This window comes from Coregonus lavaretus, assembly GCF_964263955.1.
Source record: "Coregonus lavaretus genome assembly, chromosome: 37".
Lineage (NCBI taxonomy): Eukaryota > Metazoa > Chordata > Actinopteri > Salmoniformes > Salmonidae > Coregonus > Coregonus lavaretus.
In genome coordinates this window covers 15868849-16010750 of record NC_140024.1, presented here as the reverse complement: position 1 = coordinate 16010750, position 141902 = coordinate 15868849, and the positions used below count along the sequence as shown (strand labels likewise).

The window sequence follows — 141902 nt, the reverse complement described above, 5'->3', positions numbered from 1 at the left end:
GTGTTTGAACAGTGGGCCAGTAGAGACACACAGGATATAGGCCATCAGTCATACCTCTGGTCTCTTCAGATGATTTGTTGACTCCAGGAGTGTCCTCACTCTTTGGAAAGAACTTCTCAAATCCTGAAGCAATTAAAACATTGAATTAGGACACAATCAAACAACAAAAATGAATTGCACAGTCAATGGTAATTGCCATGGTCATTACATGCATAGATGATAACATCAACATATTCCTGGTGTTAGAGTAATTTACCTGTTGGGGGTTTGGAACTGAGCAATCGAGCCAATGTGAAAGGGCATTGATTTAATCCCATGGCATTGATTTGTTTTAATGCGGAACACTGTGAGGAGAGAGCAGGATTGGATTAACACAGCCTACCTTGAATCTCATACTCAAAGGGGTTAAAATATCTGCATTAAGCTACTGATATTCAAGAATACACAGTTGAAGACTATTCAGATGTTATTCACTGAATATTCTAATTATGCTCCCAAACATTTAATGGGGATAGCAACCGACTTTCTTTTTATAGTTTACTCTCCTTTAGGCAGCCCCTCTACAAAACATTTTGGGGTGTGCATCATTTTATGCCTTTTACTATTCAATGAATAAACAACACATCATGATAACTCAACCAGGCAAAATTATTATTACAGTAAATAATATTAAAGTCCTTCATAAACAGATGAACTCATTGAACTGATGTTGGGTTATAAAACCATCGATTTGGCAAAAGGCCCTAGAATGTTTCACACAATTTGGGTCATGGCTAGAATCATACGAAATTCTCTGAGACCGTTGCAACCGGATCCAGTTTGTCAGATTTAGCTACGTAAAAAGTTTTTTTTATTTTAGCTAACCCTAGCTATTTTCCTAACCTTAACCCAATGATCCTAACCTGCTACGAAAAGTCAAATCTGACGTTAGTTTGACAAAAACTGGAGCGATACCTTCTAGCCATGACCCACAACTTGCTGCAGCTGAGACGCCCCCTTCCCCACAGAACGCAGCAACTCGCCTTGTTATGAAATGAATGAGGGAAAAAAGTTTCATAAACAAGGACGAGACCTTTATGCAAGAAACTATTGATGACAGAGTTCACCAAGCAAAGACAAACAAGGCTTAATCATGCATTTTTAAATATATTGTAAATCTGTCATCAATGTTGTATTAGAACATTACATGGTTATTTTGCAAGTTGACGGCCGAAGCATTATTTAAAGAAATTACACTCTACCTTCGATAATGCGCTAACGTTACTGTGGCGAAAAGCTGCAGGGATGGTGGCACAGCCTCTGCCCCAAGCCTGCACCCCGTTCCGCAGGGGCCCAACACTCACTGAAAGCAGCCCCATCATACGAACCATATTTCGGCTGGAGCAGACAGAGTATCCCCGCTGTTGTTGAGGTGGATCGACTCCCGAGCCTCAACAGTTTACAACTAGCTGCGATTACACCGAGTGAGAAAAATCAAGTCACCAACCTTATATAAGCCTGACGTAAAAATAATGTTTAAAAAATAACATGATTACAAATATGTATCTATACATGTATCATTGCTGTCAATCATTAGTTTTGTGAATTGTACAATGAGAAAATTCGATGAATTCGAGTTAAAGTCTTTCGATTGTTATTGCATTTATGTTCGTGCATACCCACGACCTCCTCGGGTCCTTCGAAGGACCGGACTGCTGCTTTGCGATTGGTCTATATGCGTGGAACGATAACAACAACAACAAGTGAAGCTTATGAAAATGAGGGAGTTCTATTAACCTGAGCCGCGGTGCACCGGACTATGACCCGTGACGTGAACGGGCAATAACTGTGAGGCAGGAGCGCCCCTCTTAAACCGAACAGTAATCTGCGCCGCTCGGCCATGTTGTCAACAAGGCAGCTTGGTCCAGAAATATACATCTCCTTTCCATAAAATATATGTTCGAATTTTCAAACTAGTTTTCATTGTGCAGATAAAACGTTTTTATAAAAATAAATCACTTATACATGTGAAAATACCGAATCCTACTCTTTACTCCACGTGCTTGATCTAGCCTAGGCTACATCACTTTTCTTTGGAGCAGAATTCACCGTGGGTTTGAACCACTGAGGTGGGGGCACCTGCCTCACGCCCGGGAGGCAGCCCGGTTCCAAAACGAATGCTCACCAAAAACTCCTCGCAACGGGGTAAACCGGGCCATATAATTTAATCCCCTCATTCACTGGTCACATTTTCCACGATTATCTTTTTTTTTTTTTTATCAGACAGAAACAATCCCTCTCACCTGTTCCCATTTTTTCAAAATACAGTTTACTGTTGCTACACTGTTCAAAACAACATTCAGTTGCCTCTGTCACCGGCCTGGAGCCGAGGGCTACATTGGCAAAGGCTGCCACAGTGTTAGCTTATAAAACACTCTTCACAACATAGAATTTATTAATACATTATTCACAACATAGAATTTATTAATACATTATTCATGCTTAACTTCACATGATCTTACAATTCATGTCTATATCTGGATTTTCACTAACACATGGAACATTACATTTGCATGTTATCAAGATCATTATGTAGAGAAAAACATAACACAGCCAAACATTCATTATTTTAAAACAAATAATTTTTTGTCAACATCAACATTTACATGCTCATGTGTCCCGAGGTATCATTCGCCAGCTTTCTCATCTCTGAAAATAATGTGCTATACTTTGAGGCGGGCTGCAAAAAAACAAAAATACTGTAAATAGATTACTTGATCAATGGGTAAATGTACAGTGTTCAATTATAAATCCAAACATTTCAGCACACACTATGTCAACTTAAGATATGGTTAATCAGTGCATCATAATGAGCTCTCCTTCACTTTACCCTTGACATGCTTGACATTACATGACTGCCCAATAATTATACTGTAAAAAGGTACTGGATTAAAAGCTCCCTAGGACATAACATACAAACCACATGTTCTCTCCTCAAGTGTTTCAGGCAGATAATTTTATGTTCAAACAAATAAACAATAAAAACCCATTTTAGTGTCATTGTCCATCACGTAACGCCTCGTTTCACAACAGGGGGGTGACATACCTCATGCTCATAAGGAGGTCGTTTTGAAGAGCTATGTCATAACCTCACTAAAAATAACTGGCTCTTGTTATCGATGTCAGTTAAGGCCTGGAGGTGAATAGCAGTTTTGTTACATTGATTTGTTAAGAAGAATTTGGAATTTAACACCTACTTCAGGGTAGTTAAATATATTAGATTGTTAAGAGGTAAAGACCGTTATGTGACTCGCATTACAATTCATGCCTGCAACATGATGCCTATACAGTACTCTCACACACAGTAACACATAGTCACACACATACTGTACAACATTGGCTTAGTGCTCAGAGTGTGTTTCTGTGGGTTATACAATGCAGCCAGTCTCAGAGTATCACACTTCATCACCGTATCATATAAAACTCTAATATCCTGCTACCATCTTCCGTAGTCCACTGAACTGGAACAAAGACACTTAAAAACATCCCCACAAAACAACAAAGACAGAGAGAGCGCAAGAGGGAAAGCTAGTCATGTTTGTGTCAGAAGAATGTCTTGATGGTCCGCAACATAAGAAAAAGTGCCATGGCCACTCCCACAGGTTGTCAGTCACAGTGACAGGATTGGATCGACAGGGCTACGTGTCTTTCAGATCCGGCGGTTCGTCGTGCTTGCGCTCGGTCATCCGGGCACATTTTGGGCAAGTTGTGGAATTGTCATAGAAACAGTCCCTAAAGAGAAACAGCACACAGGAAATAGCCAAGTGTCAACCAATCATTGATTTTACACATAAACACTACATATGTTTGATAAACGTGTCTGCCAGGGGAGGCTGGTGGGAGGAGCTATAGGAGGACGGGCTCATTGTAATGGCTGAAATGGAATAAATGCAACAGAGTCGAAGATGTGGTTTCCATATATTTGATGTGTTTGATACCGTTCCATTTATTCCATTCCAGCCATTACCATGAACTAGTCCTCCTATAGCTCCTCCCACCAGCCTCCTCTGGTGTCTGCATATAGCGGACTAGGGGACTGACCTGTGGAAGACAGCAGAGCAGTCGTGGCACACTGTGGTGTGGCTGTCAAAAGGGAACAGGATGTCTCCCTCCTTACACAGCTCACACACAAAGCCTTTGGCTTGGCACCGCTGGAGGGAGACAGGGCAAAAGACAGGGCACAGGTCAGTATCACAGGTCTCTACAGATTCAGTAAAACATCTGCCTGCTCTGTTTCATTGGTTTTCTCCCCAGAACGATTCCCTTTCTTCCTCACCTTTGTGCTCAGATGAGATGAGTAACATTGTTTATTAGCTCTTTGCCACATTTTCCTCCCTGCTGAATCCTCCCCCCCCCCCCCCCCTCCTCTCTCTCAGTGGATGACTTCGTCAACCACTTTGAAAAGAAGGTTGACGACATCCGATCCTCGTTTGTTAAGTCTAATGACACTGCTGGTCTTACTCACACTGCCCTACCCTATGCTTTGACTTCTTTCTCCCCTCTCTCTCCAGATAAAATCCTGCGACTTGTGACTGCAGGCCGCCCAACAACCTGCCCACTTGACCCCATCCCCTCCACTCTTCTCCAGACCATCTCCGGTGACCTTCTCCCCTACCTCACCTCGCTGATCAACTCATCCTTGACCGCTGGCCATGTCCCTTCCGTCTTCAAGAGAGCAAGAGTTGCACCCCTTCTCAAAAAACCAACACTCGATCCCACTGATGTCAACAACTACAGACCAGTATCCCTTCTTTCGTTTCTTTCCAAAACTATTGAGCGTGCCGTCTTTAGCCAACTCTCTTGCTATCTCTCTCAGAATGACCTTCTTGATCCAAACCAGTCAGGTTTCAGGACTGGTCATTCAACTGAGACTGCTCTTCTCTGTGTCACGGAGGCTCTCCGCACTGCTAAAGCTAACTCTCTCTCCTCTGCTCTTGTCCTTCTAGACCTGTCTGCTGCCTTTGATACTGTGAACCATCAGATCCTCCTCTCCACCCTCTCCGAGCTGGGCATCTCCGGCGCGGCTCACTCCTGGATTGCGTCCTACCTGACCGGTCGCTCCTACCAAGTGGCGTGGCGAGAAGCTGTCTCCGCACCACGTGCTCTCACCACTGGTGTCCCCCAGGGCTCAGTTCTAGGCCCTCTCCTATTCTCCCTATACACCAAGTCACTTGGCTCTGTCATATCCTCACATGGCCTCTCCTATCATTGCTACGCTGACGATACACAACTAATCTTCTCCTTTCCCCCTTCTGATAACCAGGTGGCGAATCGCATCTCTGCATGTCTGGCAGACATATCAGTATGGATGACGGATCACCACCTCAAGCTGAACCCTGGCAAGACGGAGCTGCTCTTCCTCCCGGGGAAGGACTGCCCGTTCCATGATCTCGCCATCACGGTTGACAACTCCGTTGTGTCCTCCTCCCAGAGTGCGAAGAGCCTTGGCGTGACCCTGGACAACACCCTGTCGTTCTCCGCTAACATCAAGGCGGTGACCCGATCCTGCAGGTTCATGCTCTACAACATTCGGAGAGTACGACCCTGCCTTACACAGGAAGCGGCACAGGTCCTAATCCAGGCACTTGTCATCTCCCGTCTGGATTACTGCAACTCGCTGTTGGCTGGCCTCCCTGCCTGTGCCATTAAACCCCTACAACTCATCCAGAATGCCGCAGCCCGTCTGGTGTTCAACCTTCCCAAGTTCTCTCACGTCACCCCCCTCCTCCGCACACTCCACTGGCTTCCAGTTGAAGCTCACATCCGTTACAAGACCATGGTGCTTGCCTATGGAGCAGTGAGGGGAACGGCACCTCCGTACCTTCGGGCTCTGATCAGTCCCTACACCCAAACGAGGGCATTGCGTTCATCCACCTCTGGCCTGCTGGCTCCCCTTCCTCTGCGGAAGCATAGTTCCCGCTCAGCCCAGTCAAAACTGTTCGCTGCTCTGGCACCCCAATGGTGGAACAAGCTCCCTCACGACGCCAGGACAGCGGAGTCACTCACCACCTTCCGGAGACATTTGAAACCCCACCTCTTTAAGGAATACCTGGGATAGGATAAAGTAATCCTTCTACCCCCCCCCCCCACCCCAAAATAAAAATAAAAAAGAAGTGTAAAGTGGTTATCCCACTGGCTATAGGGTGAATGCACCAATTTGTAAGTCGCTCTGGATAAGAGCGTCTGCTAAATGACGTAAATGTGCCCTTGAGCAAGGCACTTAACCCTAATTGCTCCTGTAAGTCGCTCTGGATAAGAGCGTCTGCTAAATGACTAAAATGTAAATGTAAATGTATTACGAACTACATTAGCTAACCATTGGGCATATTGTCCAAGAGACCGTTTAGACAAGTCCCGTATATAAAACTCACGTCACAGTCCAGTTTGATGTGCTTGGCAAAGGTAGTGTGGATCTCTGTGAGAGAGCAGCTGAGTCTGCCACTGGAGATGTCAATCAAATCCTGCAGCGAGTACATGTCATTGTTCTCCACAAAGTGCTGGCGATCATGGAGCTAAGAGGGGAAGAGAGATTCATATATACATTTCCATATCCATTAAATTAGGTTAACTGACTGTAACCAAATGTTAATTAATAGAATGTAATAACTAAAAGCATTGCCTGAAATTTGAGTCCCTTTCACTGTTAAAACAAACCCTTACTTGGGACAATATTTTCTAACCCCCTTTTTTAAAAACATTTGCATATGAACTAGAATAATCCCCTCTAGTGCTGTATGTATCATATACCATAACTGCTCACAACTCTACATACAATGCATGTCAGAATGTACAGTAGCTGTGCAACATCGAGGTCACCCATTCATTCACATATCTTGACATTTATATATGGCCTCGCATTACCAAGACCATTAGCCCTACCTATATGTACATATCTACTTCCATTTCCTCGTACCCTTGAACATCGACTCGGTACTGGTACCCCATGTATACTGAACAAAAATGTAAACGCAAAATGCAACAATTTCAAATGTTTTACTGAGTTTCAGTTCATAAGGAAATCAGTCAATGGCTGTGCAAAAACGCTGGATATTGGTGGAACTGGAACACGCTGTCGTACACATCGATCCAGAGCATCCCAAACATCCTCAATGGGTGACATGTCTGTTGAGTATGCAGGCCATGGAAGAACTGGAACATTTTCAGCTTCCAGGAATTGTGTACAGATCCTTGCAACATGGAGGCGTGCATTATCATGCTGAAACATGAGGTGATGGTGGTGGATGAATGGCACGACAATGGGCGTCAGGCTCTCGTCACAGTATCTCTGTGCATTCAAATTGCCATAGATAAAATGCAATTGTGTTCGTTGTCCGTAGCTTATGCCTTCCCATACCATAACCCCACCGCCACCAGCAAACCACTCACCCAATCGACGCCATACACACAGTCAGCCATCTGTCCGGTACAGTTGAAACCGGGATGAATCTGTGAAGAGCACACTTCTCCAGCGTGCCAGTGGCTATTGAAGGTGGGCATTTGCCCACTGAAGTCAGTTACGACGCCGAACTGCAATCAGGTCAAGACGATGAGCATGCAGATGAGCTTCCCTGAGATGGTTTCTGACAGTTTGTGCAGAAATTCTTCAGTTTTGCAAACCCACAGTTTCATCAGCTGTCCGGGTGGCTGGTCTTAGATGATTGCGCAGGTGGAGGTCCTGGGCTAGCGTGGTTACACGTGGTCTGCGGTTGTGAGGCCGGTTTGACATACTGCCAAATTCTCTAAAACGATGGCTTATGGTAGAGAAATTAACATTACATTCTCTGGCAACAGCTCTGGTGGACATTCCTGCTGTCAGCATGCCAATTGCACGCTCCCTCAAAACTTGAGACATCTGTGGCATTGTGTTGTGTGACAAAACAGCACATTTTACAGTGGCCTTTTATTGTCCCCAGCACAAGGTGCACCTGTGTAATGATGATGCTGTTTAATCAGCTTCTTGATATGCCACACCTGTCAGGTAGATGGATTATCTTGGCAAAGGAGAAATGCTCACTAACAGGGATGTAAACAAATTTGTGCACAAAATTTGAGAGAAATAAGCTTTTTGTGTATATGGACAATTTCTGGGATCTTTTATTTCAGCTCATGAAACATGGGACCAACACTTTACATGTTGCGTTTATATCTTTGTTCAGTATTTATAGCCAAGCTATCATTGCTCATTGTGTATTTATTCCTCATGTTACTAGTTTTTTTCTATTATTATTATTTTATTGTATTCTGCATTGTTGGGAAGGGCCCGTAAGTAAGCATTTCACTTAGTCTACATCTGTTGTTTAAGAAGCATGTGACAATTTAAACTTGATTTGATTCTTAGATCAGTATGTTATTAATAAAAGGCCAGAGGGTGGCGCTGTTGCAGCACATACTTTCAGCCATGACCTCAGAATAAATAGGTTCCTCTGGGTTGTTTAACAATACTGCTGGAAGATCATTATGCAAGGCACTGGACGCAAATGCAATGTCCTTTATACAGAGATTGTAATGTGTCATGTTTATGTGATGTTTTGGCTGTGTTGATGATGTCGTGGGGGTGTTGGGATGATGTTGTGGGGGTGTTGGGATGATGTGTTGATATTGCGGGGGATGTTGCTGACCTGCAGTAGTAGCCGTGCCTCCATGGCCTCCTTACAGGTGATGAAGTAGGGCTTCATCAGTAGGATGTCCTGACGGAGCTTCTGCAGGGAGGAACACATTCACATACTAGCGGTCAGTCACACCTGGATTCCATGGGCCAATGTCAGACACAACATGTTCTATGGGAAATCGCTTTTGAATGTGTCCCCCATCCCATATTTCTCATTTCATGGAACTATCTGATGAAGCTACTTCTTTTATTTTTGATACACCATTAGCAAGTGTTTTTCTTCTCTGGCCCTACAATCTCCCCACTGACAGAAACAGCTGTCTATCTCCCTCAGTAATCTAATCCCTCACCACAAAACACACTGGCACAAATAGAACTGCTGACTGGTGAGAATCTCCTGAAAACAAAAGCCTGGTCTACTGTTTGGTAATACAGAGAAGGTAGAGCTCCCAAAATAAGTTCTATAGCAAAACCAGACTTAATCCCAGTTTAGATGGAGTGGAAATGGAGGGCAAGACAAACCCCAAAACTGTACAAAAAGACAAAAACATTTGAATGAATTTATGTCAAACATTCAGTACACTCTATTCATGCAGAGTCCCTGTTGCTGATATGTCACCCACCCTGATCTCCACTAGTTCCTCCACAAAGTTGAAGAGCAGTGGGTTGATCTCCCTCAGTTTCAGTACAGGCCGGGGTATCATCAGGGCCAGGTAACGCATGGAGGAACGACATACCTGACCAGAGAGCAGGGGACACACTGTTAGAGATAGGACTGCACAGAGTGCAAATAGGCATTACATGGTCACCAAAGGAAACAGCGGTGCATTCTCTTACCAGCTGCTCATCATGTAATATAATGTAGAGTTTGTTGAAGTTCCTGGTTGTGTAAAAAAAATCTATATTGATAAGGAAAAACAGTGTGCTATTAGCATCTCTCTCTCTCTTTGGTACCTTGCGTGGCTCAAACTCCCAGTTGTGGATGACGCGTGCAGGGATGACAGCGGTGTCATTCCAGTGGCAGGTACTGCAGTAGTATTGGCCCGTGTAGTCACACTGCCTGGCCTCGCTGGGCAAGCCCCCTACCGGACAACACAACACAGCGCAGCATGGGGCTCCGTGAGCGATTATAACACCACCCCACACAACTCTCACTGATGTAACGGTCTCAGAGACAACTCTCACAGTGTCACACACAACTCACTGATCATGCAACTAACACTGACACACAACACATTATAGAACAAATATCTTCTTAACCACAACATGATTAAACTCTTAATGAGATACAACTCAGCATAGCTTTTGATGAATATTCAACACATCTCCCAGGGAGGAAAATCCTGGCAAGTAAGTAGATTGCGGTAACTTTTAATTATCACATTACACGATCAAAGCTGATTTAACTCTCCAAGCTTGATGTGAGTGCATTAGATCAGCAGGCTGAGTTAAGTACCATCTGTTCTATTAGCATAGAGAGTGAATGAGAATGACTAAGTGCTCTAGCTAAATCTCTTTAGATCCCCACAGAGGAACACTAACAGTTATTGGGCTCCAGGTTTATCTTGTATAGTAGGTTTAGTCACATTAGTCTGTGAGAGGAGAAGAATGTCCACACAGCCTTTTACAGGCCATTGACCCAGAGGTTAGCCATTCAAGGACACTTACTGCTTTTATAACTGTGATTGTGTTATTAATACAACAATGGTCCATAGACATCATGCCCGGCTGGGCATTTTGCTTCGGCTGGCCATGCTTTCCACCTGGCTACCCCTACCCCGGCCACCAGCTCTGCAACTTGCCCATGCCCCCCCCTACCCTCCGAGCTGGTCATGGTTGTACCTCAGCCACGCTCAAGGTCCTAAATGATATTATAACCCCGATCGATAAAATACAGTACTGTGTAGCCGTCTTCATCGACCTGGCCAAGGCTTTCGACTCTGTCAATCACCGCATTCTTATTGGCAGACTAAATAGCCTTAGTTCTCAAATGACTGCCTCGCTTGGTTCACCAACTACTTCTCAGATAGAGTTCAATGTGTCAAATCGGAGGGCCTGTTGTCTGGACCTCTGGCAGTCTCTATGGGGGTGCCGCAGGGTTCAATTCTCGGGCCGACTCTATTCTCTGTGTATATCAATGATGTCGTTCTTGCTGCTGGTGACTCTCAGATCCACCTCTACGCAGACGACACCATTTTGTATACATCTGGCCCCTTCATTGGACACTGTGTTAACAAACCTCCAAATGAGCTTCAATGCCAATACATACATCAGTGGCCTCCTTGTAGCTCAGTTGGTAGAGCATGGCGCTTGCAACGCCAGGGTTGTGGGTTCGATTCCCACGGGGGGCCAGTATGAAAAATGTATGCACTCACTAACTGTAAGTCGCTCTGGATAAGAGCGTCTGCTAAATGACTAAAATGTTCAAACTGAACATGACCCAAGCACTCCTTCCGTAGCCTCCAACTGCTCTTAAAACGCTAGTAAAACTAAATGCATGCTCTTCAATCGAACGCTGCTTGCACCCGCCCGCCCGACTAAAATCTCTACTCTCGGCGGGTCTGACTTAGAATATATGGACAACTACAAATACCTAGGTGTCTGGTTAGACCGTAAACTCTCCTTCCATACTCACATTAAGCATCTCCAATCCAAAGTTAAATCTAGAATCGGCTTCCTATTTCGCAACAAAGCCTCCTTCACTCATACTGCCAAACATGCCCTCGTAAAACTGACTATCCTACCGATCCTTGACTTCGGCGATGTCATTTACAAAATAGCCTCCAACACTCTACTCAGCAAATCGGATGTAGTCTATCACAGTGCCATCCGTTTTTGTCACCAAAGCCCCATATACTACCCACCATTGTGACCTGTACGCTCTTGTTGGCTGGCCCTCACTACATATTCGTCGCCAAACCCACTGGCTCCAGGTCATCTATAAATCACTGCTAGGCAAATCCCTGCCTTATCTTAGCTCATTGGTCACCATAGCAACACACACCCGTAGTATGCGCTCCAGCAGGTATATCTCACTGGTCATCCCCAAAGCCAACACCTCCTTTGGCCGCCATTCCTTCCAGTTCTCTGCTGCCAATGACTGGAACGAACTGCAAAAATCTCTGAAGCTGGAGACTCTTATCTCCCTCACTAACTTTAAGCATCAGTTGTCAGAGCACCTTACCGATCACTGCACCTGTACACAGCCCATCTGAAATTAGCCCACCCAACTACCTCATCCCATATTGTTATTTATTTTGCTAATTTGCACCCCAGTATCTCTATTTGCACATCATCTTCTGCACATCTATCACTCCAGTGTTAATACTAAATTGTAATTATTTTGCACTATGGCCTATTTATTGCCTTACCTCCATAACTTACTACATTTGCACACACTGTATATAGATTTTCTATTTTCTATTGTGTTATTGACTGTACGTTTTGTTTTACCCCATATGTAACTCTGTGTTGTTGTTGTTTTTATCGCACTGCTTTGCTTTATCTTGGCCAGGTCGCAGTTGTAAATGAGAACTTGTTCTCAACTGGCTTACCTGGTTAAATAAAGGTGAAAAAAACCCAACTATATATATATATATAGATTTCAATTTGTGCTGACTGCTAATTGGCTATCAAGTCGGTATATTAAAAGCTGAACACTCACTTAGTGACACAGGCGTGCGGCACTCGGCACAGCGGTAGTCCTGCCGGTCCAGCCCGATCTCTGGGCAGATGCTGAGCTCGTACGCCGACTGGTGGCTGACCTTTGACCTCACACAGGGCTTGTTGATGAGGTTCAAGCACTTGCTATGGCAACGGTAGTAACAACCTGCGAGAGGGACAGGGGAACAGAGACAGTCAACAGCTAACTACCCTTTTAAAATTCAATATGTGACTTAAGATTCTTTAGAGAAAGTTGGCCATACTTTACACCAATTCATTCCACTTTTCTCTCCTACTCAATTCATCCTTCAGGGCCAACGTCAACCAATAGAAGGCCACAGGAGGGCAGTGTTGCCTAGCAACTGAACGCTATTCAGTTTTGGTTGCTTAGCAATGCTCTCTCATTCATATGTTTACCCAAGTTCAGCCATACAGCTGTAACCGTTCAGTGTCCATTAGGTTTTACCACTGAGAACATTTGGCCTTAGTTTTAATGCACTCTTACCTGTGCAGGTGTACCAGGTCTGGATGAGGCCCCAGATGATAGTGCTGCACTTGTCACACGTCTGTTTCACACTCTTACTCTTCTCCTTGGAGAAACGATGCTCCAATAGCACCCTCAGGTTTGGCTCATCCTCCTCAGGGTCCTGTTGAGTGACAAGGAGCAGAGCCAATCAGAATGCAGCACAAGAGCACAGCATTGTGTCAGAGAACTACACTACAGTATCTGTTATTAATCAACTGGACGAGTTCACTGCAGCACTTTCAACCCACTCATTCTCCCAATGTGTGAATGACACCAAAACAACCCATATATGTTGAAAGCAATTCAGGCAATCCCAGCAGAATCCAGAGACTGCATGAGCTAAAAGGGTGGTTTCACATGTTCTTTTTTAAGTTAGACGTGACACAACCACAGTGAGAGACTGCCATAAAATGAGGAAACATGGACACGAAGACCAAAACAAGAAGTACAGTGCCTTCAGAAAGTATTCATACCCCTTAACTTATTCCACATTTTGTTGTTACAGCTTGAATTAAAAATGGATTAAATACCCCATAATGACAAAGTGAAAACATGTTTTTAGAAATATTTTCAAATGTATTGAAAATGAAAAATCTACATAAGTATACATTTTTTGCAGTCTTACTTTAGTGCCTTATTGCAAACAGGATGCATGTTTTGGAATATATTTTATTTTGTACAGGCGTCATTCTTTTCACTCTGTCATTTAAGTTAGTATTGTGGAGTAACTACAATGTTGTTGATCCATCTTCAGTTTACTCCCATCACAGCCATTAAACTCTGTAACTGTTTTAAAGTCACCATTGGCCTCATGGTGAAATTCCTGAGCGGTTTCCTTCCTCTCCGGCAACTGAGTTAGGAAGGACGCCTGTATCATTGTAGTGACTGAGTGTATTGTCACACCATCCAAAGTGTAATTAATAACTTCATCATGCTCATGCATCTTATTATGAGACTTGTTAAGCAAATGTTTACTCCTGAACTTATTTAGGCTTGCCATAACAAAGGGGTTGAATACTTACTGACCCAAGACATTTCAGCTTTTCATTTTTTATTAATTTGTAAAAATTAATAAAAACATAATTCCACTTTCACATTATGGAGTATTGTGTGTAGGCCAGTGACACAAAATCTTAATTTAATAAATGTTTAATTCAGACTGTAAAACAACAAAATGTGTAAAAAGTAAAGGGGTGTGAATACTTTCTGAAGGCACAGTAATATTGTATTGACATTTCCTGGGGTAGTGAATGATTTGTGAATGGCTTTCATGCATACACAGTTCATGTTCACAAATAAGTGCTCTGAAAACAGGTATTTAGTTGGTTGACTCTATTCTACATAGATACGATTACCTTATTGCCATTTACCTCCAATGACCAATTCCTTACCCCCTTCACTCATGGCCCCTGGGTAGGTCAATACTTCCCTCCAGCCTCCCCTCTTCCCCTCCCCCCTGGTCTTACCTTGAGCTCCTGTAGTTTGAGGCGTAGGTGGATGAGTTTGACCACAGTGTCCTTCTGTCTCTCTGAGTGCTCAGGCAGCTCCAGTATTAGTCTCTTACACTCCTCTATGGCCATCTTCAGCTGCTCAATGTCCGATGCTACAAATGAGCCCTGCACAGGGACATACAGTAAAAACACATGCACGGACAGACACAGGCACCAAATCTTACATTAGCACCTATTGATTGCCATTTAAACTGCACATAGACAGACAAGTGTATCCATCACAGTCGTGTTTTCACTAAGAATTACTTTTCATACAACCACACCGACTCTGGTCAGTGGTTCACCAACATCCAAAATGGCCGTATAAGGATTGTCCTTACGACAGGTCGAGAGAAGTGGTCCTCTGCCAACCCCAGGTCCATGGCTCGGTCCAAACTCTGGCTTCTGCTCTCAGAGGAGAAGAGCTCAGGTCTCATCTCTGAGGAAAGACGGACAAGAAGTACTGTAAGCATTGTTCTCCCTCTCTCACACACACAGGCCTATACACACTCAGTAAAGCTCACACGCCCACTTAAACCTCACACATGACTAAACACACACACACACCAACCTTTTACAGAACACACATTTGTCTAAAATGAGTTTCACCCTCAGGGCAGATAAAGGAGTCACAACATACTGTTTTTATCCAAATATGTGCTCTGTTTAAATCCAGAAGGAAACAGGAAAGGGCTACTGCCTTTGAAGTGCTAAAGGTTGCTAGGTAATAGACTTAGGCTTTACAGCCTCCAGATGAACAGGCAGAAATGATTAACCTAACAGTCCCACTGTACGGATGAGGTTATGGATATGGGCCAGACATCAGCTTACGGTCCCACAATTTACACCTCACCTATTGGATTTAACAAAGGCTTTCATCCATGATCTGTAATAATCTGATATAATCTTATTCTTCTTCATAAAACTACTTGGGCTTGACAACAAAGAACTTGAAAATTATAGTACAAAGATAAGTAATGACAGATAGAAGCCTTATTCTCTGACACCAACTCAAATGTGGGTTGCTGTATTATGAGACTAATCACACAAATCAAAGCAATCTGACAATCTGATACAAAAAGTTATCCTTGGTTTAGCTCGGCTCTCAACTCCAGCACCAGAGCATACACAGTTCAGCACTTCAGCCATTAAATCAAAGGGAGTGCTGATAGGCCTGGGGGCATGTAAACTGATCAAATATTTAAAGCCTTAGAGGAACCAGAGAGAGGCTTTAAGCCATTTTGTGTGGTTTTGTGCCAGGGTACAGAGTGCCAGATATTGGCTTAGGGCTAAACTATTTGAAGCTCTAAGCTTCTACATCTCCAAAGAACGCTCCCTGATAAAAGGCTGCTTCCCAAAGCTTTTACTTTTGGCTGGAACAGACGCCTCAACACAGTAAGAAGCAGATCAATTAGACCTAAAGATCCTGAGGGACAAGTTTCCCCTCCTATCATCATAAAAAAAAACATTACGAAAATACAGAGATGCTACATCTCATATGCTATTACATCAGCAGTTAGCCTGGATCACAAACAGATGTTTACGATCAGCAAGAAGCATTTTGGGTGTCTAACAACTGATAAGCCTAAAGCCAGAACATCTCATTACAAACATAAACAACATTCAGCAGGGCGCAGTCTCAAGTTAGCCTGTATCAAGTAAACCCATAGCCAATCTCACTATCTAGGCCTGCATATTGTTTGTACCTGCATACACCTCAGATGACATCATGGTAGTGAGAGACAGGATATCCTGAGTTGCTAGCTGCCAGAGAGAGATGAAGAGGCAGACAAATGCAGCTGCAGCCTAGACAGTGTTCTAGTGAACTGAGCTAAGTGTAGGCATACGATTACAGAAACCGTTCTGAACCACAGCACCACCTAATGATCCTGTCTCAGTTCCTCTCATTACTTTAGGCTACAGATCCAGGGTCAGTTGATGTTGTTGATTAGCTCATAATGGTTAGGGCTGTTGCAAGAGTGGCACTAAATCAGATAGTAAGAAACAGAGATATGGAAAAAACAGCAGCCTTCCTCTTTCAGTCTATGCTGTTGTCCAGCTGTACAGTCAGTCACATCATTTCAAAATGTATAGATTGTTGCATCTCTTGCAGACTATAGTTCTGCAGACAAAGCTTGCTCTGGTATAGGATGCAGCTCTAATCTTGCAGATGCAGCCTGGCTGCACAGACAACATGAACTGACTTCACCCCAGGCTACTGCACTACTCCATCTTCATACTCATACGCAATAAGAGACTGCTGCAGTGTCATTAGGTTGTCGGCCTATCCATTCTCCATGCCTTTGCTGAGATGAGTAAAACACACAGAATCTGCCTCTGCAATCTCTTCTCATCACATGGCAATCACATTCAGCACTGGTGTTAATACATTTCACGTTCTATTACACATGTATACTGTGACCCATCAATGAACTAGGCCACTACCCAACCCGCCAGTCACACTCACCATCTCGAGGGGGGGTTTTACCCCCTGGGGGGCCGTCCTCCTCCTCCCCCCGATCAAAGGGGTTGAGGCGGGCTTGGCGAAAAGAAGCAGGTCTCTCATGATATTCCATCTCACCAGCTACATCTGTGGAAGACACACAACACATGGGCAAACAGTCGTGAACCAGAAGGATGAGAGACACATGGTCTAGGCTACCTACCACCAAGCCAAGCCTCATGAGAAAGAGAGAGGGGGGGGGGGGGGGGGGTCAAACTCAGTCTCACTTGACACTCCCTCAAGGACAGAGTGGTTATTTTGCTACTCCGGCATGGTTGATCTGCCATGTTATGATGTCTTGTAGGGATCAGATATTGACACATCTAGTATGCATTATCATAGACACATAACCGTAGCAGTCATCAGAGCTGCATGATCAGCTCAGATGAGCCACTACACAGTCTGAAAACAAGCAAGACTCCCATTAAAAGCACTAGTTGAGGGGGTTGTCACTGTTTTTGCTTTGACTTGTTTATAGCCTAAACATATCCTCAAACACTTTTTTTTTTTTTTACATGCATTTTAGAGCCTATTTGTCAGAGGTGGGACCAAGTCACTATTATTCGAGTCACAAGCAAGTGTCAAGTCACAAGGTCCGAGTCTCAAGTCGAGTCCCAAGTAGAACGGGTCAAGCCTCAAGTCAAGTCCAAGTCGTGCATTCTAAGAGAAAGTAAAGTCCATTCAAGTAAAAAAATAAAATCTATACATACAACGCCTTGTTCAACTACAAATCTTTGTCTATATATTGAGGACAGTTCATTACCAGACAGCCCTTTTCATTATTTTGTCTACAACACATTTTGATTAGACTATGTAATTGTAAAACAGGGACCTTGTAGAAGTCGTAAGGGCATGAAATCAGCAGAAGGCAAGGCAGTTTGACGTGCTCAGAGTGTAGACTTATTTACAGGTCTTGGTGATCCAATGGTGAAAGCACCATATCATACAAAATATACAAGTAGATTTACCAAATATACACCGGCAATAGCCCAAAACAAATAGCCTCTGTATCATGCTTAACCGGTCCTATCTGAATGGACACAAGTAAAGGGCAAGACTGTACAGCCTCCCCCTGTGACATGCTGACCAGACCGCACGCGCATGTTGATTTTGTCCATCCACACCAAACGCGATCAGGACATGCAGGTTGAACTATCAAAACGAACTCTGAACCAACTATATTAACTTCGGGACAGGTCGAAAACCATTAAACATGTATGGCAATTTAGCTAGCTAGCTTGCTGTTGCTAGCTCATTTGTCCTGGGATATAAACATTGGGTTGTTATTTTACCTGAAATGCAGAAGGTCCTCTACTCCGACAATTCATCCACAGATAAAAGGGTAAACCGAGTTAGTTTCTAGTAATCTTTCCTCCTTCAGGCTTCTTCTTCTGACTTTATATGGCGGTTGGCAACCAACTTTAAGGTGCATTACCACCACCAACTGGACTGGAGTGTGGACCTCAGTTCATCTTTCAATCACCCACGTGGGTATGCGTTCCTAAAAACCAATGAGGAGATGGGAGAGGCGGGACTTGCAGCGCATCAAGTGTCACAAATAGAACCAAATTCTATTTTAGCGCCTGGCTACGCAGACGCTTGTTGACGCGCACGAGCAGTTTAGATGCAATGATTGAATAACATGTATGTGTACATTTATTTTGCCAAGCTCAAGAAGTAACGCGAGCTGTGTGTCAGCATGTCGGTGCGTCTTCGCCACAGTAATAATTCATTTTAACAACAAATTCAAAATGCAAACTTCATAAGTAAATTAACAATTTCAAGCAATTGTTACATACCAGAAGACCAGTAGACCTATGCTAGTAATTGTTGCCCCATTGCTGGTGAGCTTACAAAGTAAACAGTTAATATTCTTGTTCACCAAACAATTTTTGGAGCTGCATATGTATTTATTATGGCAATCATCTCTTCCTACAATTTGACGTTTGCGCTGCACTCAATCTTATAGTTGTCACAAATCAGCAATCTCTTCGCTAGCTCACCCGACCTGTGTTGAATGACAGTTTGCTGGTCCAATCAGAGTGGCGAGTGTGCGTTTCACTAGCCAATCTGTTGCAGGTTTTTTGCAAGGGCGATGCTGCGGCTACCATCTCTGGCTACGTGTATAGTAATCAATCCACGTATACTCTGTGCCACAAAATGAGTGACAAAACCTGGACATCAATCTCAGGGGAAAGTCGACTCCCGAGTCTTGAGGCTCCAAGTCAAGTCTCAAGTTACTTTATTTTCTATCAAGTCGAGTCTCAAGTCATCAAATGTGTGACTTGAGTCAGACTTGAGTCCAAGTCATGTGACGCAAGTCCACAACTCTGCTATTTATACAGAAAATGTGTATAAAACCCATATAATTATATGACAATATTTTAGGTTGACAATTCTATTAAACACATGCCTTACTTTTATTTTCCTGCATAACTAAAATCAGAAGTATTCCTCTACTGCCGTTTATTCTTGCCTAGTTAAATAAATATATATCTATTCCATTTAGACAGGTTTGGATTTCTCCCTGACCAACATGGCTGCCATATCACCCCATTCAGGAACTTCCGAGGGTTTATGACATAACCCCTCTAGCTAGTAATTTAATAGCATCTCAATTAGCTAGTTAGCCAACGTTACCTACAAAACGAAAGGGTGACACGCACGAAGGGTCAGACTTTTAAAACATTGGAAGACTTGCATGAGACAGGCAGCCAGCAACTATACACTGCAATGGTATCAACAATGTTAGCTACGAAAACTAAAATCAATGTAAATATTAATAGCCAGCTTGCTAGCAAAACAGTCGTTAGCTTAGCTAGCTAGCTCGCCTGCTTGCTAACATTCCTAGACAGGAATACTTACCCCATTGTCGACCTCCAAACAACACGACTTATTCGGATTTCATCCGTATATGATTGATGTTGGACACTTTGAAAGCTGTGCATTCAGTTTTCTTCGCAAATATAGCCTGTATCCTTCTTGTGTTTTCTGTCATCAGCATCACACAGAATGATTCCAATGTTTTTCTCTGGATGTGTCATCGCAGGAATACTGCTCGGAAGCGACACCTCGCGGACAGTGTATGTAACAAGAACCATGACGGGTGTTTTGCAGGCAATATTGGTATGCATTCATGCGTGCATTAAATATGGAGCCAGATAGCTGTCAAAAGGTTGAACGTACGTATCGTTAGGATCGTATGAAAATCCATACGTAAATTGATAGGATCGTAAGAAAAGCCATGCGTGAAACATGAAATGTAACCGTTAAATTAGATCTGTAAACGTACAAACCCTATGTTACAACTATGAATGAATATTTGCACGTTCAATTAATATTACTTTATGTCTCCCTTTACTCGGTTACAGATCTGTTTTATACGTACAAACTTTTGTCAGGAATGTGGCATCATGAACCGAATGTAGCTAGTTGGAGTTAGCTAGTCAATCAAGCAACTCTAGCCCAGACGTTAGAGTTGTTTTGCGGCTTCCGGTTTCATTTCCAAAATAAATGTCTAGAGCTTGTTTTAGAATGGTATTCAATAACAACGTTATACCAGTAGATGGCGTAGTATAGGCTTCGGCCTTCAGCAAATGACTTGTGTGAGAATGATACTATAAAGACACAGAAGAGCCTTGTCTAGAATAACTGCCTGAGCTGCAAAATAGAAAGTAAATAAAATGTAAATGTAAATGTAGGCTTATTCCATTATCTAAATATGCCATGCTGTTGTGTGTTATTTAATGGCCATATAATTGCATAAATTATTTTTATAGCCGCTTGGGGCTGCTGTGGTGATCATGTAACCTAATGAATCACACTTTCTCCAGTATTTGGGAGCACGGACTGTAGGCCTTATATTAGGCATTTTGACTGTTGTATTTGCGAATTCCACTGTATGTAGGCTTGTTATAGCCATTTGAGTTGCACAACCCCATCACGCAAAGGCTATATCCATATCAATAAATCAGACAAAACAAAATATTGATTAGGTCTTGGCTATAACCTGTCCTGAGAGAAATAGCCAAGGGGTCCCAAATGGTCAAGACTTTCTATAGCCTATTTTTATTACCAGATCTGTTTTCCCTATCAGCCACTGCATGTGCTTCTTCAACTAATTTGTTGAAAATGTATTTAATGGCTATATTTAGAGGCCTGTGAGCTAGGGTCTCTTTTTAAGGGGAGGCCTATAATAAAAACAGATATAAAACTCAAATAGAGTTTTAAAATTATTCCGCAAGACACCAGTACTCAAAATGATAGCCTAAATTACAATGCCTACAAGTTGAAGGCCTGTTTTTTGGGGGGATAGGTCTAAAGCTCCTGAGTGGCGCAGTGGTCTAAGGCACTGCATCGCAGTGCTAACTGTGCCACTAGAGATCCTGGTTCGAATCCAGGCTCTGTCGCAGCCGGCCGCGACCGGGAGACTCATGGGCGGCGCACAATTGGCCCAGCGTCGTCCAGGGTAGGGGAGGGAATGGCCGGCAGGGATGTAGCTCAGTTGATAGAGCATGGCGTTTGCAATGCCAGGGTTGTGGGTTTGATTCCCACGGGGGGCCAGTATAAAAAAATATATGTATTCACTAACTGTAAGTCGCTCTGGATAAGAGCGTCTGCTAAATGACTAAAAATGTAAATGAAACATTGAATTATTAAAGTGATAGGCTAAAGAACTTTGGAGAATTTAGATAATTTTGAATACACACATGGATTTCAATAAACAAATGGATAAGACTCTTCTATTCTCTTTGATTTAGTTCCTATTGCAACTCAGACAAATGACAGAATGGATGACATACTGACTGACTGAACTGAATGAAGGATGAATTAAATGTTCAAATATGTTGGAATGATGAGTTGCATGCATCATGCATGCTCTGCACTTTATTTGGCTAGTAGGCAAATAGGTCTACATTAGGGTATAATGACTCTATGGCTGCATGCCTCCAGAAGGGCATCTTCTGAGGCTGAGGGGTGCTTTTCGGAAGGCGCATGGTGCTGTGGTGCTGCATGGAGATCACAAGCTCTTCAACTAGGCAGCAGTGTCGCAATGGAGGGAATAGCCTATACAGAAACTATTTAAGACCACTGCAACAGAGTTATTGTAAAGTGTGGGAATACGCTTATGCAAGACTTAGCCTACATTTAATCTCCCCCTTGTTCATTTCAAAGTCCATATGTTCATGATCTGATTCATATAAATCATGTCAAATTATTTTAAATGTATATTAACCCCTCCTACAGAATATGATTTGGCAAGATTTTGAGTGATGAAATAAATACGAGTGGCAAAGACTCCAGTGGTCATGCATGATTCATAGATTCACCAAACATCTATTATTATTCCATGTTTCATTATTCCTGGTATATACTACATATGATTGCAGACAGAGCCCAGAGCATGGGATGGTGCAATATTGAATTAGTCATATTTTGATAAGGTGCATGCACGGGGATGTCCACGTCACCCAGAGATATGCCCATGCTGTAGAGATACACCTAGCGGACTGAAACTTCACTGTTGTAGGCATAATACAGCTAGAGCTATCTAGACTTGCGCTGGGAAACAAATCCATTACATTAACTACCTAAATTGGAAGTAAATTCAACTGAGGAGTAATAGAGAATGGAGACTTTTAACTTGAAAACGTGCAGGATACCTCTTTCCGGTTTCCGATTTTTTAATACTGTGTTATGCTTGTTCGCGTAGAACTCCTTACAGGCGTTTGTGTATGTTTTTTTTGTTGGTGAGATGAAACTGCCAAAACTCTGAAAGGTATTATTGTACATCAGAATTGCAACATAAGATTTGTTCAAGCCTAAAATGTTAGTCCGTAATCGTAACATGGTGTTTGTATGTTCACAGATGAAATTTCACATTTGTGTTTCATGTTTCACGCATGCCTTTTCTTACGATCCTTACAATTTACGTATATGGATTTTCTTATGATCCTAACGATACGTACGTTCAACCTTTTGGCAGCTATCTGGCTCCATAATTATACAACGTTTCTGAAATCAACCTGGATAAAGTGGCATTTTGCTTCTTGAATCACTAGGTCTGTCTCAACTCCTCAAAAAGAGAGCTACAAAAATCTGAGTAGCATTTGGTGAAAATTGCTTTGGGACAGTGCTTTTTCGGTCATTATCTGCTTGTTTAAAACCAAGCAGATAATGCCAGAGCAAGAAAGGAAAATATAATTATTGCTTTTGTGTTGGGGTCATTATAGAGCCACCTCTCAAGTAGCTCTTCTCATCTCTCCTCTATAATGTGTTAACAGAACTAGATATGGCCTTTACTTTGCTAGCAGTGTCAAATACCTTTAGTCTACCATTTATGGCAGTGTTGTCTGGGAATAGCTTCCTTCCTATGCCCCTCTATTATCATACGTCCTTGTTTCCTGTGGCAGGGGAGAACAAATAGTATGAGGAAGATCTATCTAATTATTTCAACTGTTGTACTGAACTCTCACAATTGCTGCTGGATTGGCCCCTCCATACCTTCTGTGTGTAATGATCCAGTACATCAGCCTAGCTGGTCTGAGCTTTGAGCAGTATATGTCTCTTTCCTCTATAGCTTGGCTGCAAGTGAGACACTGACTCACTAGGCCTCTCCCTACAGTCCACAGGCCTGCTTCATCCCTATGCTACCCATATGAGAAAATATTAGTTTACTATAGAATACTACATAGAATTCTATAGTAAACTGTAGAATAATATACTACACACTAGTATCCCTCAATCATGTGTAGTACTTACTATAGAATGTTATAGTATACTGTAAAATACTATAGTAAATACTACAGTATTATCCGCAAAATAAACACTGTAGTAAATACTACAGTAATGTCTGCAAAAACACTACACTTTGTTAACTATAATAAATACTAAAGTATTCAATTTGCATACACCCTGCTAATTCCCCTCCCCCATATCACAATTTGTGCCAGCCATAAGTGAGAAACCTACATGCCAAGTATAAACCATATATTGTATTCCCTACAGGTTATAGAAGACAGCAGAAGCTCTGAGCTAACCGTTCAGACCCCCAGTCCTATATACAGGTTATGGAAAATGTGCCCTATTAGTATTTATCCAGTAGGTTTCCTGAAGGACAAAGCCTCCACTTCTATGTCAAAGATAATAAAACAAGAACACTAAAGTAAATACTACAGTCATGTCTGCAAAAACATTACAGTAAATACTACAGTATACTAGTCTGCAAAAACACTACAGTAAATACTACAGTATACTACAATATGCAAAAACACTACATTAATTACTAAAGTATATACTAGTTTTCTTTTACCACAGTATGTATACTATAGTTAACTGTAAATACTACAGTATACTACAGTTAATTATATTGTATTTATACTATTGTATTTTTTCATGTGGGTAAACACTTCTGTTCTAATGCAGTCCTAAATGATGCAGCAGCAGTTTTCACTACAGGAAATGAGGCCATCAGTGAGATCCTTTGGTGTCTCAATCACAGGTATTATCTCTGTTTTCCTGAGTGCTGGAATCTGGGTCTGAATAGTGACACCTATATAACAGTCATGATAGCCCAAAGGGACGATGAGTTGTTGATATTAATGAAGTCAGTTGTTTGTGTCTAATGTGTAGCGTGTGTGTGTGTTGTCAACACTCACTTGAGGTAAGGCAGAGACATACCAGAAAGACAGATGCTGCCTTGTTCTCTATAGATATTTACTGTATGAGGAAGCTGGAGGTGGCAAGCCTACTGTGTTATGTGGGGATGCATCTTTGAGATTAGAGAGGCCATGACAGGGTCTGTGTGTTCTGCACTACTGTATAAAGAGCTGCTCTGTTCAGGGCCTCTCGCCACAGGCTCTAAGTGCTGAGGCATCGCCAGCATGTGATCCACCCAGCCAACTGGCCCCATACATTGCAGAGAAGAGAGAGCACAAACAGCCTCCATCAATCTCCCTCCCTCTCTAACCAGAGAGCTAGAGTCACTTCTCTTCCTGTTTCTTCAGGAAGTGCAGGTGTTCACTTGGGATTGTTGATATGTTTTTTGAATGTGTCATATTCGGGGCACTCTCCGCATTTGACCTGTTCCTATTTGTCCTCCTAATCAATTGGCTCTAACCATATGGACTAGAGTTCCTGCCTCCTTTTAGACCAGGGGTATGCAACCGGATTTTGCTCCAATAAGGCACCACACCTGACCAACTAAACTGATTGATCAGTTCAGTGATTGCCTAAACTCAACACACCTGGTCTTCCAGGTCAGTTAAATCCAAAACATGAAGAGCCTGCAGCACTCCAGGACCAGGGTTGCCTACCCATTTTAGACCATGCAGATAAGTGTATATTTGGAAGGCCGTCAGCAGGCGATCTTGTAAATCAAGGGTGTCAAACTCATTCCATGGAGGGCCTAGTGTCTGCTGGTTTATATTTTTTCCTTTCAATTAAGACATAGACAACTAGGTGAGGGGAGTCCCTTACTAATCAATGACTTTAATTAATCAATCAAGTCCAAGGGAGGAGTGAAAACCCGCAGCCCTCTGTGGATTGAGTTTGACACGTGTTGTAGATCGTCCACCATCTTAGCTCCTCACAGCCTGTCTCTGAGAGAGCCTGTTCTATCCAGACTCCATCCAGGCTGCCCAAGGTGTGCCTCAACCTCCAGGGGACTGAGATACAGTATTTTTATCCAGCATCTAGGTCACCTCCACATGGGACAGTCATGCAGTGGAGTCCACGTTCAACAAGGCTCTGCTTTATACTACTTTCCTATAAGAAAGACACTGTCCCCGTTTCCACTAAAAACAAATTCAGAAACCATGAACACAGTGTAGCAAAACAAGATGGTGTCCCTTATTCATGTTTAATATCCCCAAACAAGTCAGAAAAACCTCAGTACAACGTAGGCTTGAACATGTTTATTATAAGAAATTAAGGGCTACTCGTCATCAGTTTATGAGACACTTTCTTTTTATTTCACCCATTCAACTTAGTGGTCTGTCTGGAGGTTTTTATCAACAGGAGGCCCTGACTTGGTCAGAGGGCTAAGGGAAGTGGGGCTAACAGTTAGCAAAGACACAGTGCGAGCAGGGAGGGGGATATAGGAAGGGAGGGAGGGTTATACAGTACAGTGTACATGAGGCAGATAACCCTGCTTCAGCCTGCTAAAAAGACAAAGCTCTGTCGGCTGGGTTTACACAAGCTTGGCTCTTCTTCCAAGGTGTTCACCGGGCCTGGCTCTCCGACTCTTCCTCATCGTCTTCATACATCTCTCCCTCCTCCTCGGTGGTGGCGTCCTGGTACTGCTGGTACTCTGACACCAGGTCGTTCATGTTGCTCTCTGCCTCAGTAAACTCCATTTCGTCCATGCCCTCTCCGGTGTACCAGTGCAGGAAGGCCTTGCGGCGGAACATGGCGGTGAACTGCTCGGAGATGCGCTTGAACAGCTCCTGGATGGCCGTGTTGTTCCCAATGAAAGTGGCGGACATCTTGAGACCGCGGGGCGGGATGTTACAGACGGCCACTTTGACGTTGTTGGGGATCCATTCGACGAAGTAGCTGCTGTTCTTACTCTGGATGGCCAACATCTGTTCGTCCACCTCCTTCATGGACATCTGACCACGGAACACCATGGCCACGGTCAGGTAGCGTCCGTGACGCGGGTCGCAAGCGGCCATCATGTTCTTGGCGTCAAACAACTGCTGGGTGAGCTCGGGCACGGACAGTGCGTTGTAGCACGCACTGCCACGCGCCGTGAGGGGGGCGAAGCCAGGCATGAAGAAGTGCAGGCGGGGGAAGGGCACCATGTTGACAGCCAGTTTGCGGAGGTCAGCATTGAGCTGGCCGGGGAAGCGGAAGGAGGTAGTAACACCGCTCATGGTGGCCGACACCAGGTGGTTGAGGTCTCCGTAGGTGGGTGTGGGGAGCTTGAGCGTGCGGAAGCAGATGTCGTAAAGAGCCTCGTTGTCAATGCAGTAGGTTTCGTCTGTGTTCTCCAGCAGCTGATGGATGGACAGGGTGGCGTTGTAGGGCTCCACCACTGTGTCTGATACTTTAGGGGAGGGCACCACGCTGAAGGTGTTCATGATGCGGTCAGGGTACTCTTCCCGGATCTTGCTGATGAGCAGGGTCCCCATGCCGGAGCCTGTGCCCCCTCCCAGGGAGTGGGTGAGCTGGAAGCCCTGGAGACAGTCACAGTTCTCACATTCCTTCCTGACTACGTCCAGTACTGAGTCCACCAGCTCTGCCCCCTCTGTGTAGTGGCCCTTAGCCCAGTTGTTACCAGCTCCACTCTGACCTATAGAGCAACACAACACACTTCAAGATAGCACTTCAGCAGTTATCAACAGTGCATTTGTACAGGATCTACACATTTACATAATGTTTGAATGACATTTGGGAGCATTTACCATAAGTAAACGCAAATGTCTTTAATGGAAATATTACATCAGACTATTTATGTTGTTAGTGATAATGACGGAAGAGACTGTAAATGGCAGATTGACTGTTACTGCCAACCATCCTCTTAATGCAATCACTGAGCACGGTGGCCATATTTAACCCATGTTGGATAGACAGACACTGACCGAAGATGAAGTTGTCTGGTCTGAAGAGTTGTCCGTAGGTCCCAGAGCGAACACTGTCCATAGTTCCTGGTTCCAGGTCTACTAGGATAGCTCTGGGGACATACTTAGAGGCTGGGAGAGACAGCAGATGTTGTTACCTGCAATGCCCTAATAAATACTACTGTATATCACAGTCAAGTTCAGTACAATAGGATTCAAGTGGATATGTTCAAGTCTAGATAAACACCAAAGAGTGAGAGAGTGAAACAGGCCATTACAAGTATTGAGCAACAGAGCTTGCAGTGTTGTGTTGTTTTTGAGCTTGTGTAGATGTGTATTTAGTATGAGTTACAGTATCAGACTCACATGAGGCCTCATTGTAGTAGACACTGATCCTCTCCAGCTGCAGTGGGGAGTCGCCCTCATAGTTCCCTGTAGGGCTGATGCCGTGTTCATCACTGATCACCTCCCAGAACTGTACAATACACAGACACAAACATTAGCAGTAACACCGTTTTATACAAGCACAGTGGATGTAAACTTCTCAGCAGATTGATAGTCGGGACCATATTGAACTATCACTGGGGTACTTGGAGGTGAAATTAGTGGGGGGCTCTAGTAAAAACGGTTAGGAATGTGGGCCAATGTAAGTTGGGATAGTGGGTGTCTAGGCTTTGTCTGCCATCCGTCCTGGGTTCTGCTCCATTGATCCATGACCTCATTTAAGCCAACGGTTAGTCCAGCTCTGTCCCCACCCTCCCCCAGGGCTTCAGGGCGCTAGACTCATACTGAGGTAGAGGCCCTCTCAGAGGGGCCAGACTCCATCTGGAGAGGCTCTCTCTGCTACAACACACACACACACACATATCTATATCTATATGCCTGCACACATGCACACGTACCGGAAGTGTGTTGCTAGGTAAAAAGACAAAAGAGGACACTACCAAATGAAGTCCCCTTGATCACTTCAAATGTGTATACTGTCACTGAGTGTATCGGCCAGTGTGTGTGTATCAGACACAGAGAGAGAGAGCGAGAGAAACAGAGAGAGAGCCCTATGAAAGTCTAAAATAGAACACAGACAGACCCCTGCAGGCCCACACACAGACACAGTCATCACTATCAAGGGCAAACACAGGACATGCACTGGAAGGAGGATGCCAAATGGACATATCAGATCACAGATTAGATATTGTCAATTTTACTGTGCTAATCTCAGATATTGTTCTCATTACTATGCAAGAGAATGTCCTTATCTGCACAGTGCTGTTCTAATTTAAGCAAAAAACACCATCTGGGCATTCACTAAAAGACACAAAGACACTAAAAATATACTGTAAAAAAAAGCCCCATATTGATCCCATATTGGTGTCAGTTTGTTAATCCCATATCTGTGTCACAGCCAGCCAGATGGAGTGGCATTAATCCCATATGGTGTCAGTGACCTTTCCTCCATCCAGACTGCTGTGACCAAGGGCACCACACCCAGTATGAAGACAATCTTTGGTCTGAGCTCCGAACAATGGTGTCCCCCTTCCTCTCCCCAGGTGCTGTACTCCCTTCCTTTCCCTCCCTCCCTCCCTTCCTTCCTTTCTATCCTCTACAGAAGATGCTCCTTAGTTCTCTAATTATCTATCCTGTCCCAAACAGATGTCCCCTGCCATCTAAATCAGTAATTAGGAGTTCCTCTTGTTCTTTAATTATGGCTCTGTAACCCAATCTGGCAATATCTCTTCTAGGGTACAAACAAAGAAACAGGAAATAAATAAGAAAGGGAGAGACTGTAAGAGAATAAAAGGGAAACCGCTAGACAGCGTTAGAAAAATAGAGAGTTAGATGCCTAAAGAGTTTGTAGGGAATTTTTGCTGTCTCATTCTCAGTTACTGTAGCTACACTGGCAAAAGTGTAGATTTCTTCTGTTTTCATCTGACTTCATCCTGAATTGCATTAGCAATGGTAGATGATAACTCATTGTCACTACAGTCTAGAAGATCACGCTTAAAGTGTGTGTAGTGTGTATGTCCTGATAAAATATATGGGGGGTGGTCTGATAACTGAATGTGGCAGATGTGTGGTGCTAGTAGACAGACTGCCATATCATAGTTGAGCATCAGAATGAGGTCACCATTGCAGTATATCAGATTACAAAAAGTCCCACTCCCAACACATTCTCTTCAAGTATGTTCCAGCTGATGCTGTAGTTGTAGATTTGGTTCTGGGTAATGGTGATTATGATGAGGAGGAGGAGGAGGTTACGTAGCTGTCCGAAATCACTACTGAGGCTCAGAAAAGGCTGCCTTTAATGTTATGAATAATAAATGCTATCATCAGGCTGATGAAACAGTATCATTAGCACCCCTATGGCTTTCACTCAGAAATTATTACCATATATGATCCACCATGCTGAACAAATCCATGATAAATAGTCTCCAGCTCCGCTAGAGGATCATAGATCATAGATCATAGAGAAAGAATGTAGGCTATCCCCAGATGGTCAAAAGACAACAAAGGAGGGTAAGAACTGTAGACCTGTTTAGTTTTAGATGGACACATACAACATCACCTGATTGGCTGTAAGTGCAGGTGATGTCATCCAAAACAGAGCAGCAACAAAATAAGAAGCTGTCTACTGTAGGCTAAAACACTACCTCAGTCACACACTGTAAACAAATGCATAACAGCTTTCAGCATTTAGGCAATATCCTTCCTGAAGACTCACTATCTAATAGACCATCAAACCTGACAGCAACCCAAACCACTAGTCAGTGCGATTGTAGGCTATATGCAGTAGTAACTGGGGCGGCAGGTAGCTTAGTGGGTAAGAGCGTTGTGCCAGTAACCGAAAGGTCGCTGGTTCTAATTCCCGAGCCGACTAGGTGAAAAATCTGTCGATGTGCCCTTGAGCAAGGCACTTAACCCTAATTGCTCCTGTAAGTCGCTCTGGATAAGAGCTAAATGACGTAAATGTAACTTAGGTCCAGTTATCATAATTTGATCCTCCATTAATAAAACTTTGATTAACTGATCCATTCAGTTTGCTGCGAAGTCAAATATGTCATAGGTCTATATCTATATAGGCTATTAACTACCACATCTACTGGAGGCTGGCAGGCTGCTTAGAGAAAGAGAGCTATACTTGTCATTGTGACAGTGGCCTGTAAATTGTGCTCGGGCCCTCAGTGGAGTGTTTGCGCAGCGGGACCAGCCCCAACAGTCCGAGCCTTTGTCTGGCCCCCCTGCAGTCCACCCGAGGGCGTGGTGGTTTTCAACAGTGTCTCACCACGCCTTTCTGTGCATCATACACTCGCAGTTTACAAAAGATGGTGGATCTCTGGCCGTTTACCATTAAAACAAATGGTCACAGTTCCGCGTTGCTTAAGGTGTGGGCTCTCCCATAGGCACCAATGCGATAGCATCTGGGTCAGGTCTGTTTACTCTATTGACTGTGTATGAACCAGAAAAAAAGGAGCGACTGAAATGCCTCGCTTCTTCTCTCGTCTCTGAGTTTAGTTCCATCTACCCGAACTACGCATCTCTTTCGCACTCTGCGACACAGCCGGGGATCCCAAACTATTCAACTAACCTAACGTTACTGAGTAAACCCGCTGCCCCACAACTTCGGTATAACAAAAAATATACGGATGCATTACATGAAAAAAAGATGACAATACAATGCTTTAAAATGGCACAATAGCACTTGCGTAAATATATTATAAATAATCATGATTAAACTAGTCAGCGTTTGCGAAGATTATTTTGTTTATACCTTGGCTCCGATCTGGTTGCCACACTGGCCGGCTTGAAGGTGAACGATTTCTCTCATCCTGTCCTCTGTGTGTTATGTTCGTCTTCTTGCGGATGTGGGCGAGTTGGAGAGAGCGCTGGTCCCAGTCGCACACGGAAGCAAAGGGATTGGTATGTGCTGAGTGGAGGTTTTATCTTGCGCAGGTCTACTGTGTGGCGAAACCGGTACTATGTTCCACCAATTGCAGACGTCATCTATGTCCTGGAGAGAGACGGTCGCTGACCAATGGCAGAAACCTGCCGCACAGCATTCCAGTGTGAGTCAGGGAAAAACTAACGGGACGTGGCTGACGTGCAAACCGATATTTAATTTTCGAATTGGTTAAGGTAAGGATCAGTAATAGATTTAGGCTAGTCGGGGCTGTCAAAGTGATGCTGGTCAACACACACAGACACAACACACCACCACGACCACCAACATTTGAAAAATCCCAGAGTCATGGTGGAAGCAACAACACAGTTTAGTTAGATGTCAGGGAGATGAGGGGAGAGAAAATGATCTTAAACACTGAACAGTGTGACTGATTCTTGCTCTGTATGAACATAGTCGTGTGGCATGGTGCATTTTTCTATAGACTAGGAGATTACTCACACCTATGTATCCTTAAGGACAGAGATAAACAATTTCTGACAGTAAAATAATTTTTCCCCAAAGTCAGTCCCGTAACTGTCATCTCAGAAACATTATGATTCAGTATCAGCAGATTCAGGGAGGAAGAAGAGTGGAGCACAGTGAACATTGATGACCACAACCTTGCTGTGGCCCTTATTAGCATGAACACTGCAATCATTATACAGTGAATAGTCTGGGCCAAGGATGTTTATCTATGCCTCAACTCTCTGCAGTCTCTGCCCGCTGAGATATGTATTGATTGCTGAGTCAGGCAGCAGATGTGGTTAAGTGCTCTGAGGAAGACTCCAGTGGCGCTCCTCATGGACAGATGGTCTGCCTATGAAGCAGGTCCTGTTTGTGTGCGTGCGTGTCTGTGTGTGCACATGTGTGTATGAGACATCTACAGTACATGCATACAGTACATCTCACACTGTAAGTTGCCTCTGATCCAGTAGCTGTGTGTTCTGATTTCCAGAAACACGATAGGATGAGCCATTAGTCTGTTTGGACGTCTGGGCCTGCTTTGTCTTCTCATCATACAGAGCCTGTGGAGAGGATGACAAGCCAACACCTGTGAAACCATTTAGAACAGCTGAGGAACCTCTGCTCAGAGCACAAAGACCAGTATGAGCAGCCACCACAACCCCCCCCCCCCCCCCCCACGCCCCATCAGTGTCTGCCAACCACTGCTGCTTAGCAACTAAATCCACACAATGTGAGCGAGCCTCCGTTGCTAATCAGCCACACAGTGTGGGATAGCTGTTGATTTCTTGTTCGTCTGCTGATACAGCTGAGCTAACTGTTCTTTAGTAGAAGGGCGTTCACCTGTTAGAACATCAATAAACCATAGTGTCACTCTAAAGATGACGCTAACACCAATGATTACGTTATTGACCACACTGCCATAGACAAGGGAGTGGAAAGCTAGATCAGAGGGATTCTGTATGGAATCCTACTGGGTACTTTAATTAGACATTGTGGATAGTAGTCCTACTCTCACTGCTCTGGGTTACTGGTAGTCTGCTATGACTCTGTTGAGGATTTAATGAGAGTTGATTCATGGATTATGTCACTGTTCTTTAATTCCAAAAATCTCCACATCCTGTGGGTCTCCAAGACCATGCACTGCCAATTCTGGGGACAGTGAGAAAAACTGAGGCTAAATGTTTTGCCAACACTGGTCAAGAGTTGCTTGTCCGCCCCTCCCATGTCTCAAAGCCAATATGGCCATCTAGTGGTCAGAAATTGCCAGAGCCACTCTAACGTTTTCATTTACATTTTAGTCATTTAGCAGACGCTCTGAGTGCATACATTTTTCATACTGGCCCCCCCGTGGTAATCGAACCCACAACCCTGGCGTTGCAAGCACCATGCTCTACCAACTGAACTACAGGAGGCCTAACATGTTTGATATAAAGGGCCCCAATAGTGGCACAATGCCACAGAGTGTGGTGAAGCTGATGAAATTGATGCTACTGTCATATAACACTTCTGTCAAAATGATTAAATCATGCATCTCATAACTTATCTATCCTTCTCTGACTCTGCATCATGCCAGTAAGGTTAGAGAGGAGGATTGCCATGATGAGTCACACAGCACCAGTTCACGTGGAGAAGATGGCTGCCGTTTTACAGCCCTCTAACCAATTGTACTATTACAGTGGGGGGGGGAAAGTATTTAGTCAGCCACCAATTGTGCAAGTTCTCCCACTTAAAAAGATGAGAGAGGCCTGTAATTTTCATCATAGGTACACGTCAACTATGACAGACAAATTCAGATTTGTCTTTCTAGAAAATCACATTGTAGGATTTTTTATGAATTTATTTGCAAATTATGGTGGAAAATAAGCATTTGGTCACCTACAAACAAGCAAGATTTCTGGCTCTCACAGACCTGTAACTTCTTCTTTAAGAGGCTCCTCTGTTCTCCACTCGTTACCTGTATTAATGGCACCTGTTTGAACTTGTTATCAGTATAAAAGACACCTGTCCACAACCTCAAACAGTCACACTCCAAACTCCACTATGGCCAAGACCAAAGAGCTGTCAAAGGACACCAGAAACAAAATTGTAGACCTGCACCAGGCTGGGAAGACTGAATCTGCAATAGGTAAGCAGCTTGGTTTGAAGAAATCAACTGTGGGAGCAATTATTAGGAAATGGAAGACATACAAGACCACTGATAATCTCCCTCGATCTGGGGCTCCACGCAATATCTCACCCCGTGGGGTCAAAATAATCACAAGAACGGTGAGCAAAAATCCCAGAACCACACGGGGGGACCTAGTGAATGACCTGCAGAGAGCTGGGACCAAAGTAACAAAGTCTACCATCAGTAACACACTACGCCGCCAGGGACTCAAATCCTGCAGTGCCAGACGTGTCCCCCTGCTTAAGCCAGTACATGTCCAGGCCCATCTGAAGTTTGCTAGAGTGCATTTGGATGATCCAGAAGAGGATTGGGAGAATGTCATATGGTCAGATGAAACCAAAATAGAACTTTTTGGTAAAAACTCAACTCGTCGTGTTTGGAGGACAAAGAATGCTGAGTTGCATCCAAAGAACACCATACCTACTGTGAAGCATGGGGGTGGAAACATCATGCTTTGGGGCTGTTTTTTTGCAAAGGGACCAGGACGACTGATCCGTGTAAAGGAAAGAATGAATGGGGCCATGTATCGTGAGATTTTGAGTGAAAACCTCCTTCCATCAGCAAGGGCATTGAAGATGAAACGTGGCTGGGTCTTTCAGCATGGCAATGATCCCAAACACACTGCCCGGGCAACGAAGGAGTGGCTTCGTAAGAAGCATTTCAAGGTCCTGGAGTGGCCTAGCCAGTCTCCAGATCTCAACCCCATAGAAAATCTTTGGAGGGAGTTGAAAGTCTGTGTTGCCCAGCGACAGCCCCAAAACATCACTGCTCTAGAGGAGATCTGCATGGAGGAATGGGCCAAAATACCAGCAACAGTGTGTGAAAACCTTGTGAAGACTTACAGAAAATGTTTGACCTGTGTCATTGCTAACAAAGGGTATATAACAAAGTATTGAGAAACTTTTGTTATTGATCAAATACTTATTTTCCACCATCATTTGCAAATAAATTCATTAAAAATCCTACAATGTGATTTTCTGGATTTTTTTTCTCATTTTGTCTGTCATAGTTGACGTGTACCTATGATGAAAATTACAGGCCTCTCTCATCTTTTTAAGTGGATGAACTTGCACAATTGGTGGCTGACTAAATACTTTTTCCCCCCACTGTACATGATGTAAAGTGTACAGAATGAATGAATACAACCATTCATGAACATGTGATAAAGCACTAAGGAAATTATACTATGATTAGGTAAGTCTTTTAAGTGGGAGAACTTGCACAATTGATGGCTGACTAAATACTTTTTTCCCCCCACTGTATGTGTGTTTTTCTGCGTTATTTGTAATTTATTTTGTACATAATGTTTCTGCCATCGTCTCTTATAACCAAAAAGAGCTTCTGGATATCAGGACATCGATTACTCACCTCGTATTGGACGAAGATTTTTTCTTCAACGAGGCGGCCGCGAAGGATATCCTACAGACACCCGAGTTGGCCCAAATCCCCGTCATTCGTATGAGGAAGAGACAGAGATATCGTGGACGTAGGTCGGGGTGCCTTGTAAGGATCTTACGGCGAGCGAGTAAACTGCCTCTCCCATCAATCCTATTAGCCAATCTTCAATCATTTGAGAATAAATGGGATGACCTAAGATTACGGTTATCCTACCAACGGGACATTAAAAACTGTAATATCTTATGTTTCACCGAGTCGTGGCTGAACGACGACATGGACAACATACAGCTATCGGGCTATACGCTACATCGGCAGGATAGAACAGCTGACTCCGGTAAGACAAGGGGTGGCGGTCTGTGTATATTTGTAAACAACAGCTGGTGCACAAAATCAAATACTAAGGAAGTCTCGAGGTTTTGCTCGCCTGAGATAGAGTATCTTATGATAAGCTGTAGACCACACTATTTACCAAGAGAGTTTTCATCTATATTTTTCATAGCTGTACCACCACAAACCAATGCTGGCATTAAGATTGCACTGAATGAGCTGTATAAGGCCATAAGTCAACAGGAAAACGCTCATCCAAAGGCAGCGCTCCTAGTGGCAGGGGACTTTAATGCAGGGAAACTTAAATCTGTTCTACCTCATTTCTACCAGCATGTTAAATGTGCAACCAGAGGGAAAAAAAACTCTACACCACCTTTACTCCACACACAGAGACGCATACAAAGCTCTCCCTCGCCCTCCATTTGGCAAATCTGACCATAACTCTATCCTCCTGATTCCTGCTTATAAGCAAAAACTAAAGCAGGAAGCACCAGTGACTCGGTTAATAAAGAAGTGGTCAGATGACGCAGATGCTAAGCTACAGGACTGTTTTGCTAGCACAGACTGGAACATGTTCCGGGATTCTTCAGATAGCATTGAGGAGTACACCACATCAGTCACTGGCTTCATCAATAAGTGCATCGATGATGTCGTTATTCATTGACTACAGCTCAGCATTCAACACCATAGTGCCCTCAAAGCTCATCACTAAGCTAAGGATCCTGGGACTAAACACCTCCCTCTGCAACTGGATCCTGGACTTCCTGACGGGCCGCCCCCAGGTGGTAAGGGTAGGCAACAACACATCTGCCACACTGATCCTCAACACAGGGGCCCCTCAGGGGTGTGTGCTCAGTCCCCTCCTGTACTCCCTGTTCACCCATGACTGCATGGCCAGGCACGACTCTAACACCATCATTACGTTTGCCGACGACACAACAGTGGTAGGCCTGATCACCGACAACGATGAGACAGCCTATAGGGAGGAGGTCAGAGACCTGGCCGTGTGGTGCCAGGATAACAACCTCTCCCTCAATGTGACCAAGACAAAGGAGATGATTGTGGACTACAGGAAAAAAAAGAGGACTGAGCACGCCCCCATTCTCATCGACGGGCTGTAGTGGAACAGGTTGAGAGCTTCAAGTTCCTTGGTGTCCACATCACCAACGAACTATCATGGTCCAAACACACCAAGACAGTCGTGAAGAGGGCACAACAAAGCCTATTCCCCCTCAGGAGACTGAAAAGATTTGGCATGGGTCCTCAGATCCTCAAAGAATTCTACAGCTGCACCATCGAGAGCATCCTGACTGGTTGCATCACCGCCTGGTATGGCAACTGCTTGGCCTCCGACCGCAAGGCACTATAGAGGGTAGTGCGTACGGCCCAGTATATCACTGGGGCCAAGCTTCCTGCCATCCAGGACCTCTATACCAGGCGGTGTCAGAGGAAGGCCCTCAAAATTGTCAAAGACTCCAGCCACCCTAGTCATAGACTGTTCTCTCTGCTACCGCACGGCAAGCGGTACCGGAGTGCCAAGTCTAGGTCCAAAAGACTTCTCAACAGCTTCTACCCCCAAGCCATAAGACTCCTGAACAACTAATCATGGCTACCCAGACTATTTGCACTGCCCCCCACCCCATCTTTTTACGCTGCTGCTACTCTGTTAATTATTTATGCATAGTCACTTTAACTCTACCCACATGTACATATTACGTCAACTACCTCAACTAGCCGGTGCCCCCGCACATTGACTCTGCACCGGTACCCCCCTGTATATATAGCCTCCCTACTGTTATTTTATTTTACTTCTGCTCTTTTTTTATCAACACTTTTTTGTTGTTGTTTTATTTGACTTTTTTTGTTAAAAATAAATGCACTGTTGGTTAAGGGCTGTAAGAAAGCATTTCACTGTAATGTCTGCACCTGTTGTATTTGGTGCATGTGGCCAATAACATTTGATTTGATTTGATTTGATTGGGTTATCGGGTCAACAGTTATAAAACGCCAGTTCCCATTAAGCACTGTTGACGAGACAGTATCCATATTTGAAAGGCCTTAAGTGAGTTGACGACTCACTTAATTTGTTGGTCGAATCTGAGGACCTCTCTTCTTCTAGACAAAACCACTTCTGATAAGTATGTTGAATGTCCAGTGGGAAATAAATTGTGAACCAATAAGTCTGAAATAACCTCTGTATAACCTCTCATCTCAAAAAGGGACTGAATGTGGAGTTTTCGAAACCCACACAAGCACAATTAAACTGGGCACTTGGTATGACCCTATACCTAACGTTTTGTCTCCCTAAGAGTTTCAAACTGTTCTTTATCTAACCTCTCTTTCAAATGAGCATACCAGCTAATTTCAGCATTTCTCAGTAATGTCTCACTTTCAAATTAACATATTGCTGAACTATTTTTCTGATTGGGGCCATATCATACAATTTACAGTTTCATACTTGTGTATAGTTCATTGTATAGACAATTGTTGAAAATATAACCTATACAGGGTTATGCAGAAGGCATCATCAGGCAAGTAAGAATGTTGGTTACCTAATTTGATTCCAGTGTGACTAGGAGACATTGAGCTCAGACCAGACTTTCTTGGGGCAAACACGCACTGTATGGAGCCGTACGATGGAGCCTGTACAATCAGGTCCTTGTCAGGATTTCAAGCTCTGATTTGAATGCCAGCCACTAAATGATTACTGCACCCATCTCATCACAACCTTAGTTATCCATCCAAACCCCTACATGCCTAATCGCCTCTATCGATGTTCTCCAATTGGATGTGGTGAACCGCTCTAATTAATGATTGGACACAGTGACCTCAGAGGCATGGCAGGGTGATTGTGTGCATGCAGAGACAGGCGTACATAAGGGGTGCATTCCAGATACACATTTTCTGAGCAGTTTTCGGCATAGACCCTTAAATCATGTTTATGTGGTTCCTGAGCTGTTGCACTTCTACTGTCATTGTACTGATAATCTGCACAGACCTGCAAAAACCTGTGTACCTGGAACGCACCCAAGGTCAACAGGGGCTTGACTGAGGTTACACTATGTCCACATTGATTTCATCATGTACTACATTGTACTACACTAAAACCAAAACTATTATAAAGCACCATGATGAATTTGAGTTTGTACAGAAATGCTCCTCATCCATAGGACTCATTTTTCAGGGAGGGGTTTAAGCTTCCTCCCCGGGGTTGCAACAATGAGGGCAAGCATGTTTGTTCTTCAAGCCAAAGCAGTGGAAGATGTGAACAGAGCTGCTTTGTGTAGCAGAGCTAATGGAGAAGACACCAGTTGAGTGTCAGCCCCCTCACCCACTAATTCTACAGTGAAGTAACATGAATTCCTATTTGATGCCTAATAAAGGGCCAAAACTTTTTTTTAAAGCCTGTTATTACAGTGCATTCCAGGCGCTCAGTCCTCCCAAAATACACAGCCTGCCCCAGGGCCCACAACGACCGGCTACCACGTGGTGGAGAGGGAGGGGGGGTGCAGGCTGAAGTCTGTGGCCCTCTGACTCTCTCTCTCTTCTAATGAGGATGTTAGGATACTATGTCCATCCAAACAAACAAATCCATAAAGTTCCAAAGGTTACAGTATCATCAGCACATTCTCAATCTCAGATGCTGCTCAACCCGTTTTCTGTTTATTTGACAGAAGGCTCCTGTCACATCTTCGCATACAGCATATGGCTTTGGTTGACTTTGGATGCCAATTGAAGCCATTCAACAAACGATAGTGCAAAGAAAATCTAGAAAGCTCACAGACAAACACACTTTTCATTTCACCCTGAAGGAAAGGAACTAGGTAATTTGTGAAGGTTATGGTTCAAAGGCTTTGATTTTAAAACAGGGATCAGAAAATGATCTAACTTAATTAAGCAGCTTTTTATTTTCCCCATCAGTTAAAACATTTCTCCTTCCATTAAAAAACACCCCGGGGTCAGCTAGTTGAATGGACCTTGTGTCTCAGTGGGCAGTTTAACTAAAAATAAATGCATATTGCATACATATCTCTCCATTTTTAAAATCCCTTGGGGAAATCATTTGTCAATCCCATGATAGCAAGTATACAGCTGTATAGCCTGGCTCAAAACAAACCGTCCTCCTCTCTTCCTGGTCTTGTATCAGCCAGGCTAATACAGCTGTATATAATTGTATTCAAAATAGTGTCTTCAAATATATTGATACCTGAAATAGAAAAAGGAAGTCATTATTACCTTTCAAAATGATTTAATTATATATTAAAAGTAATTGAAGCTTTCTTTGGAGGATTTAGACTAGCCATGGACTGTAGGCCTAGATAGAGAACTCTCCTCTTGACTGAGAGAGGAGGCAGATAGACAAGACGGTCAGCCCAGGTTACACTGAGGACAGAGAGCTTGTGGACCTTTATAGGGACAAGAGAGACACATACAGTATTTAAGAGGAACTAAATTAATTCTCACATAACATCACTTGTGGCTTGAGAAAGGTTGAAATTACACTTCTGGACCAAAATAGGTTTTTTTGAGAATATTTTTTATCCACAGGATCACATGCTGACTAAAATAAATGAGGATTGACATCAAAAAACATTACATGATTAAGAAATGTATGTAGAGATGAATGTACTTTGGTGCGAAAAGTGCAAATCAATCCCAGAACAACAGCAAAGGACCTTGTGAAGATGCTGGAGGAAACAGGTACAAAAGTATTTATATCCACAGTAAAACGAGTCCTATATCGACATAACCTGAAAGGCCGCTCAGCAAGGAAGAAGCCACTGCTCCAAAACCGCCATAAAAAAGTCAGACCACGGTTTGCAACTGCACATTGGGACAAAGATCGTACTTTTTGGAGAAATGTCCTCTGGTCTGTTGAAACAAAAATAGAACTGTTTGGCCATAATGACCATCGTTATGTTTGGAGGAAAAGGGGGGAGCTTGCAAGCTGAAGAACACCATCCCAACCGTAAAGCGCTGGGGTGACAGCATCATGCTGTGGGGGTGCTTTTCTGCAGGAGGGACTGGTGCACTTCACAAAATAGATGGCATCATGAGGAAGGAATATTATGTGGATATATTGAAGCAACATCTCAAGACATCAGTCAGGAAGTTAAAGCTTGGTCGCAAATGGGTCTTCCAAATGGACAATGACCCCAAGCATACTTCCAAAGTTGTGGCAAAATGGCTTAAGGACAACAAAGTCAAGGTATTGGAGTGGCCATCACAAAGCCCTGACCTCAATCCTATAGAACATTTGTGGGCAGAACTGAAAAAGCGTGTGCGAGCAAGGAGGCCTGCAAACCTGATTCAGTTACACCAGCTCTGTCAGGAGGAATGGGCCAAAATTCATCCAACTTATTGTGGGAAGCTTGTGGAAGGCTACCCGAAACGTTTGACCCAAGTTAAACAATTTAAAGGCAATGCTACCAAATACTAATTGAGTGTATGTAAACTTCTGACCCACTGGGAATGTGATGAAAGAAATAAAAGCTGAAATAAATCATTCTCTCTACTATTATTCTGACATTTCACATTCTTAAAATAAAGTGGTGATCCTAACTGACCTAAAACAGGGGATTTTTACTAGGATTAAATGTCAGGAATTGTGAAAAACTGAGTATAAATGTATTTGGCTAAGGTGTATGTAAACTTCCGACTTCAACTGTGTATATATATATATATATATATATTTGCAAAAAATATATGGGGGATTAGAAGTGATGCAGACAATTACATTGATGGAAGTTACAATCTATCTGCAATATTAAAGCTGATCTACCCCCTAAATAGAAAAGAAAAACAAAAATATATATATTTAACAAATACATTACATGATTAAGAAATGTATGACTGTACATAAAATAACAAGAACAATTAATATTTTTTGAATAATTAGATTATTGCTTATTAGTAATTATTAATTATCAATATTACAACAATATTATAGCAACAAATGATATCATGACAACAATAATGTTATAATTATATTGTTATCATGCGCACTATCATTGTCCTCATTACTGATGCTGTTATTAAATAATACACCAGAGATAGAAGATGCCAAAGTAGGCTATATATCATAGACCTATCAAGAACATTTGAATAATACAATATTTACATATCTACATTTAACAAAAATATAAATGCAACCTGTAAAGTGTTGGTCCCATGTTTCATGAGCTGAAATAAAAAATCCCAGGCATTTTCCATACGCACAAAAAGCTTATTTCTCTCAAATGTTGTGCACAAATTTGTTTACATCCCTGTTAGTGAGCATTTCTCCTTTGCCAAGATAATTTAGCGACTTGACAGTGGCATATCAAGAAGCTGATTAAACAGCATGATCATTACACAGGTGCACCTTGTGCTGGGGACAATAAAAGGCCACTTTAAAATGTGCAGTTTTGTACACAACATAACGCCACAGATGTCTCAAGTTTTGAGGGAGCGTGCCATTAGCATGCTGACTACAGGAATGTCCACCAGAGCTGTTGCCAGAGAATTGTATGTTCATTTCTCTACCATAAACTGCCTTCAACGTCGTTTTAGAGAATTTAGCAGTACGTCCAACCGGCCTCACAACCGCAGACCATGTGTAACCACGCCAGCCCCTCCACATCCGGCTTCTTCACCTGCGGGATCGTCTGAAGGGGAGGGGGGGGGGGGGGGGGGGGGGGCCTGGCTGGCAAGTGGGTGGGCATATGCTCTCCAAGGCCCACCTATGGCTGCACCCCTGATTGGCTGGGCCTGGCTCCCCAGTGGGTGGGCCTGGTTGGCAAGTGGGTGGGCCTATGCTCTCCAAGGCCCACCTATGGCTGCACCCCTGCCAAGTCATGTGAAATCCATAGATTAGGGCCTAATGAATTGATTTCAACTGACTGATATCCTTATATGAACTGTAACTGTGTTGCATGTTGCGTTAATATATTTTTGTTCAGTATATATTAGTACAATTTGATCATAGCAAGACCATATGTTGAAATACAGTAAAAAGTAATCAAATGTACACATTTACAATGAGATAAGTTTGAGCCTTGGTTCTGACACACAACCATAAAATAGCATGTATTTTTTAAAGGGATGAATATTGATACAATCTTGAGGCTTTTGAAAATGTTATAAATATGTCAAACATTCAAAGTATTCAGTACATCCATAACACAATAAAAAAAAACATGGCTAGGCTACATTACATGGGCTACTTGTGAAATATACATTGAAATAAACATTTTGTTTTCGTCTATGCATACATTATTATTTGCATTAAAATGGTGAGGATAATCTTTAAATGTCTGATCTGTTTTAAGATTGGATTTCATGTAAAAAGTTTTATTTCAAAATAATTATTTCAATTTATAGGCCATTTTCGTCAGAGGCCTAAGTAGGCTAAATCATACCGTGAAACTTCTTTGCACATACTTGGAAGTTGGATGTAAATGAATAATGAGTGAATAAATATAAATGCAACTCTCTATATGGACCAATTAGGCTATTATTGGATTTCACAATGCACTCATTTGATTTAATTAAAACATTACAGAATTGTTTTATTGTACAAAACTCAACTTCACGGCTCTCATTTTTATGCATCTTTCTTTGACTCCATTCAAAGCATCAGGGCTAGTGTATATCAGTAGGCCCATGCAGCCTTTTCTTCAACAATAGCCTCTTTCAAACAACATCCTCTTCCCAACAACATTCTGGGAAATTATTTCCTATTTTAAACAGAACACTTGCTATGTCTTATTTAAAGTCTATTTCCAGTGTCGGCTATAAGATTAAAGCATAAATTAATATTTGTCCCACATAGTACACTGTAATTAATCATGTTGTTTTCATGCTTTCTTATTGGCAGCCAGTTACCTGTAAATTACTGTACAAAATGTACAGTATGTTACCGTAAATTCCAAAGCAACTTTGGTTTAACAGTACATTCCTGTAGTACATTATTGTAAAGTTTACAGTAATGTACTGTTAAACCAAAGTTGCTTGGTGCCTGAGAAAACTGGACCCGCAGCTTTTACATATATTGGCATCCTTGAAAAAGTTATGTCAGTTGCTGTGATAACTACACAGCAAATTTGCGGGTGTTAAAATCTCGGTGTTGAGGTAAAAAGTGTTGTGAGTGTTATATCTGAGTGTTGATTCTAGTGGGGTTAACACCAGTGGGATTGAAATTGAAACCACCTGCAGTGAATAAATGAAGTTACTTGAATCAGAGTGGAATCAACATCGTGTGATGTTGTTGTTACTCAGCTGTGTTGAGTTAATTTCCGTGAACTCTTTCAGAGTGAAAAGTACATGGGAGGGGCCTCATTATCATGCATGCTTTGTTGCAGGTTGCTTTTTAGAATAGTTTGCTCAAATTGTTGGATATCCTAACTCTGGCTGGATTTCAATAGGAATGAAATAACACTTTGAAAGCCAGCATAATGTGACTTGCTAATGTGGCCTGTACTGGGCACAGACTTCAATTCAATGTCTATTCCACTTTGGTTCAATATAATTTCAAAAAAAGTAATCTATATGTATTGACATAAATAATTACATTTTTATGATAAAATATTCACTTAGTCACTCACTTGGTGAAGGCTACAAGACTGAAAGCCATCGAATTCAACAATAATTTCTCTGTCACTAACAAACACTCAGCAAAAAATTCACCCTGGGAAATAAATATGCAAAAATGTCTTTACACCCTAAAGTGTTAAAACAACACCCCAAAACGAGTTACTGTAACACCACAGGTGTTAATTCGCGAACACTGAGAAAGTTTAACAGCCTTAGCTCTTATAAAGTGTTAATTTATGTCGGAATTTCCAACACTCATTGTGCTAGGGACACAACACTTTTGGGGTATTGGTTTATCAACACTTTGAAAAGTGTAAGTTTAACACTAGGCTATTTAAGATGGTTACATATGATTTCTAAGAAAGTGATACATTTAACACTGTGGGTGTTACAATTCAGATCACAGGCTCAAGTCTTTGTTCCCCACGCAAGTATGGCATATATGCATGGCTTGGCCTGCAACATGGGAGAGGCCAGGGGTTGGTAAAAGGTCCCATACGTGGCACTGTGCCGCTGTGCGCAATCCAACCAGAGGTCTCATAGTTGATTAACTATGTATTTCAGTTAATTCAACAGCAATGGCAGGCACACTGCCCCAAATATCATATATTCTGTTCTTCCTGAACAAATCCTGCAGTCACGTGAACTTCCATGGAAAGAGAAACTCAAGTATGGCGTCGCATCGAAAGGTGACGCAGGAGCAGAAGAGCAGCTCCTTGAGTGTCTTGCGCAGCTCCTGGCTCCTATAGGCGTAGATGAGCGGGTCGATGAGTGAGTTACAGATGATGAGGATGAGGTAGAGGTTGAAGTAGCTGAAGAAGCAGGTGCAGAAAGGGCTAGTGGGGCAGGTTAGAATGAGAATGAGGTGGAGGAAGAAGGGTCCCCAGCAGAGGATGAAGACCCCGAGCAGGATGGTGAGCGTGATGGCGCCCTTCATGCTCGTGCCCTGGCGGCGAGACTTGTAGATGGCCATGATGCGCCGCGAGTGCACGTGCGCCAGGATGAACATGTGCATGTAGAGCACGGCGGTGAAGACAAGCGTGATGCAGAAGAAGGTGACGAGGCACACAATGACGGCGGTGTGCGAGTGGTAGACGATGAAAAGTATGCTGGCGGTGATGCTGGTCAGCCACACCATCGCGATGATGGTCACTGCGCGCTGCGTGGTCATGATGCTGTGGTAACGCAGCGCGTAAAAGATGGTGATGTATCGATCCGCGGCGATGGTGCACAGGAAGGACAGCGACGACACCACGGAGCTGCAGTTCATGATGTCGATGACGTTGTCCAGGTGCCGCAGCATTTCCGGTGTGACCACTAGCAGCCCGTGTTCGGTGAGCAACATGACTATGGTCTCCACCACGTTGGCGACGCTGACCAGCATGTCGGAGACGGCCAGGCAGCATATGAAGTAGTACATGGGCGAGTGCAGGTTGCGGTTCTTGATGATGGCCAGCACCACTAAGATGTTCTCCACCAGACTGATGAGGCCCAGCGTCAGGAACAGCTCCTGTGGGATGCGGAGCGAGCAGCTAGTAGAGTTCTGCTCCCTGGTGCTGGTGTTGTTGGTGGTGATGTTCTGGCTGTACATGGTGAGGGTGCTCAGCTCCATGTGGTGGTGCATGATGAAGTTATGTTGGGACGTGTTGTCTGCTGCTCTCTGCTGTAGTAGGCTACTGCTACACAGTGGGTCGGCGCCGGGAACAATACTTGACCTTCACCGCAGCGCAAAGTTTGGCTGAATGAGGGGGAAAGAAAAAGCCTTAAAATATTTTCTTTGTGGTCTCTGTAGTGTAACAGAATTAACTAGTTATTCTATAGACATCATATCCTATTCAATTGGGCTGTGACCTCAGGTAAAAAGAGCACATAATGTGTGTGGTGAAGGTAGTTTAGCTCACGTTTATGTCGCAACCCTGAAATTGGACTGAAGTTTTCCCACAAACGGAGGTCTCCAGAACGAACTTAAACACAGAGTGAAGAACCCAGATGCTCACAGTGGAGAATCATCCATGTGAAATCGTCTCTTTCTCAAGTAACTGTTTAGCTTCACAGGTTTATCCAACTTTCTTTTGGTGATGCACATAGCCCATGTATGGTATATCCAGGTGATGAGAATCCTAGTCTGAGTCCGAATACAGCTCCTTGGTGCTGGATCGCATGCGAGAAAATCCTCTACCATTTGGACGTCCAAGTAGGCTCCAAGCAATCCTAATGTGTGAACTGAAGCCTATCCAGCTGAGCTCTCAGGCACACAATCTGACAGTGTGTTCTTAAAAGGGTCCACCGCCTCTCTAACTCCTCCTTTCTCATAGCGAAAGCCAACCGCATGATTCTCAGACTGACACAAACTAATGAACGCGTGATTCCGCATGGAAATATTTAACAAGATTAGGGAGTAAAATGGATGGAGAGAGTGTAGTATGGATGTACTAACTCATCTCCTGAGCAGAGCATAATAATAATTTATTAAGTAATTCAAAGACATAGTTGAGAACATGTTCCCCAGCACTAAAATATAATTTACCGCGCGTAGTGTGTGGAGTGGGCAAGACAAAATATTTAAGTGCCTTTGAGCGCGTATGGTGGTAGGTGCCAAGCGCACCGATTTGAGTGTGTCTAGAGCTGCAAGGCTGCTGGGTTTTTCATGCTCAACAGTTTCCCGTGTGTATCAAGAATGGTCCACCACCCAAAGGACATCCAGCCAACTTGACACAACTGTGGGAATAAGCATTGGAGTCAACATGGGCCAGTATCCCTGTGGAACGCTTTCGACACCTTGTGGAGTCCATGCCCCTACGAATTGAGGCTGTTCTGATGGCAAAAGGGGGTGCAACTCAATATTAGGAAAGGGGTTCTTAATGGCAACCGACAACAATTATGAGTTAATTTAAAAAAACGACACGCTGCGCGCATTCCCCTTGCCTTGATCTGTATTTGGATGGGAACTTTACGCACAGTGCGCAATTGTAAATGCATTCATGATTATGGATCAAACTGTTGCAGTCTTTTTCTTCTTTGATATAATTGCAAAATATATTTGTAATTACAATAAAGGTTTAAGAATAAATCTTGTAAAGGCACGCAAACAATATGTTTGTTCTCTGCCAGATCAGCGGTAACGCGCGCTATTACCCAAAACAAATGGGAGCGGATTTAGATAGTTAAAACCGACTGAATGGGTTTGTCCATTATGCATGAGGGTTTTGTTGTGACCTAGTTGCAGAAGAGCCACTTGGCATTTTGACAGGTTTTGTGTGTGAATGTGTGTGGGGGACTACCTGTCCTGCGTACCGAGCCGATTATGACAGATGGGCGGGCTCTTTTCTCCGCTGCAATGAATCGGAGTTATTTTCATTACAATATCTATTTGATTAAATGTTTTTATACCGTGTAGTAGCGCAAGCAAGAAAGCGTCTTCAAACTTCAGAAACCCCTTCGCAACACTACAAGCAGAGCCTCAGGTTAATGATGACGCAAGAAGCTGCCCTTCAGGGTACACACAGATGACAGTAGCCTGCCTACACATGAACAAATTGAGTTCGCGTGTTGAACCTAATCCCAGCCACCCAATAACAATACACAGTGATCCATTCAGGATGGAGTTCGGACTCATGAAGCAACATCACTTTAAACCAAACCTAAACCATAACAAAATGAAATATATCATTTAGTTCACAATGTTCACAAAATATGTCCAAAACAAGATATATTTGTTAAAACTTGTGACAGCTGAGAAGTGAATACTCCCCCCTGGAAGAAACCACATAAAGAGTTCTGAACAAAGTGACAAGTGTTATGGCTCCAGCCTTTGAAACAACCTTTCTCAGTGCTTGCATAACCAGCCTCTTCCTCTAGCGATTTCATGGGAGATATAACACACACAAACTGCAGTTTGTGCAAAAGGCAGCACTCTCTCCCCTGTGGAGAGCAGCAGTGTCAACTGTAAGCAGCCAGACTGTCCATAGTTAGAGTGTGATAGTGGGAGATAAGGAGAATCCTCCATTCACTCAGGGCCAGACACAGATCTGTATCAGCCTCTGGCTGAGGAGCACCACTCCTATCTGGGACTACACCTTCAGACCTGACCACACTGACTCAACATCTGGGCCTATCAAACGCACTCTGCAAAAGGGGCATCCAACTGCCATATGTGTGTCTGGACTGTCACTGTCTGTCAAAGAGAGAGACATCAGGGGTTGGACGGGGTAGGGGTGGGGAGGGCTTGTGATAACAACTGGACAGACCCAATAGGACAGATGATAAGTGATGTGGTGACTATGCCACAAGAGAACAGGGGTCCTTCAAAAGTACAAAAGTGCCTGAATGAACAACTGCCTGGCCTAGACGGTCATAAGTACTCTAAACTTCTTCCTACCCGGTACAACGGAAGAGGATGAGCCCACACTGAGTTCACGTTCCTTCCTTCTAGGGAGTTTTTCCTTGCCACTATGTCTTTGGGTTCTAGGGTTACTGTAAAGCACTTTGTGACAAATGTTGCCATAAAAAGGGCTATATACTGTAAATAAATGATTGACGATTGATACTTTAATGTCAATAAAATGTACAGCTCTTTCCACAAGCAATATACAGTACACTTCAATGTATAGAGTATTTGACCTTGACTTAAACTATAAATACTTTACATAAAGCCTGCCAGGTCAGTTTCTATTTCCTACAGACACGCATATATAAATGTGTTATGTTACCTACTATACTATCACTTCCATTGTGAGAGGAGCATCTGGAGAACCTGTCAAGCAAACAACATAAAGCAGATAACACATGGAAAATACACTATAGATGTGTATCTGCAGGTCTATGACATCCTGGTTGGTCAGAGTAAGGAAGTCAAGTGAGGTTTGTGAACTCAGCGTCTGTTACTGCTGCGTTACCTCCACCATACAGCCAGGCTCAGCGTCTATTACTGCTGCGTTACCTCCACCATACAGCCAGGCTCAGCGTCTGTTACTGCTGCGTTACCTCCACCATACAGCCAGGCTCAGCGTCTGTTACTGCTGCGTTACCTCCACCATACAGCCAGGCTCAGCGTCTGTTACTGCTGCGTTACCTCCACCATACAGCCAGGCTCAGGAAACAGGAGAGGGAATAATATGGAGGAAATGGGCTGCTGATAGGTGTGTTCTTGTGTGCTAAGCGGAACACACATGCATGTACACAAACACACATGCATGCCCACACAAATGCACATGTATATGAGTGGTTGTGTAAGAGGATACATCCATTTGGTCTAAATTGACTGCTGTGAAAACGTTTAAATATCGTGTTTATAATGAAGATAAGTGACACTGCAATTATGACCATCTTATGTCACAAAGTCCACACAGTGCAAATGCCTCTGTAGGCAGCACACTGCACATTACACTACCACTTTAGACATCACTAAGGTCAGGGCCAGTACACACTGTCCCTGTAAGTAACATTACCGCAACAAAGCATTTATACAGTGACCAGAGACTCATCAAACACATCAAACACAGCACAAGACTGTCATGAGAAGGCACAAACACATTTCTGCCTGGTGTCATGTTGAAGCTGATGCAATATATAATTAGTCATGCTGCTTTCCCTCCACCATCACAAGTTAGTTGTTTTCTTGGGGCCCTACGGAACATAAAGGTTAAGAATCCTTAGTTGATCCTTGGCTTGGCTATACTGTACAGTATGCATGTTAACCCCAGTTCAACCTCAGTACACTGTTAAAGGTCTATTACAAGTTCTGATCAATGCTCCTGCTGTTTCGTAGGGTGTTTCTTAGAACAATGTCTCCGAACCCAATATAGTTATTTTACAGTGGCCTTGAAGTAACCATGTAATAGTACATCCCAGCAGGCAAAACTGTACCAGCTTTAATTTTATAATTATAAACACTTACAATCAGGGGTGGAGTTGGAAGAAGTCTGGGAACTCATCACTGTAAAATCTTCTGAAGAACCTTTGTCTTGCCCCAAAGGGAGATTTACAGTTGAAGTCGGAAGTTTACATGCACTTAGGTTGGTGTCATTAAAACTGGTTTTTCAACCACTCAACAAATTTCTTGTTAACAAACTATAGTTTTGGCAAGTCGTTTAGGACATCTACTTTGTGCATGACACAAGTCATTTTTCCAACAATTCCAGTGGGTCAGAAGTTTACATACACTAAGTTGACTGTGCCTTTAAACAGCTTGGAAAATTCCAGAAAATGATGTCATGGCTTTAGAAGCTTCTGATAGGCTAATTGACATCATTTGAGTCAATTGGAGGTGTACCTGTAGATGTATTTCAAGGCCTACCTTCAAACTCAGTGCCTCTTTGCTTGACATCATGGGAAAATCAAAAGAAATCAGCCAAGACCTCAGAAAAAAAATTGTAGACCTCCACAAGTATGGTTCATCCAAAAGGGGGTACTTGCAAGCCGAAGAACACCATCCCAACCGTGAAGCACGGGGGTGGCAGCATCATGCTGTGGGGGTGCTTTGCTGCAGGAGGGACTGGTGCACTTCACAAAATAGATGGCATCATGAGGAAGGAAAATTATGTGGATATATTGAAGCAACATCTCAAGACATCAGTCAGGAAGTTAAAGCTTGGTCGCAAATGGGTCTTCCAAATGGACAATGACCCCAAGCATACTTCCAAAGTTGTGGCAAAATGGCTTAAGGACAACAAAGTAAAGGTATTGGAGTGGCCATCACAAAGCCCTGACCTCAATCCTATAGAAAATTTGTGGGCAGAACTGAAAAAGTGTGTGCGAGCAAGGAGGCCTACAAACCTGATTCAGTTACACCAGCTCTGTCAGGAGGAATGGGCCAAAATTCATCCAACTTATTGTGGGAAGCTTGTGGAAGGCTATCCTAAACGTTTGACCCAAGTTAAACAATTTAAAGGCAATGCTACCAAATACTAATTTAGTGTATGTAAACTTCTGACCCACTGGGAATGTGATGAAAGAAATAAAAGCTGAAATAAATCATTCTCTCTACTATTATTCTGACATTTCACATTCTTAAAATAAAGTGGTGATCCTAACTGACCTAAAACAGGGAATTCTTATTAGGATTAAATCTCAGGAATTGTGAAAAACTGAGTTTAAATGTATTTGGCTAAGGTGTATGTAAACTTCCAACTTCAACTGTATCTTACAAGTTATAGATATATGTCTCTAGTAGTCCCATCCTCCTCTGAGCCCGAGGCTCACACAGAGCTGGGAATATACTTCATATCACAGTGAACATTATGGACAAAGTTGCTCGTGGGGACATGTCTTAGCAGGGAAGGGGGTAGACCTCACATGAACACCCCTCGTGACCCAGGCACTGGAGTAGCTCCAGGTAAATTCTGGAACAAGGCCCTCGTTTGAACAGCAGTCTACCAACTCCACCCACAGCATTACACCATGTGGTTCTATTAAAAAACAGTACAGAGTGGATGCATGTGTGTTGTTGATGTGGGTGTCTTTCAAGCTAGTATGGTTTTTGAGTGTGTGTGTGTGTGTGTGTGTGTGTGAGCTGCAGTGTATCCTTTGACTCTGCTCTCCTTTATACATCCTCTGATAGGAAACGGCATTTCTGGACTATTTCAAGGGAATGAAAACTAGACAATTATGCAAATGAGTATCATGGGATGGTCTCTTCCTTTTTGCCAGATGGTCTTTCAAGGACAATAACTTGGACTCTTTAAACTCCCGGGCAACATCTCACTTATCAAATTACTTGGAAGAATCAGCGACATACAATCAAAAGATTGGGGTTGGAGTAAATAAAACATCAAAAGTACTATGGAGACAGAACGTTTGGTTGAAAATAATAGAGAATATTCCCCCCAAATGGGGAGCGCAGCCAGCTAAAGAGGATACGTGGCATATTGAATTCATGAGACATTACTGAATACAACACACCCCATTTCAACACAGATAGCCTTGTAATTTCCAGACTGATTACCACTATCCGTGCAGCGAACATTTATGATCAGGCGGCTTGCGAGGCTAAGACACAGAATGAACTGCAAAAAAAACATACTTTTACACCCATATTCCCCTGGAAAGAGCGAGATGAATTATGAAATTGAATATATTTAATATGTTTTTACTTAAGTCAATATTGAACCATATGCACAGCAGGTTTATTGTCTTTACATTAGCTTGTGTAATAAATGATTTCTAAGCAGAGTATTTACAGTAGTGGGTTGGATATCATGCAATCACTTCCTGATATTAACAGATGACTAGGGCCAGGAGTTTTTCCTACCAACGTGACCTCATTGGGAACAACTTTGGGCCCTAGTCAATAAATAGCCCAGAATTGATTTCAGGTCAGGTCAAATGACCTCTTTATAGAGAATCGCAACAGAAAAATTTCCTGATCAGTTTTAATTTTATCCTCAAAATCTAATTGAATTTAAAATGATGAACGGGGTTAATTGGGAGTCGTAGAAAAAATTAAAGTTATGACTAATATTAAAAATGGAACAAGACGTTAAGAAAGTCAATTTGTTCCACTCATAAGATGAATTACTGTATAATTCTGACTTTTATCAGACGTTTATTAACCTTTAACCTGACTCTCATCAACCCATATGGCAGTAGACGTTCGGTTGCTAAAACAACACCATAGGGTTTTATTCAATCATAAATTATTCCACTTCAGATATACTGTAGCAGTAGGGCATCATTATCCTTCTGATGAAACACAATATTCATTTTTTTGATAAGCAATGTTCCTTTAAAAAAAGGATGAACAACTGATGAATGCAGCCTCCTGATCTTCTAGATCAGTAAGATCAACTGTCCTGAGGAAAGAGAATGGGACAAAAGGAGGAAGGACAGAGGGCTGATGGACTGACTGACTATGACAGGAGGAAGAGGTGATACTACTGTGCCTATATCAGAAAGGGGGAGTTTGTTTTATGTTTGGGTCATATAGATGACCTGCCATTTCTTTCTTTAAGGTTACATTATATCCTTCTCATCTGTTATTGCTACCCTCACTGTATCTATTCCCTCACTCATTCACTCTCCATCCTACTACCTCTCTGCTGTATTCCATCTCCATTCATCTTAAATCAACCTTTTATTTTCTTCTATCCATTCCCATCTCTAGGTACCCCTCCCTCAAGTCTCACTCCACCTCTCTCTCTGTCCTCCTCCTCATTTCTCAGTCCCACTCCCCCTCGTCTCTGTCAGGGTTGTCATCTCTAGGTGGCTCCTGAAACTGGATGTTGGCCAGCATGTCCCTCATGGCCACCATCAGACGATTTACTTCCTGGTTCAGCTCCCGACCCGCTTGAGCTACTTCCAGGTCATCCTGCGGCATCGGCTCACCCTGCAGAGACAGTGACTAGAGAGTGAGCAGTAATTCTAATCATCACTGAACATGACAATACGGAAGTGTGTGTGTGCATTCGGAAAGTATTCAGACCCCTATACTTTTTCCACATTTTGTGACGTTACATCCTTATTCTAAAATGGATTAAATAATTTCCCCCCCTCATCAATCTACACACAATACCCCATAATGACAAAGCAAAAACAGTTGTATTTTTTTTTGTTGCAAATATATATTTTTTTTAACCCGGAAATATCACATTTACATAAGTATTCTTCCCCTTTACTCAGTACATTATTGGAGCACCTTTGGCAGTGATTACAGCCTCGAGTCTTCTTGGGTATGACGCTACAAGCTTCGCACACCTGTATTTGGGGAGTTTCTCCCATTCTTCTCTGCAAATCCTCTCAAGCTCTGTCAGGTTGGATGGGGAGTGTTGCTGCACAGCTATATTCAGGTTTCTCCAGAGATGTTCGATCGGGCTCAAGTCCGGCTCTGGCTGGGCCACTCAAGGACATTCAGAGACTTGTCCCGAAGCAACTTCTGCGTTGTCTTGGCTGTGTGCTTAGGGTCATTGTCCTGTTGGAAGGTGAAACTTCTCCCCAGTCTGAGCGCTCTGGAGCAGATTTTCATCAAGGATCTCTCTGTACTTTGCTCCGTTCATCTTTCCCTCGATCCTGACTAGTCTCCCAGTCCCTGCCGCTGAAAAACATCCCCACAGCATGATGCTGCCACCACCATGCTTCACCGTAGGGATGGTGCTAGGTTTCCTCCAGACGTGACGCTTGGCATTCAGGCCAAAGAGTTCAATCTTGGTTTCATCAGACCAGAGAATCTTGTTTCTCATGATCTGAGAGTCTTTAGGTGCCTTTTGGCCAGCTCCAAGCGGGCTGTCATGTGCCTTTTACTGAGGAGTGGCTTCCGTCTGGCCTGATTGGTGGAGTGCTGCAGAGATTGTTGTCCTTCTGGAAGGTTCTCCCATCTCCACAGAGGTGGACATCGGGTTCTTGGTCACCTCCCTGACCAAGGCCCTTCTCCCCCGATTGCTCGGTTTGGCCGGGTGGCCAGCTCTAGGAAGAGTCTTGGTGGTTCTAAACTTCTTCCATTTAAGAATGATGGAGGCCACTGTGTTCTTGGGGACCTTCAATGCTGCAGACATTATTCGGTACCCTTCCCCAGATCTTGACACAATCCTGTCTCGGAGCTCTACGGACAATTCCTTTGACCTCATGGCTTGGTTTTTGCTCTGACAACTGTGGGATGTTATATAGACAGGTGTGTGCCTTTCCTAATCATGTCCAATCAATTGAATTTACCACAGGTGGACTCCAATGAAGTTGTAGAAACATCTCAAGGATAATCAATGGAAACAGGATGCGCCTGAGCCCATTTCGATTCTCATAACAAAAGGGTCTGAAATACTTATGTAAATAAGGTATCTGTTTTTTATTTTGTATAAATTTGCTAAAATCTCGAAAAACCTTTTTTCGCTTTGTCAATATGGGGTATAGTGTGTAGATTGATGAGGAAAAACATGTATTTAATCCATTTTAGAATAAGGCTGTAACGTAACAAAATGTGGAAAAAGTCAAGGGGTCTGAATAGGGTGTGTTGCTTAAATTCACCAGGAAAAGCACAATGGCATCTCTTAAGAACACCACATTATTCTCTCCTGTCTCTCTCAGGTTCAAAATGTTTCAAACGTTGCACTAAGGTATCACGTATAAACAAATTCATTTAAAGAGACAAACAGGAGCTTTGTACGAACCTAGGTGACATTCAGTATGTCAGTGTTTTGAGTCTAGGTGTTTTGGGATTATCACGCAGAAAATCCATTTAGTTGATTGATTTAATTTCCAACACGCAGGTCCTCTGTGATCAAGGGCTGACTTCATTTTCCGCACCTAAATTGTAATTTCAGACCTCTTGGATAACACTGTAGCTATTCTAACAGTGCAATAAAACAACTGCAAGCAGACGGCATCTCTTCCTCCTCCTCCTAAACTGTCTCTTTCTTATCCTAATTGCATCTCTTCCTCTTCCTAATCAGATCAGTCTCAAGATGGTTTAAAACTAGCTGCATAAAGAAAGGGTGGTCCCTCTTGGTTAAAACATTGGGTATATGTGTTTCTGTTTGTCAGTGGGTGTTTCTGGAACTTGCATGGTCAGTTGTGGCACCGGAGGACCTTTGGACACTGGAGCACCCAGGTCGGTGGTCCACATTAGTGATTATCTTTACACTTAGCCACATGTCCTCTAATCACTAGCATGGATAGCTACACTCTGAACTAGCATGGGCATTGGAGAGTGAGTATAATGGGCCATGCTTTGCTTCCTCCACATCACGTTGCATCCCACTGCACAAGGTTACATGGCAACCCAGTGCCAGTCAGTCTAGGACACTTGATCAAATATAAAAATCACTCCCGCACATGTATGCTGTACATTTATGTTTTGATCAAGTGGATCAAAACATAAATGAATGACAAATGAATGCAAATGAATGCTCTGAAGTAGGTCAACATGACGAGAGACAATGTGGTGTGTGTGTGGGTAGATATAGGCTATCCTCTGGTTGCTGGTGCCAGGCTGCTGAGTGCTTATCCTCTTCAGGTGTATTTCACCCTGTGTGACACTGCCCACTCTTTACCTCCTCTCCACTCTGCCTGAGGAGCAGGCGGTAATGGGGCGGACAGTACATGCACTCCTCGTTGTTTGCTATGGACAACACTGAGTCAGAGAGGAATCAAGACTCTCTCTTGAAATGCAACAGTTTTCTGTTCTGCTTCAACAGGACTCAAGTAACGCACCATTAAAAACAGTGCATCAAAAGAGGTTATGTTAGCCAATCCATAGCAGTAAACTGTTGTTTCAAATCAAGCTAGACCAAACAAAACACAGAGTCAATCAAGTGTTCTTGTACCAAAAGCCAAGTTTGCCTCATCATCCTGTTTCCACTATATGTGCTGTATCAAATGATAAAGCCAAACTTTGTTAGGCCTCCGATGCCTCGTCACAAAGTGTTGGTTGTAGATAGTGATCAGATTGTGTTATCTGACATCAGATAGAGGTCAGTCAGACACTACATAACATCGTCAATGGGTCAACATTGCTCGGATGTCTCCAAAACGCGCCAGCAAACACTATTTCAAGAGCATGTTCTTCATGGGCCATATTTGTTAGTTCCAACAAAGGACCAAGTTTTTCTGTGGCAAAGTTACGCTACTGTAGACTTAATGTTGTTAAGCTGCTGTAGATCTAGTGTAGGAAGCCACTCCGAAGCACTTTCTCAGGCTTGGCCACAGAGCTAATAGGCATGAAATGAGTCGTATGGTTAATCCATTCAGAACCTCGAGAGGGTTAGGGAATATCTATCCAAACTCCAGCTAATCTATGTTCCCTTCCATCCTGTCAGAACCCTTCGAGCCAACAGTAGCCCAGGATCTCTCCATTAGCTCAGCACTCCCCAGAAATGTAAACAGAAATGTTTTAAGATTATTACTATGATGTCTCATCCCGCTGACCGCGGCCTTGCAACAAAGTGGGCTAGTGTATGTCAGGAATCTGGGAGCTTTGAGGAGGAGACAGACCAGGTTCTCTGACTCTCGGTACACTTTATGAATGTTTTCATTGTCTGCTGCAGCAACGTGCCAATTGAAGCAGCCTGTGATCCTTATAATCTTCCGTGTGTGGGGAGGTCATATGCCTCAACAGCTGATGTTCCCCATTGGTCACCCATTTGGAAAGGCACGGTGGAGATGCTAGCTATATTATCATTATGAGGTTGTGTTTCACATGTCATCTTATTCAAGGTCCCTGCTCTATGTTAAAACACACACAATAACACACATTAGTGAGTTTATGAGGACATTAACAGGAGCTGGACCATTGGGGACAGAGGACAATCAGTCATGTTGTTCTATGAACCAGAGGACTTTTTCTTAGATTTGCCACACTTGGGGTATGCAGCTCTGTCCTCAGGGACCACAGTGTCTGCTGATGTCCTCTTCTTCCTCTGGTACTTCTTTGTCAAATCCACATCCATTAATGTCACTGATTGTAATCAGAGTTTTCCAGACTTGAAGGAAAGAACACAAGCCATCTGCCTGACACTGCAGCTCCTGAGGACCATGGTTGCATACCCCTAGTCTACTGTAGCTCACCCTTCGTCTAGCTCACTCACTTACCTGCAGGTTGAAGTTTGGCAACAGAGAGCGGAAGAACAGCGACAGGGTGCTCTCATTGGAGGCTCCCACACTCTGCCTGCAAACACAGAGACAAGGGAGAAAGCTAACAAGATAACACAAGCATGCAATACGATTCTCACACTCTTCTGCTGATAAGGATTCTCCCATGACCATAAATTATATTAACCATCATATACAGTGAGGTCCATGTTTTGCTCTGTACTCCAGCACTTTGGAATGTGTACATAGTCCACGCATTTTAGAGAACCAAAAGTATATGTGTATTAAAGTAGTCAAAAGTTTAATATTTGGTCCCATATTCAGAGCATGCAACAACTACATCAAGCTTGTGACACTACAAACTTGTTGGATGCATTTGCAGTTAGTTTTGGTTGTGTTTCAGATTATGTGTGCCCAATAGAAATGAATGGTAAATAATGTATTATTAACCATTCCAAAAATGTGTCACTGTCCAAGTACTTTTGGACCTCACTGTATATCATGATAAGTAGGTCCAATAGTTTTTCTAAACCCTAAGAATGCTCTGCTTTTATGTTGTGGTTATAGATCCATATTGTAACCAGTAACCCCCCACCTATTAATAAAAATCATTACTTCAACCACTTATACACCCCCAGTTCTTTATCTTTATCAATCAAAACACTTATCCGTGGCCATGTTTGTAAAGCATGTGAGGAACAAGCAACCATCAGGCAGAAATAGTAGGTCTGTTCTCAGACATGGGTGTGCTGTCATTCTACGTAGTTCTCACCAGAGATCACCAGAGCAGGGTACAGTATCTTGACTAGGGGTCAATTTGTCATGTTTTTCGTTGTCACCGTATTTGCCTCTCTGATGGTTTGATGCCTCCCTACCATCCACCACTGACTCTGCTGTTTAACAGCTATCACAAGACGGGAGGAAAGAGGCCTCACTCAGGAGCCAACAACACTCCTGTAACCACATGCTATTTCAGAGAAACTGATGACAGCGAGAGGGGAGAAGAGATATCGAAGAGAGGGATAGGTGGGAGGGAGAGAGAGAGAGAAAGAAGGGAGGCAGAAACAGAAGGGTGTGTCAGGGATAGACCACCGAGAGGAGAGATGGAAACTGGTGAAATCAAGGCTATTCTTTGTGCCAAACTTACATCAATGGCTTTTCCCACTGTTGGCAAAGACAAAAAGAGTGTCCACACTCCTGAATATTACAAATGGATCACCACCATTCCCTTATACCGTACTCTAATCTAATATACCTTCCTTAGAGATCCTCAATGGAGTCAGTGGACAGTGGGCCAATCAGTCTTATGTGGACTGAAACAAACCCAGCTTTATTGGTGCTGATTAGGAAAACACAAGCAGACACTGTCCTTCTGACTCTTGGTTTTCTGTCCAGAGGCACAAACAGGATTGCTGATCCAAGTAGACCTATAGAGAAGAACCTAGCGATCTGAAGGAGCCACACTCTATTACTAGCTATATATGATATACTGTATGTTTATATTTTGTGTACTATGTGAAAACCTGCACTGGTACATATTACCTTACCTTGTACAAGATATGTATAATGACACAAGTTAGGACATGTTTGGAGGGTATCCCTTACCTCTCAGGCCGGGTGTATGAGGTCACTGAGTCCAGCGGGGGGAGAGGATCGAACCCCATCACCGGCTGAGTGGTCACCTCCTGGGAGAGAACACCCACAATTCACCATTACAGTAAACATATTTTGAAGGCCTATCCTCACTAACACTCTGTCACTGATGTCATTGTCATGCATCCAAAACATCAACGTTGATCTTGTTTGTGTTATGAGGACCACTCGATGAGGAGTTCCAATCAATATACCTGATTGGGTTCTTCATGGAACCAATAAGTCAGCCGTATGCCAGTGGTTAATTCCCACTTAACTAGAGGACTCTATTCTCAGCATAATTTGGCATGCTCTGTACTGTAGCGGTTGTTTACGTGTATGCTACTCTCCTGCAAACCACATTTACTCTGTGGGATGTTTCATGTTATACACATACAGTGGGGAAAAAAAGTATTTAGTCAGCCACCAATTGTGCAAGTTCTCCCACTTAAAAAGATGAGAGAGGCCTGTAATTTTCATCATAGGTACACGTCAAATATGACAGACAAAATGAGAAAATAAAATCAAGAAAATCACATTGTAGGATTTTTAATGAATTTATTTGCAAATTATGGTGGAAAATAAGTATTTGGTCACCTACAAACAAGCAAGATTTCTGGCTCTCACAGACCTGTAACTTCTTCTTTAAGAGGCTCCTCTGTCCTCCACTCGTTACCTGTATTAATGGCACCGGTTTGAACTTGTTATCAGTATAAAAGACACCTGTCCACAACCTCAAACAGTCACACTCCAAACTCCACTATAGCCAAGACCAAAGAGCTGTCAAAGGACACCAGAAACAAAATTGTAGACCTGCACCAGGCTGGGAAGACTGAATCTGCAATAGGTAAGCAGCTTGGTTTGAAGAAATCAACTGTGGGAGCAATTATTAGGAAATGGAAGACATACAAGACCACTGATAATCTCCCTCGATCTGGGGCTCCACGCAAGATCTCACCCCGTGGGGTCAAAATGATCACAAGAACGGTGAGAAAAATCCCAGAACCACACGGGGGGACCTAGTGAATGACCTGCAGAGAGCTGGGACCAAAGTAACAAAGCCTACCATCAGTAACACACTACGCTGCCAGGGACTCAAATCCTGCAGTGCCAGACGTGTCCCCCTGCTTAAGCCAGTACATGTCCAGGCCCGTCTGAAGTTTGCTAGAGTGCATTTGGATGATCCAGAAGAGGTTTGGGAGAATATCATATGGTCAGATGAAACCAAAATATAACGTTTTGGTAAAAACTCAACTCGTTGTGTTTGGAGGACAAAGAATGCTGAGTTGCATCCAAAGAACACCATACCTACTGTGAAGCATGGGGGTAGAAACATCATGCTTTGGGGCTGTTTTTCTGCAAAGGGACCAGGACGACTGATCCGTGTAAAGGAAAGAATGAATGGGGCCATGTATCGTGAGATTTTGAGTGAAAACCTCCTTCCATCAGCAAGGGCATTGAAGATGAAACGTGGCTGGGTCTTTCAGCATGACAATGATCCCAAACACACCGCCCGGGCAACGAAGGAGTGGCTTCGTAAGAAGCATTTCAAGGTCCTGGAGTGGCCTAGCCAGTCTCCAGATCTCAACCCCATAGAAAATCTTTGGAGGGAGTTGAAAGTCCGTGTTGCCCAGCGACAGCCCCAAAACATCACTGCTCTAGAGGAGATCTGCATGGAGGAATGGGCCAAAATACCAGCAACAGTGTGTGAAAACCTTGTGAAGACTTACAGAAAACGTTTGACCTGTGTCATTGCCAACAAAGGGTAAATAACAAAGTATTGAGAAACTTTTGTTATTGACCAAATACTTATTTTCCACCATAATTTGCAAATAAATTCATTAAAAATCCTACAATGTGATTTTCTGGATTTTTTTTCTCATTTTGTCTGTCATAGTTGACGTGTACCTACGATGAAAATTAAAGGCCTCTCTCATCTTTTTAAGTGGGAGAACTTGCACAATTGGTGGCTGACTAAATACTTTTTTTCCCCACTGTACATGATGTAAGTGTACAGAATGAATGAATACAACCATTCATGAACATGTGATAAAGCACTAAGGAAATTATACTATGATTAGGTAAGTCACTCTATTCGCCTATATACTGTGTGCTACTATTGACCAGGGTAATGGCTGGTCAGAAGTAATGCAATGTAAAGGGGACAGGGCTACATGAGGCACAGACATAATCATAGAGTAAGCCTGGTTGTCAAATCCGTTTCTCATTTAACAAACGACAAACAGCATGACAATGAAAGAGTGGGCTAAATCAGAAACAGAACTGGTGACCAGGGTATAGTAGCGTGGCTGTTGCCGGAGTCTCTCACCAGCGGTAGAGTGGAGGTGGCCTCTTTGATCTCAGACAGGATGACGTGGCGATGGATGTTCAGGGGGGCACTCTGGTACCTCTGCTTCCTCCTAGGGGGGTGGAGGTGACAGGAGGGGAAACCAAAGTCAGAGACACATATGCCAATATGCCACATTTCATGAGGCTCCTTTGAATTCTTCCTGACATCAAAATGTTACATTGCTTTATTTCATCTAAAAGTGTTGCCTCAACACTTATGAAACAATAACTTTTGTAGATTTGTCGTAGACGTATGGCTGGTTTCTCAGACCTAGATTAAGCCTTTTCCTAGACTAAAAAGCACGTTCGAAGGAGATTCTCCATTGAAGCATGCTATTTCATCTAAGGAATAGGGGTAATCTGCTAGTCGAACACCAAACTCTTCATTGAGACAATGCTGAAACATCAATCCATGGGCAAGTCAGTGCCACATTTTCATTTGCACAGAATTCAGCCGGCTATGGTGTGAAATAGACGTATAAGTGCAGTCTTTATATTAATACTTTGGTGTGATTCACGAGGACCTTTTCCCTCCTATGATAAAATAACTGTTACAAAATATTTACTGTGTATGAAGTTTCAAATGCATCGGTCATTACTATGTGTAATGTGATAGGTATTTTAAACATTACAATTTATTTTACACACAAAAACACATTTGATTAATAAAATATTTAATTAGTTGTCTTCCTCAAATGAAGTGGATGATGACACAATCTTTGCGAGAGGGAGGGAATCGGATTTAATTGGTCCTCAACTCGCAGCTCAGACACTTCATTCAGGATCAATGTAGTTAGCCCTGAGTTAGCCTGCCTCGGAGCAGGTTAGATCTGAAGGATTCATTGCCATAGAAATGTACCTGGCTAAAAGGTGAGCCACATTTGTGGTACTGGTTATACCGAGTTGAACTCAGATCAAAGTTACCTCGCCAACTCCTCAAACCACATTTGTAGTATACGGCTCAGGACTTCTGACAGTGAGGAAACAACAAGCCATGAACATTAGGCCTCCTGGAGCACAGAGAGCACTCTATGTCCCCTCTCTATGTGCCCTGTCTATGTCCCCTCTCTATGTGCCCTGTCTATGTGCCCTGTCTATGTGCCCTCTCTATGTCCCCTCTCTATGTCCCCTCTCTATGTCCCCTCTCTATGTCCCCTCTCTATGTCCCCTCTCTCTGCTCCACTTGTGAGGGGTCAGTCAGATGACTCTGTAGCTCAGTTGGTAGAGCAGTCAGATGGTCTCGTGTAGCTCAGTTGGTAGAGCATGGCGTTTGCAACGCCAGGGTTGTGGGTTCGATTCCCACGGGGGGCCAGTATGAAAATGTATGCACTCACTAACTGTAAGTCGCTCTGGATAAGAGCGTCTGCTAAATGACTAAAATGTAAAAATGTAAATGATTAACATGGGGTTAACAGACACAGTACAAACACCGACCCTAACCTCGGCAGCCTGAGGTGAGAGTGGGAAAGGGAGAAATCGATTGAGAGACATGTTAAGCAGGATGAAAGAGAGAGGGGGGAAAATAAAGGGATATGAGGGGTGAGAGAAGGAAAAGGAGAGACGACGTGGGAGAGGGTTAAGCAGGGATGAGAGAGGGGAAAGGAGAGATGACGTGAGAGAGGGTTAAGCAGAGATGAGAGAGGGGAAAGGAGAGATGACGTGGGAGAGGGTTAAACAGAGAGGGGAAAGGAGAGACGACGTGGGAGAGGGTTAAGCAGAGATGAGAGAGGGGAAAGGAGAGACGACGTGGGAGAGGGTTAAGCAGGGATGAGAGAGGGGAAAGGAGAGACGACGTGGGAGAGGGTTAAGCAGAGATGAGAGAGGGGAAAGGAGAGACGACGTGGGAGAGGGTTAAGGAAACCCTGTCTCAGTCTTCTGAATACATAACCCTGGGATAAGGCTGTTGCGGTGACCGTATTACCGCCACACCTTGGCGGTCATGAGTCGTGAAGGCAGTCAAATTCCATGTGACCGTTTAGTCACTGTAATTTTGCTTCTCCAAGCTCTGATGCTGCTGATGGTCATTAGTAGCCTACCAAACTTGCTAACTGCTTGGTACTCAGCACTCTATTGTCCCTCTAATCACTCTGACATCAATGCAAATGTTATCGAAAATCTAATAAAACAATTAATGAGAGCCCATGAGCTCATGTTGCGCAACATTTCTATAGGCTATGCAATTGCGTGAGAAAACAGAGTGAGGAGGATCCCATCAGTTTTCTATAGGCTAGGCCTACTATATTTATTTCACAACTTTCCTAATATTAAGCACATTGCTTTTCTTTACAACAGGAGTATAGCCTACCTGGCTGCCATGAAAATGGACCACAGGAAAAGCGTCCTCCATTCGCTATTTAAGTGCAGAGATGACATGTATTTTTTCCCCTGCCCCAGTTTTGAGACAGGTGCATGATAATGGTCCATTCTAAATCAAAACGAATTTCACACATATATTATTTAGTATATGTAAAGACAAGATTAAATCAAGAATAGTCTGATGGGTGATAATATTAGCCTATCACTTGTGAATGATATATTATCACTTGTGAATGATGCCCAGCTTAAGGCAAGAAACAATGCCTTTTTTTGGTGACTTTTTCTAATCATAGTCGCACACCTCATGTAGCCTAGCCCATAGGCCTATATGTTTTAATAAGGTTCGTATCACAACTGAAGTGGCCAAATAACTCCTTAAAAGGAAGCACATTCATCCGCTTTATAATGGGTGTAGCGCCTAACTGGCTGCACCATGTGAGTTTCAAGTTTGGGGAAGACAATTTTGAAACATTTGCGCTTAAAGCCTACTGCCGTGTGCGCATTGCTGCGCATATTATGTGAAGAAATAGCCTAATAGTTTATCAACATTTTAAGCTAAACGTTCTGAACTGTTGCGTCAGCCTCATTGCGTAAAACGTTTTTTTGATGCTAGTGGTTGTACTAATTTGAGATCTATCGCATCTCACAACTGTCCAAGACTATGTTTGGAATATTTATTTCTCGCACAGAATAGGTCAACTTTTGTACTATGGGGGATAGTAGATTGACATAGGCTAGTGGTTTTGCTGTTCGTTAGGCCTACTCATCTTGTTGGCTGACGAAAAGTACATGTGGACAGTTGTTCCAATATCTTCAATATGCACCTTGGAATTGGATAAGGACGCGCGCAGTTGCCCCGATATGTCTGTCTTTACTTGTAGCCTGTGAGAAAGACCCGATCACATGGATCACGTGATGGAGAGCTGTGTGAGTGAGAAGAGAGCTGCTTCGGAGCAGGCAGCATTTAGGGAGAAGGGCTGTAAAAGGCATGGATTTCTTTAGAGTGTATTATGGCCACAGAAAGGGGATGCCGCCGGGAAATTTGAGACATTATCAAGTGCTTCTCAAATTGTGAATGAGAGACTGACTAAGTGTGTACAGCCTGCGCAAAAAAACAAAGCAGAGCTCATGCCTTTTAAGCGACTTTTTTCAAATCATCATTAGAGTTGCATCATGCAGCCTTACAATGTATTAAAAATCAAAACATATAGCCCAACGTTTGTAGAACAACTAAAGTTACATGAATAACTCTAAATTAAGCATATAGGAGTACCTGTTCCTTTGTTAACAGCTCAACACAGAATAGCCGCATGTGCGTACTCTCTCAAATCGTTTGGAGAAAATATCCTTTCTATTTTATTCAGCTTTGTTCAATTGTATTCTTCATACTATTAAATAATATTAAATAATGCCACGGAAGTCTAAGCAAATATTGTCTGCTAAATGAACTAGTGTAGCCCACAACCATATGGCATAGCCAGATCAGGACCTAACATAAGGACAACTCAGAGTATGCTATTCTGTTCTTCTGAAATAGACTACATTTTCTTCATATAATGTTTCTTTAGACCTGTCTAAAATAAATACTGGATTCATTGTGAAGGTATAGCCTATATTACATGGATTTATTTTATATTTCAGCAGGACAATCACACAAATTGTAATGCCAAAGACACACCAGAATGGCTTTCCAAGAGGTGTTGAGTGTTCCTTAATGGTCCAGTCTCAGTCTTAATTTAAATCTGCTTGAAAAAAAAGGTTTGAATATTCCTGTCCATCAATGACATCCAACCAAATTTACTGAGCTAGAGCAAATTTGACAAAAACAATATGTTGCCCTAAGATTTGTGCAAAGTTGGTAGATTCTTATTCCAAGAGTTTTACAGCTGTAATGGCTGCCAAATATGCTTCCACCAAGTATTAACTCTGGGGTGTGAAGATATACACAATCCAGGCATCTTCTTTTCTATTTTATTCATTTGGAAAATGTTCTATAATTTTTCTTTCACATTGGAAATGTGGAGTAGGTTGTGTACAATGGTAGAAAAAACATCTAATGTAATCAATTGTTTTATTTAATTTTAAGGCAGCAAAATGTGTAAAATGTGCAAGGGGTAGGTAGACTGTTACTAGGCATCTCCAATCATTTTACATTTAAATTTACATTTTAGTCATTTAGCAGACGCTCTTATCCAGAGCGACTTACAGTTAGTGCATACATTATTTTATATTTATCATACTGGCCCCCCGTGGGAATCGAACCCACAACCCTGGTGTTGCAAACGCCATGCTCTACCAACTGAGCTACATCCCTGCCGGCCATTCCCTCCCCTACCCTGGACGACGCTGGGCCAATTGTGCGCCGCCCCATGGGTCTCCCGGTCGCGGCCGGCTACGACAGAGCCTGGATTCGAACCAGAATCTCTAGTGGCACAGCTAGCACTGCGATGCAGTGCCTTAGACCACTGCGCCACTCAAAGTTAAATCTAGAATCGGCTTCCTGTTTCGCAACAAAGCCTCCTTCACTCATGCTGCTAAACATGCCCTCGTAAAACTGACTATCCTACCAATCCTTGACTTCGGCGATGTCATTTACAAAATAGCCTCCAACACTCTACTTAGCAAATTGGATGTAGTCTATCACAGTGCCATCCGTTTTGTCACCAAAGCCCCATATACTACCGACCATTGTGACCTGTACGCTCTCGTTGGCTGGCCCTCACTACATATTCGTCGCCAAACCCACTGGCCCCAGGTCATCTATAAATCACTTCTAGGCAAATCCCTACCTTATCTTAGCTCATTGGTCACCATATCAACACCCACCCGTAGTATGCGCTCCAGCAGGTATATCTCACTGGTCATCCCCAAAGCCAACACCTCCTTGGCCGCCATTCCTTCCAGTTCTCTGCTGCAAATGACTGGAACGGACTACAAAAATCTCTAAAGCTGGAGACACTTATCTCCCTCATTAACTTTAAGCATCAGTTGTCAGAGCAGTTTAACGATCACTGTACCTGTGCACAGCCCATCTGTACCTGTGCACAGCCCATCTGTAATTAGCCCACCCAACTACCTCATCCCCATATTGTTATTTATTTTGCTCATTTGCACCCCAGTATCTCTATTTGCACATCATCTTCTGCGCATCTATCATTCCAGTGTTAATACTAAATTGTTATTATTTTGCACTATGGCCTATTTATAAATATTATTTATTGCCTTACCTCCATAACTTCCTATATTTGCACACACTGTATTTAGATTTTTTATTTTCTATTGTGTTATTGACTGTACGTTTTTGTTTATTCCATATGTAACTCTGTGTTGTTGTTGTTGTTTTTATCGCACTGCTTTGCTTAATCTTGGCCAGGTCGCAGTTGTAAATGAGAACTTGTTCTCAACTGGCCTACCTGGTTAAATAAAGGTGAAATAAAATAAATAAAAAATAAATAGGCACTGCATGTTGGAGGTGAACTAGCCTGGAATCCACACTGAACATTGCTCCACTGAATCAATGAATATTACTTATTGAACAGAAATACTCAGTGTGAATTACAGGCTAGAGGTGAATGGGGTAAAGAGTAACAGTTTGGGGGGTTGGAAAGGTAATAATGCCAGTGGTCTAGAGTCCAAAGGGCTTTTACTTGTTTTGGCAGTCCTCCACCAGAGGGTCCTTAGTGTCAACTCGTCGTAACACTTCCCTCACACACTCCTCCAGCCACAGTAGGACACCTCCCTCCCTCCACAGGGTGTGAGTCCGCCCCACGTACAGAGACACCAGCTCAGCCAGGGCAGGAGACTGCCTAGAGAGAGGGAAAGAGATGGGAGGAAGGAACAATTCAATTTATGTAACTCTAATTCAATTTAAGCTCTCCGACAATAGATTACAATTTCATGCTAATAAATTATGATTCAATTCCATTAGGCTGACTGACACAGAAGAGGTGCATTTAGGAATGACATGACAGACAGGGAGACATGATGCCTCGGTTGAAGCAGATGTTTTACCCCAACTGGCTTCTGGGTCCAAAGAAGGCATGAGACGATACAGCAGCGTCAGGCTGCACTGTGCACAGGTCCAACAGAGGCATCAACACTGGGGAACACACAAACACACAGATATAAGGCATAGGTCTCTTTTGTGTGTGTGTGTGTCTGCTCCATATAAGCATCCATGGTGGAACATATTCTGAAGGCTGTCCCTCTCAGGCTTGTGGTTGTGCTGTGCATGATTGATGCGTGTGTGTATGACTTTAACCTCCAGGGAACATGATGAGAGCGTTCTGCAGCAGCAGGTCAGCCTTGTGTTTGAGCCTCTCCCTCTCATCTGACTCAGTCTGATCCTCCTGACTCAGGTGGAAGTGGCTCAGAGCCACAGAAAAGGCAAAGTTTGGCAACTGGGACAGGTTCCTGTGCACCTGGGAAACACACACACACAGGAATCAGACAATACACACACACACACACACACACACAGAGAAATCAGACACACACTGGTATGAGGTCACACACACAGAAAATCTTGCACACACATGCACGCACACACACACTCGTCTCACCTCCCAATCCTGGTATAGCCGGAGGAGGAAGTTGTACTCTCGTGAGCGAAGGGATAGGAAGTCAATGAGCAGTAGCATACAGAGGGGATCGTTGTCTGGGTCCAGACTTGGGAGAGAAAGGAGATGACGGAATAAAACAGCTCCTCTTCTTCAATGAATACTTCATTCAGTTTCGCCTACATAACTAAGACCACATAACTACTATATAAATAAACATTACATAAATAAAATAAATAAATGGTTTCTTTATTAACAGTCGGACCCATGACAACCCGTGACCAGAATCTGTGACATTGCCGGAAAGACTCAATATATCCTGGGGATCTTAAATACAGTGACACTATACATAACGGAAATGGAGGCAATGTGCTTTTACTGGTATTTCCAGTTTTATCCACTACTGTTGCTGCAGGTAGAAAATCCTAGGAACTGTTATTTAATTGACACTGTCTCCAATCAATCAATGTCTGGTTGTGCATGTGTGTTTGGTGGGGGGGATCGCCTGAGCCAGGGGAGACACAGCGCTGCAAATCTTAATCGCGCAAAGCCTATTATTTGGCATGGAATACTATTTGTAGATCAGTGATTCTACACCTTATTTTGCTCAAGCTGATCCTCTCCAACAGACTTAGAAGTTGTAGCTAAAAAATTGTAAATTGGGGGCAGTTAAAAAGGGGAGAGTCAATGAAACCAACCATGGAAGTACATTGTATGGAATTCGGAGGGTAGCCCCAACAGACTCAAACCCGGATCCAGCGACTATAAAGTCAACACCTTAACTGTTACTCCAAGCGGAACCTCTTGTGTAACGGTTAAGGTGTTGGCTTGACAGTCACTGGATCCGGGTTTGTGGATCCGCGTTTGAGTCCCGGTCGGGGCTACCCTCCAAATTCGCTACATTGGTGTCAGAAGTGGGATGGTGCCCATGAGGCCATCCGAGTGGCGTGTACACGTGGGGACTTGGTTCGAGTCCCGGTCAGATATTGATTGGAGACAGCTTGTGTCAATTAAATAACATTTCCTAGGATTTCCAACCTCCATCAACACTAGTGGATAATGCTGGAAATACTGGTAAAAGCACAGTGCCTCCATTTCCGCAACAAAAAGCAGGGCCCTATATGTGGTATATGACAGAGCTGCTGCGGGCGGCAGGGCTGGTCATCTGGTATTCCTATCAGTCATCTACTGAAGCAGAGATAAGGTCCTCCTGATCATAACACAGTAGGCCTGAGAGGGACAGCCGTCACAACGTGTTCCACCATGGATGCTTATATAGAGCAGACACACACCACCATGAGGGGAGGAGGCCAGTGTTTGACGGAAATCATAGATATACACTGAGTGTACAAAAGATTAGGAACATCTTCCTAATGTTGAGTTGCACCCCCTTTTGCCCTCAGAACCACCTCAATTCGTCTGGGTATGGTCTCTACAAGGTGCCGAAAGCGTTCCACAGGGATGTTGGCCCATGTTGACTCCAATGCTTCCCACAGTTGTGTCAAGTCGGCTGGATGCCCTTTGGGTGGTGGACCATTCTTGATAAACACAGGAAACTTTTGAGCGTGAAAAACCCAACAGCGTTGCAGTTCTTGACACAAACCGGTGCACCTGGCACCTACTACCATACACGCTTAAAAGGCACTTAAATATTTTGTCTTGCCCATTCACCCTCTGAATGGCACACATACACAATCCATGTCTCAATTGTCTCAAGGCTTAAAATCCTTCTTTAACCCGTCTACTCCCTCTTCAATAAGTGAGCTCAATAAGGGATCATAGCTTTCACCTGGATTCACCTGGTCAGTCTGTCATGGAAAGAGCAGGTGTTCCTAATGTTTTGCACACTCAGTGTGTACCATGACCACCACATCCTAGATAAGATAAAGGCTATAGGCCTAAGACACAGGGCCGAGGTAGAAGCATGTGTAATAACAGCCCTTCCATAGTGTGTGGAGTGTCCCATGGGTGTTGTTCTGTCATACCGCCTAGCCAGGTTTTATGACCAGTAATGAAATACAGCCAGCCTGATCCATTTAGTGGAGTCATTCCTGGATAATATATGGACATCTGACTTGGGGTTTATGTTTGTTTAGTTGATATGAAGTGTTGTAAGACCTTTATTATTATAATATATGAGAAGGACTCTTTATAAGAGGAAATATTACATAACAATTGGGATCGGGCGCAGATTAGCACAGCGCAGCCTTTGTGCCATTTAAGCAACTACAAATATCACATAATTAATATGTTTTATTTAATTGAACAATCTGTTTTTTATATACACTACATTACCAAAAGTATGTGGACACCTGCTCATCGAACATCTCATCATGGGCATTAATATGGAGTTGGTCCACGCTTTGCTGCTATAACAGCCTCCACTCTTCTGGGAAGGGCGTTCCACTAGATGTTGGAACATTGCTGCGGGGACTTGCTCCCATTCAGCCACAAGAGCATTAGTGAGATCGTGCACTGATGTTGGGCGATTAGGCTTGGCTCGCAGTCGGCGTTCCAATTCATCCCAAGGGTGTTCGATGGAGTTGAGGTCAGGGCTTTGTGCAGGCCAGTCAAGTTCTTCCACACCGATCTCGACAAACCATTTCTGTATGGACCTCGCTTTGTGCACAGGGGCATTGTCATGCTGAAACAGGAAAGGGCCTTCCCCAAACTGTTGCCACAAAGTTGGAAGCACAGAATTGTCTAGAATGTCATTATATGCTGTAGCGTTAAGATTTCCCTTCACTGGAACTAAGGGGCCTAGCCCGAACCATGAAAAACAACCCCAGACCATTATTCCTCCTCCACCAAACTTTACAGTTGGCACTATGCATTGGGGCAGGTAGTGTTCTCCTGGCATCCGCCAAATCCATCTGACTGCCAGATTGTGAAGCATGATTCATCACTCCAGAGAACGCGTTTCCACTGCTCCATAGTCCAATGGCGTGAGCTTTACTCCACTCCAGCCGACGCTTGGCATTGCGCATGGCTTGTGCGCAATGCCAGGCTTGTGTGCGGCTGCTCTGCCATGGAAAGCCATTTCATGAAGCTCCCAACGAACAGTTATTGTGCTGACATTGCTTCCAGAGGCAGTTTGGAACTCGGTAGTGAGTGTTGCAACGTGGCCTACCACTTTGCGGCTGAGCCGTTGTTGCTCCTAGACGTTTCCACTTCACAATAACAGCAATTACAGTTGACCGGGGCAGCTCTAGCAGGGCAGAAATTTGACGAACTCAATTGTTGGAAAGGTGGCCTCCTATGACGGTGCCACGTTGAAAGTCACTGAGCTGTTCAGTAAGGCCATTCTACTGCCAATGTTTAGATTAGGGGGGGGGGGTTCATGTAAGCCCTCTTGGGTTTCCAACCTCACCTGTACACCTTTTGTGTCTTGTCTTTATCTGCACTGTTTGTCTTTCAATTGTCTTTTTTGTGTGAATAAATAAAACACATAGTCCGTCGCTGTACTTCTTCCATTATGCGATTCTCACCTTCCCTCTACCCCTGACACCTGGGGTGCACACTACGCACACACACACACACACACACACACACAGACACAGTCTCCCATGTACCTCAGGATGAGTCTGCAGTACTCCAGGGCTGTCCGGGGGCATCCCCTCCTCTCCAGGAACATCATGTGCTTATAAACAGCCAAGTAGAACGCCCTGCAGAGAGGATAAATTTACAGACTAAGGAGAGACTTATATTATAAACCTTTTACATTTCCATTGGCTATATCATTTTATGAGAAAGGCCCTTGCATAACAGCGTTTGTGGATTGACCTGTGTAGCAGAGGTTTATTATCTAACCTGTTTTCTGGTCGCAGGTAGTCCAGTCTGCTGGTTCCTGACGTCAGGCTGCACACAGGGTGGAAGGCACACTCAAAGCTGTACAGGGCGCGCTCTGGAACACACACCACACAGTCTTTTACCAACGACAAGTGAAAACATGTAACTTTAGCCAGCACTACCTGGTTGCTAAACAGTCCCAGTGATTCTCAATTGGTAGATCATCATACCCTCCTCCAGGCTGTGTTTGTCTTTTGTAAAAACATACATGTCTCCCTCTGCTAGAAGGCATGAAAACAGCTTTAAGTGAAACCACTCCCTTTCAAGTTCCGGTGTCAACAACAACTACATCAACAAGACTAGCTACCTAGAGGTAGCAGCTTTTCTCATTGGTCAAAACACTGGTAGGATCCCAATGTACTAAGCCCTTTCAAACTCAGATTACACAACTGTATAACATGTTTTCCAGTGCTGCTGTAATGAGTTGATTAGAGTAGGACCTCATTAGCATGATCAGGATCAGCTGACACAGGATGAGAGGGGCTACACCCACACATGAAGAATTTTGACATGCACTTTCAGTGACTATATCTGAACAATCAGTGGGTTGTTTGAATGTATTGTGTACAGTGTAAACACGTGGCTAGATAACCAATAAATATTTTAGCTGGGTTCAATTCAGTTACGTGTGGTTGAAAATGTACTTTCACCTTGGTGGTCAGAGAGAAGTCACTTTAAATGGAAGCTGCTTTTGCTTGCCCTCTGTATTGATGTGATTTAGCCCTGACCAAAGCGTGCTCTGCTCAAACCTTAACTGTATTTATCAACTCATTTATAGATGATGTTAGTAGGCTCGTAGTGACAGGCTTGGAGTAACAGTATGGTAACATTTCCTGCCTAAATGCATTACCTGAGGAATCTGAAATACGCTACTTTGCATCCAATTTAGAGTCTTTCAGAGAATAAACATGCTGTAGATACAGCTGACTCAATTGAACTATTAAACCTTATCTAGATCAATTGCATAAGGCAGAGGTTCTTAAGCTTTTTCAGCTCGAGACCTAAATGAGAAATGTACTGTCCTCAAACCACCCAAATTAAGAATAAATAGTGTGTGATTATAAATGTTTACTCATAACTCGAGACCCACCGCTCAGGGCCCACTTTGGGTCCCAAACCATAGGTTAAGAAACCCTGGCATAAGGTAATATATGACATACTAGAGCAGTGTGTGGTATAGGTATTGTGTATAAAATAACCTATTATACAATGTACTGCCCAGAGGGCACCAATGTTTATCAAGAATAATGTTGCATAAACTTATTCCAACTATTTATCTGGGACCTAGATTAAATTGTATATGGGTCCAAGAAAACATACCAAAGGGGTCTCATGACACATTTACAAACCTTGAGCAAAATGATACTGCAGAGAGGATCCCCAACTCACCAATCAGAGCTTTGGGTATGACCCTCCTTGCCAAATCAGAGCAAAGACAGGAGTCCCACTCACCAATCAGGTCCCTGATACTCACCGATGAGGTCCCTGGCCATCTCCTGGTCCTCCTGTATGCGGCAGACATCAGAAAGCTGCAGCAGGGAGTCAATGTGGTAGGGGTTCATCTGGAGCAGGGCCTGGGGAGAGGGTAGGGTGGGGGGGACAGGGGTAGGGTGGGGGGGGGACAGGGGTAGGGTGGGGGGGGACAGGGGGAGAGTGGGGTGGGACAGGGGGAGAGTGGGGTGGACAGGGGGAGAGTGGGGTGGATAGGGGGAGAGTGGTGTGGACAGGGGGAGAGTGGTGTGGGACAGGGGGAGAGTGGGGTGGACAGGGGGAGAGTGGGTGGTGAGACAGGGGGAGAGTGGGGTGGACAGGGGGAGAGTGGGGGGGGACAGGGGGAGAGTGGGGTGGGACAGGGGGAGAGTGGGGTGGACAGGGGGAGAGTGGGGTGGGACAGGGGGAGAGTGGGGTGGACAGGGGGAGAGTGGGGTGGACAGGGGGAGAGTGGGGTGGACAGGGGGAGAGTGGGGTGGACAGGGGGAGGGTGGGGGGGGACAGGGGGAGGGTGGGGGGGGGACAGGGGGAGGGTGGGGGGGACAGGGGGACGGTGGGGTGGGACAGGGGGAGAGTGGGGTGGACAGGGGGAGAGTGGGGTGGACAGGGGGAGAGTGGGGAGGGCAGGGGGGGGGGGGGCATTGGAAGGGTGGGGGGGACAGGTGGGGGAGACGGGGGATCACCGTTTGTCTAAACATTAAAAACCATATATGTCCTCAACCTTAAATTTCAACTGAATTCCTTCTCTGAATTCTCTAGTTTCTCATGCCGTGATCTAGAATTGTAGTTAAAATTGATCTAGAATCATGCATATCGGTTGTCCTAGATATTTGAGACATGCATCACGGCATTGCTAATCAATCTCCAGTTATATTTCTGAGTATCATGTCAATATGAAAGACTTTTATGAACTGCAGTCCCATTGATTAGCCTAGTTATGATGACCCTTGACCCCTGAGACCGTGGGTGAACCCTTACCACAATGTTGTTGGGATCCATGGACTCCACTGAGTCCAGGAACTTGAACTGAATCTGCTGGTAGTCCCGGCTGTGTTCGAAGGTGAAGTACTGTAGACCATCCCTGGACTCCAGTAGGGTCATTGAGATACCTGAGGGAGGAAACATTACAGACAGTATTATTCTATGTGAGTTACATGCAATGAAGTATATAAACCCTGGATTGCTGACACTATGTATTGCCCATTCAGAGGCTTTGAAGCCACCAGTCGGCCATATTGGCATTCCCTAGTAGGAGCAGTCCTCCACAGGAATGAATGATATTCTTCAGTATTTCACTTAAATGTTTTAAGGACAAAATTACATGTATTTAAATATTGTTGTTGTTGTTGTAGTAGTGGGACAGTAACATTAGTACCCTCTAAAAAAAATACTTAAAAAATGTTTTTATATATTTTTTCATTTTATGTTTAGCTCACATAATATAATTGAAAAGTATGCATTAAAGTGTCTGTTTTAGAAAAATAATAAGTGTCAAAAACTAATGTAGACATTTATAAATGCATTTCTATAGCTTCCAAAATCTTTTTTACAATTGAGGAGGAGTATCAATACAGTGCCCCATCAGTCATCCAGGATTTATACACATTACTGGTTACATGTGTGTACAGTTGCAGTATGTTGAAATTGCATCAATTTCATATAGATATGTATGTGGAATAAAGATAATGATCTGACAATTCGATATAGATATACAGTGCATTCGGAAAGTATTCAGACCCCTTGACTTTTTCCACATTTTGTTACATTACAGCCTTATTCTAAAATTGATTAAATAGTTTTTTCCCTCTCAATCTACACACAATACCCCATAATGACAACAAGCGAAAACAGATTTTTAGAAATGTATTCCAAAAAAATACAAATAAATAAACTCCTCTCACTGTCAACTGCGTTTATTTTCAGCAAACTTAACGTGTAAATATTTGTATGAACATAACAAGATTCAACAACTGAGACATAAACTGAACAAGTTCCACAGACATGTGACTAACAGAAATTGAATAATGTGTCCCTGAACAAAGGGGGGGTCAAAATCAAAAGTAACAGTCAGTATCTGGTGTGCATCTCCTCCTCATGGACTGCACCAGATTTGCCAGTTCTTGCTGTGAGATGTTACCCCACTCTTCCACCAAGGCACTTGCAAGTTCCCTGACATTTCTGGGGGAAATGCCCTAGCCCTCACCCTCCGATCCATCAGGTCCCAGACGTGCTCAATGGGATGAGATCCGGGCTCTTCGCTGGCCATGGCAGAACACTGACATTCCTGTCTTGCAGGAAATCACGCACAGAACGAGCAGTATGGCTGGTGGCATTGTCATGCTGGAGGGTCATGTCAGGATTAGCCTGCAGGAAGGGTACCACATGAGGAAGGAGGATGTTTTCCCTGTAACGCACTGCGTTGAGATAGCCTGCAATGACAACAAGCTCAGTCCGATGATGCAGTGACATACCACCCCAGACCATGACGGTCCCTCCACCTCCAAATCGATCCCGCTCCAGAGTACAGGCCTCGGTGTAACGCTCATTCCTTCGACGATAAACGCGAATCCGACCATCACACCTGGTGAGACAAAACCGCGACTCGTCAGTGAAGAGCACTTTTTGCCAGTCCTGTCTGGTCCAGCGACGGTAGGTTTGTGCCCATAGGCGACGTTTTTGCCGGTGATGTCTGGTGAGGACCTGCCTTAAAACAGGCCTACAAGCCCTCAGTCCAGCCTCTCTCAGCCTATTGTGGACAGTCGGAGCACTGATGGAGGGATTGTGCGTTCCTGGTGTAACTCAGGAAGTTGTTGTTGCCATCCTGTACCTGTCCCGCAGGTGTGATGTTCGGATGTACCGATCCTGTGCAGGTGTTGTTACACGTGGTTTGCCACTGCGAGGACAATCAGCTGTCCGTCCTGTCTCCCTGTAGCGCTGTCTTAGGCGTCTCACAGTACGGACATTGCAATTTATTGCCCTGGCCTCATCTGCAGTCCTCATGCCTCCTTGCAGCATGCCTAAGGCACGTTCACGCAGATGAGCAGGGACCCTGGGCATCTTTCTTTTGGTGTTTTTCAGAGTCAGTAGAAAGGCCTCTTTAGTGTCCTAAGTTTTCATAACTGTCACCTTAATTACCTAACGTCTGTAAGCTGTTAGTGTCTTAACGACCGTTCCACAGGTGCATGTTCATTAATTGTTTATGGTTCATTGAACAAGCATGGGAAGCAGTGTTTAAACCCTTTACAATGAAGATCTGTGAAGTTATTTGGATTTTTACGAATTATCTTTGAAAGACAGGGTCCTGAAAAAGGGACGTTTCTTTTTTTGCTGAGTTTACCTTATTTACAAAAGTATTCAGCCCATTTGCTATGAGACTCGAAATGGAGCTCAGGTGCAACCCTGTTCCCATTGATCATCCTTGAGATGTTTCTACAACTTCATTGGGGTCCCCTGTAGCTCAGTTGGTAGAGCATGGTGCTTGCAACGCAAGGGATGTGGGTTCGTTTCCCACGGGGAGCCAGTATGAAAATGTATGCACTCACTAACTGTAAGTCGCTCTGGAAAAGAGTGTCTGCTAAATGACTAAAATGTAAATGCAAATTCAATTGATTGGGCATGATTTAGAAAGGCACACACCTGTCTACATAAGGTCCCACAGTTGACAGTGCATGTCAGAGCAAAAACCAAGCCATGAGGTTGAAGGAATTGTCCGCAGAGCTCCGACACAGGATTGTGTTGAGGCATAGATCTGGGAAAGGGTACCAAAACATTTCTGCAGCATTGAAGGTCCCCAAGAACACAGTGGCCTCCATCATTCTTAAATGGAAGAAGTTTGGAACCGCCAAGACTCTTCCTAGAGCTGGCCGCCAGGCCAAACTGAGCAATCGGGGGAGAAGGGCCTTGGTCAGGGAGGTGACCAAGAACCCGATGGTCACTCTGACAGAGCTCCAGAGTTCCTCTGTGGAGATTGGAGAACCTTCCAGAAGGACAACCATCTCTGCAGCACTCCACCAAATCAGGACTTTATGGTAGAGTGGCCAGACTGAAGCCATGCCTCAGTAAAAGGCACATGACAGCCCGCTTGGAGTTTGCCAAAAGCCACCTAAAGACTCTCAGACCATGAGAAACAAGATTCTCTGGTCTGATGAAACCAAGATTGAACTCTTTGGCCTGAATGCCAAGCGTCACGTCTGGAGGAAACCTGGCACCATCCCTACGGTGAAGCAAGGTGGTGGCAACATCATGCTGTGGGCATGTTTTCAGCAGCAGGGACTGGGAGACTAGTCAGGATCGAGGCAAAGATGAACAGAGCAAAGTACAGAGAGATCCTTGATGAAAACCTGCTCCAGACCGCTCAGACTGGGGCGAAGGTTCACCTTCCATCAGGACAATGACCTTGAGCACACAGCCAAGACAACGCAGGAGTGGCTTCGGGACAAGTCTCTGAATGTCCTTGAGTGGCCCAGCCAGAGCAGGGACTTGAACCCGATCGAACATCTCTGGAGAGACCTGAAAATAGCTGTGCAGCAACGCTCACCATCCAACCTGACAGAGCTTGAGAGGGTCTGCAGAGAAGAATGGGAGAAAGTCCCCAAATACAGGTGTGCCAAGCTTGTAGCGTTATACCCAAGAAGACTTGAGGCTGTAATCGCTGCCAAAGGTGCTTCAACAAAGTACTGAGTAAAGGGTCTTCTTTTTATATACATTTGTAAAAATTTCTAAAAACCTGTTTTTGATTTGTCATTATGGGGTATTGTGTGTAGATTGATGAGAGAAAAAAAACAATTTAATCAATTTTAGAATAAGGCTGTAATGTAACAAAATGTGGAAGAAGTCAAGGGGTCTGAATACTTTCTGAATGCACTGTACAAGCTAAGGCATTGAGACTACTCAAAAAGTGAGAGGAAAAAGATAAAATCACCCATCTATATTTTGGGAGGGAAGTGATATTTCCCAGATCAAATCTCCAGTCAGGTGATTACATAAGCCTTGAGTTTGGGGGAGCTTTGACACCCTGAGGAGTAGCTAACACTGCCATAACAGAGACCCTAATTCTTCTCCAACCTCAGCTCTGGGTTAAACAACCCAGTATCCCACAACACCAGGGGCACTATGGACCCAAACATCAATGGAGTCTTTCCCAAACATCAAAAGAGTATTTGAGGCCAAGGGCTAGGCAGCATTTGATTAATGATACATGGTGATTGGACTGTTTTTTAACAAGACTTCATAGGGCAAAGTTCAAATCCACAGAACAATGCCTTTGGTGTGATCCTACCCAGAAAAGCTCTCTGTCAACATGGCTTCAGGCTGCCCACTGCTGTTAACATGTAATTTCTTCTGCCGCTACTCTTGATTGGTTATAAGCTACCCAAACTGAACCAGGATTCTTAGAGTCCCGCTGATGAGAATTCCAAATTTGTGATAATGGAGAGACACTGTCGCCTTGTTGCTCAACACAGAGGCGCCAGCCTGAGGAGATGGGGATTAAATTTAGCATAATTGATTAAATCCTAATAAATAGAAACTGGCATATCAAAATGTATTTCAGAGAACTAGAGCTATAGCGTGGCTGGCCCTTAAATGTACACTACACAGAGGGCTAATATCAAAAACATGCCTGTCAATCTCTCCTGGCTCAAAGTAGAGGAGCGATTGACTGCATTACTACTTGTCTTTGTGAGAGGTTTCGACGTGTTGAAAGCACCGAACTGTCTGTTCAAACAGCTAACACACAGCTCAGACACCCAATAATACCCTACAAGACATGCCACCAGGGGTCTCTTCACAGTCCCTAAAGCAGGGGTCTCCAACCCTGTTCATGGAGAGCTAACCTCCTGTAGGTTTTCGCACCAACCCCAGTTGTAACTAAACTGGTTCAGCTTATCAACCAGCTAATTATTAGAATCAGGTGTGCTAGATTAGGGTTGGAGTGAAAACCTTCAGGACAATAGCTCTCCAGGAAAAGGGTTGTAGAGTCCTGCCTTAAGGCCAGAACAGAGTTTGGGAAACGCACAGTACTTCATAGAGCCAAGACTACATGGAACTCTCTTCCACATCAGGTAACCCAATCTAGCAGTAAAATCAGATTTTAAAAAACATAAAACAACACCTCACGGCACAACGCAGACTGTGAAGAGACACACACACAGTAATATTGTATTGTTGTACATTTTAGATTGTACATTTGTTATGGTGGAGCAGGGTGGAGCAGTGTGAATTTGTATAGTACACAATATTTGTTGTGATGTATTGATTTATTTATGATGTAAACTATTGTTTTGATGTGTTTTTTTTGTTTTGTAGGGTGGGGCGGTATCCAGATTTTCATACCGTCATACCATTTCTGTACCATATCGGGGTATACGGTATTACCCGAAATGCACATAAGGGGCGCTATTTAAAATAATAATAAATATTTATTTTTATTTTTTTTACACACAAAACCATTTAGGCAAAAGGGATCTTGATCCAGGAGGGTATTGAATGTCTCTGCTGTAACCAAGACTACCGTCAGTATTTTGAAATACCCTGATATACGGTATATCGCCCAAGCCTATTTTTCTGTTCCTGTTTGGACCCCAGAAAGAGTAGTGGCTGCCTTCGCAGTAGCTAACGGGGACCCTGCTATGCCTGTCTGAGTGGACTGATCCATTGTGGAGGCTGTGGGGATGGAACAGCCCATCAGTCAAAGACATGATACTGAAATGGTATATGGTTATATTATGTAAGAACAATGGTGCAACACAAATAAAAATATATTATTTTATAACAAATGCACTTTCTCCTGCGTTGGGACAATGGTTGCTGTTCTGAAACACATCAGCGCGCTGTTGAATTGGCGCCTTTTCCTAGACCATGTTGCTAATAGCAAAGTTAACCAGCATATTGGTGTTGAGAACAATGTGACAGATATTATTATTATGATCAATTATTCCATATATATATATATATATATATATATATATATATATATATATATATATATATATATATATATATATATATATATATATGTGTGTGTGTGTGTATATATATATATATATATATATATATATATATATACAGTGGGTGAAAAAAGTATTTAGTCAGCCACCAATTGTGCAAGTTCTCCCACTTAAAAAGATGAGAGAGGCCTGTAATTTTCATCATAGGTACACGTCAACTATGACAGACAAATTGAGATTTTTTCTCTCCAGAAAATCACATTGTAGGATTTTTTATGAATTTATTTGCAAATTATGGTGGAAAATAAGTATTTGGTCACCTACAAACAAGCAAGATTTCTGGCTCTCACAGACCTGTAACTTCTTCTTTAAGAGGCTCCTCTGTCCTCCACTCGTTACCTGTATTAATGGCACCTGTTTGAACTTGTTATCAGTATAAAAGACACCTGTCCACAACCTCAAACAGTCACACTCCAAACTCCACTATGGCCAAGACCAAAGAGCTGTCAAAGGACACCAGAAACAAAATTGTAGACCTGCACCAGGCTGGGAAGACTGAATCTGCAATAGGTAAGCAGCTTGGTTTGAAGAAATCAACTGTGGGAGCAAATATTAGGAAATGGAAGACATACAAGACCACTGATAATCTCCCTCGATCTGGGGCTCCACGCAAGATCTCACCCTGTGGGGTCAAAATGATCACAAGAACGGTGAGCAAAAATACCAGAACCACACGGGGGGACCTAGTGAATGACCTGCAGAGAGCTGGGACCAAAGTAACAAAGCCTACCATCAGTAACACACTACGCCGCCAGGGACTCAAATCCTGCAGTGCCAGACGTGTCCCCCTGCTTAAGCCAGTACATGTCCAGGCCCGTCTGAAGTTTGCTAGAGTGCATTTGGATGATCCAGAAGAGGATTGGGAGAATGTCATATGGTCAGATGAAACCAAAATAGAACTTTTTGGTAAAAACTCAACTCGTCGTGTTTGGAGGACAAAGAATGCTGAGTTGCATCCAAAGAACACCATACCTACTGTGAAGCATGGGGGTGGAAACATCATGCTTTGGGGCTGTTTTTCTGCAAAGGGACCAGGACGACTGATCCGTGTAAAGGAAAGAATGAATGGGGCCATGTATCGTGAGATTTTGAGTGAAAACCTCCTTCCATCAGCAAGGGCATTGAAGATGAAACGTGGCTGGGTCTTTCAGCATGGCAATGATCCCAAACACACCGCCCGGGCAACGAAGGAGTGGCTTCGTAAGAAGCATTTCAAGGTCCTGGAGTGGCCTAGCCAGTCTCCAGATCTCAACCCCATAGCAAATCTTTGGAGGGAGTTGAAAGTCCGTGTTGCCCAGCGACAGCCCCAAAACATCACTGCTCTAGAGGAGATCTGCATGGAGGAATGGGCCAAAATACCAGCAACAGTGTGTGAAAACCTTGTGAAGACTTACAGAAAACGTTTGACCTGTGTCATTGCCAACAAAAGGTATATAACAAAGTATTGAGAAACTTTTGTTATTGACCAAATACTTATTTTCCACCATAATTTGCAAATAAATTCATAAAAAATCCTACAATGTGATTTTCTGGATTTTTTTTCCTCGTTTTGTCTGTCATAGTTGACGTGTACCTATGATGAAAATTACAGGCCTCTCTCATCTTTTTAAGTGGGAGAACTTGCACAATTGGTGGCTGACTAAATACTTTTTTTCCCCACTGTACATACATACAGAAATAAGACAGATCCTGCTTCTGTTGCCTGTTTGAGTGTTTGTGTTACAGTGTTTGTCTTACGGTGTTCAGAGTTTGTTATAACCAATTTATTTATGTGATTATGATAGGCTATAGGTCAGGCCCTATTGGTCACGTGCATGCGAAGCATACATGTGTCACATAGAGAGAGCAAGGGTTGAGGGAATAGGGAATGTTTTTCCTAAACAAATGAGGGATTTCGGTAACATAACTTTTTAGTCAGAAATGGCTTCAGCAACACGGATAGCGCTATACACACTGTTGATGTGTGGTGGTCGCTGCAGCAGGGAGGAGAGAGAGACACAGGGTGCTAGTCACACAGTCACTCGCTGTCTTTTTTTGTAACACAGCGCAGAAAGTCTGAGCCAGGCGTCACAATCCAATCAATTGTGGTCAGACTCCCTCTAGTCATTTCTGTGTCTTAAAGCATCAGACAATCTCAGTGCATATAGTTGATTTGATTAAAACACATAGGATGTGCCTATATGGAAAATAGCCTTGTGAATACATACTATTTATGCAAAATTTCACAGAAATGTTTCTGTGGATGCAAATGTATTTAAGTATCTCCCATAACAAAGTCACAAAACAGAAGAACAGATTACTCTTGGTCGACCAATAATTTTTTGGGTTGGGGACAGCCCTAGTATGAGGGCATTATCTTCTGTTTTGTGACTTTGTCATGGGAGATACTTCATTACATTTGCATCCACAAAAACATTTCTGTGAAATGTTGCATAAATAGTATGTATTCACAAGGCTTTCAGCGTTCTGAGCGATGCCGAGTGTGAGAGGTTGAGAGTAGGTCTGACCTGGGCGACTGAAGCGTGGCCAGGTGTCTTTAGGGATGGTCATCCAGGTGCTGCGATGGAACTGTCTCTGTCTCTGACGAGGTCTGAAGAAAGAATGAAGAGATGGGCTTATACTGTAACCTTTAGTAGTAGTAGTCCCACAGATAAGGAGTTCTGTGAATATCTTACCTTTGATCTCCAAGAACTGCTCGAGCTCCAAAGTATCTCTTCAACTCTGTCTCAGGATTCAGGTTCCTAACCAACAAAAGAGGGTAAGTTCAACTAAAATCTATCACTGATAAATTACTGCCATAAGTTCTGTGTATTCTGATTGGATGACATTACCCCACAGAGAGTCCTGATGTCTGATTGGATGCAGTGCTGTGGACCTACTCACCTGTGTTCCACGTAGAGTACAGGCCTGTTGTCTGAGCCTCCACAGCCCTCATTCTGCAGGGTCAGTCCATTAGACTGCTCTATGCTCTCCAGCAACGCATCAATGTCATCCCCAGCTACCTCCTGACAACCACACATAAGAGTCAAATATAAGACAGAGCGGCCTATGTGACTGAGTGAGACGGCATCAGGGCAGCACCCCCATAACCTCAACATACAATGAAATGCTGCTAAAGCAAGTGGTAAATATGGCAATGTGCACAACAGTGCCCTCACATTGGGGGACATATGTGTAAGTGATTTGTCAAGATGGACTGTATACCAGTTTATCTCCTGTAGTGTTCTTCTTCTTCTTCTTCTTCTTCTTCTTCTTCTTCTTGCTCGCTTTATCTCCGGACTCAGGCTGACAACATAAGAAAATAAAAACTGTTAGACAGCTCTTCAAAACATTCCGACTAGAGCAATCATGCATAATAACAACAAGACTGAAGAGGAAAGGGCTCTCAATACCCCATAATACTGTGGAGGCTACAGTGTATCAAAGGTGTCCGTTTCCCTCTCCTCACCTTCGCAGCACCTGTCTCAGGCTGCGCATCTCTCTTCTCTGTTTCCCCACTGTTGCTCTTCTCCTTGCCTTCATCACCATTCTGTTCTTCTGGCTTCACTGTGTCTTCATCAGTCGTAGCTTTCTCTGCTTCATTCTCTACGTCACATATCTGCAGAGATGTGGTTCCAGCAAAGGTGGGAAAGACTCAGGTTAAGGTTGTATATCAGAGACTAAATCTCTACATTGCACATCGTTTTAATTAATCTTTGGTCAGTCTCTGCCTTGATTTCTTGTGGGAGCCATTGGAATTCCAACCCATCCTAGTGACGTTCATATGGTCAAGGCAAGGGGGTGTACTGTATGAGTCCTGTCTGGCCAGGCAAAAGGAGTTAGTCAGTATAATTATTGTTTGATTTGTTGACACTGTCTGTAAGTGTCAATGTGTCCAGCTGCTTATTTCATTGACTAGCTTAACAAGCTAGCTAGCTTTGTCACAAAGTTATGTAGTCTAGTGGTGGAGCTACGTGGCAGTTAGCAAGACATTTCTTTAAAATGTGTGTTAGAAAAAGAGAAACACTACCAGTTCGTAAATGTTGCTCAAGTTGTTCTTATTCTTCTTTGCTTTCCTGCTGCTGCTCTTAGCAGGCTGGAGAAGAGCTTCATCCAGTTCCCATTCTTCCTCCTCAACATCCGCAGCCTTCTCCTCTGGCTCTGGCCCTTCACCTGGGACAAGATCTCCGAGGTCCAGGGCCTCCTGCCCCCGCTTTTTCCCCTTCAACCTCCTCAGAGCACGGCTCGACATCTTCCCGGGACAGAGTTGTCACGAAGATTGGTTATGGTTCAGCTGGGATTTGACCCAGCTCCAGCCATAAACAACATGAGAGCGAAATCCGCATGCCAAAGAGCTTATTCTACGGGTGCTCTATGTAGACAATCTTAGTGCAGGCCAACTATTTTCGTTTTGATAATCACAGTTCGCTGCCGTTTACCTTTGTACCACTAGGAGGCAGTAGTGCGTTAGGACAAAGGCTCTGAAAATGCCTGAAATTAGTTCACACAAAAGGGAACTAACGACTTCCAACATTTCAACTATTATTTGCATGCAGGGGGAGCGGCAACCACTACAAGGCTGTTGCTGTAAAGTCAGTTAATGGTTTCAAAGCCTATGACCAATGCATATTTTTGTTGTAAACAAGGGTTGCCCTGCGTCTATCAATACCTTTTATGTGTTATGGTATCAAGAAATGCCCATTATAACTAATAAATTAGACTGAGTATAACACAGATAAACCAACAAGGAAGTTGCACATGTTCCTGCTGCTGTTATGATGTAATGGTTGCCAAACCCAAGCACTCAAGGAAACACACATTGCATTCCTCATTCTTGAGGTAAAGGTCAACTGTGACCATAGGAATGAGGAAGGTGCTTGATATGGAGGAAATAAATGTACATGTATGTAACAACCTCTGGAAATGTCATTAGGGTATATAAACAAACAGTGGGCACCTCTAAATGTTCATCTGTTATAACTACTTCATGACATCTCTGTGGCTGTGTATGATCTAAATAGTGCAGGAATTTCCTATGTGTCGTAATAAAGTGTGTGAGCCTCTTTGTGTGTTGCGCTGTGAGAAGGAACGGTGAAATACATACGGTTCAAAGGAACTATTAGAAAGTAGGAAATGTAAAACTTGAGACATGACACGTAATTGTCATTCCAAACCCACAGATCATCAATGATGAAACAGACACAAACATTAATTGTGGTTATATGGTAAACGTGCAAATTTGAAATAACTAGAATAACTATGTTTGTTTTCAGATTGTATCAAAAGCATAACAAGCATAAAACATAGACATACTTTATTTTGTAGCGTGGTGAACACATAACTTTCCAACATACAGCTAGTTGGCCACTGACATAGTAAACTGGCCAAAAAGAGAAAGAGATAATGCAAAACAGTGCTTGCTTATAAACAGTTAACATTCCAGTGTAAAAGAACACAGTATATTCTGAGGATACAAAATGTATAAATAGCTCTTCATTCTCTTTTAAAATAATTTAATTAGATCTGTGCCAGTAAATGTGGTTGATTTTCTATTCATCCAATTACTCACAAAATAACTTACTGTCAAAACAAGAATACAAACTTTGCCATTTACATTCCAAAGCCTTTTTAGGGGACCAAAAATTATTGTAACTGAAAGAGTTGTGGCAGGCGGTGCAGAGACATAGGACACAAACCTTTTGTAAAAGCAGTAACTAAAGATCCACAAGGCACAGCAACATCTCACTTCAATACAATCCCTTATACATCATCAAACATCAGCAGCAGTGTGTCCTCTCCACATCCCTCTACTCTCCGAGGCCTGATTCCTAACTTGATACCTGTCCATAAAAAATCCCCATTGGCCAATTTACACAAAAGTCTAAGTTATGCAAACATATCTATCTCAATTTAGGATTCGGCCCTCAGCCAATGGCAGTCAGGAGTGAGCATGGCCTGGGTGGGGCCCCACTGTATATCGGTTTTGGTTGGGGCTCAGTGGAACTATAAGCTAACCTGAGTGAGCTTAGCCCAGCAGGCCTGAGGGAAGGACAGTAAGGGGATCTAGTCATTGGCAGTGACAGCGATGGGGTTGACATAGGCAGCCGCCTCCAGGTCCTCTGCCCGTTTCCTGCGCATCTCAGCGGGTGGGCGTGGTGGAGGGTTCTGGGGAGGGAGCTTGATGCTCTCTGCCACCGGCTTACGGGCACTCTCCATCCTGGGCATGATGGGCTCCCACTGCTCCCCTCGGATGGCCGCCTGGAAGACATACAGACAAAAGATCATTCAGGCTCCCTCAATTAACATAGATAAATGGGTTGCTCTGGTGCTGCTCTCTAGAAACATGCATGCAGTGAATTCCCAACAACAGGTGATAACAGCCAAGTCACTCCCCTAACAGCCTGGGTTTCTTAACTAGCTAATAATGTCTCAATAAAAATACCAGAGGGCAAACAAATGCTTCCTTGTAAATCAAGCGCAGTAGGTTCATACAGGAAACCTGAGTGTTGCATCAACTGATAGCATCAGCTGATATTGCACCAATTAGATTTATCACACTACCTTAATATGGCGGTCTATTTAGTTGACCAGGTTTGCTCACACATTCTCTGATGGCTGCCATGGGTAAGCTATGCGCTGGTGTTCTTGGTGACATGCTAATGCTGTAACATGCATTACTCGCCATGCGTGTCTGTTTTCTGCTTTCCCACCACCCACCCCAGCCTCCACCTGTTTGGACTCTGCTTTTGTTTCGGTCAGGGGGATTGGTATAGCATACCTTGTTCATTGCCTGTTATTATTATATCTTATTTGATCTATGCTCTGGCAGTGAGCTACCCCGAAGGAGCGGAGCCTAACACCAAGACTAATGTACTGCATGCATTGTAATCTTCTAATAAATGGTTAAACTAATACGTGGCGTTTCCTGTCTGAACCATTTCCTTGTTGTTGTCTGACCACCTAACTTGGGTCAAATACTTTCAAATACTTGAAATACTAACCGCAAGGTAGATGAGGCTAGCTATGCCGAGGCAGACACAGCCAAGGACAGTTGCAAGGATGAAACCACCAGGAACGCAGATCCTATAAACACACACAAACACACACACAGAAAAAGAGTGTTACAAAGGCAAGGCACTGATAACATGCAATGTGACATTTAAACAATGAAGGTGGTGTCAGGAATGACTATGCACAATGACACAACCTGTCTCTGTTATAGCTGGAAGTAGACAGTGAAGGGAAAGAATGTAGTCTCTGATTAGACTGACACACTGTGTACTCACGCTGCATGTAGAAACGCTCTGACATAGTAGTTCCTGGTCAGTGGGCCGAATGACTTCACACAGACAGTGAAGCAGTACTGACCCCTGGAAGAATCACAATATTAGAAGTTATGTATCGTGAACTTTCAAACTTTCAGTGATGACGACTTGCTTATGACTTGCTTTCAACTGGTGGAAACATACCTGTTGCATCACTGTTAAAGTGACTTTACAGAAACGTTAGCTTGGTATGGTGTATGTGGGTACTCACGTCCTTTCTACGCTGGTGCCCTTGTTCCTCTTGCCCCTTGGGTACTCTAGTAGACAGACAAACACCCCTGCAGCTCTGGGCACACCAGTCAAGGTTCCTCAACAACAACACCTGGACCTCACTATACAATGCAAATATAAATGTGGGTCTCATCTGGACATAAATGCACAAATAAGATACATTATGGTGTAGATGTCTATAATGCATCTACAAACATTTCCTTGTGACATGTCAATGGTAAATCAGCATTTAATCACGACAATAGATACAATTTTGTGCATGGAATTATACTGTAAGAGACAGCTCTGCCCCAGTGAAAGGATACATAGCATAAGCAGCAAACTCCCAGTCCCTGAATTGGCCGGCCACCCCCACTATGCCACCAGTAAGAAGAACTGAAATAAGGAAGTAGGAAGAAGAAAATGTTTCGTTTATCAAAACAGTTCCTGCAAATCACAGATTAAGACACTTTTTTAAATATACTGTAACTTTCCAATCGAAATGTGCCAAGAACCAAATAATTTGCACACTTAACCCTCCCGTTGTCCTAGGGTCAAAATGACCCGCCACTGTGTTGAACCAACTTTCTTTAATTTTTATATTTTTGGGATCATTTGTGAGAAGGAGGCAGTGAGACTTTAAAGAGTGTATCACTGCCTCCTTCTCACAAATGATCCCAAAAATATAAAAATTAAAGAAAGTTGGTTCAACACAGTGGCGGGTCATTTTGACCCTAGGACAACGGGAGGGTTAAGTTGATTTGATTTAGTATTTTATACAGATACGTTTTCTTTTGACAAATATTCTCACTACCAATATAATGTCATGACTGATAATATTTGTGTCTGGAAAATGTTATTCATTTTGGTTTTGGTAGGTTTTAATTACCAATGTTAGTTAGGCGTACCCTACTGGAAAAACATCTATTCGTATACAGTAATAACTCACAACTAATGGGATTATACATTCCTCTAACAGTTGAAACCATAATACAAATACCAAACTCAGACGTCTAAACTTGGCAAAAGTTCTCTACTCACTGAGACCCGCCGCCAGAGCCTGTTCATTGGCCCACATCGCCCATTCTATTTTTCCCATGCTGTCTCCGTTCGGACCAACAGAACCCCTCTTTATGCTCGGCAATTATCCAATTGATGGCGGTTGTCACGTTCGATTATTATAGAAAGTCAAAATGTATTATTTTTGGAGGAACAAAGGTGGGTGGTAGCCGCCGACTGGTCCGACCCGTAACTTCCGAGCGGAGCGATAGGCAAAAGGGTTGGGGATGTGACCTGGGAGGAGTAACCCTTAACCAGAGAGGAAGAGGCGAAGCGAGAGGCCCAACTCGGCCAAAAATCTGTCTTCTACAAGCAGGTGACGTTGTTTCAATAATAATAATAATAATAATATGCCATTTAGCAGACGCTTTTATCCAAAGCGACTTACAGTCATGTGTGCGTACATTTTTGTGTATGGGTGGTCCCGGGGATCGAACCCACTACCTTGGCGTTACAAGCGCCGTGCTCTACCAGCTGAGCTACAGTTGTATTCTTTCCCTCACCAAGCAAGCAGTTTTTGTATGGAGGTCAATAAATGTCGAATGTTTTTACTTATTTATTTTATTTAACCTTTATTTAACCAGGTAAACCAGTTGAGAACAAGTTCTCATTTACAACTGCGACCTGGCCAAGATAATTTGGTCAACAAAAAATGTAATGGCTTATTTGCTATGTGAGGTTTATTTGATCAAATAGTAGTTTCGTAATGCTTAAATTGTTACGAGTGTACTGATATAAGTAGGACACGTGACATCCCGGCAACTTTGAGAAAAAACACTTTATATCAAGAGTTGTCTCAAGATGGCTATGCATAATGAGGCTAGTAGCATCTCTCCATTGAATAAAGGCGGTTGACGTCAACAACCCTAATTGAATATTCAAAAAAGAATTAAAATAATGTGATGTATTCACCAATCCAAAGAGAGGATAGGCGGGAGCTAGACAGCCCTCTATGCATATGAATCTGTGCCGCTTTGTGGACAACGACTCCATTGTTAGGGCACAGAGACAAGTATCTTGTCAGTATATCCATAATCTTTGCCTTAACTAACTTTGCTGCCTGACATGATTTGGTCAAGGGGGAAACGTTCAGCTGTTGTAATATAGAGCAGGCTCAACTTGCCCAGCTGACATAAATTGTCCATATTTCACTTAAACCAGGGTTTCCCAAACTCGGCCCTGGGCCCCCCACTGGGAGCACGTTTTGTTTTTTGCCCTAGCACTACACGCGGATTAAAATAATCAAAGCTTGATAAATAATATGCCATTTAGCATACGCTTTTATCCAAAGCGACTTACAGTCATGTGTGCATACATTTTTGTATGGGTGGTCCCGGGGATCGAACCCACTACCCTGGCGTTACAAGCGTCATGCTCTACCAATTGAGCTACAGAGGACTTGATGATGAGTTAGTTATTTTAATCAGCTGTGTAGTGCTGGGGGAGGGGAGCACAGGACCTAGTTTGGAAACCCTGACTTAAACAATGTGGGATGAACCAGAAAGATCAGTTTTAGGCTATGTCTATTGGAATTCCTTACGCTTTCGTTGTTTTCAGTAAAACATTTTTAGCTGGGGCAACTTTAGAGCAGACTCAACTTGCCCGACTGCTCAGGTCACTTGCCCCAGGCAATAGGGCAACCCTTAAGGTCCCTGCTACAACTAGGTTGTAGAGTTTTTGTAGTTTTACCTGGTTATCATCAGGAGGAAAAAAAATGGCCCCACCACTCTGGGACCTGTGACATGTAGCCTATATATCCATCTCTTATACTAAAGCACTGACATTGTTCTCAATACTGTAATTTATAATCCTTTTTAAGGGTTATAACAATTGAAATGAGATTGTCTTATGATTCACTCACTCTGAAGGTGACTGTAAAACCATTATACTTTAATAAAATGTACATAATCTACTTAGAAAATCAACATTGATGCATTTGAAATTGTTTTCTACAGTTATCAAAGTACTAGAGCATTTCTGATCATTCTCACAAGGCATCCCCTCATCTTTAATATGACAAAACATTTAATACAAACTCCCAATAGGAAAGGTGTCCGAATGAAGCACTAGTCAACAGTGTTAGAGGTATTCATCCGTGTGTGGTTGTTTCGCTCCAGTTAAAGGGGCAATCCTTAGTTTTGGCAAAAAGCTGAGGGATGGGTCTGGAGAAATGTAACCACTCTCAAAATTATATCTGCAAGGACTGACCATCCATGATATCAAAATGATAGTTTTAACCATGTTTTAAATGTTTGTTTACATTTACTTTGTTTACAAACATTGTAGTAAAACAAGCATTTATTTTGAGTTCTGATGGGATAGGACAGTTTAACTAAGCTCATAAGGTATTTATAAGTTATATTCTTGAAGAATCAATGGTTACATATCATTATTTTATAAGTCCATAAATGGATATAGCAACTGCAAATTGCCCCTTTAATGACTGTGTCTATGCATATGTATCCAATTGATTGAATTGGAATTGTTAATATGTCTGGTCTTTCTTTTCACCAAAGAGTTCTGTCTCTGCCCAGCTGGGAGGTTGGCTTGTATCATGCACTCTTCTTGGGCAGCCCGTCAGATCCAAGCAGATGTTCACTAGGGTCCTCCACCACGCGAGGTCCAGGTCCAGCCTTTTTCACAAATCAGAAATAATCACTCAGACAAACCAACTTAATTTCACATCAAAATGTAGCAGATCCATACATAATGTGTGTGTTTATAAGATCTGCATTCCTGGTGATTTTGGGGAGCGAGCATCAAGCTCGCTCCCCAAAACCCTCGACTACGCCAACCCGCAGACATGCACAGGAAACGGGCAAAGGACCTGGAGGGTGCTGCCTATGTGTATGTGCCTATGTGTGTGTGTGTACCTTAGTGCTGATAATATAGCTGATTCCCTTCACCATGGGCTCCATCCCAATGCCTTGCTTCAGCTCCTCGGATAGTGTTGTCAGGGCAACCGGAATACCCTTTAGAAACCTGAAGTGGGACAGGTACAGTCACAGGAGGGAGTGTTGTCTGACTGGCTGAGTGTGTGTTTGTGAGAAACTCACTGTCCTCCGTTGGTCTCTGGTGGGAAGAAGTGTTTGACCACCTGGACAAACTCTTCCACATTCTGCTGAAGAGTGTAGATCACTGCATTGGGACCTGCATCAAACGTGTATGCCACCTGGTGGAGAAGAGAAAACATAAATCGGTCACTGCTTATACTCAGGAAAAGAACTCTGGGCCAAAGTTATAGCTTTGTTACAGCAGTGTTATAACAGTGTCAGCAGAAGGAGGGATGTGATGCTGCACTAGTCCTCTGAGACTCATGAAGAAGTACTAGGTCATAGATGCGGTAAAGAGGTCAAAAGAACACAGACTGTGGGGGAAAGACGGATTGGCACACATTCAACAAATCTGATCTAACAAAGTGGATATTCGTCAAATCCGCCATGATCAATGTATTGTAACAGGCCCACAATGTGTTTACAAAGTCTGATTTGGATATACTTGGCTGTTTTCAATGCATAACATTTAGAAGTAGTCCCTTTTCAGGTTTAGAAGAAGTGACTGCTAAATGCTAACTCCCGTTCGTATAAGCTGGTAGCATAGCTAGCATTGAGAAATCGGTGGTGGTAGTCAAAGTCGTTTTTTAACTGTAATGCAGATGATTGGTGACGATGACATGAACATGTTTTGAGGTTAACATCAATACAAGCATTATACTCTGATTTGTACCTCAACATAGTGTGAAATACACATAAACAATAGCCTATTTTGCTTAGGGGCAATGAGGAGATTCTGGATCTTTCCATGGCATTTCCATTGTTTTTGTCAAGTTCCATTGACTTCTTTACCACATCTATACTTGGGCTTGTTAACACATTCTGTTCCTCTTGAACTGTAAAAATACTACCAGTTTCATAATCTCAGAATATCAACAATTACTGCACCTTGTTCTGCTTCTTAGCTTAGACCCCTTGTAGAACTGACAATGTTCCATATGACTACCACATTTCCATATGACTAAAAGAAAGAACTAACTCCCTGATGGTGCTCACCCTTGTTTCCCTGTAGTGGCGGTTATAGCGGTGCACAAGGTTGATGACGCGGTGCGACACGTCGTTGAGGTAGAAGATGGGTGGGTAGGTGTCCAGGCAGGTGGCATGGAACTGGTTGCTGTCCTTCATGGTCAGCTCAGCAAACGCAGTAAAGTCCCTCTTATGTACAGCCTCAATCATCTCCTTCATCCTGGCTGGGACCACAGAGTCTGCCCGGTGCTGAGGGGGAGAGCGCAAGGGTTAAGGGTAAGGGTTAATAACATAACTTTATGTGTGAGTGTTTACCTTTAGGAGACTGCTTGTCTCTACACTAGTTTGCATGCCAGAAGTGCTGCCAACTGGTTTCCGCTCAGCACTGACCTAAAAAGAGAGAGGGAGACAGAGAGATGGAGGTGTTGAGATTATTAAAGACATGGGAGAAATGAATATGCCAACATTTGCTACAGAGAAAGCCATCTTCAGTAATGATCAGAGACCTACCACCAGTACAAGGACCCTGAGCTCAGGCCAGTGAGTCTCTGGCTCCACCTGCTGGGCCAGACTGTCCTTGCCATCTCCTTGCTGGCCCATAATCCACTGGACGAAGCCCCCATACATACTCCTACAGGCACTGCCTGAACCCTGCCTAGAAACCACAGACAACTCCCCCTCCACTCCCATCACCCGGGACATGGTGTACACTGGAACAGGAGAATGGATTGAGGAGAGAAGATGGAGAGACAAAAGGAAAAGAAGGAGTGAGGAGAAGAGGGAAGAAGAGATGGAGGCAGTACTTAAGTTCCCAACCTTTAAAAGCATAAAACTAGTTTCACACAAGCTTTTACTTCATTTGATCCATTTAATGCTGTGTTAGATACAAAGCATTATGATGGGACACAGTCTCTTACCCAGACAGGCATAGCCGGCAGCAGAAGAGGCCAGTCCGGCTGCAGTTGGGAAGTTGTTGACAGAGCAGATGTGGACTTTATGGGACAAACTAGCCGCGTCTACATCAGCCTCCCCATCACTACGTCGCTTACGGGCCAGGCGCCGAACTGAGGAAGGAAACCCCCAACAACAACACATCATTGCTTGTCCTCCCCCTTTGCCCTCTCTTACTCTTCCCCCTATACTCTCTCTCGCTTGAGTCTTCAAGCACATATATATATCATATCATTGCACATAGTGACTCACTCTCCCTAAGGCAGGACTGTAGTCTGGGCTGGGTTATGTCCTCCTCTTTGCCGTTGAGCCAGATACGATCCTCCTGGAACGATCTGCTGCATGCCACTGTTGTGGTCGTTTTGAGCTGGGAGGAATAATCACAAGGCAGTAATCGTTAGTTTTTGTTGTTTTAACAAAACAGTAACATTTAGACACTTCCTGAGTGTCTGGTGTACAGTATTACAGTCTTACCTGGTCTTGATGTAATGTGACACTCAAAGATGAATTTATGGGTAGAATCAACTCCTCATCTCTCTTCCCCCCTTTGAAACAGCAATAACAACAAAGCATTTACAATTCAATACATAGTTATTTCAAAGACTGTACAGAGAACTCCTCCTTTCACATCATTGTAACAATACATTTGTCTTGTCCCAATGCCCACACGTCAAAGCGTGGCTACAGTGTTGCGAGCAAGCACTTCATTGATTCAATCAATGTTACAATTTACGTTACATTAAGCTAGATGTGGCTATCTAAAGACAGGCTACACTTGGTTTACAGTGTTCTTTCTAGAGTCAGACGATCAGATGTCTGTCCTGGATTATACGAAAAGACAATACTCACAGTATTTGATGACAGCGATATTCACAGGCGCACTGCATGTTACCATGGAGAGCTTGTTGCCGCTGTCCTCGGGCATTTTAATACAAAGTAAAACCAGGAGCAATAAAATAACAAAAATGACTATTAACGCGTGACTGTCTACTATTTTGAGATCTACTGATACAGTAATGTCTGCACAACCGTAGCGCTTTAGAAAACGTCTCTGTTGGTTGGAAGAGAAGAGCACATGGCTAAACCTCCCACCAATCACAACCACTCATGTTCCGCCACTGAAACGAGGCAGCCAATCATTTTGATCAGACCACCGTCGTACGAAAATGAGGCCAGAGCCCCATTTAGGGGGCGTATCATGATTACAGCCAGAAATGCAGTACAGTGAATGGACATGAATGGTAGCGTGGAGTATATTTACCGTATATTCACAGCGCTTGTGTTATGTTCTTCTTGTACCTTCTGTGAAATTCTGTTAAATGAAATTATGGTTACAGGGGAAAGAAAAACGTACAGCCTGTGTATTACAGTAATCTAGTGTATCTTTATTATTACTATATAAGAGGAACACGTGTTCAATGATCAAGAAGAATGACTCCTTATCTGCTTTATCAATGCTGCCGTTTATTTATTGGGGTGAACACTTTGAACATAAAACCAAATCTCCCATTAACTTATCTCCAAATATTCAATAACATCTTGCATGTAAGAACATCAGTGTACTGTCAGATATTATTGAGTATTACCTGTGGCAGGTGTACAATAGAAGCAACCATTCATAGATCTGTGCAGTCTCACGATGCACCTGTTCAATACGAGTGAAGCAGGAAGTTCAAGTGCTGTCAGGAAGTTCAAGTGCTGTCATAGACTTCTTACAATTGAGATCGTTTAACAAATCCTGCTACAAATACATGTCTCAGCCTCTCAATGCACATATTGCATACATTCCAGCAAAGACCATTTGAACCAAGTGAGTCAAAGCAACTATGTAACTTCAGTCTATGCATTTCAATGTAATGTAACGGATAGCCTAATACACTACCTAGGACACCTTGTAAAGAGGGAAGATTGACTACATTTTAAAACAAACTATATTTTAGGCTTTATTCTTACACCATTGCTCTTCTTATGTGATTACACTTTGTTTTTTCATGAAAGCAAATGTAGTACAAACCCATATAACCAATCAATGAGTCTTCAAGCACTCAGCTCAAAGTCAAAATATCATCATGATAAAACTGTTTTAATTAATTGTGGAATAAGTGTTCAAATGTAAGGCATTTAATTAAAAAAAAAAAAGTAAACTGTCATCAAAAATGAACAAAAAATGTTGAATATACCCATGTGCTCTGTACAGTTTGGTTTCACTATTGCTGAGTAAATCCACACAGACAGTATTCACAAAGCAGTCTCTAGAAAAATGCATCAGCAGCAATATACCCTAAGTTGCATTTTGTTCTGCTTCTTGTGGTGGAGAAAAAGTCAAACGTGGTGAAAATGGATATAAGAGAGAATATAGTAATGAGTTCCAGATGCACACAGGGGATGATGTGGTATCCCAAGGTGCATCACTAACGCAGGGCCTTTGGCAAGTCAAAGATGGCCGCCAACGAACAGAGCCCTGCTCCAACCTATCCTGTCCTGAATCCCGCCCTAAGCCAGCCGTCTGACTGGCTCCTGGGCTCCTTTCAACGCATCAATCATCATCCTCATCATCTGAGTCCATCACCTTTCGTCGGTTGAACTGAGGGGAGGAGGGGACGCAGTCAGTTAAAAGCCTGTCTGAGATTGTGATATTGTATCTGATCCGTGGACTCACCTTGACAGTTGTCTTTTTTTCTGTTTGCTGACTAACTTTTTCTAGGATGTCGATCAAACCAGTCTCTGAAATCTGAAAGAGACAATCCAAATGTAAGGAACAGCCAATAGCAGATGGGTCAAGTCAGTGCGTTTCATAGGGATGTGACAAATGGAAGAAAAAAAAATTCTGGTTAAAAGTTTAAACGATATGAAAAAAAAACATAAAATTGCATGTGAATTCACAAGGCACAATATGGTCCTGCGTATGACCGTTAGGAGGCAATGCAGTTCCATCTACCGCAGTCATGGCTACTCCGTCCCTTATCGCAGTTATTTTGTGTGAAGCTGTCTGTCTTTTCTTGGGGGCCTGCGCTGCTGCCAGCAACGGGTTGGGTCTCACAGTGCGTCCCTTTCAGATGGTTAAGCATTGCACCTGTACTACAATTACTGTAGGCCTACCTCAATCCCACATCCAAAGTTTGCATTTCACCACCTTCTCATTTAAGTTCTCAAAGTATTGCCATACCGGATGGTGCTGTCTCTTGCCTTTCTTTGCCATTTTTACAATGCCAATGACGTGGTGGTGGAGCATCGACTCCAAAATAATCGATTCCTTGACTCCTATGTCAACTCCTGGTTTCAACTCACATTTCTGAGTGTCAAGATTCGATTCCGCTAGGGATAGACTCGTTGACTCCTAAGACTCAGTATTTTCTAACTCGCAATTTCTTGGCTTGCATGTGTGTTGCAACTTCAGTAAAGCAGGGCCTATCATCAATGAATAGGCTAGGATATTCTAAACACAGAAGACCGAAGACTGAACACACTTGCATCATTAGCGAAGAGAAAGAACCGGCAGGCCTTCTAAGTGTTTTTTTCGGGTCGCATAAGTCCAAACAGTGTAAAAAATTAATAAAATAATAATATACGCTGAGTGTACTAAACATTAGGAACACCTGCTCTTTCCATTACAGACTGACCAGTTGAATCCAGGTGAAAGCTATGATCCCTTATTGATGTCACTTGTTAAATCCACTTCAATCAGTGTAAATGAAGGGGAGGAGACAGGTTAAAGAAGGATTTTTAAGCCTTGAGACAATTGAGACATGGATTGTGTGTGTGCCATTCAGAGGGTGAATGGGCAAGACAAAATATTTAAGTGCCTTTGAACAGGGTATGGTAGTAGGTGCCAGGCGCACTGGTTTGGGTGTGTCAAGAACTGCAACGCTGCTGGGTTTTTCACGATCAACAGTTTCCTGTGTGTATCAAGAATGGTCCACCACCCAAAGGACATCCAGCCAACTTGACACAACCGTGGGAAGCACTGGAGTCAACATGGGCCAGCATCCCTGTGGAACGCTTTCGACACCTTGTAGAGTCCATGCCCCGATGAATTGAGGTTGTTCTGAGGGCAACAGGGGTGCAACTCAATATTAGGAATGTGTACTGAGTGTACAAAAACATGTATTTTTTCTACATTTTCGGGATGGAAAAAACACTTTCAGTGTAAACGTAAAAGACTAAAACCAGATATAAAGTATGCAGAAAAGCTAATGTACCTATTCATTTTTATATAATATAATCTTTGAGAACTAACAAATCACCTAAATAAAAGCTAGACAGTCAGGGAGAATAGAACATTCCCAAAATACTGAATTTAGCAGTATAGTTAGAACACAGGATTAGCCATGGCAAAATTCACAGAATTGCAGGAAATTTGCTTTAAAACTGCAAAAAAGTCTCATCTGCATGGCAAAATATGTAGAATCGCAGGAGAACTTAATAGAATTGCAGGACATTGGCTTGAAAATGCACACATTTCTCTAAACCGACAAGATCGGGGCCTCTAAAATGTTCTCTCAAATTCAGCCGGGCCGACCACACCCACCACCTAAGCACCCTTTAGATCCTGAAAACCCCCTGATTTTAATTTAGTAAATAAAATAAAAAAAAATAGGTTAGGGATCCCAATTTTGTTTAAACGTAGGTTCAACGATATATGTCCGCATATGCCTTAGGTCCACTTCCCTCACCTTTCCCCCCAGCTGGCCCATGCGGGCCATCTGTATGAGGTAATTCTCCACTGCTTTGGCCTTCTCTGGCTTCACCAGAGCCAAGTTACTCACTGCAACACAACAAAACATAGCAGACTTTTAGGCAACGGCGCCACCTATTGTTAACCAGATGTAGGTACTGAAAGTTCCAATATCAGATCAATGATTTATTCAAACCAGGGGGATATGAAAGACCTACATCTGGCACGGGCGGACTGGTCTAGAACCTGAGCCAGCATGGAGTTCCTCATCTCTGTTTCCCTGTGAAAAGACAGAACAGAATATTATAGTTAGGCCACAATGACTGTGTTTACAAAGGCAGCCCAATTCGGATATTTTTTTAACTAATTGGTCTTTTGACCAATCAGCTCTGAAAAATATCTGACGTGAAAAGATCTGATGTGATTGATCAAAAGACCAATTAGTGGGAAAAAAATATCTGAATTGGGCTGCCTGTGTAAACGAAGCCATTGTTTATCACATTGACTAGCTTTATAAATAGTATATCGCATAGTTCTTCACAAACCAGAGCTGCAAACTGCAGGTCAAGACATGCAACATTAGCAAACTGTGAACTAAACCAACAACAGTGGAGACATCTGTGTCTCTGAAATGTAGCTATACTCAGCGCAGAGTTGTGAATGCATGACAGGAATAAAAGTTTAGATGGATAAATAATGAAGACTAACCTCTGTTTGGCCTCCTGCTGCCCTTGCTGGTCATTTGAAGAGTCCTGGGAAGGGAGGGGAGAAAGAGACAGTCAGAAAGTCCACACATTACTCTGCCTTTATCTTAATTGTATAAAATAAAATATATATATTTTTAAAAACAATAACAAGAGAACAGACCAGCCACTGGATACAGGCTATTTGAGAGAATGTGTATTTTATTTGCGTTAGCCAACAGGCTACTGTATCACACAGCCATGCTGAGAGCGCAAATCGGCTCTCTTGAAGTGTAGCCTATCCTAATATTGATGTAAATTTTTGACACCCATGGCGAAGCGTTATAAAACAAAGGGACTAGAGACTTGAACAACACCGTTTAAACTGTACCAAAACGTAGCTCAGAAAACAACCCTTTGCCCCCTCCCCTATCCCTACTCCTTTGGAGTTTGCAGATCTGAAGGAGCCTATTGGTAGACTGGTTGGAGCCATCCCCGTATTGATTACACCTGCCCAGTTCCTTCAAATCCAGCCTACCCCAAGAGGAACAGGGATAGGGAGTGGAACTGGGATAAAATGAACTGTAATATAGTAGAATACAAAGATAATATATACAGGTTTCTGGAAAATCTTTTTATACAAAGCTTTCAAAATAGTACAAAAACATTTTAAATAGTTTAACATAAGCTTCACTCAAGCTTGATAACCATGTCACAAACCATTCACAATACTTAATGGTTCTGGCATTCAAACATTTAGCTATTCCTTTATTGCAAACATACATACTAAAAGAGCACAGGCAGAACTGCCAGACATGCTGCATTGCTCAGTCCAGGTCATTAATTATACAGCCTTTTGCCATGTCACTGTCATCACACAATGTGCAGTACAGTAGCTGTACAGCAGCTTACCCCCGGATTCATTTGGTTCCAAGACAGACTCTGAAAAATTAGCAACTGAAACTCAATCAAAACATCTCTGTTGGAGGAAAGGATTCCTAGTGTGCCTATGTCCATCCCCAATCTTTTGATTGATAATCTCTGTCATCATGTCACTCATATTTAGGTATAACCCATTCATAGACGCTAACTACCTTTAGCACCTATTAACGATAGTATCTTCTGGCCGGGGGAGGTTTGTTAAGAGCCCCGACGCTCGTTGTGGATGTTAAAACGCATTGCTTGCGGTACGGTTTTGGAAACATAAGTAACGTGTCTTTTATATATGCGAGAAATAATAAAAAGGTTAAATTACTAAACACCTTATAGGTTTTTTAAATTAACCTTTACTTAAGCAGGGGAACCCATTGAGACCAGGGTCTCATTTGCAATGGTGCCCTGAGAACAACAGTTCAAGCAACGTGAGCAACAATTCCAGCATGATCACTACAAAGTTACAGTTACAACATTTCAAACAAATTATGTTACATTCAAAAGGGCAGTAGAAACAATCAAGCAAAACAAGTGCAGTCTTCATTGGTCACATTTTTTATTATAGCCATAAATTCACCTTTTGGGACCAAAGAATCAAGTTAAGAGTAACCTGTAGGTCATTCCAGGACTGAGGGGCATAGTAACTGAAAGCAGTCTTCCCTAACTCAGAGGAGACCCATGGAATCTCTAGTATGAACCAGTCTTGAGAGAGAGTATTATACTTACTAGATTTCCTATTTAGAGGTGAGATGGGGTAGTATGGGAGTTTCTGGAGAAGTGCTTTATATATTAATAATAGCCAATGTTGGGCCCTTCTGTTAGTCAGAGACTCCCATCCAACAGAACTATATAACAGAAAATGATGCGTACAGAAATTACATAAGATTGAGTCGCCATAGTCAATTACAGAGAAGTATTGCTTCAACAATCTTCCTCCTATTTTAAAAAGTGAGACAGGATTTATTTCTATACAGGCAGTGGCGACCCGTCATATATATATATATATACAGTATCTCACAAAAGTGAGTACACCCCTCACATTTGTGTTAATATTTTCACTTAGGGGTGTACTCACTTTTGTTGCCAGCGGTTTAGACATTAATGGCTGTGTGTTGAGTTATTTTGAGGGGACAGCAAATTTACACTGTTATACAAGCTGTACACTCACTACTTTACATTGTAGCAAAGTGTCATTTCTTCAGTGTTGTCACATGAAAAGATATACTCAAATATTTACAAAAATGCGAGGGGTGTACTCACTTTTGTGAGATACTGTATATACAGTGGGGAGAACAAGTATTTGATACACTGCTGATTTTGCAGGTTTTCCTACTTACAAAGCATGTAGAGGTCTGTAATTTGTATCATAGGTACACTTCAACGGTGAGAGACAGAATCTAAAACAAAAATCCAGAAAATCACATTGTATGATTTTTAAGTAATTCATTTGCATTTTATTGCATGACATAAGTATTTGATCACCTACCAACCAGTAAGAATTCCGGCTCTCACAGACCTGTTAGTTTTTCTTTAAGAAGCCCCCCTGTTCTCCACTCATTACCTGTATTAACTGCACCTGTTTGAACTCGTTACCTGTATAAAAGACACCTGTCCACACACTCAATCAAACAGACTCCAACCTCTCCACAATGGCCAAGACCAGAGAGCTGTGTAAGGACATCGGGGATAAAATTGTAGACCTGCACAAGGCTGGGATGGGCTACAGGACAATAGGCAAGCAGCTTGGTGAGAAGGCAACAACTGTTGGCGCATTTATTAGAAAATGGAAGAAGTTCAAAATGACGGTCAATCACCCTCGGTCTGGGGCTCCATGCAAGATCTCACCTCGTGGGGCATCAATGATCATGAGGAAGGTGAGGGATCAGCCCAGAACTACACGGCAGGACCTGGTCAATGACCTGAAGAGAGCTGGGACCACAGTCTCAAAGAAAACCATTAGTAACACACTACGCCGTCATGGATTAAAATCCTGCAGCGCATGCAAGGTCCCCCTGCTCAAGCCAGCGCATGTCCAGGCCCGTCTGAAGTTTGCCAATTATCATCTGGATGATCCAGAGGAGGAATGGGAGAAGGTCATGTGGTCTGATGAGACAAAAATAGAGCTTTTAGGTCTAAACTCCACTCGCCGTGTTTGGAGGAAGAAGAAGGATGAGTACAACCCCAAGAACACCATCCCAACCGTGAAGCATGGAGGTGGAAACATCATTATTTGGGGATGCTTTTCTGCAAAGGGGACAGGACGACTGCACCGTATTGAGGAGAGGATGGATGGGGCCATGTATCGCGAGATCTTGGTCAACAACCTCCTTCCCTCAGAAAGAGCATTGAAGATGGGTCGTGGCTGGGTCTTCCAGCATGACAACGACCCAAAACACACAGCCAAGGCAACTAAGGAGTGGCTCTGTAAGAAGCATCTCAAGGTCCTGGAGTGGCCTAGCCAGTCTCCAGACCTGAACCCAATAGAAAATCTTTGGAGGGAGCTGAAAGTCCGTATTGCCCAGCGACAGCCCCGAAACCTGAAGGATCTGGAGAAGGTCTGTATGGAGGAGTGGGCCAAAATCCCTACTGCAGTGTGTGCAAACCTGGTCAAGACCTACAGGAAACGTATGATCTCTGTAATTGCAAACAAAGGTTTCTGTACCAAATATTAAGTTCTGCTTTTCTGATGTATCAAATACTTATGTCATGCAATAAAATGCAAATTAATTACTTAAAAATCATACAATGTGATTTTCTGGATTTTTGTTTTAGATTACGTCTCTCACAGTTGAAATGTACCTATGATAAAAATTACAGACCTCTACATGCTTTGTAAGTAGGAAAACCTGCAAAATCGGCAGTGTATCAAATACTTGTTCTCCCCACTGTATACTGTAGCTAAGAAAGTAATACTAAGTGTATGTTGTGTAGTAAGCTGTTAGTAGCCCATGTGCCTCACCCTAATAATTTGGTCCCTTTCCCCTTCATAACTTAGCCTACTGTTCTGACTTGGTGGTGCACATGTAGCCTATAGCATGTTTTAGAGAAATGTCATCATTGAATATTGTAAGAGCTTTCATTGTCTGCTTATATGCCCCCTTTATTTATCATAAGGTTCTGACTTGGTGTACAGGGAGGATACTGTAAGAATGGTCCAGGTTCTGAATTCTGTCACTGTACATTTCAAAAGTGCTGAACAAATAATTATATTGACTACATCCGTCTTAGCTCGCTCATTAATGTCTTAATCGAAATTATCTGCTCATCGTTCCCTTATGCCATAGTTTGTACATCTAATTTGTCAGTAGAAACCACATTTGTTTAAGCAAGTCAGCCATATCAGCTATGTTTTTTTTTTTAAGGCAGGAAATTAGGCTGAATTAACTGTTTTGCTGCCAGACAAGGCTCTGCTGATAGCCAGGTGTAGCTGTGGTAAGGATTCACTCCATGGTGCTGAAAAGAAAGCTATGCTGTTGGGACAGCTGTATGTAGGCCCTAACAGTTTGTGGGCACCGTTTGTCACCGTTATAGTGCAATTAATGTATTGTTTAGTGTTGAGTAGTGGCTTTGCTGGCATACATACATTATAATGAGTTTGCCCCACCAAAAGGTACATGCTAAAATCACCACTGTATACAGGAAAACAATCTTTACTTGCAACTTTTTAGTCAGTTTATCAATGTGTGTTTTAAAGGCCAACTTATCGTCAATCCAAATGACTAGCTACTTATATAATGGGGAACTAGCTAAATTTGGGCTCCTCTCAAGGTCTTTAGCATCAATTTTACGAGACCTGGAGAAAAACAAACTTGGTTTTATCAACATTTAGCATTAATTTAAGGTTGGTGAGCGATTCTTGAATTGAATCAAAGCTGAAGATTGTGAATGGCCTGCTGCACTGAGAGGGCACGGGAATAAATAACTGTCATCCACATAGAGATGTAAGCCCCAGATATTTTTATTCAGGGACAAACCAACATTATTCATGTAAATAGTGAACAGTAAAGGGCCTAGTATTGAGCCTTGTGGCACTCTTTTGGTTATGTTAAGAAATTTTGACTTAACTCCATCAGCAAATATACATTGACCTCTGTTGTGCAGTTGCCTGAAAACCGGATGTTGAATTGCATTGAATTCTACATCTGGCAGAAATGAGAGTTTGAGTCAAGAAAGATTCCTCTCATGACCTCTACAAGCCAGAATGTTGAATAAAATAATATTATATTGTACTTTACCGGTTGTCTGTGCAGTTGGTCGTTTTGGCAGTAGGAATGTTAAACAATATATCCACAGGAAAGAATAATTACAGAAATGTTTCAAAGCGCTGGTAATGTATTCAGATTTCTTTCACGAAGCTTGAGCAGAACCATGTAAACACATGCACGAGCTCGGCAAGTACACGCACGTCACGTGCATGTATTTTTTATCTTGTGTGAATTATTTCAGGTAATAGAACGTGTTGTCACTGAAAAATACTCTCGGATGCAACTGTTTTAAAACCGGTTAAAACAGTGTACAGTAAACTGTATATTTTGCATTTGTGAAAATATTTTCATGTGGTATGAAATTTGAGGGCTTTATGTTTCTAGCACAGTACCGCAATTGAGAATCGATTCAAGTTTTGATGGCTGTTTTGGCTGCCGGAGCCAACTCGCCTCTAAACAGAACATGTAAGGTCCTTGGACTAAAATGATTAATTTTAGGTTTATTTAGACCAATATTGGGCTAATCTAGGTATATCTATTCAGTCAAGTGTTTTGCTTAATGAGCGTTAGAAATCAGTGTCAAACAGGTTTGCTAGATAATACAGACAGAGGGTGGGCTACTAACAATGATGTTCAGTCTATTGTTACAGGCTCGGTCTGAAAATATGACATTCATACTACTCTCGCACGTGCACCTAAACACCTGGGCACATGCACGCGTACCAGGGGAGCAGTAGGGTGGAAACGCGCATATCTCAACCCCAGCCCCAGAGGAGTGGAAGACGCAAGCGCCAAAGTCAACTAGTTAGCTGGTCATTGTCCTGTTAATTACTTAAAATGTATGTTTGTCTCGCCTATTCGTTGAAGTGTCTGCTATTCATAAATGTTGCTTCTATGAAATTATATAGCTTACAAGCTACTGGTAGGCCTGTAACTCGTTTCTCACTATGGCATGAGTTTGCTTGCTAACGTTAGCTAGCTATCTGGCTACAATATCTTATAACTAACTAGCTCGTAAACTAGGTACATATAATTATCTGGCTGCTATGCAAACATGCAATGAAAAGTAATATAGAGAATTCGTTAAAGATGGTGATAGGTTAAAATACTCTAAACTTGAGCTATAAGGCTAACACTACTAACTAGCTAGCAACAGAATGAATAGTGGATCTCCATATGGTCGGAACTATGCATTTTTTGTCCCCTCATGTTCTCCCCTTACCCCATGTTTTGACTGCAGTTCGGCCATGCGTTGCCGCCTGATAGCCTCCAATTCGTCGTCTGCCATTGTGTTCGAATTTATAGAAAATAGGCCTTATCAGTGGTAAAATAAGAAAATCTGTCACTTCACGAGTCTTGTGGAACTGTTTCGTTAGGGGCCGGGCCTTGCTTCAGTATAATGTAATCGATCTCACAATAATCCAATATGCATCCAGAATAAAGCAATCGAGCCACGAAAGGATGATCTCGTAGAAATGATGAGGGGCTGGACACCTTAGGCCTGGCCATCAAACAAGTCACACTTACAACATAAAATATAATAATTTATGTATTCATACATAAACATGAAATTGTAATTATTTATTTTGCTATATAGATTTTCCTAAATACATTTCAGGACACAAAAATGGGTAATCAATATTCTGAAGGAAATGGCACTCAACCCAACCCCACTGTCCAATAAAGCTTAGACATTTTGTTAATATCAGATCAAACATAAAAAAGTAGTGTTTGCTGTCATCGATTGGTCCAAAAAGGACGGTGAAACAAATGACTGGGATCTCTCAGAGAAGTACAGTTGAAGTCGAAAGTTTACATACACCTTAGCCAAATACATTTAAACTCAGTTTTTCACAATTCCTGACATTTAATACTAGTAAACATTCCCTGTCTTAGGTCAGTTAGAATCACCACTTTATTTTAAGAATGTGAAATGTCAGAATAATTGTAGAGAATGATTTATTTCAGCTTTTATTTCTTTCATCACATTCCCAGTGGGTCAGAAGTTTACATACACTCAATTAGTATTTGGTAACATTGCCTTTAAATTGTTTAACTTGGGTCAAACGTTTCGGGTAGCCTTCCACAAGCTTCCCACAATAAGTTGGGTGAATTTTGACCCATTCCTCCTGACAGAGCTGGTGTAACTGAGTCAGGTTTGTAGGCCTCCTTGCTTGCACACGCCTTTTCAGTTCTGCCCACAAATGTTCTTTAGGATTGAGGTCAGGGCTTTGTGATGGCCACTCCAATACCTTGACTTTGTTATTATTATTATTGTCCTTAAGCCATTTTGCCATAACTTTGGAAGTATGCTTGGGGTCATTGTCCATTTGGAAGACCCATTTGCGACCAAGTTTTAACTTCCTGACTGATGTCTTGAGATGTTGCTTCAATATATCCACATAATTTTCCTTCCTCATGATGCCATCTATTTTGTGAAGTGCACCAGTCCCTCCTGCAGCAAAGCACCCCCACAGCATGATAATTCATAAAATAATATGCCATTTAGCAGACGCTTTTATCCAAAGCCACTTATAGTCATGCGTGCATACATTTTTTTTGTTTTTTTTGTGTATGGGTGGTCCCGGGGATCGAACCCAGCTGCCACCACCTGCTTCACGGTTGGGACGGTGTTCTTTAGGTTGCAAGCCTACCCCTTTTTTCTCCAAACATAACGATGGTCATTATGGCCAAACAGTTCAATTTTTGTTTCATCAGACCAGAGGACATTTCTCCAAAAAGTACGATCTTTGTCCCCATGTGCAGTTGCAAACCGTAGCCTGGATTTTTATGGCGGTTTTGGAGCAGTGGCTTCTTCCTTGCTGAACGGCCTTTCAGGTTATGTCGATATAGGACTCGTTTTACTGTGGATATAGATACTTTTGTACCTGTTTCCTCAAGCATCTTCACAAGGTCCTTTGCTGTTGTTCTGGGATTGATTTGCACTTTTCGCACCAAAGTATGTTCATCTCTAGGAGACAGAACGTGTCTCCTTCCTGAGCGGTATGACGGCTGCGTGGTCCCATGTTGTTTATACTTGCGTACTATTGTTTGTACAGATGAACGTGGTACCTTCAGGCGTTTGGATTTTGCTCCCAAGGATGAACCAGACTTGTGGAGGTCTACATTTTTTTTGGCTTATTTATTTAGATTTACCCATGATGTCAAGCAAAGAGCCACTGAGTTTGAAGGTAGGCCTTGAAATACATCCACAGGTACACCTCCAATTGACTCGAATGATGTCAATTAGCCTATCAGAAGCTTCTAAAGCCATGACATCATTTTCTGGACTTTTCCAAGCTGTTTAAAGGCACAGTCAACTTAGTGTATGTAAACTTCTGACCAACTGGAATTGTGATACAGTGAATTATAAGTGAAATAATCTGTCTGTAAACAATTGTTGGAAGAATTACTTGTGTCATGCACAAAGTAGATGTCCTAACCGACTTGCTAAAACTATAGTTTGTTAACAAGACATTTGTGGAGTGGTTGAAAAACGAGTTTTAATGACTCCAACCTAAGTGTATGTAAACTTCCAACTTCAACTGTATGTCTACTCTCAGAAGAGCCTTGGAATGACAGGAGCACATAACAACTGTTACCTGTAGAAATGTACCACATAGAAATGATACTGTTCTTGTGTTCTGTACTCAATAACTATAATAGTATAACTAGTATTACAGAAGAGAGTCTTTTTTCTTAGGTACATTTCTACCTACAATAACTGAAGGCTGACTTTCAACCACCTGAATAGGCCCAGCTGACAGGTGCGGGTCACAGTCAGCCAGGGGCGCGTTCACAGCCTTTTGGAACGTTCAGATAGAAATATGTTGTGAAGAATAAACACGCCTATCTGACATTTAGAACAAGGAATCATGTCGACTCTAGCCTTGGCATTTCTATCTGCAACGTTGGACAATGTTTAATCTCTCGTGGACAGACTACGTAAACCTAAATGGTTCAGTAGATCTGGCATGATACAATGGGATGCGTGAGATAATGAGCAGCATTAGTTCCGGTGCTTTGGACAAATCACGATTTCACAGGCGTTAGCGTCTTTCGAATTTTGGAAGGGGTAGGGACATTTGAACCATAGACTTGCCCGTAACTTGCAAAGAGAGAAGGGTGGAGCTCTTCGTTCCGGTTCCGATCTCTTCCCTTAACACATATGGACCCGGAACTTAATCAAACATCTGACAATTACGCAAGACTTTAGTTCTGGGTTAACCGAGATTAGACAACGTTTGGCAATTGAACGTGGCCCAGGTGAGAGATGGTGAGAGGGGATGAGTGACAGACTCTCTAGCTCCCCCGGTAGGTACTGTAGGAGAAGCGGCTGCAGAGCAGAGGAACATGGTACTTCTGACTGTGGTCCGTTATGGTGAAGACTATCTGCAGATAAACACAGACCACCAATGTGTTAGTAACTACTCAGCCAACCAATAGGAGTTACCGAATCATTTAGTGTTCAGTTAGCGATCGCATAGCTGACTAGGAAATAAACAGAAGCTGATTCTGTGGATATAAAGAAACATTTATGTCTAACTTCATATTCCAACAGTCAAACATTTAAATGCACCTATTATTTATGATAAAAGCATTGAAGACTGTCTTGAACTAACCTCGACATATGGGTAGAAAGAGGTCTCTCCCAGACTCTCCCAGTATTGGCCCGTCTCAAAGCGCATCTTGTACACCGCTGGAGTAAAAGCTTCTCTGTTGATGAGTCCTGGGCAGCGCCCATCATCATTAGTAGTCCTGAGAATAAATTATATAAAATACTGAATACATTGGACATTGGTTTGATGTGATCCTGAAATAAGCCTTGTCTCATTAACATTACTACCGGTATATATTCATATTTGATAATAATATTATGCAGCCCTACTGAAAGAGGCTGTACAGGTGAATCTGAAATTGATAAAGTAAATACTAAATGTGTATTTGTCTATTATATGGATTATTATGGAGCTGCTAAGAAATGATTGTGTTAATTTCCATTCTATGTCTATGTTAACTGGTGCTGCAGCACTCTCTGTGATGAGGTTACCCTGTGGTGAGAAGGTTCCAGAGTGAAGTGGAGGGATCCAGGCGATGCAGGCTGAGGGCCATGTGGGCTCCAGGGCCGCCAATCCCGGTGTTCAGAACGTGAGTGGTCAGAGGGCTGTATGGAGCTGCCATCTTTGCACACTACAGCGCATACACCGACAGCATAGTGAGTAAACATTATGGACATATGGCTACTGTAACTTTGCACAATATATACAGAAAGCTGTAGGCTAACTGTAGCCTATGAATTATTTATTATTTGGGTTAAAATAGAAGGTAGGCCTAGCTGAACCCTTAATGTCTATGAGCTGAACTAACCCAGCATTTGTTATATTGACCATCTTTTACTTTCGCTTGATTATTTTCATAAATGTCATAATAATCCTGCAGACAAACGACTGTGACACGTCTAGAATTTAGGTTTATAATATTGTAATACAATATATTAGCCTACCTTGTATTCACCCAAAAGATGATCCTTAATGTGCTGTAATCTGCTGGTACTCATGCGCGCTGATTTCAAAGTCGACCCAAACAAGTTTCCCCTCTAATGAGAAGTATGGCATTTACGGTGGATTAACTGTAACAGATTTTAAGCACAAGTTCAAAACTCACGAGGTTATTCATATGACTAGGGCTGCTCTATTTGCTGTTGCAACTTGCATATCTCGTTGGGAGGAACATCATATTTTGTTAATGGTTAAGGGTATGCAAACATCCCAGTCACAAATGGCCTTTTAACATTTTTGGAGACAGGCTTGGGTCAAAGTGCATTTTAGCACACTTTAGGTAAGTCCTTAGTAATGATAATAGTGACCCCTTGACTTTTTCCACATGTTGTTACATTACAGCCTTATTCTAAAATTGATTAAATTGATTTTTCCCTCATCAATCTACACACAATACCCTATAATGAAAACAATGAAACATTACATTTACATAAGTATTCAGACCTTTTACTCAGTACTTTGTTGAAGCACCTTTGGCATTGATTACAGCCTTGAGTCTTCTTGGGTATGACGCTACAAGCGTGGCACACATGTATTTGGGGACTTTCTCCCATTCTTCTCTGCAGATCCTCTCAAGCTCTGTCAGGTTGGATGGGGAGCGTTGCTGCACAGCTATTTTCAGGTCTCTCCAGAGATGTTTGATCGGGTTCAAGTCCGGGCCCTGGCTGGGCCACTCAAGGACATTTAGAGACTTGTCCCGAAGCCACTCTTCAAATCAAATCAAATCAAATTGTATTTGTCACATGCGCCGAATACAACAGGTGTAGACCTTACAGTGAAATGCTTACTTACGAGCCCTTAACCAACAATGCAGTTTTAAGAAAGAATACCTAAAGAAAATAAGAAATAAAAGTAACAAAATAATTAAAGAGCAGCAGTAAAATAACAATAGCGAGGCTATATACAGGGGGTACCGGTACAGAGTCAATGTGCAGGGGCACCGGTTAGTTGAGGTAATTGAGGCAATATGTACATGTACAGTGGCTTGCGAAAGTATTCACCCCCCTTGGCATTTTTCCTATTTTGTTGCCTTACAACCTGGAATTAAAATTGATTTTTGGGGGGTTTGTATCATTTGATTTACACAACATGCCTACCACTTTGAAGATGCAAAATATTTTTGGGGGGGAAACAAACAAGAAATAAGACAAAAAAACTGAAACCTTGAGCATGCATAACTATTGCCCCCCCCCCCAAAAGTTAATACTTTGTAGAGCCACCTTTTGCAGCAATTACAGATGCAAGTATCTTGGGGTATGTCTCTATAAGCTTGAAACATCTAGCCACTGGAATCTTTGGCCATTCTTCAAGGCAAAACTGCTCCAACTCCTTCAAATTGGATGGGTTCCGCTGGTGTACAGCAATCTTTAAGTCATACCACAGATTATCAATTGGATTGAGGTCTGGGCTTTGACTATTCCAAGACATTTAAATGTTTCCCCTTAAACCACTCGAGTGTTCCATTAGCAGTATGCTAAGGGTCATTGTCCTGCTGGAAGGTGAACCTCCGTCCCAGTCTCAAATCTCTGGAAGACTGAAACAGGTTTCCCTCAAGAATTTCCCTTTATTTAGCGCCATCCATCATTCCTTCAATTCCGACCAGTTTCCCAGTCCCTGCCGATGAAAAACATCCCCACAGCATGATGCTGCCACCACCATGCTTCACTGTGGGGATGGTGTTCTTGGGGTGATGAGAGGTGTTTGGTTTGCGCCAGACATAGCGTTTTCTTTGATGGCCAAAAAGCTAAATTTTGGTCTCATCTGACCAGAGTACCTTCTTCCATATGTTTGGGGAGTCTCCCACATGCCTTTTGGCGAACACCAAACGTGTTAGCTTATTTTTTTCTTTAAGCAATGGCTTTTTTCTGGCCACTCTTCCGTAAAGCCCTGCTCTGTGGAGTGTACGGCTTAAAGTGGTCCTATGGACAGATACTCCAATCTCCGCTGGGGAGCTTTGCAGCTCCTTCAGGGTTATCTTTGGTGTCTTTGTTGCCTCTGATTAATGCCCTTCTTGCCTGGTCCGGGAGTTTTGGTGGGCGGCCCTCTCTTTGCAGGTTTGTTGTGGTGCCATATTCTTTCCATTTTTTAATAATGGATTCAATGGTTCTCCGTGGGATGTTCAAAGTTTCGGATATTTTTTTATAACCCAACCCTGATCTATACTTCTCCACAACTTTGTCCCTGACCTGTTTGGAGAGCTCCTTGGTCTTCATGGTGCCGCTTGCTTGGTGGTGCCCCTTGCTTAGTGGTGTTGCAGACTCTGGGGCCTTTCAGAACAGGTGTATATATACACTGAGATCATGTGACAAATCATGTGACACTTAAATAAAGTACACATGTGTGCAATCTAACTAATTATGTGACTTCTGAAGGTAATTGGTTGTACCAGATCTTATTTAGGGGCTTCATAGCAAAGGGGGTGAATACATATGCACGCACCACTTTTCCATTATTTATTTTTTTGAATATTTTCATTTCACTTCACCAATTTGGACTATTTTGTGTATGTCCATTACATGAAATCCAAATAAAAATCAATTTAAATGACAGGTTGTAATGCAACAAAATAGGAAAAACGCCAAGGGGGCTGAATACTTTTGCAAGGCACTGTAGGTAGAGTTATTAAAGTCACTATGCATAGATAATAAAGCTGTTTAGAAGCCTCTTGGACCTAGACTTGGCGCTCCGGTACCGCTTGCCGTGCGGTAGCAGAGAGAACAGTCTATGACTAGGGTGGCTGGAGTCTTTGACTATTTTTAGGGCCTTCCTCTGACAACGCCTGGTATAGAGGTCCTGGATGGCAGGAAGCTTGGCCCCAGTGATGTACTGGGCCGTACGCACTACCCTCTGTAATGACTTGTGGTCGGAGGCCGAGCAGTTGCCATACCAGGCAGTGATCTCGATGGTGCAGCTGTAGAACCTTTTGAGGATCTGAGGACCCATGCCAAATCTTTTCAGTCTCCTTAGGTTTTGTCGTGCCCTCCTCACGACTGTCTTGGTGTGCTTGGACCATGTTAGTTTGTTGGTGATGTGGACACCAAGGAACTTGAAGCTCTCAACCTGCTCCACTACAGCCCCGTCGATGAGAATGGGGGTGTGCTCGGTCCTCTTCTTTTTCCTGTAGTCCATAAACATCTCCTTTGTCTTGATCATGTTGAGGGAGAGGTTGTTGTCCTGGCACCACACGGCCAGGTCTCTGACCTCCTCCTTATAGGCTGTGTCGTCGTTGTCGGTGATCAGGCCTACCACTGTTGTGTCATCGGCAAACTTAATGATGGTGTTGGAGTCATGCCTGGCCATGCAGTCATGAGTGAACAGGGAGTACAGGAGGGAACTGAACACGCACCCCTGAGGGGCCCCCGTGTTGAGGATCAGCGTGGCGGATGTGTTGTCACCTACCCTTACCACCTGGGGGCGGCCCGTCAGGAAGTCCAGGATCCAGTCGCAGAGGGAGGTCCATAGCTTAGTGATGAGCTTTGAGGGCACTATGGTGTTGAACGCTGAGCTGTCGTTAATGAATAGCATTCTCACATAGGTGTTCATTTTGTGTAAGGACAGTGTGGAGCGCAATAGATATTGCATCATCTGTGGATCTGTTGGGGCGGTATGTAAATTGGAGTTGATGTGAGCCATGACCAGCCTTTCAAAGCATTTCATGGCTATAGACGGGAGTGCTACGGGTCGGTAGTCATTTAGGCAGGTTACCTTAGTGTTCTTTGGCACTGGGGGACTATAGTGGTCTGCTTGAAACATGTTGGTATTACAGACTCAGACAGGGAGAGGTTGAAAATGTCAGTGAAGACACTTGCCAGTTGGTCAGCGTATGCTCGGAGTACCCGTCCTGGTAATCCGTCTGGCCCTGCGGCCTTGTGAATGTTGACCTGTTTAAAGGTCTTACTCACATTGGCTACGGAGAGCGTGATCAAACAGTCGTCCGGAACATCTGATGCTCTCATGCATGTTTCAGTGTTACTTGCCTCGAAGCGAGCATAGAAGTATTTTAGCTCGTCTGGTAGGCTCGTGTCACTGTGCAGCTCGCGGCTGTGCTTCCCTTTGTAGTCTGTAATAGTTTGCAAGCCCTGCCACAACGGACGAGCGTTGGAGCCGGTGTAGTACGATTCGATCTTAGTCCTGTATTGACGCTTTGCCTGTTTAATGGTTCATCGGAGGGCATAGCGGGATGTCTTATAAGCTTCTGGGTTAGACTCCCGCTCCTTGAAAGCGGCAGCTCTACCCTTTAACTCAGTGCCCTGTAATCCATGGCTTCTGGTTGGGGTATGTACGTACAGTCACTGTGGGGACGACGTCATCGATGCACTTATTGATGAAGCCAGTGACTGATGTGGTGTACTCCTCAATGCCATTGGAAGAATCCCGGAACATATTCCAGTCTGTGCTAGCAAAACAGTCCTGTAGCTTAGCATCTGCTTCATCTGACCACTTTTTTATTGACCGAGTCACTGGTGCTTCCTTCTTGAGTTTTTGCTTGTAAGCAGGAATCAGGAGGATAGAATTATGGTCAGATTTGCCAAATGGAGGGCGAGGGAGAGCTTTGTACGCATCTCTGTGTGTGGAGTAAAGGTGGTCTTGAGTTTTGTTCCCTCTGGTTGCACATTTAACATGCTGGTAGAAATTAGGTAAAACTGATTTAAGTTTCCCTGCATTAAAGTCCCCGGCCACTAGGAGCGCCGCCTCTGGATGAGCGTTTTCCTTTTCGCTTATGGCCGTATACAACTCATTGAGTGCGGTCTTAGTGCCAGCATCGGTTTGTGGTGGTAAATAGACAGCTACGAAGAATATAGATGAAAACTCTCTTGGTAGATAGTGTGGTCTACAGCTTATCATGAGATACTCTACCTCAGGCGAGCGAAACCTTGATACTTCCTTAGATATCGTGCAACAGCTGTTGTTTACAAATATTCATAGACCACCACCCCTTGTCTTACCAGAGGCTGCTGTTCTTTCCTGCCGATACAGTGTATACAAACAATGCGAAAAAAACAAACAAAATAGCACGGTTGGTTAAGAGCCCATAAAACGGCAGCCATCCCCTCCGGCGCCATTGTACAACCTGCGTTGTCTTGTCTGTGTGCTTAAGTCGTTGTCCTGTTGGAAGGTGAACCTTCGACCCAGTCTGAGGTCCTGAGCGCCCTGGAGCAGGTTTTCATCAAGGATCTCTCTGTACTTTGCTCAGTTCATCTTTCCCGCGATCCTGACTAGTTTCCTAGTCCCTGCCGCTGAAAAACATCCCCACAGTATGATGCTGCCACCACCATGCTTCACTGTAGGGATGGTGCCAGGTTTCCTCCAGACGTGACGCTTGGCATTCAGGCCAAATAGTTCAATCTTGGTTTCATCAGACCAGAGAATCTTGTTTCTCATGGTCTGAGAGTCTTTAGGTGCCTTTTGGCAAACTCCAAGCGGGCTGTCATGTGCCTTTTACTGAGGAGTGGCTTCCGTCTGGCCACTCTACCATAAAGGCCTGATTGGTGTAGTGCTGCAGCGATGGTTGTCCTTCTGGAAGGTTCTCCCATCTCCACAGAGGAACTCTGGAGCTCTGTCAGAGTGACCATCGGGTTCTTGGTCACCTCCCTGACCAAGGCCCTTCTTCCCCGATTGTTCAGTTTGGCTGGGCGGCCAGCTCTAGGAAGAGTCTTGGTGGTTCCAAACGTCTTCCATTTAAGAATGATGGAGGCCACTGTGTTCTTGGGGACCTTCAATGCTGCAGAAATTGTTTTGGTACCCTTCCCCAGATCTGTGCATCGACACAATCCTGTCTCAGAGATCTACGGACAATTCCTTCGACTTCATGGCTTGGTTTTTGCTCTGACATGCACTGTCAACTTTGGAACCTTATGTAGACAGGTGTGTTTTCGCTTTGTCATTATAGGGTATTGTGTGTAGATTGATGAGGAAAATGTATCTCAACCCCAGCGGAGTGGAAGATGCAAACACCAAAGTCAAGTAGTTAGCTGGTCATTGTCCTGTTTATATATATATATATTTTAACCTTTATTTAACTAGGCAAGTCAGTTAAGAACACATTCTTATTTACAATGACGGCCTACACTGGCCAAACCCGGACGACGCTGTGCCAATTGTGCGCCGCCCTATGGGACTCCCAATCACGGCTGGTTGTGATACAGCCTGGAATCGAACCAGGGGGTCTGTAGTGACGCCTCAAGCACTGAGATGCAGTGCCTTAGACCGCTGCGCTATTTGTTGAAGTGTCTGCTATTCATAAATGTTGATTCTATTAAATTATATAGCTTACTAGCTACTGGTAGGCCTATAACTCGTTCCTCACTATGGTATGAGTTTGCTAGCTAGCTAACGTTAGCTTGCTAACGTTAGCTAGCTATCTAGCTACAGTATCTTATAACTAACTAGCTAACTAGCTCGTAAACTAGGTACATAATCATCTGGCTGCTATGCAAACATTCAATGAACAGTAATATAGAGAATTCGTTAAAGATGGTGATAGGTTAAAATACTCTAAACTTGAGCTACAAGGCTAACACTACTAGCTAGCTAGCAACAGAATAAATAGTGGATCTCCATATATGGTCGGAACTATGCATTTTTGGTCCCCTCATGTTCTCCCCTTACCCCATGTTTTCACTGCAGTTTGGCCATGCGTTGCCGCCTGACAGCCTCCCATTAGTCGTCTGCCATTGTGTTCGAATTTATAGAAAATAGGCCTTATCAGTGGTAAAATAAGAAAATGTGTCACTTCACGAGTCTAGTGGAACTGTTTCGTTAGGGGCCAGGCCTTGCTTCAGTATAATGTAATCGATCTCAGAATAATCCAACATGCATTTACATTTTTAGTCATTTAGCAGATGCTCTTATCCAGAGCGATTTACAGTTAGTGAGTGCATACATTTTTATTTTTATTTTTCATACTGGCCCCCCGTGGGGATCGAACCCACAACCCTGGCGTTGCAAACGCCATGCTCTACCAACTGAGCTACATCCCTGTCGGCCATTCCCTCCCCTACCCTGGACGACGCTGGGATCTCTATTGGCACAGCTAGCACTGCGATGCAGTGCCTTAGACCACTGCCCCACTCGTGAGGCCTATTACCTAGAATGCATCCAGAATAAAGCAATCGAGCCACGAAAGGATGAACTTGTAGCAATGATGAGGGCTGGACACCTTAGGCCTGCCCATCAACCAGTCACACATACAACATAAAATATAATAATTTATGTAATCATACATGAACATAAAATTGTAATCATTTATTTTGCTATCTAGATTTTCCTAAATACATTTCAGGACACAAAAATGGGTAATCAATATTCTGAAGGAAATGGCACTCAACCCAACCCCACTGTCCAATAAAGCTTAGACATTTTTGTTCATATCAGATCAAACATAAAAAAGTAGTGTTTGCTGTCATCGATTGGTCCAAAAAGGCCGGTGAAACAAATGACTGGGATCTCTCAGAGAAGTACAGTTGAAGTCGGATGTTTACATACACCTTAGCCAAATACATTTAAACTCAGTTTTTCACAATTCCTGACATTTAAACCTAGTAAAAATTATCTGTCTTAGGTCAGTTAGGATCATCACTTTATTTTAAGAATGTGAAATAATAGTAGAGAGAATGATTTATTTCAGCTTTTATTTCTTTCATCACATTCCCAGTGGGTCAGAAGTTTACATACACTCAATTAGTATTTGGTAGCATTGCCTTTAAATTGTTTAACTTGGGTCAAATGTTTCGGGTAGCCTTCCACAAGCTTCCCACAATAAGTTGGGTGAATTTTGACCCATTCCTCCTGACAGAGCTGGTGTAACTGAGTCAGGTTTGTAGGCCTCCTTGCTCGCACACACTTTTTCAGTTCTGCCCACAAATGTTCTTTAGGATTGAGGTCAGGGCTTTGTGATGGACACTCCAATACCTTGACTTTGTTGTCCTTAAGCCATTTTGCCACAACTTTGGAAGTATGCTTGGGGTCATTGTCCATTTGGAAGACCCATTTGCGACCAAGCTTTAACTTCCTGACTGATGTCTTGAGATGTTGCTTCAATATTTCCACATAATTTTCCTTCCTCATGATGCCATCTATTTTGTGAAGTGCACCAGTCCCTCCTGCAGCAAAGCACCCCCACAGCATGATGCTGCCACCCCCGTGCTTCACGGCTTGGATGGTGTTCTTCAGGTTGCAAGCCTACCCCTTTTTTCTCCAAACATAACGATGGTCATTATGGCCAAACAGTTCAATTTATGTTTCATCAGACCAGTGGACATTTCTCCAAAAAGTACGATCTTTGTCCCCATGTGCAGTTGCAAACCCTAGTCATGTTTAATCTCTCGTGGACAGACTACGTAAACATAAATGGTTCAGTAGATCTGGCATGATACAATGGGATGCGTGAGATAATGAGCAGCATTAGTTCCGATGCTTTGGACAAATCACGATTTCACAGGCGTTAGCGTCTTTCGAATTTTGGAAGGGGTGGGGACATTTGAACCATAGACTTGCCCGTAACTTGCAAAGAGAGAAGGGTGGAGCTCTTCGTTCCGGTTCCGATCTCTTCCCTTAACACATATGGACCCGGAACTTAATCAAACATCTGACAATTACGCAAGACTTTAGTTCTGGGTTAACCGAGATTAGACAACGTTTGGCAATTGAACGTGGCCCAGGTGAGAGATGGTGAGAGGGGATGAGTGACAGACTCTCTAGCTCCCCCGGTAGGTACTGTAGGAGAAGCGGCTGCAGAGCAGAGGAACATGGTACTTCTGACTGTGGTCCGTTATGGTGAAGACTATCTGCAGATAAACACAGACCACCAATGTGTTAGTAACTACTCAGCCAACCAATAGGAGTTACCGAATCATTTAGTGTTCAGTTAGCGATCGCATAGCTGACTAGGAAATAAACAGAAGCTGATTCTGTGGATATAAAGAAACATTTATGTCTAACTTCATATTCCAACAGTCAAACATTTAAATGCACCTATTATTTATGATAAAAGCATTGAAGACTGTCTTGAACTAACCTCGACATATGGGTAGAAAGAGGTCTCTCCCAGACTCTCCCAGTATTGGCCCGTCTCAAAGCGCATCTTGTACACCGCTGGAGTAAAAGCTTCTCTGTTGATGAGTCCTGGGCAGCGCCCATCATCATTAGTAGTCCTGAGAATAAATTATATAAAATACTGAATACATTGGACATTGGTTTGATGTGATCCTGAAATAAGCCTTGTCTCATTAACATTACTACCGGTATATATTCATATTTGATAATAATATTATGCAGCCCTACTGAAAGAGGCTGTACAGGTGAATCTGAAATTGATAAAGTAAATACTAAATGTGTATTTGTCTATTATATGGATTATTATGGAGCTGCTAAGAAATGATTGTGTTAATTTCCATTCTATGTCTATGTTAACTGGTGCTGCAGCACTCTCTGTGATGAGGTTACCCTGTGGTGAGAAGGTTCCAGAGTGAAGTGGAGGGATCCAGGCGATGCAGGCTGAGGGCCATGTGGGCTCCAGGGCCGCCAATCCCGGTGTTCAGGACGTGAGTGGTCAGGGGGCTGTATGGAGCTGCCATCTTTGCACACTACAGCGCATACACCGACAGCATAGTGAGTAAACATTATGGACATATGGCTACTGTAACTTTGCACAATATATACAGAAAGCTGTAGGCTAACTGTAGCCTATGAATTATTTATTATTTGGGTTAAAATAGAAGGTAGGCCTAGCTGAACCCTTAATGTCTATGAGCTGAACTAACCCAGCATTTGTTATATTGACCATCTTTTACTTTCGCTTGATTATTTTCATAAATGTCATAATAATCCTGCAGACAAACGACTGTGACACGTCTAGAATTTAGGTTTATAATATTGTAATACAATATATTAGCCTACCTTGTATTCACCCAAAAGATGATCCTTAATGTGCTGTAATCTGCTGGTACTCATGCGCGCTGATTTCAAAGTCGACCCAAACAAGTTTCCCCTCTAATGAGAAGTATGGCATTTACGGTGGATTAACTGTAACAGATTTTAAGCACAAGTTCAAAACTCACGAGGTTATTCATATGACTAGGGCTGCTCTATTTGCTGTTGCAACTTGCATATCTCGTTGGGAGGAACATCATATTTTGTTAATGGTTAAGGGTATGCAAACATCCCAGTCACAAATGGCCTTTTAACATTTTTGGAGACAGGCTTGGGTCAAAGTGCATTTTAGCACACTTTAGGTAAGTCCTTAATAATGATAATAGTGACCCCTTGACTTTTTACACATGTTGTTAAATTACAGCCTTATTCTAAAATTGATTAAATAGATTTTTCCCTCATCAATCTACACACAATACCCCATAATGAAAACAATGAAACATTACATTTACATAAGTATTCAGACCTTTTACTCAGTACTTGAGCCTTGACTCTTCTTGGGTATGACGCTACAAGCGTGGCACACATGTATGGTCCTCTGTAGCTCAGCTGGTAGAGCACGGCACTTGTAACGCCAAGGTAGTGGGTTCGATCCCCGGGACCACCCATACACAAAAATGTATGCACGCACGACTGTAAGTCGCTTTGGATAAAAGCTTCTGCTAAATGGCATATTATTATATTATTATTATTATTTGGGGAGTTTCTCCCATTCTTCTCTGCAGATCCTCTCAAGCTCTGTCAGGTTGGATGGGGAGCGTTGCTGCACAGCTATTTTCAGGTCTCTCCAGAGATGTTTGATCGGGTTCAAGTCCGGGCCCTGGCTGGGCCACTCAAGGACATTTAGAGACTTGTCCCGAAGCCACTCTTCAAATCAAATCAAATCAAATTGTATTTGTCACATGCGCCGAATACAACAGGTGTAGACATTACAGTGAAATGCTTACTTACGAGCCCTTAACCAACAATGCAGTTTTAAGAAAGAATACCTAAAGAAAATAAGAAATAAAAGTAACAAAATAATGAAAGAGCAGCAGTAAAATAACAATAGCGAGGCTATATACAGGGGGTACCGGTACAGAGTCAATGTGCGGGGGCACTGGTTAGTTGAGGTAATTGAGGCAATATGTACATGTACAGTGGCTTGCGAAAGTATTCACCCCCCTTGGCATTTTTCCAATTTTGTTGCCTTACAACCTGGAATTCAAATTGATTTTGTATCATTTCATTTACACAACATGCCTACCACTTTGAAGATGCAAAATACATTTTTTTGTGAAACAAACTAGAAATAAGACAAAAAAAACAGAAAACCTGAGCATGCATAACTATACTTTGTAGAGCCACCTTTTGCAGCAATTACAGCTGCAAGTCTCTTGGGGTATGTCTCTATAAGCTTGCCACATCTTGCCACTGGGATTTTTGCCCATTCCTCAAGGCAAAACTGCTCCAGCTCCTTCAAGTTGGATGGGTTCCGCTGGTGTACAGCAATCTTTAAGTCATACCACAGATTCTCAATTGGATTGAGGTCTGGGCTTTGACTAGGCCATTCCAAGACATTTAAATGTTTCCCCTTAAACCACTCAAGTGTTGCTTTAGCAGTATGCTTAGGGTCATTGTTCTGCTGGAAGGTGAACCTCCGTCCCAGTCTCAAATCTCTGGAAGACAGAAACAGGTTTCCCTCAAGAATTTCTCTCTATTTAGTTGGTAGAGCATGGCGTTTGCAACGCCAGGGTTGTGGGTTCGATTCCCATGGGGGGCCAGTATAAAAATAAAATAAAAAAAAAGAATAATGTATGCACTAACTGTAAGTCGCTCTGGATAAGAGCGTCTGCTAAATGACGTAAATGTAAATGTAATGTAAATGGGAGTCTCCCACATGCCTTTTGGCGAACACCAAATGTGTTAGCTTATTTCTTTCTTCAAGCAATGGCTTTTTTCTGGCCACTCTTCCGTAAAGCCCAGCTCTGTGGAGTGTACGGCTTAATGTGGTCCTATGGACAGATACTCCAATCTCTGCTGTGGAGCTTTGCAGCTCCTTCAGGGTTATCTTTGGTGTCTTTGTTGCCTCTCTGATTAATGCCCTCCTTGCCTGGTCCGTGAGTTTTGGTGGGCGGCCCTCTCTTGGCAGGTTTGTTGTGGTGCCATATTCTTTCCATTTTTTAATAATGGATTTAAATGGTGCTCCGTGGGATGTTCAAAGTTTCAGATATTTTTTTATAACCCAACCATGATCTGTACTTCTCCACAACTTTGTCCCTCACCTGTTTGGAGAGCTCCTTGGTCTTCATGGTGCTGCTTGCTTGGTGGTGCCCCTTGCTTAGTGGTGTTGCAGACTCTGGGGCCTTTCAGAACAGCTGTATATATACTGAGATCATGTGACAGATCATGGGACACTTAGATTGCACACAGGTGGACTTTATTTAACTAATTATGTGACTTCTGAAGGAAATTGGTTGCACCAGATCTTATTTAGGGGCTTCATAGCAAAGGTGGTGAATACATATGCACGCACCACTTTTCCGTGATCAAATTTTTCAAATTTTTTGAAATACGTTTTTTTTTTCATTTAACTTCACCAATTTGGACTATTTTGTTTATGTCCATTACATGAAATCCAAATAAAAATCAATTTAAATGACAGGTTGTAATGCTGTCTCGTCGTTGTCGGTGATCAGGCCTACCACTGTTGTGTCATCGGCAAACTTAATGATGGTGTTGGAGTCATGCCTGGCCATGCAGTCATGAGTGAACAGGGAGTACAGGAGGGAACTGAGCACACACCCCTGAGGGGCCCCCGTGTTGAGGATCAGCGTGGCGGATGTGTTGTCACCTACCCTTACCACCTGGGGGTGGCCCGTCAGGAAGGGGATGAATACTTTTGCAAGGCACTGTAGGTAGAGTTATTAAAGTCACTATGCATAGATAATAAAGCTGTTTAGAAGCCTCTTGGACCTAGACTTGGCGCTCCGGTACCGCTTGCCGTGCGGTAGCAGAGAGAACAGTCTATGACTAGGGTGGCTGGAGTCTTTGACAATTTTTAGGGCCTTCCTTTGACACCGCCTGGTATAGAGGTCCTGGATGGCAGGAAGCTTGGCCCCAGTGATGTACTGAGCCGTACGCACTACCCTCTGTAGTGCCTTGCGGTCGGAGGCCGAGCAGTTGCCATACCAGGCAGTGATGCAACCAGTCAGGATGCTCTCGATGGTGCAGCTGTAGAAACCTTTGAGGATCTGAGGACCCATGCCAAATCTTTTCAGTCTCCTTAGGTTTTGTCGTGCCCTCTTCACGACTGTCTTGGTGTGCTTGGACCATGTTAGTTTGTTGGTGATGTGGACACCAAGGAACTTGAAGCTCTCAACCTGCTCCACTACAGCCCCGTCGATGAGAATGGGGGCGTGCTCGGTCCTCTTCTTTTTCCTGTAGTCCATAATCATCTCCTTTGTCTTGATCACGTTGAGGGAGAGGTTGTTGTCCTGGCACCACACGGCCAGGTCTCTGACCTCCTCCCTATAGGCTGTCTCGTCGTTGTCGGTGATCAGGCCTACCACTGATGTGTCATCGGCAAACTTAATGATGGTGTTGGAGTCATGCCTGGCCATGCAGTCATGAGTGAACAGGGAGTACAGGAGGGAACTGAGCACACACCCCTGAGGGGCCCCCGTGTTGAGGATCAGCATGGCGGATGTGTTGTCACCTACCCTTACCACCTGGGGGTGGCCCGTCAGGAAGTCCAGGATCGAGTTGCAGAGGGAGGTGTTTAGTCCAAGGGTCCTTAGCTTAGTGATGAGCTTTCAGGGCACTATGGTGTTGAACGCTGAGCTGTCGTTAATGAATAGCATTCTCACATAGGTGTTCATTTTGTGTTAGGGCAGTGTGGAGCGCAATAGATATTGCATCATCTGTGGATCTGTTGGGGCGGTATGCAAATTGGAGTTGATGTGAGCCATGACCAGCCTTTCAAAGCACTTCATGGCTACAGACGTGAGTGCTACGGGTCGGTAGTCATTTAGGCAGGTTACCTTAGTGTTCTTGGGCACAGGGACTATAGTGGTCTGCTTGAAACATGTTGGTATTACAGACTCAGACAGGGAGAGGTTGAAAATGTCAGTGAAGACACTTGCCAGGTGGTCAGCGCATGCTCGGAGTACACGTCCTGGTAATCCGTCTGGCCCTGCGGCCTTGTGAATGTTGACCTGTTTAAAGGTCTTACTCACATCGGCTATGGAGAGCGTGATCACACAGTCGTCCGGAACATCTGATGCTCTCATGCATGTTTCAGTGTTACTTGCCTCGAAGCGAGCATAGAAGTAATTTAGCTCGTCTGGTAGGCTCGTGTCACTGGGCAGCTCGCGGCTGTGCTTCCCTTTGTAGTCTGTAATAGTTTGCAAGCCCTGCCACATCCGACGAGCGTTGGAGACGGTGTAGTACGATTTGATCTTAGTCCAGTATTGACGCTTTGCCTGTTTGATGGTTTATCGGAGGGCATAGCGGGATTTCTTATAAGCTTTTGGGTTAGACTCCCGCTCCTTGAAAGTGGCATCTCTACCCTTTAACTCAGGGCCCTGTAATCCAAGGCTTCTGGTTGGGGTATGTACGTACAGTCACAGTCACTGACGACGTCATCGATGCACTTATTGATGAAGCCAGTGACTGATGTGGTGTACTCCACAATGCCATCGGAAGAATCCCGGAACATATTCCAGTCTGTGCTAGCAAAACAGTCCTGTAGCTTAGCATCTGCTTCATCTGACCACTTTTTTATTGACCGAGTCACTGGTGCTTCCTTCTTGAGTTTTTGCTTGTATGCAGGAATCAGGAGGATAGAATTATGGTCAGATTTGCCAAATGGAGGGCGAGGGAGAGCTTTGTACACGTCTCTGTGTGTGGAGTAAAGGTGGTCTTGAGTTTTGTTCCCTCTGGTTGCACATTTAACATGCTGGTAGAAATGAGTGCGGTCTTAGTGCCAGCATCAGTTTGTGGTGGTAAATAGACAGCTACGAAGAATATAGATGAAACTCTCTTGGTAGATAGTGTGGTCTACAGCTTATCATGGGATACTCTACCTCAGGCGAGCAAAACCTTGAGATTTCCTTAGATATCGTTTACCAGCTGTTGTTTACAAATATACATAGACCGCCACCCCTTGTCTTACCAGAGGCTGCTGTTCTTTCCTGCCGATACAGTGTATACAAACAATGCGAAAAAACAAACAAAATAACACGGTTGGTTAAAACGGCAGCCATCCCCTCCGGCGCCATTGTAAACCTGCGTTGTCTTGTCTGTGTGCTTAGGTCGTTGTCCTGTTGGAAGGTGAACCTTCGACCCAGTCTGAGGTCCTGAGCGCTCTGGAGCAGGTTTTCATCAAGGATCTCTCTGTACTTTGCTCAGTTCATCTTTCCCGCGATCCTGACTAGTTTCCTAGTCCCTGCCGCTGAAAAACATCCCCACAGCATGATGCTGCCACCACCATGCTTCACCGTAGGGATGGTGCCAGGTTTCCTCCAGACGTGACGCTTGGCATTCAGGCCAAAGAGTTCAATCTTGGTTTCATCAGACCAGAGAATCTTGTTTCTCATGGTCTGAGAGTCTTTAGGTGCCTTTTGGCAAACTCCAAGCGGGCTGTCATGTGCCTTTTGCTGAGGAGTGGCTTCTGTCTGGCCACTCTACCATAAAGGCCTGATTGGTGTAGTGCTGCAGAGATGGTTGTCCTTCTGGAAGGTTCTCCCATCTCCACAGAGGAACTCTGGAGCTCTGTCAGAGTGACTTACTTCAACTACCTCAACTAGCCGGTGCCCCCGCACATTGACTCTGCACCGGTACCCCCCTGTATATATAGCCTCCCTACTGTTATTTTATTTTACTTCTGCTCTTTTTTTCTCAACACTTTTTTTGTTGTTGTTTTATTTTTACTTTTTTTGTTAAAAATAAATGCACTGTTGGTTAAGGGCTGTAAGTAAGCATTTCACTGTAATGTCTGCACCTGTTGTATTCGGCGCATGTGACCAATAAAATTTGATTTGATTTTATTTGATTCTTGGTCACCTCCCTGACCAAGGCCCTTCTCCCCCGATTGTTCAGTTTGGCCGGTCGGCCAGCTCTAGGAAGAGTCTTGGTGGTTCCAAACGTCTCCCATTTAAGAATGATGGAGGCCACTGTGTTCTTGGGGACCTTCAATGCTGCAGAAATTGTTTTGGTACCCTTCCCCAGATCTGTGCATCGACACAATCCTGTCTCGGAGATCTACGGACAATTCCTTAGACCTCATGGCTTGGTTTTTGCTCTGACATGCACTGTCAACTTTGGAACCTTATGTAGACAGGTGTGTTTTCGCTTTGTCATTATAGGGTATTGTGTGTAGATTGATGATGAAAATGTAAGGGGTCTGAAGGCTGTAACGTAACAAAACGTGGAAAATGTCAAGGGGTCTGAATACTTTCCGAATGCACTGTATGTAAACTTTGTTTAAACTCCAATGTCTGTATTCTGTCTCTAAATGTTGTCTATCACTAGCAGCTGCAGCACCATATCACCACGTAAAATGTTGAGTATGTGTAAATGTACTTGGCGAATAAAGGTGATTCTGAAAGAAAAAAAGCATCTTGCTCTCCCCCTCCTCTCTGTAACACTCACATACTGTACACACACAGTTTACACACGTTCCACTGTGTCTGATGTTGAGCTTTACTATATTTGTTGTTGAGTCAGCATTAGTTACACACACTGCAGCATTGTCTTTCATCCTGTTCCCCTTTATTACACACAGACACGGGAACCAAACAACTGATTCCCATTCAAAATCCTATTTTCTCTAACCCTTAACCTTAACCCCAAACACTAAACTTAAACCTAACCCTAATTGTAACCCTAATCCCTAAACCTAACCCCTAAACCTAAAATAACCAATTTTCTTGTGGGGACAATGTCCCCACTTGTCTGAATTTTACTTCTGGTCCCCACAAGGATAGTAAAACCAAAAACACACACACACACACACACACACACACACACACACACACACACACACACACACACACACACACACACACACACACACACACACACACACACACACACACACACACACACACACACACACACACACACACACACACACACACACACACACACACACACACACATACACACACACACACACACACACACACACACACACACACACACACACTGTAAAATAAAGAAAACACTCCCAGAGGCTTTATAATCAATATGAAAATACCTTTACTACTGTGACAGTGTGAGTAGTGTTTCCACTTGGCTTCTTCATGAATGCAAACAGAACTAACAAAACATCTAACACCACTGTAATTATAATAAAACAATTATCATTGTTGTTTTCGTCTCGCTTTAAAAAACATTAACAAATAAAAATCCCTAAAAGAAAATGCTGGATTAAAATCGTACAGCTGACAAAATACAGTAAAGTTTACAGTAATACACAATATTACACATGGACCGGGCCGAGGCCACTCCTCAGCTCATAGCGCCAGGTACATAGAGGAAGAGCTGGGCTACTGTCTCCTCATACCTAATACAGGAAGGTAGTAATACAGCAGAGAGATAACATTACACAGACATAGTATAAACTGATGGACTCATGCTCTGGTAATGATATGATACACAGAAAACAAAGTAACTCAAGTCCCCGAAAAACTATGTTTGCGACATCTATAGTATTCTCATTTCAAAAACCCTCAGACTCTTAATATGCAGGTCAAATTTATACGGACTGGTAATCATAACTTTTTCAGGAAAATATGAAGACGTGCTAATAAGAGATTAAAGAAATTATAAATATGGAAATTATTTCACCTTCCTGTTCTAGTTAATAATTACACTCTACCGATAAAATAACGTGTGTGTGTGTGTGTGTGTGTGTGTGGTGAGCTGATCTCAGTGGGGAATATCTGAGGGAGATACATGGAGTTGATTTCTGATAAACTTAATTACAGTGTGTGTGTGTGTGTGCTGTTCACACATACAATATCTGCCCTTACCAGACAGGGAGAGGAGGAGGAATAGCTGATGGAGAACCTAAAGAGGCTAATGAATATAAGGGCAGGATTTGTTCACTCTGAACACAAAGTGGTGTGTGTAGTAGTGTGTCTGTGTGTATTTCTGTTTGATGTACAGTGAGGGAAAAAAGTATTTGATCCCCTGCTGATTTTGTACGTTTGCCCACTGACAAAGACATGATCAGTCTCTCATTTTAATGGTAGGTTTATTTGAACAGTGAGAGACAGAATAAGAACAACAAAATCCAGAAAAACGCATGTCAAAAATGTTATAAATTGATTTGCATTTTAATGAGGGAAATAAGTATTTGACCCCTCTGCAAAACACGACTTAGTACTTGGTGGCAAAACCCTTGTTGGCAATCACAGAGGTCAGACGTTTCTTGTAGTTGGCCACCAGGTTTGCACACATCTCAGGAGGGATTTTGTTCCACTCCTCTTTGCAGATCTTCTCCAAGTCATTAAGGTTTCGAGGCTGACGTTTGGAAACTCGAACCTTCAGCTCCCTCCACATATTTTCTATGGGATTAAGGTCTGGAGACTGGGTAAGCCACTCCAGGACCTTAATGTGTTTCTTCTTGAGCCACTCCTTTGTTGCCTTGGCCGTGTGTTTTGGGTCATTGTCATGCTGGAATACCCATCCACGACCCATTTTCAATGCCCTGGCTGAGGGAAGGAGGTTCTCAACCAAGATTTGACGGTACATGGCCCCGTCCATCGTCCCTTTGATGCGGTGAAGTTGTCCTGTCCAGAAAAACACCCCCAAAGCATAATGTTTCCACCTCCATGTTTGACGGTGGGGATGGTGTTCTTGGGGTCATAGGCAGCATTCCTCCTCCTCCAAACACGGCGAGTTGAGTTGATGCCAAAGAGCTCCATTTTGGTCTCATCTGACCACAACACTTTCACCCAGTTCTCCTCTGAATCATTCAGATGTTCATTGGCAAACTTCAGACGGCCCTGTATATGTGCTTTCTTGAGCAGGGGGACCTTGCGGGCGCTGCAGGATTTCAGTCCTTCACGGCGTTACCAATTGTTTTCTTGGTGACTATGGTCCCAGCTGCCTTGAGATGATTGACAAGATCCTCCCGTGTAGTTCTGGGCTGATTCCTCACCGTTCTCATGATCATTGCAACTCCACAAGGTGAGATCTTGCATGGAGCCCCAGGCCGAGGGAGATTGACTGTTCTTTTGTGTTTCTTCCATTTGCAAATAATCGCACCAACTGTTGTCACCTTCTCACCAAGCTGCTTGGCGATGGTCTTGTAGCCCATTCCTGCCTTGTGTAGGTCTTCAATCTTGTCTCTGACATCCTTGGAGAGCTCTTTGGTCTTGGCCATGGTGGAGAGTTTGGAATCTGATTGATTGATTGCTTCTGTGGACAGGTGTCTTTTATACAGGTAACAAACTGAGATTAGGAGCACTCCCTTTAAGAGTGTGCTCCTAATCTCAGCTCGTTACCTGTATAAAAGACACCTGGGAGCCAGAAATCTTTCTGATTGAGAGGGGGTCAAATACTTATTTCCCTCATTAAAATGCAAATCAATTTATAACATTTTTGACATGCGTTTTTCTGGATTCTTTTGTTGTTATTCTGTCTCTCACTGTTCAAATAAACCTACCATTAAAATTATAGACTGATCATTTCTTTGTCAGTGGGCAAACGTACAAAATCAGCAGGGGATCAAATACTTTTTTCCCTCACTGTATATGTGGAGGTAGAATACAATGTAACTGATTGGTTAGAGTGGGGCCTCTGAATCAGGTTTTGGCATGGTAACTTCTTGACAAGACAGATGTTCTCTTCCTCCATGTCTGGCGCTCCTCCGTTTCTTCTCTGTTTCCATCCTCACATCTCGTCCTCAGGGTCAGAGCTGTGGTTATTCATCTGGAACGCACACACATGTAATCAGTACCAGTGTGCCAAAACACCAAAGGGTGTTTTGTTCAGGTAAGGCTCCCCTTGCTAGGGTGATTATACACAGTGATGAGGAAGGTCTGGAGGATAATAGTCTTCTATATAAACACCCACTCATCTGTCAGGGTAAGAGCATCCTGTCCTGCTTTCATTTATTCTATTTTCAGTCTCTCCAGTTCCAATTTTCAGTCTCTCTTTCTTTAATTATTTTGCTTTTACTTTTTTCACCAGTGCTTTTCTTTGTGTTTTTGAGTTGCATGTCAGTTATGAGTGTGAACGGTGCGTGGGTGAGATGAACCCAGACTGAGATCTTCAAGTGTCATGCTATTGATTTGTCTGTATGACTCAAAATGAATGATGGCTATGGATTTGTTGCTCTTGTCACTGTTCTCTTTGTGTGTATGTTTGTGTGTGTGTGTGTGTGTGTGTGTGTGTGTGTGTGTGTGTGTGTGTGTGTGTGTGTGTGTGTGTGTGTGTGTGTGTGTGTGTGTGTGTGTGTGTGTGTGTGTGTGTGGAGATAAGCACTTTATTTCTGCTGCATGGCGAATCACTCGGACAACTGCTAAATCACAGCCAACCATAGGCCATGCTGAGGTACTCATGTTGCTCTGAGACAAGGAGAAAGCACTCCCACTCAGAGATTCTCCACAGACACACACACACACATCAAGCCAGTTACCGTGTGATCATCGTCACTGGCCTCCCCCAGTTCGGGGCTCTCTCTCTGGATGCGGCGGCGAGGGGGGGACAGGGGGGAGGGGGAGCGCTCACCGCTGCTGGCGGAGGGGGGGTACGGTGACCCGGCCAGACTGCCCTCCCTCAGGGGAGACCCTAAAAAACACGGAGTGAGAGAGGGAGTGAAAAGGAGTGAACATTCATTAACTTCACTCTATAGGGCAGATCAGTGTTGGTGTGTGTGTGCTCACGTTCGATCTAAACCATTGATGGTCATTTGCACTGCACGAGTTGACAGATGAGAGGAGAGAACAAGAAAGACCGGATGAGGGAGAGATGTGGCGATAGAGAGAGAAATGGGAGAGGGGAGAGGGAGACAGAAAGGAGAGATGTGGCGATAGAGAGAGAAATGGGAGAGGGGAGAGGGAGACAGAAAGGAGAGATGAGGCAATAGAGAGAGAAATGGGAGAGGGGAGAGGGAGACAGAAAGGAGAGATGTGCCGATAGAGAGAGAAATGGGAGAGGGGAGAGGGAGACAGAAAGGAGAGATGAGGCAATAGAGAGAGAAATGGGAGAGGGGAGAGGGAGACAGAAAGGAGAAATGAGGCAATAGAGAGAGAAATGGGAGAGGGGAGAGGGAGACAGAAAGGAGAGATGAGGCAATAGAGAGAGAAATGGGAGAGGGGAGAGGGAGACAGAATGGAGAGATGAGGCGATAGAGAGAGAAATGGGAGAGGGGAGAGGGAGACAGAAAGGAGAGATGTGGCGATAGAGAGAGAAATGGGAGAGGGGAGAGGGAGACAGAAAGGAGAGATGAGGCAATAGAGAGAGAAATTGGAGAGGGTAGAGGGAGACAGAAAGGAGAGATGTGGCGATAGAGAGAGAAATGGGAGAGGGGAGAGGGAGACAGAAAGGAGAGATGTGGCGATAGAGAGAGAAATGGGGGAGGGGAGAGGGAGACAGAAAGGAGAGATGTGGCGATAGAGAGAGAAATGGGAGAGGGGAGAGGGAGACAGAAAGGAGAGATGTGGCGATAGAGAGAGAAATGGGAGAGGGGAGAGGGAGACAGAAAGGAGAGATGAGGCGATAGAGAGAGAAATGGGAGAGGGGAGAGGGAGACAGAATGGAGAGATGTGGCGATAGAGAGAGAAATGGGAGAGGGGAGAGGGAGACAGAAAGGAGAGATGAGGTACAGTAGTGGAGTAGGATTGTAATTGACGCTGGAATAAATGAATATGGAGATGAGATCAGTCAATCACCCAAAGGCATCGCGTACAGATAAGAGATAGAAAGGATGAGATGACACACACACCCACACACGTTCTTTCTTTGTCGGTACAGTACGTGTGTGCTAGAAAGGACAAAGGTGCAGTTTGTCCATGTGGCCACATGAGGGCAGCAGCAGCTACAACACTTCCATAGAGGGCTTTCTATTTATTCTCCTATAAACCTGCTTTCGCCATCTCTGTACTTCTCACTGTCATTCTTCTGCACTGATTCGTATGAACTGGACAGGTGAAAACTCATAATGTATCTCTGGCTTCCCCTATCATGCTTTACTGCTGTTTCTCCTGTCCACTCCCCTCTCTCTTTCTGATTGGTTGTCTCACCTGTGTGGTCCCGCCTCTGTGTGTCCATCCTGTCCAGGTTGTCGAGCAGCCCGTCAATCTGTGTCTTTATCAGAGTCAGCTCCCTCTTAATGACCTGCAGTTCCTCCATCCGCACTACAAGGAGGGAGAGGTTGAGGGAGGGAGAGAGGGGGGAGGGGGGAGAGATAGAGAGAATGAGAGAGGGGGAGAGAAGGAAGAAAAGGACCCAAGGCAAGTGAGTGTGTTGGTAATAAGGACTATTAAGGTGATGAGGGTGGGTATTAGAACTGCATATACACTGCCGATTGGTTCTGCTCTGTTGATTTGGGCTAATAATGCGACCTGATTGGCTAGGATCCATGAAGGAAAGAGGCTGCTATAGAAGGGTTGTAATGAGAGAACCATCTTGGGTGTAGTGTGTGACTGTGTGTGTGTGTGTGACTGTGTATGTATTACTCACACTTGGCCCTGTTGGAGCTGGTGGAGTGGGCTCTGGAGCTCTTGGAGGGGGGCCTGTCTCGGCTGCGTCTGTGCCCAGAGGAAGTGGAGGAGGAGCGGGGTCGTTTGGCCAGGCTAGGTCCCTGGGCCAGGGGAGGTAAGGAAGCTGGCACGCGCTGGTAGTCATACATCCTGAAGAGGGAAACATCCACACAGACTGTCATCCAACTACTAGTACTTTGTGTAGTATTGTCAGTGTGACTGGATGTGTATGTAAGCATGTCAGAAAAGTACAGTGACAGGATGTTTGTGAGTGAGTGTGTGAGCAAGCAAGCATGTGTGTGTGTTTGCGTGTATGGACAGTGATGTCTATCACCTAGTTGGATGGATGTGTGCGTGGGTGTGTGTATTTGTGAATGTATGTCTCCTATGATGAATGACACAGAGGGAGAGGGCTGACAGGATGGTGTAATAACATCTGACAAGCCGAGGGAATACACACACACATACACACATCCACACACATACACAATGTGTACACAAGTGAAAAAATAATAAGAAATAGTATCTGAGAAGGTGAGGGAGAGGATATCCCAGATAGGGAATGAGGGAATGAGGTTGAGCAGGTTGAAGACCCCTTGCACTCCTCACACAACCATTATAGTATTACCCTACAAGAAAACACAGTGCCGCTGGATTTGGAAGTCTCACCACATCATGTGACAAAACACAAACAAAATACAAATGACTAATGACTGTAATGACTACTAATGACTGAACATACTGAAGAGGGTGAGAAACGAAGGAGAGGTGAGGTATGGAGGGATTGAAGAGAAAAGGGGAAGGAGATGAGATGAGGAGGAGGGGAGAGATCTACTATGTGACAGAAGTTAGATTTGGATCGGTCTCCACTGTCAGTCCCCCCCTCTCCTCCTCTCTTCCCTCGTTCCCCCATCCCCAACTCCATATCCCTATCTACAGCTAAATCTAATTGGTTCTGTCAGGGCCAATCAAAAGCTCTCTGGCAGCGCAGCGGAGCAGGTGACAGGAGAGAGTGTATCACACACTCGCTTTAAAGCAGTTACAGAAACATGGGAGAGTGTGTGTGTGTGTGTGTGTGTGTCATGTTGATTAAGAGAGTCATTGATCTCCACCTCCACTACCTCCCTGGAGAGACCCAACCACTCACTGGTCATCCATCATCAGCCAGGGGGAAGGATACATGTCACTGTTAAAGGCTAAAAACTAACCAATCAGACCCCCGAAAGGGGTCACAGGGGCACAGCCATCCAATCAGATTCCTCCCAGGGGTCAGAGCTAGCCAATCACACACACCACACACTTAACAGGAGTCAGCACTCCTGTAAGTCAATTGGCTATCCAATCAGATAACACCCATAGGCTGTAAGTAAATTTAGTCTCAGCTTGACTGGGACCTATGTTAACCCGCAGGCCCTATAACCACAGTTTTAATGAAAGTCTTCCACTCTGAAATGAAGTACAGGGGCTTTTATACCAGGACTGCCTAACTGGCTGCAGTTTGCAGTCTTTAAGGGCTGGCTTTCATCCTAACCTCTTAATAAGCTCTGCCAGCTAATTCAATCCTGCGAGTCACATTCCAACCTGAATGCCTTTCATATGATATCTGCTTACAGCATCAGAGAGCTGTTAGGGCTGAGAGCCAGACAGGCAGAGACCTGGGCACTGGCTCCAGCTCTTAAAAACTGAGAGAGAGGAGGGAGAAGGAGGGGGATAAGGAGGGTTGGAGCCAAAAAGAAAGAAAGCAAGAGAGAGAGAGAGAGTGAGAGAGAGAAGGACACATCACCCTCCATACACACCAAGAAGATCCTGCACCACCAAACACCCACCCCAGGAACCATAGCCCTGTTATCCTGTGCCCTGAGTGTAGCCTACAGCAGAGCAGGGCTCAGAGACTCGTGGACAGATGTGTTAGTGTTTATTTACATGTCCTAAGTAAGCCTGAGTGGCCTTTACACAGGCAGGGCTGTGTGGAAGACTGCTGAGGAGAGAGAAACACACTTTAAACCAGCCGCAAACAGGATGCCAGCCGGGAAGCCTTGAGGTTTGATGTCAGTTTGGGTTCAGTGATTGAGCTGTAAGTCATAGAGAGAGACAAGACTTTAGTGTTCAGTTGAGGAACGTGTGTTACCCCTTTACTGAAATCTATCTCACACAACAGTTCCCCTGTCTCAGGAGAATGTATTACCAGTATATAACCAGATACAGCCACCTCACTGTGCATGAAGTATATCAACCGGCCACCAAAGTAGTGAGAGGGCTGCGACCGTTGCCTTTGTGCAGAGACGCTGGGAGACTAAAGGCTGATGGGAGTTTAAAGTCCTTTAGTGGAGTTTGCAGATGGAGATAGACAGTGTGCTGCTACAACGACTTTGAAGTGTAGTTTCAGAGAATAGGAGCTTGGGAAACAGACAACGAGAGACTGTGGATGTGTGAGGATTAGAGAAAACAGAGCGAGAGTGTGTGTAAGTGTTTGTGTATGTGTATGTGTATGTGTGTGTCCGTGTGTGTGTGTGTGTGTGTGTGTGTGTGTGTGTGTGAGTGTGTGTGTGTGTGTGGATTAGAAGAGAGATTATAAGAGAGGCTTTGTCTCTGCTAGAGCTGTTATCTGTGTGTGTAGAGGCAGACATTTTCTCATATGCACATAAACAGAAGCATAGACGCACACACACACACACACAAGCTGTCGATGGAGCTAGCCAGCCACGTAGGGCAAAATCATGTACCGTGTTTGAAGCAAATTGAATATCAGTGGTGTTTTCTCCTGTGTGAAGACAGAAAAATGCAGAGCGTGGCAAAACAACAAAATGCAAAGAAAAGATGACAGTGTGAGTGCGTCCACACAGAGGACAACAAGGTTGTTCAGTGTGTGTGTGTGTGAGAGAGAGAGCACTCTTTATTCAGATGTGCTGAGTGCTGTGTTTATGAATGAGCCATGTCACCTTCAGTGTGCCTGAGGGAGGTGGAGAGCTCCCAGAGCAATTACCTAAGTGACTGACCTGGGTGACGTTACGCCATGCTGAACCAGACAGAACCGGACTCAACTGGACTTGGCATAACTGAGTCAGACTGAACATGACTGACTTGGGTTAAGCCATGCTTAACCAGATAGAACCGGACTCAACTGGACTTGGCACAACCGAGTCAGACTAAACAGGACTGACCTGGGTTAAGCCATGCTGAACTGGACTAAACCGGACTGATATGGACGGAATCCGACGGGATCAGAGATCATCAGACTGAAAAGCATTGAGCAAGACTGGAGTGGACTGAACGGGATTGAACTGGGTAGGGCCACACTAAACTTGAATGAATTGTATTGAACCAGACTGACTGTCAAATTCTGGCTTGGAATCTGAACCGAGGTCATGATCTCTTGGCTGGAGCTGTAGTGAAAACACCCCACAGCTCCATGTCAAAACACAGTACCATCCACAGTACTGTACCGCTGGAAAGTGAACAGGAACTCAATGGCAGTTTTCCAGCCTACAGTTAATTCTCGATATGCTTCAGTTACTGTAATGTAGCAACCCTGACCCACGGCCCAACCTCTGCTGTGAGCCGCAGAAAACTAACCTGAGCTTTAATGGAACTTGTAATATAAGCTGCTGCACTTAGAGCAGTTTGATCTGACTCATAATGATTAGAGACTTAGCAAGGGTTAGAGTGGCTTACAACCTGACTGGATTCCTTATAGAGGTCACACAGCACACATCCTCCCTGTGTGTTGATGCGTGTGTCTTGGGAGTGTTTGTCTTTGTGTGTGTGTGTGTGTGTGTGTGTGTGTGTGTGTGTACGCTTGCACAGGATGTGTGTTCATGCACAGGATGTATGCGTGTGTGTTTGTCTATGTGTGTGTGTGTGTGTGTGTGTGTGTGTTCGTTCGTTCATATGTGTGTGCCTCATTCACCTGCCAGGCCGAGTGGAGCAAAGATATACCAAGGTACGATTAGTGAGCAGTAACAGGCAGCACTGTTAGCAGAGACACATGACTGACAGCTCAGTGACGGACAGGGGGATGGGGAGGAGGGAGAGGGCCAGCATGAGACAGGAGAGACAAGGAGGGTTAAGTGTGTCTTTTAGACTTTTCCTCTGTCCGCCTCTGAACATTTAGGGTTTGTGTGAGGCGTGGTGCAGAGTGGGCTGACAGTACCTGTCATAGAGGTCCTCCTGATAGCACTCATAGTCCAGGTCATACTCAGATCTGCAGAGAGAGGGGATGGGGGGGTGGAGAGAGAGAGAGACAGTGAGTTGACAGTGGCCTGACGCCTGACACAAAGGCTCACAACTGTCTTCACAGCTGACTGACAGTGGTGTTACTGACAGCACACACACACACACACACAAACACACAGTGGTGTAAAGTACTTAAGTAAAAATACTTTGAAGTACTACTTAAGTAGTTTTGGGGGGAATCTGTACTTTACTTTACTACTTATATTTTTGACAAGTTTTACTTTTACTCCACTACATTCCTAGAGAAAATCATGTACTTTTTACTCCATACATTTTCCCTGAAAGTACTATTTACATTTAGAATGCTCAAGCAGGACAGAATTACGGCACCTATCAATATAACGCTTTGTCATCCCTACTGCCTCTGATCTGGCGGGCTCACGAAACACAAATACTGTTTTTGTAAATGATGTCTGAGTGTTGGAGTGTGCCTCTGTCTGTCCGTAATTAAAAATAATACGAAAATAGTGCTGACTGTTTTGCTTAATATAAGGAATTTGATGTATAGCATTTACTTTTACTTTGTACTTTTACTCAAGTATGACAACTGAGTACTTTTTTTACCACTGTACTTAAGTACATTTAAAACCAAATACTTTTAGACTTTTACTCAAGTAGTATTTTACTGGGTAACTTTCACTTGAGTCATTTTCTGTTAACGTATCTTTACTTTTGTCAAGTATGACAATTGAGCACTTTTTCCACCACTGCAAACACACACACACACACACACACACACAAAACACACACACACACACAAAGTCATCCTCTGTGAGAGCAGAACGGTAAGACAGGCTGATGAAAAACTGAGAGATCAAACAACATTTATCTAGGATACAAGCAGCCTTTCAGATCTGTTCCTTATTAGGTGAGCTAAAAATACTGTGCCATCAGAGATATTTCACACTGTAAGCAGGCTGCTGGAATAGTGTGTACATAGTTAGAGCAGGGCTCTGCCAAGTGGAAGGAATATGCTTTTCATGATTTCTAGCCAGCTGGAAAAAGACATTGGATTTGTTGTGCCACAGCACCCAAGGTGGAAAATCCATAGTAATTGTCCTGTGTTATGCACCAATGACAGCAGGCTGCGCACTCTATGTGCTTCTACATATTCCTGCTCATTTACTGTGAAGTTGGACTGTCAGGTGTGTGTGTTGGTGTGTATGCACCCATCTGTGTATGTGCCCATCTGTGTGTGCGCCTGTGTGTGTGTGTGTGTTTGTGCATCTCTGTGTGTGTTTGTTTAGACTCAAGCTCACACCTTTCCCTACAATATATGGGCAGAGTTTGCTGTAGGTTGTAGTTGATAGCCTATCCTATAAGGTTTGGTGAGTAGAGCGGACCAGGGCAGAGAGAGTGACACTAAGCCTGATGGTAAGTAGCTCATACCCTGGTGTGTAGTTAAATAGAGCTCAGAATTTCTCTGTGTGTTTCCTCCCTGCCTGGCCACTGATACCCCAGCCCTAAAGTCTACACACAGACACACACACACACACGCGCACGCACGCATGCACGCACAAGCATACACACAAAGACATTATCAGCAAATACCCTCCACTTTTGCTTTTTGTAAAACTTTCAACCATAGGGAAGCACTGTATTTATAGGTGCCTGAAAGGTGACTCATGTACTCATACTAATTCCTATTTATTACACATATATTAATACACTGTATAAATAGAGCCATGAGCATAGCCTCTACTAAATCGAATACATGTTCACCTCAAAGTGAATAGCATACAGTATGTGGGAGATACAGATGGTATCAGCAGGGTTCATCAGAAGCTCTCAAACAGATGGATCAAACCAGACACACACAGACACAGACAGACACACACAGATGCATGACATACAGATGACACACACACACAAAATCACACCCACATACACACACACACAAAGATGAATGATAGACACATAACACGCTCTCATCACGCCCACGTCCACACACATGTCCACACACACACACACACACACACACACACACACACACACACACACACACACACACACACACACACACACACACAGACACACACACACACGTCCACACACACACACACACACACACACACACACACACACACACACACACACAGCTAAAGCCCTTCTGTCCTATCTGTCTCTGCAGGGGGCTGGTGAGTCTCAGTGCTGTAATCATGCTGTTGACTGGAGGAAAGTGATGTATCAGTAAACATGTCAGGAAGTACAGCAGGAGACTAAACATGACACTTTTTCACAGCTAGAAACATACAGTACACACATGCATGAGAGCAGACACACAGACAGATGTGCTGCGCACACATACACACACTTTCTCTCGCTCACTCTCTATGTAAATGTGATTCAGAATGTAGCAACCCTGTCTCTGAAGTGTCGAGATAGCTAGCAGTGTCGGTATAAAAGTGTGTGTGTGTGTGTGTACCTGAGGTGTGTGTGAATTCCTAATGAATTATCCTCCAGCTACCTGCAGCCAAACTGTTTCTGGTTTTCTCCCCTCGTCTGAAGCCAGTTGGTTTTTCTGAGCTCCAGATTCTGCCAGCTTCAAATAATCTGTAATAAGTGTCAACGTTTACGCCTCATCACGCTCTTCGCCAACTGTGTTTTATGATTTAGCTCGAGGTCTGATCAATTTGCAGAAAGCTTTCTGTTATTCTAAATACCGGTAGGCCTTTCATGTGCAATGGAAGACATCTATGTTTCCAGCTATCTCTATTTAACATGATGGAAACTGCAGGGGAGCACACTCTGGTTGAAGGTTTCTTTCCATGTTCATGTCCAAATGTGTGTGTGGGTTTGTACATTGCAGGGTTGGCTGTGTGGATTAGGGTTTATGTGCTGTGTACAACTGAACCCCAACAAAACCACTCTACTTAGCCAGTTCCAAGACCCTGACAAAACCATTGTACTTAGCCACCATTGAAACTGAATTCAAACAGAACCTCTCCACTCAGTCTGCTAATAGGACCCACCTGAACACAACACAACCTCTCAACCTCTAACCACAGATTCCCTGCGCTCAGCAGAACACCATGAGATAACAGATCTGACAGCAAACAGACGTGCTGTGTTCAGGCAGGGAGGAGGGACGAAGTGAGCACTCGGGAGAGAGAGAACAGTGCCACAGGCCCCGGTACAGATGAGGGGCTCTGTGTTCTAATGGGGAACTCGAGCGGAAGACAGAGAAAATAACAACTATTTGCCAAACTCTCATAGCAGGAAAACTAAGACAGACTGACTCACTCTAACTCTCTTTCTCTATCATTGTCTCTCCCTACAGCAATGTTCTAGTTGGTAATCTGTGTCATTTAGCACTGGGAGGAGAGAGAGAGAGTCAGAACAGAAAGCAATTTCCATTGCCCCTTCCATTATCCAAGCCATCTTCTGTTATAAGAGTGGCTAAACACTTCAACCAAGTCTGAGACAAACAGACAGACATGTCAGGTATTAGTGCATTTCTGCAGTTTGAAAACATAGGAGACCATACAGTGCATTACAGTTTCTTCATCCTTTTAGCCGAGCACTCTGGAGAGGCATTGTGATTTTAACACCACCTGCCTGGTGAAAAGAGTGATTACCGGCTCCAGAATGATCACCATGACCAAAAAGACTGCTGTGAGACCATAAACCAGTGGTATTTCCCTAGTGGGGTCACGGGGGAAATTCAGTGGGGTCGCCAATTTTTTATATATTTTTTTATGCAATGAATTGAAGGTTATTTGTTGATGTAAAATTTGAAATGTACCCATTTTAAGGTTGCGTCATTAAATCTGGGGTGGGGTGGGGTCACTAGAAATTCTAGTGAAAAAAATGGGGTTCCCAGAAAATCTGGTGGGAAAAAATGGGGTCCCCGCAGAAAAAGTTTGAATACCACTGCCATAAATAGTATATCTTAGAACCACAGCACATCTCTCAACCATAATGTTGAGTGAATAGTGTTTATTGAGGTTGGTTTGGTTTCGGTTTGATTATTTTTAAAAATATCACGGTTTTCAATTTCCGTTTCGATTTTTTTCTTTTTTATTAATTGCACTATGCATCATGTGGGTTGAATACTGTAACAACAGAGAATAAAACAATTAATAAAAGTCCCATGATGGTAGTGACTGCCGATTACTACTCAACCATAATTTATTCACATTACTTTCATAAAATATTTACATTTGTTTTATTTGATGACTTTATTATTTAATTCCAAGTCATCATCTCATCTCTACAGAGCTGCTGCTTATACTGTGTGACAAAATCACTATTTTGTAGTTCTTCAAAGTAAATAAGGCATACTTTTATGACTGCTGAATACCAACTATCAATCACTTAAATCATGTATTTTCAGATAGAGCTACCTCGCAAAATGTCGGTTAAGTGCTCAGCACTACCAGCAACACAACCACCTGGAGTAAACCAATCACACTCTAGGTTGTCTCGTTAATGACATAATGGTCTCTGGAATGGAAGCTTTGTTGCTTC

General features: G+C 43.4%; 11 protein-coding genes across 14 annotated transcripts in view; all 11 read right to left on the bottom strand.

Moving 5' to 3' along the window:
- The window catches only part of LOC311111840 (mitochondrial inner membrane m-AAA protease component AFG3L1-like), an 8922-nt gene extending 7464 nt beyond the window's left edge, over positions 1 to 1458 (bottom strand). Inside the window, exons 1-3 of the mRNA XM_084154742.1 lie at positions 1242 to 1458; positions 257 to 344; positions 55 to 123 (exon numbers count right to left, since the gene is read on the bottom strand). Of these exons, the coding sequence (XP_084010868.1) occupies positions 55 to 123; positions 257 to 344; positions 1242 to 1370 (286 nt within the window). The 5' untranslated portion in view covers positions 1371 to 1458. The remainder of the gene's footprint in view (positions 1 to 54; positions 124 to 256; positions 345 to 1241) is intronic.
- Positions 1459 to 2418: 960 nt separating this feature from the next.
- On the bottom strand, positions 2419 to 19859 carry LOC311111479 (differentially expressed in FDCP 8 homolog). Its single transcript, XM_084154214.1, has 12 exons — positions 19695 to 19859; positions 16794 to 16916; positions 14668 to 14765; positions 14303 to 14452; positions 12816 to 12957; positions 12312 to 12476; positions 9602 to 9729; positions 9271 to 9384; positions 8658 to 8738; positions 6411 to 6551; positions 4081 to 4190; positions 2419 to 3771 (listed from the first exon to the last, which is right to left on the bottom strand). The coding sequence occupies exons 2-12, from the start codon at positions 16900 to 16902 to the stop codon at positions 3678 to 3680; spliced, it is 1332 nt and encodes a 443-aa protein (XP_084010340.1). The 5' UTR covers positions 16903 to 16916; positions 19695 to 19859; the 3' UTR covers positions 2419 to 3677.
- A 5870-nt stretch (positions 19860 to 25729) lies between these two features.
- On the bottom strand, positions 25730 to 31365 carry LOC311111455 (tubulin beta-3 chain). The gene is made up of 4 exons (XM_084154189.1): positions 31158 to 31365; positions 27758 to 27866; positions 27413 to 27523; positions 25730 to 27123 (listed from the first exon to the last, which is right to left on the bottom strand). Exons 1-4 carry the CDS (start codon positions 31212 to 31214, stop codon positions 26051 to 26053), a joined length of 1350 nt encoding a protein of 449 aa, XP_084010315.1. The 5' UTR covers positions 31215 to 31365; the 3' UTR covers positions 25730 to 26050.
- A 13531-nt stretch (positions 31366 to 44896) lies between these two features.
- LOC311111362 (melanocyte-stimulating hormone receptor-like) lies at positions 44897 to 46273 on the bottom strand (the record flags this gene model as incomplete). The annotated part of the gene is made up of 2 exons (XM_084154079.1): positions 44897 to 45974; positions 46257 to 46273. 2 exons carry the CDS (start codon positions 46271 to 46273, stop codon positions 44897 to 44899), a joined length of 1095 nt encoding a protein of 364 aa, XP_084010205.1.
- Positions 46274 to 52316: 6043 nt separating this feature from the next.
- On the bottom strand, positions 52317 to 85331 carry LOC311111295 (ribosome quality control complex subunit TCF25-like). Its single transcript, XM_084154012.1, has 18 exons — positions 84984 to 85331; positions 84423 to 84572; positions 84179 to 84259; positions 83858 to 83979; positions 83650 to 83715; positions 83482 to 83564; positions 74946 to 75076; positions 73951 to 74050; positions 72438 to 72531; positions 72200 to 72292; positions 68631 to 68736; positions 68330 to 68489; positions 68080 to 68167; positions 67716 to 67874; positions 61733 to 61823; positions 59377 to 59456; positions 57772 to 57847; positions 52317 to 53581 (listed from the first exon to the last, which is right to left on the bottom strand). Exons 1-18 carry the CDS (start codon positions 85203 to 85205, stop codon positions 53414 to 53416), a joined length of 2070 nt encoding a protein of 689 aa, XP_084010138.1. The 5' UTR covers positions 85206 to 85331; the 3' UTR covers positions 52317 to 53413.
- Positions 85332 to 86252: 921 nt separating this feature from the next.
- LOC311111133 (cytochrome b-245 light chain-like) lies at positions 86253 to 89767 on the bottom strand. Its single transcript, XM_084153821.1, has 6 exons — positions 89530 to 89767; positions 88815 to 88884; positions 88490 to 88564; positions 88240 to 88323; positions 87955 to 88036; positions 86253 to 87211 (listed from the first exon to the last, which is right to left on the bottom strand). The coding sequence occupies exons 1-6, from the start codon at positions 89585 to 89587 to the stop codon at positions 87017 to 87019; spliced, it is 564 nt and encodes a 187-aa protein (XP_084009947.1). The 5' UTR covers positions 89588 to 89767; the 3' UTR covers positions 86253 to 87016.
- A 1649-nt stretch (positions 89768 to 91416) lies between these two features.
- Positions 91417 to 96185, bottom strand: LOC311111108 (diphosphomevalonate decarboxylase-like). Of its 2 annotated transcripts, XM_084153780.1 has the most exons (12): positions 96104 to 96185; positions 95779 to 95829; positions 95367 to 95428; positions 94992 to 95062; positions 94770 to 94884; positions 94484 to 94630; positions 94077 to 94276; positions 93882 to 93956; positions 93597 to 93815; positions 92604 to 92719; positions 92421 to 92529; positions 91417 to 92180 (listed from the first exon to the last, which is right to left on the bottom strand). In XM_084153780.1, the coding sequence occupies exons 3-12, from the start codon at positions 95410 to 95412 to the stop codon at positions 92100 to 92102; spliced, it is 1179 nt and encodes a 392-aa protein (XP_084009906.1). In that variant the 5' UTR covers positions 95413 to 95428; positions 95779 to 95829; positions 96104 to 96185; the 3' UTR covers positions 91417 to 92099. The 2 variants fall into 2 exon arrangements, with proteins under 2 accessions (XP_084009906.1, XP_084009907.1); XM_084153781.1 differs by lacking the exons at positions 95779 to 95829; positions 96104 to 96185 and having other exon boundaries at positions 95367 to 95546.
- Positions 95885 to 106452, bottom strand: LOC311111109 (programmed cell death protein 5-like). The gene is made up of 6 exons (XM_084153782.1): positions 106236 to 106452; positions 99901 to 99944; positions 99411 to 99472; positions 99191 to 99282; positions 97177 to 97248; positions 95885 to 97101 (listed from the first exon to the last, which is right to left on the bottom strand). The coding sequence occupies exons 1-6, from the start codon at positions 106299 to 106301 to the stop codon at positions 97054 to 97056; spliced, it is 384 nt and encodes a 127-aa protein (XP_084009908.1). The 5' UTR covers positions 106302 to 106452; the 3' UTR covers positions 95885 to 97053.
- A 127-nt stretch (positions 106453 to 106579) lies between these two features.
- On the bottom strand, positions 106580 to 117356 carry LOC311111107 (5-hydroxyisourate hydrolase-like). Of its 3 annotated transcripts, XM_084153777.1 has the most exons (5): positions 117181 to 117354; positions 110517 to 110642; positions 110064 to 110203; positions 109636 to 109771; positions 106580 to 109405 (listed from the first exon to the last, which is right to left on the bottom strand). In XM_084153777.1, the coding sequence occupies exons 2-5, from the start codon at positions 110568 to 110570 to the stop codon at positions 109316 to 109318; spliced, it is 420 nt and encodes a 139-aa protein (XP_084009903.1). In that variant the 5' UTR covers positions 110571 to 110642; positions 117181 to 117354; the 3' UTR covers positions 106580 to 109315. The 3 variants fall into 3 exon arrangements, with proteins under 3 accessions (XP_084009903.1, XP_084009905.1, XP_084009904.1); XM_084153779.1 differs by lacking the exon at positions 110517 to 110642 and having other exon boundaries at positions 117181 to 117356; XM_084153778.1 differs by lacking the exon at positions 117181 to 117354 and having other exon boundaries at positions 110517 to 110653.
- A 900-nt stretch (positions 117357 to 118256) lies between these two features.
- On the bottom strand, positions 118257 to 120714 carry LOC311111310 (5-hydroxyisourate hydrolase-like). Its single transcript, XM_084154031.1, has 4 exons — positions 120469 to 120714; positions 120016 to 120155; positions 119588 to 119723; positions 118257 to 119357 (listed from the first exon to the last, which is right to left on the bottom strand). The coding sequence occupies exons 1-4, from the start codon at positions 120520 to 120522 to the stop codon at positions 119268 to 119270; spliced, it is 420 nt and encodes a 139-aa protein (XP_084010157.1). The 5' UTR covers positions 120523 to 120714; the 3' UTR covers positions 118257 to 119267.
- A 9672-nt stretch (positions 120715 to 130386) lies between these two features.
- The window catches only part of LOC311111758 (RNA-binding Raly-like protein), a gene marked incomplete at both ends in the record, with an annotated part of 58227 nt that continues 46711 nt past the window's right edge, over positions 130387 to 141902 (bottom strand). Inside the window, 5 exons of the mRNA XM_084154574.1 lie at positions 130387 to 130425; positions 131105 to 131286; positions 132741 to 132854; positions 133180 to 133349; positions 137350 to 137400. Coding sequence (XP_084010700.1) covers positions 130387 to 130425; positions 131105 to 131286; positions 132741 to 132854; positions 133180 to 133349; positions 137350 to 137400 — 556 coding nt within the window. The remainder of the gene's footprint in view (positions 130426 to 131104; positions 131287 to 132740; positions 132855 to 133179; positions 133350 to 137349; positions 137401 to 141902) is intronic.

Bases quoted from the DNA above. Each gene is read 5' to 3' on its own strand.
- LOC311111133 (XM_084153821.1), bottom strand. From the start codon at position 89,587: ATGGGAAAAATAGAATGGGCGATGTGGGCCAATGAACAGGCTCTGGCG. The intron at 88,885-89,529 runs GTGAGTAGAGAA...TCCTTATTTCAG, and splicing joins GGCTCTGGCGGCGGGTCTCA to TTCTTCTTACTGGTGGCATA. The intron at 88,324-88,489 runs GTGAGTACCCAC...TGATTCTTCCAG, and splicing joins GGCACCAGCGTAGAAAGGAC to GGGTCAGTACTGCTTCACTG.
- LOC311111295 (XM_084154012.1), bottom strand. From the start codon at position 85,205: ATGTCGAGCCGTGCTCTGAGGAGGTTGAAGGGGAAAAAGCGGGGGCAG. The intron at 72,532-73,950 runs GTGAGTATCAGG...TGTGTGTTCCAG, and splicing joins GATGGCCAGGGACCTCATCG to AGCGCGCCCTGTACAGCTTT. The intron at 59,457-61,732 runs GTGAGAGACTCC...GTTCTCTCCCAG, and splicing joins CCACCTCCACTCTACCGCTG to GAGGTGACCACTCAGCCGGT.
- LOC311111479 (XM_084154214.1), bottom strand. From the start codon at position 16,902: ATGGAATATCATGAGAGACCTGCTTCTTTTCGCCAAGCCCGCCTCAAC. The intron at 9,385-9,601 runs GTACCAAAGAGA...CTCTCTGGTCAG, and splicing joins GGGAGTTTGAGCCACGCAAG to GTATGTCGTTCCTCCATGCG. The intron at 3,772-4,080 runs GTCAGTCCCCTA...GTTTCTCTTTAG, and splicing joins TGCTCTGCTGTCTTCCACAG to GGACTGTTTCTATGACAATT.
- LOC311111455 (XM_084154189.1), bottom strand. From the start codon at position 31,214: ATGAGAGAAATCGTTCACCTTCAAGCCGGCCAGTGTGGCAACCAGATC. The intron at 27,867-31,157 runs GTATAAACAAAA...TGTATTGTACAG, and splicing joins GCAACCAGATCGGAGCCAAG to TTCTGGGAGGTGATCAGTGA. The intron at 27,124-27,412 runs GTCAGTGTCTGT...GTTGCTCTATAG, and splicing joins ACCAGACAACTTCATCTTCG to GTCAGAGTGGAGCTGGTAAC.
- LOC311111109 (XM_084153782.1), bottom strand. From the start codon at position 106,301: ATGGCAGACGACGAATTGGAGGCTATCAGGCGGCAACGCATGGCCGAA. The intron at 99,473-99,900 runs GTTAGTCTTCAT...GTCTTTTCACAG, and splicing joins CAGCAGGAGGCCAAACAGAG to GGAAACAGAGATGAGGAACT. The intron at 97,249-99,190 runs GTGAGGGAAGTG...TGTCTCTTTCAG, and splicing joins TGGGCCAGCTGGGGGGAAAG to ATTTCAGAGACTGGTTTGAT.
- LOC311111107 (XM_084153777.1), bottom strand. From the start codon at position 110,570: ATGAGTACCAGCAGATTACAGCACATTAAGGATCATCTTTTGGGTGAA. The intron at 109,772-110,063 runs GTAACCTCATCA...ATTTATTCTCAG, and splicing joins TGGAACCTTCTCACCACAGG to GACTACTAATGATGATGGGC. The intron at 109,406-109,635 runs GTTAGTTCAAGA...GTTTATCTGCAG, and splicing joins CTTTCTACCCATATGTCGAG to ATAGTCTTCACCATAACGGA.
- LOC311111310 (XM_084154031.1), bottom strand. From the start codon at position 120,522: ATGAGTACCAGCAGATTACAGCACATTAAGGATCATCTTTTGGGTGAA. The intron at 120,156-120,468 runs GTAGGCTAATAT...TATGCGCTGTAG, and splicing joins ATCTTTTGGGTGAATACAAG to TGTGCAAAGATGGCAGCTCC. The intron at 119,358-119,587 runs GTTAGTTCAAGA...GTTTATCTGCAG, and splicing joins CTTTCTACCCATATGTCGAG to ATAGTCTTCACCATAACGGA.
- LOC311111108 (XM_084153781.1), bottom strand. From the start codon at position 95,442: ATGCCCGAGGACAGCGGCAACAAGCTCTCCATGGTAACATGCAGTGCG. The intron at 93,816-93,881 runs GTAAACACTCAC...TCTCCCCCTCAG, and splicing joins AGACAAGCAGTCTCCTAAAG to CACCGGGCAGACTCTGTGGT. The intron at 92,530-92,603 runs GTGAGTTTCTCA...GTCCCACTTCAG, and splicing joins CCAGAGACCAACGGAGGACA to GTTTCTAAAGGGTATTCCGG.